The sequence below is a fragment of the Phaseolus vulgaris genome, chromosome 6 (genome assembly GCF_000499845.2).
Source record: "Phaseolus vulgaris cultivar G19833 chromosome 6, P. vulgaris v2.0, whole genome shotgun sequence".
NCBI classification, from domain to species: Eukaryota; Viridiplantae; Streptophyta; class Magnoliopsida; order Fabales; family Fabaceae; genus Phaseolus; species Phaseolus vulgaris.
Genome location: NC_023754.2, coordinates 23179552 through 23310622, shown reverse-complemented (window position 1 = coordinate 23310622; position 131071 = coordinate 23179552). Strand labels below are relative to the sequence as shown.

Genomic DNA, 131071 nt, shown 5'->3' with positions numbered 1-131071 from the left:
ATACATTTTAAAAAACTTAGGGACCAAATTGAATTTTTTAAAAACCACTGTTCCAAATTGACTATTGGCTATAAATATAGGGACGAAAAAGGTAATTAAACCTATCTAAAATGTAGGATACGGGAACACGGATCTATATATTATATAATTATGAATTATATTTGACGATAAAGATTGATTAATGTGCACAAGTATTGCAGATTATTTTTTGGAGCAGAAAAATGTTTTTCATGACTGGTTCAAAAGGATTTGTTTCTTATTTTTATAATCATAATAAAAAAATTTACAATAAGTTTGAGTTTTTAGAAAATTAATGTATTTTTTTTTTTAAATTGTGATAAAACTGTATTAGAATTGTCAGAAATCCAACAAATGTTTTTTGAATTGGACACTTCACGGATACTTGCCCTACAAGTATTATACGAGTGTCGGTGTCCGATATGAGTATCCGGCACCGACACATCATTTAAGAGAAGTGTCTGAACTTCATAGCTTAAAACTATTTAAAAAATATATCATTTGTGATGGTTTTTGAAACATTGGATTAAAGATATTTACATTATTAAGGACATAAAAAGGCAATTTGGAGACTTATCTAAAAATTCACAAATAATTAAAGGCCTATTTTGAGGAACTAAACCCTTTTTCATTAATTATATAAAATGATAAAAACAATAAAAGGCATGAATTCAAAAATATAAATAAATTTGAGGTGAATTTTTTTAAAATAGTTATTATTGGTCAAAAAAATTAGGAGTAAGATTTATTAATATATTAATGCAGGTTGTTCACATTCTCAAGTCTCAACTGATATTCTTTGAGTATTAAATTCTTATTATCATTTTTACTCGAAAAAAAATACAGTCATCCGAGGATGCTCTTGTAGATATGATATGAACCCACAAGGTTTCGTGGATACTGACTAAGGATTGAACGTGTAGTAAGGTTACGATTCAAGAAACATTGGATAAAGCTAACTGCTAATTTGTAATAGATAATAGTTCACAGATATTATTGATATGCGGATATGTTTATGCTTGAGTTTCATACCCAGATGATGATACTATTCTCTAACATTTATTTATCATACAAACATGATATTTTATGAATTTTAGTGACGTTACACTGGGAAAATGGCCTTCTTAATAGTACTCTTAGACTGGAAAATAAAGGGACCCAAATGCAGCCAAGAAAAAAGCAGAAATTCTTAGTGGGAATTTGCCATCTTAAGGTACCCTTCTACTTGATTTCTACCTCCAACTTGAATTCCTCTCCAATAAGATATGACAATTTAGAAACTTGTACAGTAACGAACTCAGAGGAGCTATTCACAACTGCTTTAGTCACTGAACTTATTCCAGTCACAGTATTCAACTCTTTCCCTGACAAATCCATTCTATTAAATTTCTTGTGCTTAGGTATCCCCAAGAAAGTTACCTTGTCTATGATCCACCTCTGGTCCAGAGCAAATCTTCCATTAGTCACCTTAGATGTAATAACAACGCTATTGTTGCGTATAGCCCCATAAAAGCTTACCCATGTCCACTCATGTTTCACCCCTGCTATGTCTAGTGTATCCCCATCATCCAAATACACTTCACCATAACTATTTCCACTGCCACTGATAACTACAACAAGTTCAAATGCAGTTTTCCGGGCAGCATCAGTTGTCATTGCTTCTCCTTGCAAGGCCAAAATATTACCTTCCCCTACATGCACATTTATGTGATCAGGTGGAGCATCAAGAGTCACATACTTGCCTGTTTCTGCATTCACTGAATTTGAGACGTTGAAGAGGTCAAACCAGGTTCCTTTAGGAAAGTATGCATCAACAGTGGTTGCCCCAGATTGTAGTACAGGTGATACCAGAACCCCTTTGCCTAATAGAAACTGAGAGTTTATTTCATATGTTGTGACATCCTCGGGGAATGAAAAGAAAAGGGGTCGTGCAATGGGTGTTCCTTTTGTATGGGCTTCATACATTAGCGTGTAGAAATAAGGGAGAAGACGGTAACGAAGTCCAAGCACTTTCCTAGCTGATGCTGCAACTGATTCCCAAATGTAAAGCTCTTGTCTGATGGAGTTTATTTCTGAATGATCTCTGGCAAAGGGGTAAAAAGCCCCTAACTACATTGATAAAAAAAACGAGTTAGATATGTATGCAGTGGCATTTAAAAGTTTCTCTCAACAAAACAAAATTCATAGTAGTTTTAAGTTTTCACAAGTGACTACTTGTATATTTAGGCAAGGAAAACATTGAATACTTTATAACATTTCGCAGTATAAAAATAGCATTCCACACTACTGCATTTGTGGATAAATTTTACCTGGATCCAACGCCGACAAAGTTCTTCAGTTGTATTTCCACCAAAACCACATATATCTGCTCCAACCATTGGAATCCCAAAGATTCCAGAATTTAATATGGATGGAATTGAATATGCCAAATCGTTCCATGTAGCAGCATTATCTCCTGTCCAATGAGCAGCATACTTACCAGAACTTACAAAAGTTGATCTAGTTAATACGAATGGCCTTTTACCAGTTATATCCACCAATGCCTTGTTAGTAGCTTTGGATTCCAGTAGTCCATACAAATTGTGGACATTGTACTCAGTGATATTACCATAGTGCAAAGATGTTGCTGGGACTGTTCTGTCATTAATGGGTCGTTGGTTTCCAGCATTGTTAATTTTATAGGGAGGGTTATCAAGATTAGAAGACGCAATGGGGGGAGAAGTAATGAAATTAGATAACTCATTCATGTCAATCCAGAGACCATCAAAAGGCAGAAGGTCCCTAAATAATTTGATTTCCCCACCCCAAAATGATTGGCTGCGAGGGTTTAGGAAATCAGGGTAATAAACTTGTCCAGGCCAAACTTTACCAAGATAGTTGCTTCCATTTCTCTTTATGTAGACATCAGCCTTCAAACCTCTAACATAGGTTTCATATGTCTCATTTACACTGATACCTGTTTCCAAAATATGCCTCAAATTAATCAAAGATGCAAAGATGCCTCATCAAACCCTTAGAGCAGAGTATGATTTTTGGATATTTGAAAGAATTTCTATGGTGTCGAAACTATGTACCTGGATCCAAGATAAGCACGTATTTCTGACCATTTTTGTGAAGGGTGTCAACAAAAATTCTCATCTTATCCAGCGGAAAGTTGATGGGGTCAAATGTAAAATCTTTATATGCATCCATATAATCAATATCTGTCCACATTACTTCAAGGGGTATAGTTGCTTTTGCATAGTTGGCAACCACATCCTGGAGATCACTTACATTCTTGTAGCCATATCGACACTGATGAAAACCTTCACAAGAGATATTACTAATGTGGATTAACAAGGGAAGTAGATATCCATAAGTAAAATCATCAAGTTCACATGGTACACCGATACATTTTTAATACAACGAGACTATGAATCACACGTCTGTTCTTGCGTCGGTTCTTGGAGGAAACAGAGTAGCAAGATTCATCATTATTAAAACAAAAAGAAAATGTGATAACTTGTTAATGGTAAGGAAAAAAAACTTTATTAGCGGATATTTTTACTGAACATGTTAAGAGTAATCCTAAATATGATTTCATCAGTAAGACAAATCACAGTAAATTATGGAAACTATGAAGCTATAGAAGCAAGCTAAACAGTTGAACTTCTCGTGTGATAAATGACAGTATTGGGTACCCAGCTAATATATATTTGGACTTACAATGCTTCGGCAATTTACCTACATCGTTCACACAGTCAAATTCTTTACCATTAAATCACAATCATTCTAAAGTTCCCTCTCCCAAACCAAATCCTAGTAAGCTTTTACAGCTTGGCATGGTTTATGAATGATATAGAACATAGTATTATCATGATACAATATAGAAAAGTAGAGATACTTGAATCTCCTTTCAAGTTTCAAAGCTTTTGCCATGTCTATATTCATCTTTCTTTATTTTACTATAACCACAGTTAAAAATAATGAAATGAAAGACTCAGGCTTTAAAAAACGGTCGGCACTGAAATTTTGACCGTAATATTAAGTATTCTATTTTAGAATCTCGAACATCATCAATCGCATTTCTCTATAACTTTTAGCAATATCAGAGATTGCAAGGAAACTACTAAGATTGTGGCTGCAATTTAAAACTTTAACTTAAGTACTAGGGTGTATTTTGACTTACCAAAGGACCAATAAGGCATTGGAGCAGGCCTGCCAATGAGTTCAGTGTACTGTTCCAACACCAATTCTGGAGAGGATCCAGCGAAGAAACAGAGATCAAAAACCCCACCAATGGCCTTATAAGTAATGCGATCACCGCCATACACAATGTCCATTCCATTGCTGTTGAGCAGCAACACCCCATGTGTGGTGCCAGCCTTCACTCGTCCATCAGGGGAGGGTGATCTCACATCCAAGTAGAAAGGGTGAGAGCCATAAAGGTTCACGTCCGGGGTGGCGCTTGCAATATCTGCATTCCACAGTGTAAGGGTCTGGTTCGGTCGGAGCTTGAAGGAGGTCTTGGTGTGTTCCCCGAGGCCGTACAGAGAGGCTCTTTGTGGTGGGAGGGAGGAGGAGAGCTGCAAGTACTGATCTTTGAAAACAAGAAAAGTTTGAGGATTGGAAGGGTCTGGTGCGGCATCGAAGAGAAGGTCGTTGGAGGATTTGCGTGAGATAGTGAAGCCAAATGGGGTGGTGTTGTAGAGAGTGAACACAAGGTCTGAGTCTGGATGTGTGAGAGTGAGAGTATCTGGGGAACCTTGTTTGGTATTGAGGTAGCGAAGAGGGTGATACTGAGAAGAGGAGGGTGTGGGAATTAGAAGTTGTGGAATTTCCCATCTTTGGTTGTTGGAGTCAGTGATTCTCACTCTCAACCTATCCTTGTTCTCAAAGCTGTATTTAAGAACAACCAGTTATTTATCTATATAGATAATAGAAAAATACATAGATGATATGCCAAATTAAGGGTACCAAATATGTATAAATGAAGAACAGTGAATAAGGCTAATTAAGTAGTTGTAGTTGAAGTTGTTACCTAGCAGAGAGGGAGAGGTGTGGAATGTCGGGTCCGAAAACAGAGGAAGATTTGATGAGGTTAAGGTTTGCAATCAAAGAGTCGGTTATAGGATAACTGTGAACAGTTGAGAGGGTGTAGCCATAACCAACTGGTTCTGGTTGTGACGATGAAGCGCAGCAGAAGATGAGAAAAAGAGAAATAGTAAAGATAGTGGTTGTGAGTTGAGTGTTCCATGGTGTAGCCATGGTCTTAGATTTGAAGAGATGAAAAATGATAGCATATGGATTTATTATGCACATTGGTTCGTGTTGGAGACAAACAAAGGACGGGCGATTGGTGGAACTATGTGAGGAGCATTATTTCTTGCCTTCTTGGAACCAACTACCAACATTTTCCCACGTGTTTCTAATCAATAAAACATGGTAAATGTACCAATCATTGCTCTTTCCTAAACACTCTTTTTAGAAATGTCACACTTTTTTAAACTAAAATAACATTATGTTTTGTTTTCTTATTTTTCTTCTTCTCCTTTTATAATGCCTGTGTATACTTGGAGTTGCTTCCTCTTGTCACTTTTTTCTAAGAAAAAAAACATTATCATGATCTTCGAAAATGGGAAACCCTTGACTTTAATGGATCCGAAGAAGCTATGATAAAGGATGAAGAAATGGTGTCTTTTTTGTTTCATTCCAACTTTGGCACTATTGGCTTTGCTTCAGGCTTATCGAAACTTTGAAATTGCGTGCATCGTTTGATTATTATTGGTGATTGCTGTGGCGCTCCATGCTATCTCTTTACGATTATCTAGTTAAGAATAATGTTTTTTAACTAAATCATTCAGTGTAGGTTTTTAGTTGAGTTGTTTTCCTTTTTTTATTATGTGTTTTTTTTATATATTTTACCTGTTTTTCTTACTTTTCTGATCTAATTTTTAATTTTTTAAAATTAATTTTTGGATATTTTTTTTATTTAAGTTATTATAATAATATGAAAAAAATGAATTATTATATTGAATGTTTATTATTATTTAAGATTATATTTAAATCGACTTTATTTTTATTCATAACAGTTTAAAAATTATTCGAATTCAACCTGTATTTTATATTAAAATGTTATTTTTAATTACAATTTTATTCTTAAACTGGGAATCGTAATCTCGTTTTCTCCTTTTTTTTATTAAGATATACAAGTGTGAAATCTTCTATCAATTATTTTTCGGTACAAATAAATAAACATTTTTGGCATGTCGTGTAATTTCTTTGAAAATCATTAATTTGGTAGTTTTTATCAACTTGGAGTATGGAAGAGTTGAAATACCATTATTTTGATTTCTTTTATTGTTGACAGTTTATTAATTGTCACAAAGATTTTTAATTCTAACTTACCTTTAAAAGGTTCTTAGAGATTATTTCAGACATAAAATAAAAGAAAGTTGTTTTTTTTAAAAAAAAAAAAAGTGCAGTAGATTGGTAATTTTGATATTACGGTAGAAAAGCCCAAAAATGCTCCTTAAAATTAACCTGCCACAGTTTTGTTGCAAAGGAATGTAAAGTTGTTGTTGTGAACACTAAAAATTGTTTCAGTAGGTTGTTTACTTTTAAGTTACTTAGAAATATAATTATTTAAAATAATAAAATGTCAGTTTTAAGATTAGAAAAAATATTCAGTAACACTAATTATATTAAATATATAATACAATGGTTATATACTATTTAACTTTGTCATTCTCATAAGTACGTATATTTAAAAGTTAGAACTAAAAATATTCATTTTATACGATCAGATTTACCATTTAAAACGAAACGATTTAGTTGATTCATACTCAATTAGATTCAATCTTATCTAACTAATCTAATTATAGTTAGTTTATACATTGAATTTAAGTTTTATAAACTCGTAAAAATGGTTTGATTTGTATCTATTCTTCTTTTAAATATGATTTAAGGTAAACTATACCTGGAGAAAGGGACACAAATTTTATGATATATTGTTAAACTTAACTCACCTTTCATATGATAAAAAAATATTAGTGTAGTAATAAAACAACACTATCATGTCATCTCATATCAAACACAACAAATAACAAATTATAGTAGAATATAATAATTATTATATTTTATCCTATCATATTTAAATAAGTATTAGTAATTTCTTCCCATGAGTTATAGGGAATTTATTCCTATACGAAATACCAGAATTATTCTTGATAATTTTTGTGATTTTAAAATAGGGATTCTGAAAAAAAATTGTTTTTGAATAGAAATTTCATAATTAAAGTGTGTTTTTAAAATAAAAAATTTGAAAGGCAAAAAATCATTATAGAATATTCTTTTTAAACACATTTTTATTTTCGAAAATTACCTTCTGGAAATATTTCAAGAGAAATTTGGAAGTTATTTTTAAAAGGGTTAAATGGTCTTTATGGAAAATATGGAGTGCAGGAAGTCATTTGTTGGGGTGCAGCGAGAAACACCCTAAGTTATGTACCTTAGATATTGGACCGCTTAGATATTGGACCGCTTAGATATTGGACCGTCCAAATTAGAACACCTGTGCATCTTAAATAGACTTTTGCTTCATGCATCTCCATGATTACATGATTACTACCTGCACTCCCGTACTAACAAACAAAATGATTAAAATACCCTCTCTTCCTACCCCACGTTCTGCCGCTACAGCCATGAGCGTCACTGTGTCTTCTTCGCTATTGCACCTTCGACTGCATCCATGTTTTCCACTGCAATTTTGTAGAGGAAGAAAAAAGAGAGAGAAAGTAAAATGATGGGTTTGATGGAAAATTTGTTTAAAAAATCTGCTCGTAATTTTTCACATTTTTCTTTATTTTTTTAAATTTAAATAATCACACTTTTTATTCTTTCGTTTTCCATTTCTTTTTCTCTTCTTTGTTTTTACTTCTGAATCCAAACACATTAATGATTGTTCAAACCGCTATATAATGAATATGAATGCGGACATTATAGTGCCTGTCCCCAATAATTATAGTTCCTGCATCCGTAGCCCCCTAGCAGTGAAATGTTAATATATTATATAATTATATATATTAATATATATATATTATTAAGTTGGACAAATTGAAAGTAGAAATAAGATAATTTTAGAATAAAAACAAATAATTGTGAAGATGTGAATTGTAGACAAGCTTAACTTTATGAGAATTAGATGGTAATAACAGCAGAGCTAGCTAACAAAAGACTTTATTCAACACAATCAATCATTTCACTTTCTACAACAAATAATGAAATATATCCTGACTCAGAACACTCCTCATAAATTTCTAATAGTTAAAATATGAGAACCAAATTTATCAAGATTCGAATCCGTTCATGTTCCTCACCGACACGACACTACTTTCTGGAAAGATAACAAAGATACAGAAATTAAACAGTTACATTTGAAATGTGGTGCATATGTTACTTGAGGTTCCGAATCCAATGTATGGCAAACAAGCCAAACAAAACTGAAAGTACAGATTTTCCAGTGATCAATTTTCCGAACTCAACAAGGGTAAGTACCGGGATGCTTTGTTCAGTCCGGAAGAAATTGGTAGGATCAACCTTGCTCTTTATTTCAACCAACCTTTTGAAGTTATCGTTGAAATATTGTACTCCATAAGCACTTCCTTCAAAGTAGCCAAGAAAACCGTGGTGGTTGATGCCCAAATCCAAGTCCTTGTAACACATGAAAGCTTGTCTTGGGTTTTGGGAGACAAAGGGTGTCATGTATTTGTAAAGTTCTCTTAGCAAGTTTATGTGGTATTGTGCTACCTCTTCCCCTGCCTCATACCAGTTTCCTTGGTATTGGATCTTCCATAGGTTCCCAGCTCGGTGAGGTAAAGGAGTTTCTGTTGATGGAATCTCACCCATTCTTCCACCGTAAGGATTCAAAAACATCACTGCTTTTTCCAACTCAATCATCTTCTTCCAAATCCCCTCCCAACCCTCCTTGGAAATTGGCTTCTTCACATAGTCAGATTTCCTTTTCAAGTACTTCAAAGACTGAGGTTGTCTCTCAAGCAAAATCTCAACCGGGGTTGCAATGTCTATGTTATCCCAAAACATCACAGATTGAAGCCAGCTTGTTTCAATACAATCTGATTGCTTCAAACCCAATTCAGGAAACTTGTCCTTCATGAGAGAAACAAGGCTTTTGGAGTCACCAAGGAAGAGGGCTATGAAGGTAGCTCTCACAGTCTTTGTTCCAACTTCTGTACCGTTTACCACCTCCAAGATGAGCCTAATGAAAAGGTTATTATCAATGGTAGGCGCAACATGCTGCCAATTGTAAACTATGTTTGTAGCATTTTGTTCCAAGGTTTTGCCTACTTTGAAAACAGTTACCTTCTCTGGAACTCGAACTAGCTTTATTTTGTAGGCAATTATCACACCAAAGCTACCTCCACCGCCACCTCTAACAGCCCAGAAGAGATCTTCACCCATGCTTCTTCTGTTAAGCAATCTACCTTGAGCATCCACTATCTGTGCATCAACAACATTGTCCACTGCAGTGCCATATTTTCTCATGAGATTCCCATAGCCACCACCACTAATGTGACCACCCACCCCAACGGTGGGACAAACCCCTGCTGGGAAACCATGAGTTTTACTCTTTTCAGCAATTCTATAATACACTTCACCAAGCGTTGCACCAGCTTGTACCCAAGCGACCTCAGATTCCATGTCAAAATCAATAGATCGGAGATTGAACATGTCAAGGAGGAAGAATGGGTGTGAAGCGACATAAGAGACCCCTTCATAGTCATGGCCACCACTGCGAATTTTCATCAACAAGTTGTGCCTTTTGGCACAAACAACGGCGGTTTGCACGTGGGAAACATGAAATGGGGTGACTATGAGGAATGGCTTTGGGGTTGTGGAGGTGTTGAAACGAAGGTTTCTGATGTAGGCTTGCAACACTGAAGAGAACGAGGAACTGTTTTGTGAGAAAATTGCTGCAGATATGGGGTAAGAGGGCTCAGAATGATTCAGAAGGCAGTGAACAAAAGTGTTGTGAGCTGAATTTGGAGCAAAATATGAACAAAGAAGACAAAGCAACGAAACAATTGAAAACAGTGTTCTAGAAGAGAGCAATCCCATTTTGGGGGTTGAGTACTACTACGTGGGCAACACACAACAAAATAAAAAGCTAGAACTCTTCAACTATGGCGTTATCATTTCTTAGCCACACATGTGTTTTAATTCTAATTATTACGCCATTCATTCTACTTTTAGAATCGAATATTTTTTTATTATATGTATTATTTAATCTAATAGTCGTTTTAATATTTTTTTATAATAATTTCAGATTTATTAGTGTTTCTTAAAAGAAATACACAAGAGACCAAAAATAGGTACCTTTATTTCATCATTCTATCGAAAACGACACTAGTGGCTGTAAGAGTGAAACGTGATTCCCTTGGCATATTATGAAATTATTCATGAATGACGGTACTCTACAATGTGTACTCTCAGCATTAATTATAATGAATACGATTGACTGTCAAAGAACTGATTCTTTCTTTAATTTTCATGTAGAATAAAACAGGTTTTAGATTCGGAATTCATAAAACTTTAAAAACATATGATATTTTGAAAATGATAGTTTTATTGTTGAAATAAATAAACTCTAAATTGTTTTAAAAAATAAATAAATTTTCCAGTATGAATTCTTCCAAAATAAATACCTTTAATATTAGTTTTATTAAATTTAAAATTGAACACATCAAAAGAATTTTGTTTCATTTATGGAATTTTGTTTTAGAAAACTTAAGAACTTCAACTCACATGGTCTAATGTTTTTATTGGTAGAATAAAAATTGAGCAAAAGAATGATAAAATATATTTAATTTCGTCCTATTTAATTGTATACCTTTTTCATAGTTTCGTGTTAAAATAAAATAAAATAAATTCATTATATATATACACATAATTTTTTTAAATATTTATTATAAATCTTTTTTTATTAACATAACATTCTAAAGTATTGAAATTATAACTCTCCAAAAAATTATGAAATTCAGTTTATAAAGGTTATCTCGAAGATGTGATTATCATTAATTATCAATTATCTCTTTATAAAAAAAATGTTGTCTCCTTCTAGATATAAAGGGCACATGTCAAAACACTAAGGTCCCCCGTTTGTTTTCAAACAAAGAAATGAGGGTTTTAAAAGTAAGGATAAATTTGTAAACTTACATTTTACACCTTTTAAAAAAATTAAAATTTTTTACACAACCATCACATCATTCACAAAATTCAATAAACTTACCTCTAAAATCACTTCAAATTCACTCCATCAAAACTTCTCCCTAATCCAAACACACCATAAGTATTACCATCATAAAGTGAGATAAACTAATATTGTAATCTTATTTTTACTGTAGAAATATTGTTTAAACTAGGTTTTGTTTATTTTTACTTTTGAAGATGATGAGTTCTTTTTACATTAAATATTCTCTATGTAATTATCCTATTTCACTCTATTTTCACAATAGAGATGAATTAGTTATGATATTTATAACAAGATCATAATCAAATATTTTATGTCTATGTAAATTATTTAAATGACAGCTTAGTATTTTATTTATTATTAAATATTATTAAACCTTGATATCATCATTAACTACTTTAACATTTAATATATTTAACAATACAATAACCTGCTGAAAACAAAACAATACAATAGCCTAAAATTTACATGAACGCAGAATCACAATCAAAATAAGAACCTTATGTGTGAAATCACAGGCAATTTTCGCAATTGAGCAAGAAAATAAGTGAAGAAAATTATGAATGAGTCCACGAAATTAAATAGAAAAATATCCAATTACTACAAACACCAGTAAAATAGCTGATAATTCTTTTTTTTAAAATAAAAAAGTTACATAAAAATGTGTAATAAAAGGTATATATTAACTTCATTGTAATTATTGGTATAAAAACTAACCTTAAAATTTAAAATTTGAGTAGAATTTCTCTTAAAAAAGGTAAGATGAAAGTATAAAATGGACAATAATGTTTTGCAAGTTTGTGGTGCATTATCGTACAAGTCTACAACAACTTGTGGCCCTAGGTTTATTGATATTTTGTCATGCATTATGCAACACTCAGGAGTTCATGGCAGAAAACTTTGTGATGTGCGGTTAGGACAAGACGCACCCCTTGCAGTCACAAATACTACAATAAAATTTTAAAACAATAAACCTTCACTAAATTAGACATCACTTTTAGACCATAACTTTAAATACCATAACTTTAAATCATGTAATAATTTTGTTCATAGTTATTAGACACATTTGCTTACATTATTCGTTTTACAGGAAAGTAGGGTCTCCACCGGTTACAATATTTAATTTTCTATTGTAAATTATTGGGCTTTGTTTCTTTGGCCCAACTTTCCTTTTCTATTTTAGTTAGGTCTTAATCTTTTTCTTATATATACACCATGTATTTTACTCTTTAATATACAAGTGAATAAAAGTTTATTTTTTAGTTTTCTCTACAAGTAGGGTTTATCAAAACCTTTTTTTATTACGATTACGTATAATTACGTACACTACATTAAAACATCACATCAGGCAAGGAATATTCATCATCTTCATTTACTGTAATATGGTATTAGAGGCGATGGCTAATGCAAATCCCACACCGGCTTCCTCTTCAAATGGAAACCCCCTACACTGATGCCCCTTTTGGAACCGAACAATTTCCTATACTTACACCCAAGCGAGAATCCCGCAGCTTCGTTGGTGTCGCCTGTTCTTGATTCAACAAACTACCATTCGTGGAGTCGGTCCTTCATCACTGCTCTTAGTGCCAAGAACAAAGTGGAGTTCATACTTGGCTCACACCCGTGCCCACAAAGGGATGATCCCACTTTCTCGTCTTGGACACGCTGTAACAACATGGTTGTCTCTTGGTTAGTACACTCTGTTTCAATCCCTATTAGGCAAAGCATTGTTTGGATGGACATAGCCTTTGACATCTGGAATGATTTAAAAGTTAGATATTCACAAGGGGATTTATCTCGCATTTCTGATTTGCAATTTGAAGCTATTTCTTTAAATCAGGGCATATGTCTGTCACAGAGTATTTTACAAAATTGCGTATTATTTGGGACGAATTAGAGAATTTTAGACCTAATCCTATGTGCACATGCCCAGTAAAATGTTCTTGTTCTATCATTTCTATTATAAATCAATGAAAATGTGAGGATCGTGCTATGCAATTTTTAAGAGGATTAAATGATCAGTATAAAAATATCTGTTCTCATGATTTGCTCATGGATCCCATTCCTGCCATATCCAAAAAAATTTCCTTGGTTGTTCAACAAGAGAGACAATTATCCACTGTTGTTCCTGCCTCTAGTCTTCATAGTCTTAACAGTAGTCGCACTACTACATGCAATTTTTGTGGTAAATACGGTCATACTGAAGCTGTTTGTTTTCGAAAAGTGGGTTTTCCTTCTGGTGATGTTAAAACCTCAAAGTTTTCTTCTACTAGAAAAAATTGCACTTTTTGTAATCGTCTTGGCCACACTGTCGACACCTGTTATAAAAAGCATGAGTTTCCTCCTGGCTACAAATCCATCAATAGGACATCCCAAGCCAACAATATGTTTACTACTAACTCTTCTTCTGAGTTTTTTTTTCTAAAGAACAGGATGTAAAGGGGATTCAACTTACATCACAACAGTGTCAATTCCTTACCAACATTTTGCGTCAGCAAAACCTTGAGGATCCTGTCCCTCACGCTCAAATTAATCAAGTCAGAACCTTTTCGACGGGCAAAATCACCAATATCGAGCAATCTTCAACGGGTAAGTTTTTCTCTTCACTATCTGCTATAAAAGAATCTTGGCTTGTTGATTCTGGTGCCACTGATCATGTTTGCCACAATTTGAGCGCTTTTACTACTTGGACTAAAATCAAACCTGTCTTAATTAGTCTCCCAAATGGTCAAACTGTTTATGCCACATATTCTGGTTTAGTACACTTTTCGGCCAAGTTTTATTTGTCTGATGTGTTATATGTGCCTCATTTTCAATTAAACTTAATATCTATTTCTAAACTCACACACCAACTTAAATGCACTTTAACTTTCACTTTAACTCACTGCATTATACAGGACAATCTCACCCAAGAGAGGATTGGTACAGTTGAAGCCACTGGTGGCTTGTACCCTGTCACTACCTTGCCTGCTTCTAGTCGCTCTAAACCACATAACTTTGCTCCTCTTATTAATTGTAATATCAAAACACTGTGGCACTATAGACTGGGGCACCCTTCACATGAAAGATTACATGTCTTACGTAAACAATACTCTTTTATTACTATTGATACTCATCATGTATGTGACACTTGTAGTCGTGCAAAACAGAGAAAACTTCCTTTCACTTTAAGTACTACTGCTACCTCTGCTATTTTTGATCTTGTACACTTTGATATTTGGGGACCCTGTTCCATAACTTCTATGCAAGGTTTTCGTTATTTCTTAACTTTTGTTGATGATTACTCGCGTTATACTTGGGTTATTTTGTTGCATAATAAATCTGAAGTGCGTTCGCACATCATTAACTTCACTGTTTTTGTTCAAAATCATTTTCAAACTAATATCAAAACGATTCGTACTGACAATGGTGTTGAGTTTGCTATGTCTAGTTTTTATGCTTCAAAGGGAATTATACATCAAACATCTTGTGTAGAAACACCACAACAAAATGGCATTGTGGAACGTAAACATCAACACATACTAAATGTAACCAGGGCCTTACTTTTTCAAGCAAATCTTCTTCCTATTTTTTGGGAATTTGCTGTAAATCATGTTGTTTTCTTAATAAATTCTATTCCTACTCCATTACTTAATAACATCACTCCTCATGAACAATTGTTTGGAAAACCGTATGACATTTCTTTTTTAAAAGTGTTTGGTTGCCTATGTTATGCTAGTACCATTACTGCACATAGGAAGAAATTAGATGATAGATCTATCAAAGGTATTTTTCTTGGTTTCCCGCAAAATACAAAAGGTTATATTGTCTTAAATTTAAAGTTTCATCGCATAGAGATATCAAGACATGTAATCTTTCATGAAACCCATTTTCCATATAAATTGGATGGTGGCTTGCCTAGGGACCCCAACACTTTATCTCTCCCTATTTCTAACGCATATAATTCTGCTCTTGATTTTTTTTCTGATACTGCACCTCCTGCCGAGCCGTGTGCCTCTACTCCTGCATCTCTTGCCGAGCCGTGTGCCTCTACTCCTGCACCCAATACTGCCCCTCCACCAGCCTTATTATCCTTTGATCTTCCAGCAAATAATGTCTCTGCTCCTGCATCCAACACTGCACCTCCACCAGCATCATCACCTCCTGCACCTCTAGGAAGCACCTCACCCCAATTTCCAAGAAGATCAACTCGTCCTCACCGACAACCTGCCTATCTTGCTGATTTCCACACAGCAACCAACACTGTAAGTAGTAGATATCCTATTCATAATTACTTGTCTTACAATTCCTTATCTTCTAATTTTAGAAATATTATTTCCTCTATCAATTCTCATCCTGAACCTCGCACCTATACCGAAGCCTCCAAACATGCTTCTTGGCAATCTGCCATGCAAGTTGAGCTTCAAGCTCTTGCTGCTAACAATACTTGGCAACTTACCCCTCTCCCTCCAGGAAAGAAAACTATTAGTTGTAAATGGGTATATAAAATCAAATATAATTCTGATGGCACTGTTGAGCGCCACAAAGCTAGAGTTGTTGCCAAAGGGTTCACCCAAGTTGAAGGACTTGATTTCTTAGACACTTTTGCACCTGTTGCTAAACTCACTACCGTTTGCCTTCTCCTTGCTGTTGCCACTACCAAAAATTGGGTTTTAAAACAACTTGATGTCAATAATGCCTTTCTTCACAGTGATCTCCATGAAGAGGTATACATGACCCCCCACCTGGCCTCTCTCTTCCTTCTCCCCAGCATGTCTGCAAGCTTCAACGGTCTTTGTATGGTCTTCGTCAAGCTAGTCGTCAATGGTACGCAAAACTTTCTACTTTTCTTTTATCAAATAAGTACTCTATCTCTGTTGCTGACCACTCTCTTTTTCTTAAATATAATAATGATAAACTCACTGTTATTCTTGTTTATGTTGATGACTTTGTCTTAACTGGTGATGACACGGAGGAAATCAATACAATTACTGCATCCCTTCACCATCACTTCAAGATAAAAAATTTAGGTAATCTCACTTACTTTTTGGGACTGGAAATTGCTCGCAACAGTACTGGTCTTCATTTAAGTCAACGCAAGTATACTCTTGATCTCCTTCAAGAAACTGGCATGCTTGACTCACACCTCCCGTCTCTCTCCCGACCAAGGCTCACCTCTCGATGTTGATGCCACTTCCTAGTACAGAAGACTCATTGGACGTCTAATTTACTTAACCAACACGCGACCAGACATCGCCTTCGCTGTCCACAATTTAAGCCAATTCATATCTGCACCCACAACTCATCATCAGCAAGCTGTCTCCCAAAGGCACCCCTGGTGAAGAACTATATTTTTCTCACACTAGTTCACACACTAGTTCACTTCACCTTTGTGGTTTTAGTGACTCTGAATGGGCAACATGCCCTACCACACGCAAATCTGTAACTGGATATTCCATCTACTTAGGAGACTCCCTAATATCATGGAAATCAAAAAAGCAGTCAACTATCTCTCGCAGCTCTGATATAGAGCACTTGCCACCACCACATGTGAGCTACAATGGTTGTCTTACCTCCTTCAGGATTTACATCTTCCTCTCTCCCAGCCTGCAACCCTGTATTGTGACAACAAATCTGCCCTTCAAATAGCTTCCAATCAAGTTTTTCATGAACGAACCAAGCACATCGAAATTGATTGCCACCTAGTTCGTGAAAAACTTAACTTTGGTCTCCTCAAACTGCTGCCCATTACCTCTGCAATGCAAGTTGCTGACATATTCACCAAACCCCTTGCTTCCGCACATTTCTCTACTCTTAAATCCAAGCTGGGTCTGACAAATATCTACTCCCCAGCTTTGTTTCTTTGGCCCAACTTTCCTTTTCTATTTTAGTTAGGTCTTAATCTTTCTCTTATATATACACCATGTATTTTACTCTTTAATATACAAGGTGAATAAAAGTTTATTTTATATTTAGTTTTCCCTACAAGTAGGATTTATCAAAATCTTTTTTTTATTACGATTACGTACACTACATTAAAACATCATATCAGGCAAGGAATATTCATCCTCTTCATTTACTGTAATACTACCAATTATTGCTCTTTGCGATATGGCATTATAGGGATGTTTTGTTCGTTCCTAAAGAAATTATGAGGATCAATCTTTGTTTTTATTTGAACCAACCTGTTGAAGTTATTCTTGAAATATTGCTCTCCGTAAACTCTTCCTTCTGCATAGTTGTTCTTATCATTGTGGCTAATTCCTAAGTCAAAGTCCCTATAATTGAAGAAAGCCCCTCTTGGATTCTTGGAGACAAAAGGAGTCATGTACTTGTGAAGTATTCTTGTCAAGTTTATGTTGTGATCTGCTACCTCTTTCCCTGCTTGATTCCAATTTGTTTGGTATTGAACCTTCCACAGGTTCCCTCTTCGATGAGGGAAAGGAGTTGCTGTTGATGGAATTTCAGCCATTCTTCCACCGTAAGGATTGAATTGAAACGCTATATTCTCCAACTCAATCATCTTCTTCCAAATCCCTTCAAAACCCTCTTTGGAAATTGGTTTCTGCACATAGTCAGATTTTCTTTTCAAGTAGTTCACAGGTGACTGTGGTTGTCTATCAAGCAAAATCTCAACAGGTGTTGTAATGTTAATGTTTGTCCAAAACAGCACCGAACGAAGCCAACTTGTTTCGATGCAGTCAGATTGCTTCAAACCCAATTGGGGAAACTTATTCAAGAGAGAAACAAGGCTTTTGGAGTCACCAAGGAATAAAGCTATGAAGGTTGCTCTTATAGTCTTTGTTCCATTTTGTGTACCGTTTACAACGTTCAACGTAAGTCTAAGGAAAAGGTGGTTGTCTATAGTTGGTGCAACATGCTGCCAGTTATAAACTATATCAGTAGCGTTTTGCTCCAAGGTCCTCCGAACTCTGAAAACAGTGACTATTTCAGGAACTCGAACTAATAGCTTTATTTTATAGGCAAGGGCTACACCAAAGCTAGATCCTCCACCACCTGTGATGGCCCAAAAGAGATCTTCACCCATGGATTTTCTATCAAGCAATCTACCTTGAACATCAACCATTTGTGCATCAACAACATTATCCACTGTAAGACCGTATTTTCTCATCATATTGCCATAGCCCCCACCACTTACGTGGCCTCCTACCCCAACAGTGGGACAAACCCCTCCTGGGAAACCATGAATTTTACTCTTCTCACCAATTCTATAGTAAACTTCACCAAGCGTTGCACCAGCTTCAACCCAAGCGGTCTCAGTGTCAATCTCAACCCTAATGGATCGGAGATGGAACATGTCAAGGATGAAGAATGGCTTTGAAGCCACATAAGATAACCCTTCATAGTCATGGCCACCACTACGGATTTTTATGAGCAAGTTGTGTTTTTTGGCACAAAGAACAACTGCTTGCACATGGGAAACATGAAATGGGGTGACTATAAGGAATGGCTTCCGGGTTGTGGAGGTGTTGAAACAAAGGTTTCTGATGTAGGCCTGCAACACTGAGGAGAATGAGGTGTTGTTTGGTGTAAAAATTGCTGAGGTTATGGGATGAGAGGGCTCTGAATGGTTTACAAGGCAACCAAGAAAATTGTCATGTAGTGAATTTGCAAAAGAAGAGGACCAAACAAGAGAAAGAAACACAAAAATTGGAAATATTGATAATTGTATTCTATGCAGAGAAAGAGCTCCCATGTATGAGTATCTTAACGATGGTCTTGGAATAACAAATAAAAGAAGATTTTCAGTGAGTATATTTGGCACATTTATGGAATTTTATAAGGATCCACCAAGAAATGTGAAACATGGTAGTGGTTTATTTTGACCTTCATATGCAATTTTTATTTAGAAAAATATACATTAACATTCAAAACATTAAATAAACTCAAATGCCACTTAGAAAGAGAAATTGAGAGATTAAGAAAGCCCACCATCACCCCCACTCTACTCACAGTTTCGTCGCTTTTATTAAAAGTATTTATAAAATAATAGCTAAGATGTTGGTCTTGGTTATCCTTTCTTGACAATTTGTCTTACTTTTAAAAAGCAAACTTTTATGAGTTTGTGTAATTAATGAAGTTGTGATTTTGCAAGAAAACGAAAAGGGACTGTTTGATTCAAAAAATCTTACAATTAATTTTGAGATGGTTTTTGTTAAATTATATGATGACTATACTTGTATTTTTGTCAAAATGAAAGGCTATTGATATGGTTTTGTAAATTTGAAGTTTACTAAGTTTTATGAAAAATAAGGATTGCCCACATCAGAGTTTGTATACAATGGACTTGAATTAGCTTATATTATATTATGTATTAATTAAAGAGACTTTAAATAGAGTTGACTAAAGTAGAAGCAAATTTAAATATACCTCTTTGCATTTATCTAACTTAAAAAATCTAAATTCAAATTTTAGGTACATTAACACACTACACTACTGCGCCTATATCTCTATCTTTTATTGGTTTTGTCAACACTATTAAAGTTGATAAGTATGTAGTGCAATAAAATCAATATGAATTATATTTTTATTTATTTACGGAAAAATTCATAAATAACAAATTTGACTCCACAAATAAATATTATTATTAATACTAATATTATTAATAATATTAGTATTATTAATAATATTAGTATTATTATTTATTATCAATACTTTTAATATTATTATTATCAATATCTTTAATACTATTAATATTCTTATTTACCATATTATGTACATAATTATTATAATTAATATTATTTATATTCCTAATATTAATAATATTGTTAACACAAATATTTGTATTAATAATAATATTGAATTTATTTACGAATATAGTTTTATGTATAATGTAAAATTTATCTACGGATAGAGAGTCATTGATAATACTCTATAGGTAATATTGAATTTATCTACAAATTCATATTCGTGAATAATATTTTGTAGAAGTAATTTTAAATTTATCTACGAATTCAAACTTATAAATAATATTAGTAGATAATACTAAATTTACCACCGTATTTAGAGTCATGGGTAAAAATCCGTCGATAAATCTGATACTTTATTTTAAAAAATTCAACCATTTACAATATTTATTTACCATCATTAAATCTTTTCCCGCATTTTATTTAAAAATATCATAACATAATAACATTTAGCTATATTTATTACCAATCCACATAGTAATAACCAACAAACTACAAGAGGAACATAATTAAAGGATTGAACTATTTTTTTTAGATTATTTATTTTTATATTTTTTCTTCCATCATTTATATGTATTTTATAAATTAAAAAGAACTCTTAAAATTTTATAACAAAGTTTTTTAACCATTACAAATATAAAAAGTGACATAATAGTAGTAACTACCTGTAATAAATCTTTAATAAGTATTCAATGACCATAAAATATTTATAAAAAATATATTATTTAACATTCTCCCTTAATGTGTTATTTTTTTAATCTCTAAAACTTCTCTTATTCTCCGAAACATTTCTGTCAATTTCTTCTTGCACAATCTTTCTGTAAAAAAAATATTTTAGTCTCGTAACAAAATAATTGTATCTCTTATAAATATTATTAAATTTTTTAGATTTTTTTTAGTTGAGCTTGAAGAACTTGTGGAGAGTAAGGAACTTGATGTACTTGGAGTCTTATTTTAAGGTGTTGGATTCGGTTGTAAAGCAGTTGTTATAATTTTTTTCTAATGTTCAAAAATTCTAATACCTAGAATAATCATTATGTTTCAAAAAAATTTAATACTCAAAATTCAAAAGTTCTTTAATTTTAAACAACTTTTTTTGTCTAATAATGATAGATAAAGAGTATCATGAATCATTTTATCTTATTGTTTTGCTCTTACACTTTAATATATTTTTTATTATTTAATTTAAATTTTGAGATAATTTAAATTTTGAGACAAATGAAGAATTATCTTAACAAAAGTTTTTTTTTTTACTATAAAAATATAAAAAAATCATAAAATAAAAATCAATTTGAAAAAATAATTAGTTGTTAGGGTAACTAAATTAGATACTATTTTAAAAACTAAAACAATTTTTGATTTTTAAATTAGTTTAAATCTCATTATCCTGATTGTTTTTTCTTCATGATTCTTAATAATATAATTGAAAGACTCCTCTTTGAATCATCCTCACAATTTCAACATTTGAGATTGTCTTTCTTTTAACTAATATGTATTTACACTTGTACATTCCATTTGTATGAACTTGAGATATTCAAAATGGTAAACAAAGTTTCCATTTTTATAGCCAAAAATAATAATTTTCATCTTTAATTTGAACATTACTATAAATAGTAGTGTTGGTTGTTGAAGTATTGTTTGTGCTGACCAATTTTTTACTTTTGAATTTTTAGTTAAGGGTCTACAACTCTGGTACTACTTTTTTGGTAGTATTTTAGAGTTACAAAATTTGCTAGAACAAGAGAAAAAGAGAAAGTAATTAGAGGGATTAGATTAATCTCCTTTTTATTTATTGTATTTCTTTCTATATTTTTTCTTGCCTATATTTTCTTATTGTTACATATATAAAGAGTTACAGGCATAAAAAGTTACAACTACCATTGAATACTCTTAATATAAACTCTCCATAACCATTTATTCTCCATTAACACTTGTAACAAAATATTATTATTCAACAATAATCTGATTCACCATTATTCTAACTCTTCCAGGTTTCGCAGCAGAGGAATGCTTTGTTCATTCCAGAAGAAATTAAGAGGATCAACCTTGGTTTTTATTTCAACCAACCTATCGAAGTTATTCTTGAAATACTCCACTCCATAAACTCTCCCTTCAGTGTAGCTGTTATTACCTTTGTGGTTAATTCCTAAGTCAAAGTCCTTGTAATTGAAGAAAGCCCCTCTTGGGTTCTTGGAGACAAAAGGAGTCATGTAGTTGTGAAGTATTCTTGACATGTTTATGTAGTGATCAGCTACCTCTTTCCCTGCCTCATTCCAATTTGCTTGGTATTGGACCTTCCATAAGTTCCCAGCTCGATGAGGGAAAGGTGTTGCTGTTGAAGGAATCTCAGCCATTCTTCCACCATAAGGATTGAAATGTAATACCACTGCATTCTCCAACTCAATCATCTTCTTCCATATCCCTTCCAACCCCTCTTTGGAAATTGGTTTCTCTACATAATCAGATTTCCTTTTCAAGTATATGAGTGGCTGTGGTTGTCTGTCAAGCAAAATCTCAACAGGTTCTGTAATGTTGATGTCTGCAAAAAATACCACGGAACGAAGCCAACTTGTTTCGATGCAGTCAGATTGCTTCAAACCCAGTTCGGGGAACTTCTCATTCATGAGAGAAACAAGGCTTTTGGAGTCACCAAGGAATAGAGCTACGAAAGTAGCTCTTCCAGTCTTTGTCACATTTGTTGTACTGTTTACAACGTCCAAGATAAACCTAATGAAAAGGTCGTTGTCAATAGCTGGTGCTACTTGCTGCCATTTATAAGCTATATCGATGGCATTTTGCTCGAGAGTCTTTGTAACTCTAAAAACCGTGATTGTTTCAGGAACTCGAACTAGCTTTATTTTGTAGGAAATGATCACGCCAAAACTAGATCCACCACCACCTGTGATGGCCCAAAACAGATCTTCACCCATGGATTTTCTATCCAGCAATCTACCTTGAACATCAACCATTTGTGCATCAATAACATTATCAACTGTGAGACCATATTTTCTCATCATATTGCCATAGCCACCACCACTTATGTGACCTCCCACTCCAACAGTGGGACAAACCCCTGCTGGGAAACCATGAGTTTTACTCTTCTCGGCAATTCTGTAATAGACTTCTCCAAGTGTTGCACCCGCTTGAACCCAAGCGGTCTCAGTGTCTATGTCAACCTCAATGGATCGGAGTTGAAACATGTCAAGGACGAAGAATGGAGTTGAAGTCACGTAAGACGCCCCTTCATAGTCATGGCCACCACTACGGATTTTCATCAACAAGTTGTGCTTTTGGGCACATATAATGGATGCTTGTACATGGGATACATGCAATGCAGTTACTATAAGGAATGGCTTCGGGGTTGTGGAGGTGTTGACGAAGGTTTTTTATTTGGGCTTGCAACACTGAAGAGAATGAGTCGTTGTTTGCAGTAAAAACTGCTGAAGCTATGGGGTGAGAGGACTCTGAATGGTTTACAAGGCAATGAAGAAAAGTGTTGTCTGCTGAAGTTGCAGCTGAAGCTGAAAATGTAAATATAGAAAGCAACACAAGGATGAGTAACATCGATGGTTGTATTCTGTGAGGAGAAATGACTCCCATTTCTGGTTTTCCGAATGTTGTTTGATAAACAAAGAAAAGGATTTGTGGTGAGTCCATTGAGCATGATGATTTGTATTGGATTTATAAGCATCCTGAAAATGACTGCATATTTTGAGTAATAAAAGTCACAATTTTGACATCCAATTATATTTTTATGATTTTAACTTTTACATTAATTCATTGTCAAAAATGGAGAGTAGTGGCAGAGCAGCAGAAGATAGCAGGTCATCAGCAAGCAACAGACAAATTGCAGAGCAGAAAATCTGCTGCAGCGCCCACTATCAGAGCATCACCAATCAGCACCTCTCTGAATTTTATATCTCGAGAAGTATCAACTGCAACAATTCAACAAATCCTAATATTATAAATTAAAAAAATCATACAAATATTTTACAATCCATTATTTAAAGCTTTGTTTTCATCAAAATAAATTCCATAGGAACAGATCTTAGTATTGACTAATTAAGGGGGTCTTGCCCTTCTACACAAAATTTATTTCTATTTCTATATCCAATTAAAAATATTTATGTTTTTGTTTGATACTACTTACATATTTTACTATAAAAAATGTTTACAGGACATTATCTAATATATTTCTAACACAATCCTTATAATTGAAATCTATTAAAAATTAAGTATGAATTTTTACCCACAGTTTATATATGTTTATACGTAAATTCAACTTTACCTAACATTATCTATAAACTATTACTTATAAATCTCTATTATTTACTGATCTTTATTATCTATCAACTATCTATTATCTATAAATATCTAAATTAATAATATAACATTATTTATAATATTTACAATATTTAACAATATTATAATATTTAGTAATACTAATTTAATAATATTAGTAATATTTAATAAAATATTAGTAATATTTGATAAAATATTAGTAATATTTGATAAACTATTAATAATATTTGATAAAGTATTAATAATATTTGATAAAGTATTAATAATATTTAATAAAGTATTAATAATAATTTTCTAGAAAACTTTACTTCTGTTTATTTCCCAAATAACTTTTCATAAAATTAGTAATAACAATTTTTTGTAAATTTATGTTTAATAATGAAGAAAGATATTTAATAAAATATTAATAATATTTAATAACATTATTATAATAATTAATAATTTTATTAATTTGAATAGTAATAATAATATAAATAATATTAAATATATGAAAAATATTAATATTAATAATTATACTATTTATTAATAATAATTATAATTTGAGATCAAATTAAAGCTTCTTTTAACATTCTTTAATGAACTTGACTTTGAGTTTTACTTATCGGACTTTACTTCTGTTTATTTCCTAAACAACTGTTTCACAACAATAGTTATAACTAATTTTTCTAAATTTATATTTAATAATGAATAAATATATATACAAGTCTTGAAATGAAAGTAATTAACGGCATGAATAAAGTAAAGAAAAAATTGAATATAAAAAAATATTCAAGAGTAAAACTAATATCTAAAAAAATATGATTAAATATTCAAAATAAAACATTCAAATTAATTTTAATTTTAATTTTAATTACATATAATTATTTATTTATTTTGAACCCTACAAACTAGATTTTAAGCTCCGCCACTGGCGTTTTAAATAAAATAAATATCTGACATAGTTATTTTTTAATTATTTTAAAGAGAGATAAATATTTTAAAATTCATAAATATTTTTTATAAAATAATTAGAGATCATTTTCTTTATGATGAACATGTATTCCTATGTAAAGTCCATTATTTTTTAAATATTTTTGTCATTCTGATGATACTTTAGTTATTGTAAAACTTTAATTGTATATGAGTTCAACTATTCCAGGTATTTCATTATTATATTTTTTTTGGTTGATAAAAAAATTATTTGAATTACTCACAAAAAATATATTTTTTGAATCTTAGTATTGATTTGATCATTATTCATGTCTTTATTTTATTTTATATGTGGCCAAGTATAGAAACCATGAAGGAATATTGATTTTTTTTTCACTTTTTTGAATCATGATACTATTTTCATAATATTAAAAATATTAAACTGGATATTACTTTTATTATAATATTTTCTAGTGACATTTTTTCCATTTTTTGTTAATGATTAGTAAAATCTTGATGTTTTATAATATTCTAAGTTTTAAAAGGCACGTCTTCAGTATAAATGTGTGAATGTGTTTTGATGTGAAATATTAATTTTTGTGTGGAATTGGCATCTCCTATATTTTTAATTGCTCATTTTCTTTCTGTAACTTAAATATTAATTTATTTTAAATAAAAAATATTTTCTGGTTGGCTATTGTGGAAAAAGGGACCGAGACTTTATTATTTTGATGAAAATATAATTTGAAAAACTTTAGAAAAATATGTTTCAATTAAAAGACTGTAAAAATAATAATAACCTAATTAAGGTTCAGATAATGTGTTACTATATTCTTTTTATCGAAAAATAAATAAATTAAATAAAAAATTTAAAGAATGTCACAATCCATATAAAATAAAATAAAATTATGTTACCCAATGATATATAATTCTCACATACATGATCCACACTTTAAATAAAAAAACTTGACTCTACTTGTTTTTGTCACTATCATATTTAATTTTTGTATTCAAATCAAGTAGCTTGTGGAATTTCTGAACATGCTTAAATTTTCGTTGTCATCAAATAACTTATTTATTGGATTATAGGTTATTATTTATTCCTTGCAGAACAGAAATAAAGTTTGATGAATTGAATTTTGAAATTTCATATATTTAAGTCATCTCTGAGGTTGTGTTAAATATTAAATCGCATTAGAGAGTACTGGAAATACATTAATTCATATATACATATTGTTTTATACAAAATCATAAGCATGCCGTTTACTAATATTTTTTTATGTAACAATAGATTATAGTTATTTTTTAATTATTTGTATGAGATAAAGATTTTAAAATTCATATATATATATATATTAAATTAAATTAAAGATATTTTTTATAATAAACATCTTTTCCTCAATAAATAATGACGAAAAATTTCAATATATTGATCAGGATGTCAATATATCATTTTCCTTAAACTTAAAAAAAATTATTTGTGTTTTTTTAAGATTTATTGACAAGTAATTTTAAATTTTGAATACTAATTGGTATAGTTGGAGATGTATGTTGATTTGATCTTTCCTTATAAAATTATTATGTCCATACTTTATCCAACCACGCCTTTCTATCATCAAACTTGGCAATCACTCTGCCGTGCACCTTATTCTCCAATTCCAATTCCATCATTGTTAATTCCTCCCTCAAATCCACCATTCTACTAATGTCATTACTATTTCAATTATTGTCTAACGTAACATCAGTTTTATTTCTTTCTTTATTTTTCATTGTCTCAACTTCTAAACTTAAGCATGAATAAATAAACTCAATATTTTCTTAATATTTCAACAAGATTTTTAGCAAAAACTACATCTCAATTATATAACTATCTAAATAGAGTCCTGATATATTGACATAGTCTGCACATGACATACATTTGACGCTGTGGACATGACAATGACGTGACAGAGTGAGATTGCACACGAATGAGCAGCGCGAACTTTAAAATAGAGTAAAAAATAATATATTACAGCGGTTCTTAGAAACAATCCGTGTAATGTATTTTTTTTACTCAGAATGACTCATATTATTGGTTATGATCCATATTAAAAAACATTGATTTTTTTTTTCATAAAGAGTGGGTGGGTCATAAGTCACATAGGTAACCATTTATAGACACACGGATAACCAATTTTGCGTGAGTCAGGGGATGGGTAACCAGCTCTGGTAAGGTTATTACATCAGTTAAGTTATCTAACTGATGTAATATATGATTTTTACATCGGTTAAGTCATCTAACCGATGTAATATAAGGTTTTTATTAAAAAAATTGATTTTTTTTTTCATGAAGAGTGGGTGACCATAAATGTCACATAGGTAACCACTTACAAACACACGGGTAATCAGTTTTGCGTGAGCCAGTATATGTGGAGGAACTTGTGGCTGGATAGTTCTAGTAGGGTTATTACAGCGATTAAGTCATCTAACCGATGTAATATATGGTTCTTATTAAAAAAATGATTCTTTTTCATGAAGAGTGGGTAGACATAAACGTCACATAAGTAACTACTTACAAACACACAAGTAACCAGTTTTGCGTGTGCTACAGGTCATATATTATAATATAGAATCAGTGTCACATCCTCACCAAATATCACGTCTACAACGTCAATTAATGTCACGCAAGCATGTCAAATATGTGTTAGTAATAGATGAGTGTTAAAAAAAATTACATTTAAATAACACACCAGGTGCAGGATTAAAACACAGTTTATTTCATAATTTAATACCAAAGAAAACAAAGTGGTTTATTAAACACAGCTTATTTCCACAATCCAGTATAGTATATTATTAATATGGCAGAGTAGGGATGCTTTGTTCGTCCCTAAAGAAATTATGAGGATCAATCCTGGTCTTTATTTCAACCAACCTTTTGAAGTTATCCTTGAAATACTTCACTCCGTAAACTTTTCCTTCAACATAGTTGTTTTTACCATTATGATTAATTCCCAAGTCAAGGTCCTTATAATTGTAGAAAGCCTCTCTTGGGTTCTTGGAGACAAAAGGAGTCATGTACTCATGAAGTATTCTTGTCAAGTTTATGTAGTGATCTGTTACCTCTTTCCCTGCTTGCTTCCAATCCGCTTTGTATTGAATCTTCCATAGGTTCCCTGCTCGATGAGGGAAAGGAGTTGCTGTTGATGGAATCTCAGCCATTCTTCCACCGTAAGGATTGAATTGAAACTGTGTATACTCAGCTCAATCATCTTCTTCTAAATTCCTTCAAAACCGTCTTTGGAAATTGGTTTCTGTACATAGTCAGATTTTCTTTTCAAGTAGTTTACGGGTGATTGTGGTTGTCTATCAAGCAAAATCTCAAGAGGTGCTGTAATGTTGATGTTTGTCCAAAACAGCACCGAACGAATCCAACTTGTTTCGATGCAGTCAGATTGCTTCAAACCCAATTGGGGAAACTTCTCATTCAAGAGAGAAACAAGGCTTTTGGAGTCGCCAAGGAATAGAGCTACGAAAGAAGCTCTTACAGTTTTTTTTCCATTTTCTGTACCGTTTACAACGTCCAAGATAAGTCTAATGAAAAGGTCGTTGTCGATAGCTGGTGCAACATGCTGCCATTTATAAACTATATCGGTGGCGTTTTGCTCCAAGGTCCTCTCAACTCTGAAAACAGTGACTGTTTCAGGAACTCGAACTAGCTTTATTTTGTAGGCAAGGACCACACCAAAGCTAGATCCTCCACCACCTGTGATGGCCCAAAAGAGATCTTCACCCATGGATTTTCTATCAAGCAATCTACCTTGAACATCAACCATTTGTGCATCAACAATATTGTCCACTGAGAGACCGTATTTTCTCATCAAATTGCCATAACTGCCGCCACTTAGGTGGCCTCCTATCCCAACAGTGGGACAAATCCCTGCTGGGAAAGCATGAATTTTACTCTTATTAGCAATTTTGTAAAAAACTTCACCAACCGTTGCACCAGCTTGTACCCAAGCGGTCTCAGTGTGTATGTCAACTTCAATGGTTCGGAGTTTGAACATGTCAAGGATAAAGAATGGGACCTCAGCCACGTAGGACAAACCATCGTAGTCATGGCCTCCACTTCGAATTTTCATTTGCAAGTTATACTTCTGAGCACAGATAATGGATGCCTGTATATGGGACACATGCAATGCAGTTACTATAAGGAACGGCTTACGGGTTGTGGAGGTGTTGAAACGAAGGTTTCTGACATAATCATTCAAGACTGAGGAGAATAAAGCGTTGTTTGACGTGAAAATCGCTGAGGTTATGGGATGATAGGGCTCTGAATGGCTTACAAGACAATGAAGAAAATTGTTGTGAGCTGAATTTGCAGCTGAAGCTGAGCATGAAATTGTAGAAAGTAACACAACAATGAAAAATATAGGAGGAAGGACTTCCATTTTTTGTTATCTTTTGATAGAAGAGGAGTTTTTAGTGTTTCTATTGAGCATCATCTACATTGGATTTTATAATGGAACCATTTCGAGGAAGAAATTGTGAAAGACAAATGAGAAGATGGCCTAGATTTGAATACAAAAATTAAATATGATAGTTACACCTTATCTAATCCTTAATTAGGCTATTATTTTTTCCACAATCTTTTCATCGAAACATATTTTCTAAATTTTTCAAATTATATTTTCATCAAAATAATCAAGTCTTAGTCCCATTTTCCACACTAGCCAACAAGAAATCTTTTTATATTTAAAATACATTAATATTTAAGTTACAGAAAGAAAATAAGTACCACACAAAACATGAATATTTCACATCAAAACACATTCACACATTTATACAGAAGAGAGAAATTAGTGCTCAGTTCCGCGACTTTTGATTCAAAGAATTTTTGAACTTAATTCATGCTTGAACAAAATGACTTTGATGTAATGCATCACTGAGTTGTGGATCCAGCGCAGGATTTTTAATTAAGAGGAAGTTGTTTAGGGTTTAGGATATACCCTATTTATCAATAAAAATAATACATAAAATATTATTAAAAAATTATTAAATTGTATAGCTTTTAATATAATTTACACATATAAATTTAAAAGGGACAAAGACTTATTATTTTGATGAAAATATAATTTAAAAAACTTTAGAAAATATGTTTCAAAAAAGATTGTGGAAAAAGTAATAGCCTAATTAAAGACCAGATAACATGTCATTATCATTATTTTTATCAATAAATAAATAAATTTAAAAGATGTCAATCCATATTAACTATCATTATTTTTATTAACAAAATAAATAAATAAATTAAATAAGATATTTAAAAAATATCGCAACCCGTATAAAAAGGATAAGACTATGTTAACCATGACATATAATCCTCACATACATAATCCACACTTTAAATAAAAAAACTTGACTCCACTTGTTTTTGTCACTATCAAATTTAATTTTTTATTCAAATTATATTATCAAGAAGCTTGTGGAATTCTTGAACATGCTTCAATTTTCGTTGTCAAATAACTTATTCATTGGATTATAGGATATTATCTATTCCTTGAAGAGCGTAAATAAAGTTTGAAGAATTTAATTTTGAAGTTCCATATATAAGTCATCTTTGAGGTTGTTTTAAATATTCAATCGCATTAGAGAGTATTGGAAATACATTAATTCATATATACATACTATTTTTATGCAAAGTCATAATCAGGTAGTTTATTAATTTATCAGTAGTTAGATGTCACACGTTTGTGATGGAGGCATCATGCAACTTAATATTTAGTGACTATGGAGTTCATGACATTTGACTAAACACTAATACAGTAAATTAATCAAATATATAAACTAGTTTTAAAATATAGAAAAAATTAGTTTGGAAAACAATTTTTTTAATATGTAAACCACAAAATAATATATTTAATAATATATATTGTTTTTGAATGTTTGAGTACGTTTTTTATTTATTTATTGTTATACTAATTTCGTCGTTTGAAAGATAGTATTTACTTGTCTCTGGTCACAGAAGATATACTATAAAAAAATTCTAATTATTAACAACAAATTTATCAAATTTACGGGTTTATGTTTTTTATTACTGACAAAACTAATTATTAAAAAAATTTATTGACGGAATTATGTCCATTGGTAATTACCAGTAAATTTGATTTACAAATCTTAAGATTAAAAAAGTAATTTGAAACGAATCAATATCCAATAAAATTTGTCGATAATTAGATGCGGATATAAATCGTCAGTAAATTCTACAATAATAATAATAATTATATTTATATTAATAAGATTAATAATAATAATAGTAATAATAGTAATTACAATAATATTTATATTTATATTTATATTAATATAAAATTAATAATTACAATAATATTAATATTTTTAATAAAATTAAGACTTAGAATAAAGTTAATATTAATAATCATATATTAATAATTATACTGATAATATGAATAATATTATTAAAAGTAGTACTAATATTAATAATTATGATATAATATTAATAAAACTAATAATAAATATAATAACTATAATAATATTAATATTAAAAATAATATTACAATAATATTATTAATAATAATCTTAATAATAATAATAATATTAATAATAATTAAATACTATAAATAATAAAAATATTATTAATAATAAGAATATTATTAATAATAATGATATTATTAATAAAAATAATATTGATAATATTTGTATTAATAATATTTTAATTTTATTAATATTAGTAATATTAATAACAATGATAATAATAGTTATAATAATTATAATACTAATATGATAATAAGAATAAAAAAACATAATATGGTAAGTAAGTAATTTTGGTCTAATGCTTACAGTCACATGTAGTCAGTGAACTTGGTTCAAATTCCTCCGCATCAATTGGTAATATTATATTTAATAACATTATATAATTAATAACATATAATAAAATAATAGTAAACAATAACCGTAAATTCTAATAATAATAATTTTAATAATAAATAATATTTTTTAAATTATTAATAATAATATTATTAGTTATCGACAAATTTATTTTTGTCAATAGTTTTTATTTAATGACAAAATTTTGACATTATCGACTAATTTTGAATGTCGGTAATACCTATGTTTTGATACTGTACTTGTAAAAAGATACTTCAACATTCAAATTAGTTGAGTGTATTTATTAATAAATGCTAGTAAATTTAATGTTTACCACCAATCACATGATAATTTATTTATAGAATTTAATTAAATTGAGCTTGTGCATAGATGAACCTTCATCGATAATCTTATATTACTCTAATAGTAAGAGCAACTTAGTGTGCTTGATTGAGGATTAGTGATATTCTTAATTATATGTAGCTTAATTTCGGTATGTGTATGGCAAGGTTTTGAAATTTATTCTAAAATTGCTGATCTAGCTTCTACTTCTTTGTACTTGTATGTTATGATCACTTTCGTGTGTCGAGATGTTTTTAGCCGCATATAATATACACACTCATATATATATATATATATATATATATATATATATATATATATATATATATAATTATATTTATATATATATATAATTATATTTACGTATTTTTTTGTCTTTTCAAAAGGAATGACACTAATAAGTCATCAACAAATGTAGATAGATACTTGGTATATCAACATCCCTAAAATAAAAGGGTATATTAACAAATTATTATGTAGTTACTAACTTTTGAATAAGGATCTTCGAGTGTTAAAAGAATTTTAAGACTCCGAACAAAAGGTAAACATTATTTCATACAATACACACTACACTCATATTTTTTAATGTTTTTATTGACATGATCGTCAGAATTTTATTAACAGGTAAACTCTTTTCATTATGATCTTCAAGCATCTCAAAACAGTAGTGTTGAAAGATTAACTCGAAATCCACCTATAAAATCAAACCAAAATTTATTGACGAGAACACTAATTATTGAGAACTAGTTAAGAGAACTTTTAGATTAGTTTAACTATAAAAATATATATTTGATATCTTGTCTAACTTTATATAATTTTTTTGTAATTATAAGATATTTTCATAATAAATCAAACCACTAGTATCACTTTAAAAAATTATTTTCTACCTAGGTTGTTTAAAAAATAACGTATTCTGATTGCAAATATCTCTTGTGATATCAAACACGTCAAAATTTTAGAATACAATTACTATTCAGTTTCCTTAATGTTTTTATTTTTACTGATCATTAAAGATTCAAACTCCTCCTGCAGTGAACTTTCAGAAATAAGCCTATCATAGATGTCAGTTTCACTTTTACGTACAATTTTTGGTTATACGTAAACAAAATATATATATATATATATATATATATATATATATTTGCATGCATTGTGTATTAATAAAGAAATGACTTGCTACGTGATATATTTATTTATTATAATTTTTTTAATAATGACTAAAATTTATTATATATTTTTAGCTGATCAGAAAAAGATTTCTATCAAAACTGCATCTCTTATGTAACTATTTAAATAACACACAAGAGCTACATGATTAAAACACGATTTATTTCATAATTTAATACCAAACCAAACAAATAGTTTATTAAACATCACTTATTTCCATGATCCAATATAGTACGCAATAAACTAATGACCAAAACTACAGAAATTAATAACATTTGAGTCGCTATTATCCTAACTCTTTGCATATGGCAGAGTAGGGATGCTTTGTTCGTTTCTAAAGAAATTATGAGGATCAACCTTGGTCTTTATTTCAACCAACCTGTCGAAGTTATCCTTGAAATACTCCACTCCGTAAACTTTTCCTTCAGCATAGCTTTTCTTGCCATTGTGATTAATTCCCAAGTCAAGGTCCTTATAATTGTAGAAAGCCTCTCTTGGGTTCTTGGAGACAAAAGGAGTCATGTACTTGTGAAGTTTTCTTGTCAAGTTTATGTAGTGATTTGTTACTTCTTTCCCTGCTTGCCTCCAATTGGCTTGGTATTGAAGCTTCCATAGGTTCCCTGCTCGATGAGGGAAAGGAGTTGCTGTTGATGGAATCTCAGCCATTCTTCCACCATAAGGATTGAATTGAAACAGTGTATCCTCCAACTCAATCATCTTCTTCCAAATTCCTTCAAAACCGTCTTTGGAAATTGGTTTTTGTACATAATCAGATTTTCTTTTCAAGAAGTTCACGGGTGATTGTGGTTGTCTATCAAGCAAAATCTCAAGAGGTGCTGTAATGTTGATGTTTGTCCAAAACAGCACTGAACGAAGCCAACTTGTTTCGATGCAGTCAGATTGCTTCAAACCTAATTGAGGGAACTTCTCATTCAAGAGAGAAACAAGGCTTTTGGAGTCGCCAAGGAATAGAGCTACGAAAGAAGCTCTTACAGTCTTTGTTCCAGTTTTTGTACCGTTTACAACGTCCAAGACAAGTCTAATGAAAAGGTCGTTGTCGATAGTTGGTGCAACATGCTGCCATTTATAAACTATATCGGTGGCGTTTTGCTCCAAGGTCCTCTGAACGTTGAAAACAGTGACTGTTTTAGGAACTCTAACTAGCTTTATTTTGTATGCAAGGACCACACCAAAGCTAGATCCTCCACCCCCTGTGATGGCCCAAAAGAGATCTTCACCCATGGATTTTCTATCTAGCAATCTACCTTGAACATCAACCATTTTTGCATCAACAACATTGTCCACAGTAAGACCATATTTTCTCATCATATTTCCATAACCGCCACCACTTATATGGCCTCCTACCCCAACAGTGGGACAAACCCCTGCTGGAAAACCATGAATTTTACTCTTCTCACCAATTCTGTAATAAACTTCACCAAGCGTTGCACCAGCTTGTACCCAAGCAGTCTCGGTGTGGATGTCAACTTCAATGGTTCGGAGATTGAACATATCAAGGATGAAGAATGGGACCTGAGCCACGTAGGAGACGCCCTCGTAGTCATGGCCTCCACTTCGAATTTTCATTTGCAAGTTGTACTTCTGAGCACAAATAATGGATGCCTGTATATGGGATACATGCAATGCAGTTACTATAAGGAACGGCTTCCGAGTTGTGGAGGTGTTGAAACGAAGGTTTCTGACGTAAGCTTCCAAGACTGAGGAGAATGAAGCGTTGTTTGGCGTGAAAATCGCTGAGGTTATGGGATGAGAGGGCTCTGAATGGTTTACAAGGCAATGAAGAAAAGTGTTGTGAGCTGAATTTGCAGCTGAACATGCAATAGTAGAAAGTAACACTAACCCAACAATGGAAAATATTGGTAGGTGTATTCTACTAGGAGAAAGGACTTCCATTTTTGGTTATCTTATGATGGTGGTAGGGTAACAAGAAAGAGGAGTTTTTAGTGTTTCTATTGAGCATCATCTATTGGATTTTATAGTGGAACATTTCGAGGAAGAAATTGTCAAACACAAGTGAGAAGATGGCTTACGTTACCTCCGAAGTTGACAAAATATTTTCCATATATTCGAAACAGATAACGTGACTCAATTATTCGTTGACCTTGCTAAATATGATTGCACATATTCTGAAATATCTCTTGTGAAATCAAACACGTCAAAATTTTCGGATACAATTACAATTAGGGTTCCTTAATTTTTCGTTTTTTTGACCCAATTAAAGGTTCAACTCCTCCTGCTGTGGACTTTTTGAAATAAGCCGATTCATTCATGCACACTTATACATTTTTCAATTATACGTGAACAAAGTAGTGTGTGTATATATATACATATAGAAAAAGTTACAATATTTATTGGATGGAGAAGTCAAGGTATATCAATTTAAAAAAGGAATTCAAGCAATAACAACATATACAAGGAACCAGCCATGTTACATATGTTTCTCGAAAGAAGGAAAGTTAAAGAAAGAGAACATTAAAAAATAAAGGATCAACGAGTTCATATTAAAAACTTGGATAACTTTCCAGCAAAAATTAAAATATGTGAAAGGTGGGAAAAAATGACGAATAAATTATACAAAGGTACCACGCAACAATAACATGCTAACATGACAAGTCCAATACGCATATGCAAGACAAAATTGTAACTATGACGAGTTGAAAAATATATTACGAGTAAGATAACTGTTTAAAAATATATTTATGTGTAGATAACACTATTTAAGTAGAGACTATTGGATAGGTTCTATGTTTTAGTTAATTTTTTTTTATCAATAAAAAATAAAATTAATTAAAATAAGAATATTTCATAATGTCTAAACCCGTATAAAAAACAAAATACCTTCATCATCTAATAAAGGTTACCCACAATAAAACAGTCAAAACTACACTAGTGAATGGTACTAGTCATTGTTGCATGATAATTTGGCACTTCAAATCCATTCTCGACCACACAAATGCTCAAAAAAACTGCACCCAAGTTGCATTTTACTCTAGAAAAAGCTACTTATAAAAATGGTTATTTATAAGCTGCATGCATAATCCTCTGCACCTTTGAACAAACCTGCATAACAGCACCAACACCTTTTTCATAAATTTCATGAAACCACAATTGTCTCACCTAGTTTTTCACGGCTACGTGTCTTCCATCCAAGACCAATTCTAGCTTTTGAACAATATTTGGATAAGATTTGATTACCTCACATCAACGTAATAATGTTTCCTTCATAACTATCCCCCATTCATCAAATCCAGCCACTGAACCTGAATTCTGCATTGAAAGATCTCCCATAGCAAAACCAATGAGCAGGACAATCCATCAGAATTTTCTCCCAATAAGTTAGCACGCCTTCCACACATAGCTAAGTTCATGATAACTATGTATTCTAGGAACAAAAATGATACTTGACAATGTTGGTAGTTGTATATAATTTTTTATGTGATAATTTCGATAAAAAATATATAATAAAAATAAATTTATAATTAAATTATATAAAAAATTATTAAAATAATAATATTGGGAGTTATATAATGAGTGTAGAAAAAAAAGGTGAGTTATAAATATATCATGGTACTTGAGTAAATTAGAAGAGGAAGTAAGTTAGGTTTTAATGCCCATATATCTAGTTATAAATATTATTTATAAAAAAGTTGGAGCAACCAATTGTTTCATTTAGAAATTTATACAATTTTAATTTTTTTTTACAAATTAATAATTTATATTTATTATTATTATTATTTCTTTAACTTTTGATTAAGATATTGTTAATTTGTTTTAATTGAAATGCTGTGAACTTGATTTCGATCTATATATGATTAACTTAGGTGAGATTGAAATATTAATGTTAATAATTATTTATTTTATATTAAAGTTAATTATATTTTTTTTATTATCATCTATATTGTTTTTATATCGATACGTGTATAAATATTATTTTTCAAATGATGTTATAGTTAGACTTTTTTATTAATATTAACTGTATTTTTTTACTAAAAAAACAAATTTGTCAATTAATATCATTTAAAAATACTAATATACGTATCAAACATGGGATTGAGTTCACGTAATTTCCATAAACATTTACTTCTTATAATGAAAAAACTAAAATAGTAATATAACAATGATAATGTTCCATCAGCTTTCAAACTAATGGACCACACGAGGCCACACAAGCATATTTTTTAGATTATTATTAATTTATTGCAGAAGACTTTTGAAGGTTGTTGAATCTGTACGTAAATATGTGTTGTACGTGTTTGAATTGGCCATAGTCTTTTATGGGGATCCAACACATCAAAACTGTTACTAATTACGAAAGTTGACTTATTTAAAACACGTTAACAATAAACGGTATTATTTTAATAATGTGCATCCACCTCATATTTGATATTTTTAAACACATTTTTTCAATTTTTTAAAATTATGTTGAGAGACTAAATAAATAAGAAGTGAATTTCATTTTCTTAATTTTTAATAGATTTTAATCAATGATAAAAATGATTTTATAATATTATTCTACTTATTAAAATATAACATTGACTTCTTGGGAGTGTTAAAAATATAAACCAATTTTATACATAATTTAAAGTTGAGATTTTCACTATCTTAACTTTCTTAATTATTTATTTTTCATATTTTAAATGTGCATTTTACATTAATTATCCTTGTTTTAGCTATATCATGTCGATGTTAACTACACTAATATCTTTAAAGTCGTGCTCCACATGAGATTAATGACTTCTTAATAATATTGCTCCATTTTTATTCATTAAGCTATGGCATTACATTTCATTAATTTACAATTTTTTATTAGGTGGGAATTTGGTGAAAATTTGGTGTGATCCTAAGCGTTACTAAAAATAGTATTTTTTAAATTTATAGTTTTTTTATATTTACTTGTATTTTATTCCTAAATAGTTATTAAATTTCTTATTACATAAAACATGATTTTATTTTATTTGTTTTCATTAACTCATAACACCTTTTTATTTTTACTTTTTACATAAGATAATTTTTTTTATTAAATAAAAAAATGGTAATGATAAAAATAAATGTTATTATTTAAATACTTTGTATTGTATCTTTTGTTTTAAATATTTATACTATTTCCAATATTCATTTTATTATTTCAGAATTATACTTCAATACACTAATAAGGTAAAAAAAAAAACTATATGTTTAATTTTTTTACTAAATAAAATATTAATGACGATGATAATAGAAAATATTTTTTGTTATTATTATTTATATCCTTATATATTCACTATTAGAAAATTATTAAATAAAAATTAACTTTAGAAGATAAAACACTACAAAAAAAATCATGAAATACAAAAAATAATTAGTTGTTGTAGTGACTAAATTAGATAGCATTTTTAGAGACTAAATTATTTTTTTGTTTCTAAATTAGTTTATATTATTGTTAAATAGTTTTTAAATTGGTATCTAATCCAAAGTTTTTGCTACCAAATTTAGAATCTAAATAATTGGTAGTTAAAACATTGGTAGCTAATTAGATACCAATTTAGAAACTATTTAACAATAATATAAACTAATTTATAAATCATTTTTTTTAATTTCTAAAATGGTCTCTAATTTAGTCACTATAACAGCTTTTTTTAGTTTCTAAAAATTGGTTTATATTTCATGATTTTCTTGTAATGAAAAATAACTAATTTTATAGATTAAAAGAATTATTAATATCTAAATAATTTTATATTTATTATTTTTTAAATTAAAATCTAATTAACTACCAAGAACTTTAGATTTTAAAATTGATAGTAAAAATTTTGGTATCTAAATAAATATAAATTTAAAAATTATTTTAAATACCAATAACTAAATTAGTATCTAATTTAGTTAATATAGTGACTAATTATTTTATCTTTAAAATTAATTTATATTTAATAATTTTTTTATAGTGATTATTTTGTTTATTTTAACTATTATACTGTTTACAATATTTATTTTAATATTTCTTAATTATACTTCAATATATCAATATTGACATATGATAAGTTTGTTTTATTTTAATTATTTTTATATTACATCGTGCATTTTAATTTTATTTTGAATATGTTGTTTATTTTTAAAGTACGTTATGTTTTTTACTTTATTTTAAGTTTGAATGAAGATATTGTAGGATACAGTATAAGATTAATGATAAATACACAATGGAAATATTCACAACAATTGAAAGTAAAATAAATATAATTAAAATAATTAATCTACAAAAAAAAATATAATATTTTAAAATTAATAAAACATTAAAATTAAAAATGCCCTAATTTTTTTTTATATAAATATGTCTAATTGGGAAAAAAAATCGATTTTAGTCTTTCACTTACAGATAGGGGTACAGATAGAAAACATGGGGATGTACAAAATAATTGCCAAACTTGATGTGGTTTTGAGTACCATAATTTTTTTATGCCCAGCTTAAGTTTTATTAAAAGCCCAACGCATTTGTGTTTTGCTAGACAGACATGATAATTGAGTTTGGCAATTGCTTCCTGCACCCGATCAATTGTGACTGGCACCCGATACACTTTTAAAAATCCTAAAATGCCCTTGTCTTCTTCATTTACGGATAAAAATATCCGGAACTGCTCGTTGCTTACGGATAAAAATATCCGGAACTGATCGTTACTTACGGATAAAAATATCTGGAAGCCACAGTTGTGCCTACGGATAAAAATATCCAGAAGCCAGCCACAGTTGTGCCTACGGATAAAAATATTCGGACCCAACTATATTCCGGATAAAAATATCCGTAAGTCAAAACAAACTTACGGATAAAATTATCCGGACCCCAAACTTCCTTACGGATAAAAATATCCGCACCTCTCAAAAGTCACTTGCGGATAAAAATATCCGCAACTCTCACTCACTTATGGATAAAAATATCCGGAAGCATGACGTACCTTCGAATCTGGTGCTCTGCCTGCGATAATGGAGGTCACGGTGGGTGCAGAAGATTGGAGAAGAACGTCGCTCACGGTGGTTGGACAATAAGCTTGCTCACGGTGGCTGCACAACACGGTAGCTTACGGTGGCTGCGGTAGACACAATGGAATGGAAGAACAGAAGAATAGGGTTGGTGCAGGTCATTGGGTGCATATCACAATTATAGTTTTCAGGATTTCATTAAGGGTATATTCATCTTTTACTATTAAATGATTGGTTGCCAGTTAGAATGTGTTGGGTGCAGAGAGAATGTGGCATTGAGTTTCTCAAATTATGTATGTTTTTTTTCAAATTCACTTATTTTTGTTTAAAGGTTATACATAAAAAAGGCCGTGTCAGTCAAATTGTAAAAAGAAATATTGAAATATAAAAATAGCAATAATAGGTAAAATGGTGAAAGAATTGAAAAATAAGAAAAATAACGTATTGTCAAATAAATAAATAAATATTTTAACTATTTTAAAAAATGACTGGATATTATTTTCATTTAGAGTATTATTTTTATGTTAAAAATATTATTTATGTGTTTTTTTCCACACTTAGTTTGAAGTTGTTTGATAAATTAATAATACTATACTTTCTAATAAATCTTTTTAATTACTAAATGAAAAAATACTAAATATTATTTTTATAGATTAACTTTTTGCTGGATGAATTACATCTGTTATGAAATTTAATTGATTTAATTTTCATAAAGTATATTTGATTTCTCTCATAATTAGCAAAAACAAAATTGATTTCTCACGTAATTTCTTTGAATTTTGAGTAAAACATTAGATTAAATGGACAAAATTCTAACCAGCATGGATGAAATCTACTGATCATATAATTGAAATTAATATATCTAGCCAGTATATCTCTTTTCTATTTTAAAATTAATATATGTCACTAGATAATAAAAAATATTATAAAATATGTCAAACAAATTTTAATAAACTAAAAAAGTTAACTTAATAGAAATGTAACCATTAATACCATTTAAGTTATTATATCTTAACACACTCTTTTGACTTCTACATTTACCTTACAACTAAAAAAATATTATTTCATTATAATATAATATTTTATTAGAAATATCAGTTGTAAAGTAGAAGTTTTTATATGAACAATGATCTTTATATTTTGCTAGTGGTAGTATATATATATTTCGTATGTATCAATCATATGGTGAATTGTGTGTTGTGGAATTTATGTATAATACTATATTTGTTTCCATTAAATAACTGTAGTAAATAATTGCTTGTCGTTCAATTTTTTAAATGATTATATTAGAATAAAAAATTAAGTATTATGCAAAAAAAAAATAGTTAACCTTTAAAGTTTCTAAATAATTCAAATTCTTAATAAATTAATTCTCAATTTTTTCTAAAAAAAACTTTATTAAATTTTAGGTAACTATTACAAACAAAATTAATTCAAAATATTTTTATTTTCATTTAAATAACCTTATTTTTATTAATAATTTTTTTCCTCTCTAATTATCAAACAATTGAATAATATTGATTTTTATTATAAAAAAATACCCCTTTGGGTAAAAGAGCTGTTTTTGTAGAATTTACGAAGCATGTATTAAAAAAAGTTGACTGTCAAAAACTAAAACTGGTATGTTAAAAAAACTGAAAATGACTTTTTTTTTTATTTTGCTATACATAATAAGTGATTAAACATTAGGAAAAGTACGTGTAAATTAAAATATCAATAAAACTAAAAAATGCATAAGCTATAAATTGAAGCAGACACACTCTTAACATTTACATCAAAATATTAGATACATTATTGGCTCAGAAAAAATGAATGAACTTTCAATCAATTTCACTCTTCAGGCAAAAAAAATGAATAAACCAATGAACAACAATGAAAGAATAGCTCAAGATTTTTCAGTCTCTCACACAACTAATCAATTCCTCAGAAGGAGCTGTTGGTGGTAGTCTTGTAACGATACAGTACCCTCTTCTTCTTGTTTGAATTGTTCTCAATAGTGAGGAAAACTTTCCCTGCTTCATTGTTCCTAAAACTGTTCCTAACTGGCCCTTCTTGTGAACCCATTTTCTTTCCTTTTTGAACAATAACTGTGTAAGAACCCTCATCAGTGGGAACAAATTCCTCCTTGTAACTTACCTCCCAACCCAGAACACTCAAATCCCAGCACACACTGTTTCCAACCTGTTGAGATGCAACCAGTAAATGAAAAATAATGATAAATTTTTATGAAGTTCCTTAGGTGCTTTTGGCATTGTTTTCTGACCATAAAGTTTACTTTAAAACTTCAATTCTGATTGTAAACCAAAAGCAAAGCACCTACTTATATGAAATTGTATCAATGTTTTGTCCTTATATTAATACATAAAACTTAAGTTAGTACCTCTAATGCAAGAATCTCAATGGTTGCAGTTGATCCAGCCTTGAGGATGAGTTCTGAAACAGCACCATCTTGGGAAGAGAACTCAGCATCATTTTCCCTCTTGAAACCACCATATTGAACTGGGATCTCCTCGATTGGAATGTACCTTTTGAATACAAAGAATTTAAGATAATTAACGGGATGCTAATGAAATATCCAATGAACAAAATGGTTAATTTAATGGATGGGATAGGAACATACTTGATCAATGTTTCAGTGACCTTGTTAGGACGAGCAACCACAATTTTGCTCTTTGTTCTTTGGGTTAAGAAGGGAGATAAAAGGGCATTGAGAGCATAATACCAGAAAGGAACGTTGATGAAAATCTACAATGAAACAAAATCACATTCATAATCAAATACCTTAAACATAAAAATGACAATTTATTGTGACCAGTGTAGCTTATAAAACAATTCAAAAAGGGAAAAGAACTTACATTTTTTGCCACCATTTCTGGATAATTGTCTTGTAACATTGCAACAGTTTGCTTAGTGGCAACTCTAAGCTCCTTATTTGAAAGACCAGGGGAGTTCTTAAGGTCATTGATTTGAAGCAAAGAAGACACGCCACCCGGCTTCAAATTGAGCTTCTGAATACCCTTCTCCATCATCTGGCACCTCCATCTCAAGAACTCACTGCGCTTCTCCTCAGTCCCAAAAGTCTTCTGATAAAGCTCCTCACTTTCAAATGCACCAAAGACGTTATAGCATACAGGGTGCCCCTCATGATCAACTCCATTCATGTAAGCTGCAGAGGCCAAGTCAGAGGCAAAATCCTCATCCACCAAAGAATCAATATTCGATTCCTTTCTCCACTTAAGGGTCTTCTTCAGCATCTCAAACGCATCACTGACTCTGAATTCCCTAGCCCTCAAAAACTTCAACAGAACCACATCAATACCTTCCGCTCCCTTGCTTGGCAAAAGGGGCACTCCCCAAAGACACACACCCTTCTCCTCAACCTCAACACTTTTCCCCTCCTCCTTCTTCCCTTCAGCTTCGTTCTTCTCTTCGGCCTCTTTTTCAGCAGAAGCCTCCTTTTCAGCAGAAGCCTCCTTCTCAGCAGAAGCCTCCTTCTCTGGGAGGCACTCTTCTTTCTCAAAAAGAGTGCCACCCAAGATAGCTTCCTCAAGCTTTGACTTAAATTCATTCAAAGCCTTCCTTTCAAACTCTTTGAGATCAGAAAGGAAGTTGCTTTCTTCCTTGTAAGAAGAGCTTTTCTCCACCGTTTTGGGCTTTTTTCCATCCAAAGACGATTCCTTTGGTTCCACATTTTCTCCAGCAACCTTCTCCTCTTTCTGGGGCTCAGCAACAGCAACAACCTCAGCTGTTTGGGTCTCCTCTTGAGCCATAACCTCAGCAGTCATGGTTACAATTGAAAACAAAATGAAAACTTGGGAAGACCAAGATTACTTAAAAAGGGTAAATGAAAGATCTATTATTAAGAAAACAAACAGACACCAGGCTTATGCACCAAAATATAGAAACTAAAAACAGGTGTACGAATGTGTATGCTATGTTTAAGATGGTGGGTGAGTTGTGAGGGTAATATATAGTGATTTGAAAGGTTTGAAAAGGGGTTAAGGGCAGCAACGGTCACATAGGTGGATCCAACGCAGAGGAGCCGTTAGGGATTTTCCTTTTCCCGAGAGTTATGCTCCTCTGGAAGCCAGCACATTCAGGCGTGACACCATCACCATTGGCCCCATCAATCACCATCATATTTTTCTTTCTTGCTTTTTGTCCCAGGTTTTTTTTATCCTTTTTATTTTCTTTCTCCAACATACAATGTTTTTTTTGTATATCATTAATTAAACAGAAACAATCATAAACAACACATTTATTAAAGTATTATAAACATCAATAGTATAATCTAATATTAGTTGATGTTATACAAAAAAAATTAGATTAAATTAGACTGATCAATAATGCAGTTCTTGATATTACACATTATTCTTTTCCTGCTATTTAACGTTTATACTAATGTTTCTCTATAGGATTTGCAGTGTAATATTGTTTTAATTAAGATGATAATTTAATAACTTTGTTTTTTTCTCAAAGCAATAATTGAATATTGTTATATAACTAGAAAAGAAATATTTTAAGAAAAGGAAGTATATTTAACTAATAAGATTATGTCCACGCCTACCAAGAGAAGAGTTCCCGTCCGTTGAATAATGTTGAAATGTGGTATCTTATGATTACCAAAATATTTGGTTGTTTGTTTCACTTCGTTTAGCACATCACAAACCACAACATGTGCAAGATTTGGCCATCAATGTCACAGATATGCACTTTATTTTTTTAAGAAAACAACATTTTAACATTTCATTCTGATTTAGTTTACCACATTTATCAAGCTCAGTTTGGAATCTTTCATCCATGTTAGTTTGGGAATTAGTCAACCATCGAAGCTGGAAGGACTTGTTTTTTTCCCTTTTTTTTTCTCTTTTTGGTTTAAAAAAGAAAACACAACATTATTAGATTGTGTATCTGTGTTTAGAATCTTTGCAAAACTATGCCAAATATTCGTCTAGACATCACTTAGTTGTTCAGCCTGGTCTGTGGGATTTTGGACGGTTGGAAATATGTTAAAAAATTGATACATGTATCACATAAATAAAAACTTCTATAAATTAAACTACACTTCAATTTTATAATTTTTTTCTAAAATTGCTTGTATAATACTCGTCCAAACACAGGCTTAATCAGTTTACACATTATCTGCTATCATATTGTATAGAAAGAGGAGTATAGCAAATAACAATTTATAACATCAAGAATTAAAATGAGTGTTTACCTACTAAAGCCAAGTCTAGATAGGAGTTGCAAAATTGTAAACAACCTTGAAGGAAAAAACGACTGGCTGGTTGAATTGACATTCAAGGGGCTCTGACATACAAATCTCTCTATATCGCTATACAAGGATTAAAATGCAGGACTTCAACATGAAATTAAGATGTAATCCTAACACCTATAAAAGGGCAACTATAGGATACTAGATCTTCCAATAATGAATAGCCAAAAATAATGATATCATACAATCAATTTTCTCAACCCATGTTAAGATTCAAGCCAACACTGTTGATCTCGAACTGGCACCCCGATGAATGGCCATGCTTTAGACACGATCCTAGTATCAGATGCTAACTTCATTTTAAGACGTAGTTGTTGTCGACCACTATACAAGACTACTGAAAAATGAATTGTCTCACTGCTATTTCCTTTTATCAGTTGGCTTCTTATCTGTTGGCGTATATTCTCCAGTTACCCTGCCATTTGCCAAAGAAAATGAGTTAACTATGGGGGCTAAAGTTTATGCCAAACAGGAGAAAATTGCTTGCACCCCTCAAACTCCAGTACAAGTCAATGAAGTCATCGGATAACACCTAAATCTCACTATGACTTTACTAGTTTTGATTGGTTCATTTAAGTAAGCACAGTCTGAAGGGTTTGTGAGGATAAAATATTTTGCAGGTGTTCACATAAGAAAACCTGTGAAACTGTACTGTGAGTGATTAGAAAACCTGACTGTAGCCATTATATTCACAACAAGAATGAAGATATCAAGATAAGCTTCATCATAATCCCTGATAAGCTACTCCAATATAATGAAACTATTTATTAAGCAATAGGTGAACGCATTTTAGCACAATAGTCAAGGAAAAAATATATTCACCTATTATACAACAATATGGCTTCACCTATTGTCCCTGCCACCTTGTTCCGTACCTTTCGAACACAAACCTAAGACAAGCTCAAGTTAGTATATTTTATTTAGTTCGGTACCAAAATATGCTGCAATCACTCACCTGTACTTGATCAATAGGTCCAGCTTCAGGATCCCGATTTCGGTGAATAACAATTCCATTGTCACACTTATTTATGAAGTGTGCACTTCCACTTATATCATAGAGATTAGGAGCACCCCCAACCCAATTATGCAGCTACGAAATTAGAAGGAAGAATATCAGAAAGAGTAAAATAACAACAGATGAAACCAAAGCTGTTTTTGTTACCAACCTGCCTAGGATGTGCTACAAACCAAACATGGCATCCATGATGTTGTGCAAAACGTTTGATTAAGGTAAGCATCTGACTCACATATTCTGTTTCAGTCCTGCAAGTTTTTGCAACAACTAGATTAGTCTCAATTAGCCATCCATTATCTAGACAACAATAAAGGCAGCTTGGCAACAGAAAGAATGATTTGTAACACAGCATGTTCTTAGAGAGAGATTTATTTATGATGTATCCTTTAAGAGAATTACTGGTTTGAAGGTCGCTGATGATCGAGCTCATTATAAGGATCAATTACAAGTCCACGCACCCCGTGCCTTAAAACAGCGGCTTTTGCAAGGTCGAGGACCCAACTTATATTTGGAAGGGAGTCATCTTCACACCTAGTATCAACAACCAAGTAGCCCAGCACTAAATTTCATCAGTTTAAGAAATCTAGGTATTAGACTTCTATTCAACAATAACTATTAAATTAAAGAGACTTTGACATAATTCTAATACACATCCAAGATCAAAAGGTTCATGTTAGGATCCTTCGTCATTCATTTCTATGTAAACCATTTCAAATAAATAAGGAGACCTGAAAATTTATGCATCACCATTGGTACCTAACAAGGATTAAACCCTCAGTGTAATCAATTAAAAACTTTATCCTTTTTAATCCTTCAACCAATGCCTTGGGGGTACTGGTTAGCAAGACCCATATAAATTTAGTGGTAAGACTGCAGTAGAAGATTCAGTTATAATAAAAGAGCCAAATGCACTAAAAAAAGTTGCTACTGCCTGCTTCAACATTCATTTAAAAGATTTCAACCTTCATATTTAAAAAAAAAAAATTCAACTGCACCACTAATCATAGCATTGCATCACGTTTCAATTACAGACAACTGCAAAGGAAACCAGTAAACTAAAGCAACTTAACAAATGTATAAAAGAAAACAGCAGTCAAGCTAAAAATGTGAGGAAGAATGTACAAATGATTGAATTTAGTATGCCAAAAGTTACAACTACCAGCTGAGATCCTTGTATTGGACTTACCTTATTAGAGAAAAAGTATCGCTTAACCATAGTTTGCCGCGTTCAAATTCCTCCGCACTCATTTGTTCAACATTTTCACCATAACTAACATTAGATAAACAAGCCAATTAAGATAATCAAATATACATGCATAATAACAATCACAATATAGCAATTAATGAACATTATAATCCAATGGACCAATATAAAGGTCTCCTTAATGAAAGTAAAATTGCAATATTATAAAGCAAAATGCAGAGGATAAAGACAATTATATATCCTTAATGATAAAAGTAATACTGATTCCACTAGTATAATAAAACGTGGTAACACCAAAGTGAAAACGGTATTAATATACTTAGAAATGGAAAAAGTCCCAAGATATTATTGGATGATACCATTGTAATAAATGTCAACTCAGTCATAGAGTACTATATTATCCATAATCCTAACAACTGGTAGTAAAGTATAAAAGTTTCAATTCCATATCCTACCTCAAGTCCCATGCCTTCACATGAACTCAACACATACAAGCAAGATTAATAAATAATTGATATGCTACCTGGTATAAAGTAATGCAAGCCAAGCCATAGTTTTTCTAATTGCGATGAAGGAGTAAAATATGAATATTAATATGATACAGATAAGAAAAAAATTGAAATGATTATAAATCCAGCCCATAACACAGCAGAGGATGCCAGAAAACAGCATCATAAGTTATTATTTGATGCGGAAATAAACACTAATTGATGTTGGAGGACTGGGGTGCAGATCACATGGTTTTTAGCTTTGTAAAAAAGTAGTAAAGGGAGAATAAGGACATTGGAAAAATTTGTTGAAAGGGATCTCATGGTTAATAATATTCTTGAGAATTAATTTTTAATCGAGCCTAACAATGTCATGTAATCCATGTACCTAAACTCACATAGAGGAATAAGGTCATTTTTGTAGTAATAATAAAGAAATAAACAAGGCACCAATAGTATAACTCATAAATAATATATGCAAGGCTCACCGGACATTAAAGAATGGCTTCTTCAAGTGTTTCTCCAAAAGTTTTCGAGCATGTTCTCTGACCTATTGGATAGTCAATAAAAGTCAGAAAAATGCACAAACTTCAAACTGGAATGTAAGAGGCAATTATTTAAAAATAGCACATTGTTGGCATAACAATATGGTACAGCCAGATACATAACAGAAGTATAAGACAAATAAATGACAGATATTTTAACACATCCAACTCATATCCAACCCCAGCAGGAGCTTCAGCAAAAAAAAAATCGACAAAGATTACTAGGAACAGCCACTGAATACTAAAGCTGAAATCCCTATGCAACCACCACTCACTTTTGAAGATATTGTGGGATGACCAGACTATGAAATTAATAAGACAAGTGTTACATCAATTCATCCTCCAAATAAAAAAGTGCTTTTAAAATAAGAAAAATGCAGTTGTAAAAGCTTTCTAATTTGTCCACGTATCTTACATATAGACCACTGCTAAAAGTGATCTACTGCAGACATTTGAGCTTGAGATGTGAACAGAGAACCACTTTACCTTGTACTGACTCTTTTTTAGGAAAAAAAGTGCAACATGCACCCTGGAATCATCCACCTGGTGTCCACCTAGATACTTGGTTAAGTACATGTGTAAACATGGCTAATTTTACTTCACAAGTGGTTAAGAGTAAATGTATATGATTGTAACTATCAATATTACTTATTGAAATGTCTAATAGTGGTTAACTTTATCTCACAAGATTAATAGTATCTTGAGATTATTGATTGTCTCAGTGGTTAACTACATATGGTACAAAGAACTATTTACACGCAGTTAACCACGCATGCAGGGTGGAAGTTGGATGTATGTCAACCACTACTCTTATTTTCAGGGTCAAAGAATGTAGGTGGCATTTAACATACATGACACGAACAAAGAGGCTTTGGTAAGGAGCCACCGTGGATAAGTTTCCATAAGCATATGCGCATGAAATTATTGTGGTTTTGCCTCCAATGGTCCTGTACTAGGTTATACTTCTACTCTGAAGGATTATGTTTTCCCAAACATTTTAACAATTCGTAGTTCATATGAAGTTTTTGACAAAACTGGAGTCAGAAATTTAATCAATGGAGCCATCCCCACCCAATGGAAAAGAGCTTTTGTTTACAGTAAATATGAACAAGTATATTGTTGATTAAAGACAAATATAATAGTTTTATTCACTCAATAATGTTTATGTAATATTGAGCAGCCAGAACAAGTTAAGTAAATCCAAGGTTTGTGAAACACATTGAATTCACTTGCATTCCAACAAATAACTTCCATTACATGTAACAAATAAAGTAAAACCAGAGGGAGAAAGAAAAATAATTCATTTACTTTTCTTATCTTACAAAAATGATCTCCTGAAACAGAAACCAACCATAGAATCACAATAAAAAATAAATACATGTGTAAGCGGAGGTATCATCATATTACACAAATATCTAAACATGATCTACCATTTCATATAGTCACCTAAAAGTTAGCAATAAATATCCTGAACATAGAAAGTCACTAATAAACAATCTAACCTTGTTCTCCATAGAACAAAGTGCAAATTTCCAGCCAGCAAATTCATTAAGGTTGCAAAGAAGTGCATCAATCCACTCACTCTTCCCAGAGTTAGGAACTCCGGTTACTATGGTCAATTCTCCTGGTACAACCTGATAAAAGTAATTTAATATAACAATATCAGGATGTCCAATTCCACACAAAAAAATGTTCTTCGCCAAATATCGTATTTTGGTTAAAAAAAAATTAGATGAAAATGTGCCAAAAACGAGCAAGGAACTAAAGATATGTATTTTACAATTAAATGCTTGATTCATAATCCAATATCCCACTAAATACAAACTCCAAATCATTGTTCTTTATCTAAAATAATGTGACCACAACTCATAACATATTACACCTTTCCTCTGATGCTTAGTGATACATTCAATACATTGAACAATTCGACAAATCCACTTATCGGTCAGAAAACAAATAACAGATAAAACTCAATCCATCAGAATTGTATGAAACAAAATAATACTCTAAATAAATTATATTTCTAAAATAATTGTAATTGAAATTAAATCCAGTGTTTCAATTCCAATTCCAACATCCAAAAAGACCCCAATATCTGGCATGGAAACATTATTAATATCTTGTTATATAATTTAAATTTTAAACTTTTTTCTCTTTATTCCATGGAAATTAATCTAATCATATTAGAACAGCCTGCATACATATTGGCTCCTTATGTTGTTTGATATATTATTATCTGTAATTAAATATGTAAAGTAAACAAAGAAAAAACAAATGTATAAAAAAATGTTTATCACATTTAGAAAATATAGGAATAACCACCCTTACATTGTACAAGTCATTGAGATTACTCCACCCAGTTGAGATACCAGTTTCATATCCTAAGGTTCGATGGTAGTATGCATCAATCTCATCAAAGTAATCTCTGAAGTTAAACAATCCACGTATTGGATATAATTCTGCATTATCAATCACTTCCTTCAGTGCATCAGGGCCCAAATACATGAGAACCTGTGAATAAGGTTGCTACAGTTATCAAAGAGCAGAATTACATACAAACAACTTTAAATGACTCTGCATTACAAGTGACATACACAGAGCAGACATTTGGGAAAATTATGTGTTCAGAAACACATAATAGGAAATAATCCCTTACGTTTCAGAAAGCTTTCCCGGAAAAAAATCATTTCTCTAAAATAAGCTAATCCAAACATGCATGGAAATGAAATCATGCACGCTAGACCAACATGAATAGCATACAGTAGAAAAATGTATAAACATAACCTAAATGGTTCGATGAATCCAAACAGTGGGGAAAAGTTACAAAAGCATTATTTGTTTTCAATATTTAGGGGTTTTATCTTTTAGGGGAGAAAGAGAGGAAGGGTGCAGGTGAAGGGGAACTTGAACATGCAAATTGACATCTGACCTCATTTGCATCTTTGCAATTGTCTGATCTCCCTTTTTTAGGCCACCTGACTCGCCAGCATCTGCCAACCAGTGAGGAGAGAAAGGTTAAAAAAAATGTGAAACAAGCATGAAAAGAGGAAAACAATTCTCCCATTATTTTTTTCAAAATGGAAAATAATATGAATAAACTAAATACATAGAACAGTGAATACAGCCATTTGGTCTTGTCTAATCATAAAGATTTTGAAACAGGAGCAATATCAACATCACAAAAAAGATTTACAGAGACACCATTAATCTTAAAAAGCAATTATTTTGAACAAAATACACAAAAGTAACTCAAATAGCTTACTATAGAGTCTAGCACTTCTTACTTCAAAATTAAACACCCAGATACAATGAATACATGGAACATAAACTAAAATGAAACTACTGACAAAATATTGTTATCATCCTTTAATAGAAATCATAACTTCTTGATATTTTCTCAAATAGATCAATGATTATATAATTTATATATGTAATAAACCAAGACCAAAAGATTCTAACTTTTCTTTCCCAATTCGGCGTGCAAGCTCCTCAGCCAAAGCTTGACCAGGTGGATCCCCATCAGTGGCAAGTATAACCCGGTTTGCCTATCAATATAAACATTGAGAAAACATATAAAGTTTATGAAAATGATATATCTCAACACATTCAAAAGAAATAACGACATGTCACAAACCTTCTTTAGTTCATCTTTACAGTTCCACAGATACTGATACTTTTTGTCCTAGCTTTACAGAAATAGAAATATGACACAGCATTAGATTCTAACATTACACATGCGCCCCTGGTAAAGAATGCCAACTAAGAAGAAATTGAAAAATTACAAACATGCACATACATAATATAGTATCTTGACAATTAAAAAAGACCTGTTCGGGAGGAGGCAAGTCCTTTGAGGACACTGATGGAGGTGCTCCATCAGGAACACTGACACAATTGAAGAAGCCAGCTTCTTCCAATGCCAGCTTGTCCATTTCACCTTCAACCTACATTGTTAAATCAATATGCTAAGCAGAAAGCAAACTTTAACTTTCCATAATTTCTACAGAGAGCAGAATACATACAATGATTATATCACTCTGTCCTACTATGTCATCCAATCCATAAAAGATCTTTTCAGTATTTGCTTCCTGAAATAAAAGGATATTTAGAGGAAAATGGAAAGAAGCAATGTCATAAAATCAGGTAAATAAATATGACCATAGAAACAAAACTTTACGACTGACAAAAAAACATATGTTGGGTTTAAGATAACATGAAAAAATATCTTCCAGCTTAATCCAATTATAAGCTTCCAGTTTTTCAGCTCCTAGCTTATAAGCTTCAGCTAGGTTATAAGCTAGTTTACCAAAAACATTCTATATACATAAATTGAGATGCTATTTGGGTATGCTGCAAATGATAGATGTAACAAAGGGACCTAGTTGGGATCATATGTTACATTGTGATGCTTTTGCATACTCTACTTTAAAAAAAAAGATTGTAAGGCTGTAAGAGTAGGAGCTTAGAGCACATGCCCACAAGTAAAAAGCACCAACACTCATAATCTAAACAAGAATACTTACATGTTCACATTGTTGGTGGGAGAGAAGTTATTTAATTATGCTCACCAAAATATGACCGATGTTTTCCATCACTGTTGTTTTAACTCTTAATACTAATTAATTCTCAGCTTATCAATTTTATCACTCAATCTAAATATGTACAGCATACCTGCCAAAACATCTTGCTGACATCTCGATACTTGCAACTAATAAGTGATCCATTTCGACGATACGTGAAAGCAATCACAATCTACCATACACATGTTACAGAAAAAATTAGAAACAGAAAAATCACTTTTTAAGCATAAGTGTGTAAATAGAACACTACCTACGATAAAAAAAAGTAAATGTTTATTATACACTAGCCTTGGAAATAGTTGAACTCTGAAGGCATCACTTTGCTAAGTAAAATCAATTGCAATCCTTGCCTCATAAAGCAATTTGTAAAACATGTGTTTTCAACGTAATATATTAAATAGAAAATTCAGTCATTTTTAAGACTGCCTTTATAATCAGCTAATAGTAGGTGCACATATACACCAAGGGGCATTTTTCTGGTTAATAAAATTGTAACCAACCTCAGATGTTCACTGGATCCTTCTCTCAACCAAAGAAATCAAACATAAGGAATGTTAATAAAGAGGAACTATCAATGCATGAAAGGTACATATTCACAATTTAGTGGTCAATTGCACCTGATCTTCATATTTTCTCTGCTTCACAGCATTTCTCTCTAGAGTCTCTTTCGAAATCAAACGCTCTGAAAAATATGCAAGCAGCTGAAACAGGGCAAACAAAGTCACATTCACCACATTGAAGGGAAATGAACAAAAAAATCATCAGCAATACAATTGAAAACTATCTAACAAGCATAAAGCAAATAAATAATTAAACATAGATTTTGATTCTAATCTCTAAAGGCTTATTTGTATTTCTGTTTATTGTGAGCAACAGCACACCACTCTGTATTTGTTACTTTCAATCAATATGCATTTAGCTCCAAGCATATCCAGAATAAATAAATCACTAAATGCAGAAATGAGAAAAATCAGAGGAAACAATGGCTCGGCTCCCAGGACATAAAGAATAAATTTATTGAGGGCAGAGTAGTAAAGTACAAACAAAGCTAGTTAAACATTAGCAATCAATTTTAATTGCTTGCCAGAAATCAATACAGTTACAGGATCTATTTATATGCAAAAGAAAGAAGACATTGTAAGTTCCCATGTATAATAAAGATTGGTAGAAATGATTTTGATAGTTTGATTTTGAACCAGTTTATGTTATTGGGAGGGAGGAGTGTCAAACTATATTAACAGCAAAATCTAACATTGGAATGTGTCACTGTAAAATTCATTTTAGATGGTAAACAAACACTTACCCGACATTCACCAAGCAATAGAGGACACAATTTTGTCATGAGCAATATCTGCCCCTCTATTATGGCACATCCAAAATTCATAAAGTGCAGATCAAAATTAGGTTAAGGTTGAATTTAATGACCTCATCGCAAAGTGGCTCTAGTTGTAATTCCTCCTCCGTAATCTCTCTTTTCTTATTAACCGGGATTACTTTACTTGCTGCAGATCTGCCTCCAGCAAAGGCCTACAACAGAAGGTAGAAAATTAACCAAATACCACATCTGCCTGTGTTAATCAAGACCTGACCTGCTTGAAAATGAAAAATATCTAACCTGTGTGTTGCCTTTCCATCCACACTTTCCACGAAAACACACCCATGCAGCAGATCCCCTAAAACTCAAAAATATTCAAAACTAAAACAAAGTATATATACAATCTACTAAGATAAGAGATCAGAAAAGTTTACGGAAAAAAAAAATGATAAATACCATACCCATCTGGTGCAATGTAAAGAGATAGGCTCCTTTCTGCACGTTCGCCACCTTGGCACTAACAAAAAAAAATACTAAATAAGACACACATATAACACTTGATGCAAAAAAAATGTTCAAATCCTATTGATACGTATAAAATGGGATCCATGTAAAGAGAATGAACTATTCTGACTACAGAGTTCCACTTTCCCAGAGAAAATGGAAAATAAGAAATACAAACAAGTTAAATAAATGCATTGGCTTGAAGTACATAGCAAACACTCCTCAATTCACTATTTTTGAGGATTCTCATTCGTCACACTGTTATCTCCTCCCTCAACTGAAACTAACGTTGCCCCTTCAAATAATCACTTTATGCCAAACAAACAAACAAAAAATCTACACAACTTCACACCTTAAACAAACATGACTAATAACAAAGACCCAAATTTTCATGCATCAAGTGAAACAGCAATTTGGGGACAATGACAAATGTCTAACAAAACTGCAAAACTTTCCAAAAGCATCAAAACACCACAGTTGACAAGTCATATTTAAAAAACCTTCTACTGTTCAAAACGCATTCAACTTTGAAGAAAAGTAGGAGACACCTCTGGACAGAGCAGGTGATTGTACTGCCCCGGCACACATATTCCAGTTTCCATCCCAACAGCTTCCAACCTCTTCTTTAAAATATTGAACTGCAACTCCACACTCTTCGCCCCGGGGCTCTCCAATTGAACTTCAGAAAACCAAACCAAAAACACAAAAGTTAGCAACTTGAAACACATTTAAGTCTGGTCTGTCCCCCGCGTAAAAAGGGCACCTCACCCGGTCTAGGGATACTGGCATGGGAGGCACCGTGGTAGCCGTTGGTTCTGAGAGGCGATGGAGAGTTTCTTGAAGTGGGTTTGGAACAGAACACGGTGAAAAAGGGTCTATGAGGGAGAAAACGGTGTCGTTGATAGAAATGAGTGGTTTTGAGGGTCGGGAATGGATGAGCGTGGAAGAGGGTTTGAGGCGTCATGGTAGTGAGTTTTGAAGAGAAAAAGAAGGGACGTAGAGTGTGGGGATACCGAAGGCGCATGCTTCTTGTTATCTTTGTTGCAGAGAGTGTTTGTTCAGTGTGTTTTCTTTAACAGGGTTCCATGTCTGTGTGAAAGAGAGCGTGGAAGTGGCAGAGAGGGTTTTGGTTTTAAGGTTTTGAAGTCTGAAGAAGAGAATGCGCGTCAAATCATTTCTTGCTTAGGGTACTAATGAATGAGTATTCAGTTTAAACCAGATAATTTTATACTGTCAAAATTTACTTCATTTGCACTAAATCTTTTATACTATTTTATAATTAATTATTGGTTATTTCATATGGATAAGTTTTGGTTTATAATAATGTTTTTTTTTTATCAGAGTGAGGTAGAATGAGTAAACATATTTAAATATTAACTAGCTATCGTTGTTGTTTTGTGTAGCTATATTTTGAAATAATTTTAGATGAATTGAATTGAAAAGTAAATAAAAAAATCTTTTTTTATAAAAAATTTATCGATATATTTTTTTAATATTCAACACTCTCTAAACATTATGACATTTAAATCTTTTTTACATGATTACTTCAGTAAGTGTGCTCTTGTATATATGGGAACTTTTTTTATTTTCAGAAGAATAATAGTTAACTTATATTAAACTAATCAACACATTAGAACGACTGTGAAAGAAAATTTCAAAATATAAGTCTACTAATATTTTAATTTGTGTATTGCAACAAATAAATAGTTATAGTTCATGATTGATAAGTATTTTTCAAGTCCATATTTATATTATAATTAAAACTCACTAATCTCTTATTCTGTGGTGTTAAACATTAGTTGAGTTGAGTTCAACTGTAAATAAAAAAAACATAATTTATTATGATTTTTAAGTAATTTAGAGTTGTGGATAAAAAAGAAATATTTTTTTTTAAAAAGTATCAAATATATTAATACGCTATTTTATCGGAAAAAAAATGTTTGGGATATTTCAACCAAAATCCAAACACATATTTTATCGTATTATAAGAAAATTGGAAAAAGATAAATCTAATGGTAGATTATAATGACTCACCATACATTATTTTGTATTGATGATGTTCTTAAATACTAGTCCCTTGAAGACAAAAGAAAATGTGTAAAATTCCAAATGTTAACACACACCTTAAAAAAAAGCATTCCTCGTATTTATTGGCTAATAATGTTTATGAACTCAATATAAATAATTTTATTATACAACTAATTTAGAAAAAAAATGCTAATAGCATATTCTACTTTACATCTTTTTTAACTATTTATTGTTAGTTAAGATTTTATTGCAAAGTAAAAATTTATGAGGCTCGGATACTCATCTTAAATAATGTGTCCGACACTTGTAGGACACATATCGATGAAGTGTCTAATTAAAAAAATTTGTTTAATTTTCAATAATTTTAGCACATTTTTAATACAATTTAAAAAATATTAATTTTCTAAAAACTCAAACTTATAGTATTAATTTTTATTGTAATTATAAAAATAATCATAAAAAATTTTATACTAAAAAAAATCTAAAACATACACATAGATATTATAGACATATATAAAGCTACATAGGTCAAAATTCATAAACGTTTATACTGAATTCCCGTTAATAATTAAGTATATTAAAAAAACATGTTCCTAATATTTTATCAGAACAAAATTAAAACAATGTAAAATATCTATATGTAGCTAGACAATATTAAAACTTAAATAATTTTTTATTCTTCTTAAATTTGCCAAATTTGTATGTAGTTTAGGCATTTTTTTATTGATTTTTAACGTTTTGTTTATTAATATCACATGATAGTATCTTTATTAAGTGACATGTTGCTATGCCAGATGGATATGCACATTCTTTTATTTTTGTCTCTAAAATTTTCTTACATTTGTTTTTGGTTTCTTATAATTTTTATATTATTTTGATCCTTATAAATTTTCTATTTATATTTTAGTATTTTTTTATTAACATTTTTATTTCATAAAAGTTCCGTTAAGTTATTTTCCTACAGTAAAAACTTATAACTGCTGTTTCTTATGAGACATGCACTAGGCGCTTGACAGTGAAACTCAAAAAAATCCTATATCAAAAAGGACAAAACGAACATTCATGTATATTGAATAATCTCTTAATAAACATTTTTTATTTAGTAATAAATAATTAAATCACTTACTTAAATTAACATTATTAAAATCAACTTCATTAGAATGAGAACAAAGATTAACGAAGCTAAAGGCTGTTTTACATATAATTTACCTGGAATATCTATATTCCAAAGTTACACAGAATGTTTAATTAAAAGCTCATACATGATACACAGTTTACATCAAGAGCGTATAATAATACAAAAGGCCATATACAAAGACTAACACATCTCCGAGAGGAGTCATCTGTCATCTCTGACGCTCACTGAGGACCTTCAGTTTTGGAACCTTGAAGCTGGAAGTGAATAGCTTCGGAATCTCTAAGGTGGGAATAACTGGAGGCTCTTTCCTCTTTGTGCTTTTTTTCCCCTGGACAATAACATTCAGGAAGTGAAAACATGTAAAAAACAATAAGGAATGCATTTTTTTTCTCAAAAATTTCCATTTTTAAAACCTTGTATAAATCTAAAACTATTGTTCAACATGACACAGGAAGTACACCAAAAAGTAATACTGGAGAATACCACCGACACCACTACAACAAGACATAATGATGCTTTGTAAATCTAAACACAGCCAATATACAGCTCAATGAGCAATAAATGTGCTAAACTGCCTGTATGATATCACGTAGGCAAGTTGTTATGGAGAACATGAATTTGCAGATGTTGGAAATGGAATGCAAATAAAGCAGAAGACAGTATGTTTGTAGACAATAAAATACAAAGCTTGGGAGGGGGAACTCATGCAGTGGAATAATACACATTTCTATTGAAATGAATACATAGTTCAAGCATTTGTACTTTGGAAGCAGGCTGCACTTCAATACAACCATGTTCATGAACACAGTACTGAGTTCTATAAGAGAAAGCCAATCCAGAATAAGCCAATCCAGAATAACCAGCAAAGTGCAAAAATGATAAATGCCGACAAAATTAACAAGAGTATATTGGAAGAGAAGCAATTAGAAAAAGAACGTGTCATACCCTTCCAGAAGATATTGCAGCTGGTTGATCGGGTGTAAATATTTCCTTCTTCACAATCATACTTCTACTCTTGTTGCTCTTACCAATTCCCGAACCAGATGCTTTATTTCCATCGGAGCAATGATTTAAAACAGTTGTATGGTTGTTCCTGAATTTTCTTAAAGATTCCAACTCCGCTGAGAGTCCACATATTTCATTGTTTAATCTTTTTGTCTCAGTCTCCATCTCATCCATTTTACTTTCTAATTCGCAAATTTTGACATCTTTTTCATAATTTTCAGACTGTAGCTGCTCCATGCCGGAAACAAGTACCTTTATCTTTTCATTTGCCTTTTCTACTTCAGCTTGTTTAGTCTTTAATTTAGCAGTATAATCATTCTCCATTATATTATATTGATTCCACACAAATTTCTTTTCCGCCAAGAGTTCAGACACCTCCGAATATTTTTCTAAAGAAAGCTTATCATATTCACCTTTTAAGCTACTCAATTCATTCGCGATTTCGCAGGAATGGTTCTCTTTTTCTGCAGTATTCCAAATGGACTTGTTCCCTCTATCTGTGGTTCCTTTTTTCTTCTTGTCAGTATTCTTAGATGCTGTTCCTTGGTCCTGTTATAAAGTGACTGTTCAGCATAATGTAATACATAAGAAATATCAGAAAACCCAACAAATATACAAGGCTGACTGACAGATTACATACTTCTCTAACAGAGGATTTACGAGAAAGAATTTCAAACCATGCTTTCAAATCCCCCAACTCATCCTCTGTATGCTCTGTAATTAAAAGATAAACGAATGCAGTTAGAACAATGTCAAATAAAAATTTCAAACTCCTATTATTTCAACAATTGACAAACTTCCCTTGAGTTGAACAAATCGAAGATATTAATAATTTAAAGCATCTCTTAACCAGAGAATGTATAGAAAACTTCTCTTTTGCATGCAAAGAGTGAAGAAACATCCAGGAGCAGGAACTTTCATAATGAATAAGCCAATCTGGTATTTAACCTTACATTCATGTATCATGTAAAGTTATTTACATTTGGGAAATGAAAATGATCACAATCATGTTACATCCAGGACCATCCCAAGATTGACATTATAAATGCACCTGGTAAGCCATTTCTTCTAATCTCAGATCACATAAACTTGTTCACATTCAAAAACTTATTAATTTAACTCTGCCCCTATGCAAATAATTCCAGTCTGAGGTCAAAGTAAATGCATGTGTAGGTTTCCGCAGTATTTGTTTTGGATTATCTTTCAAATGCAATGCCTCAAGAGAGACCTTTTTACCCCGCCCACCCCCCCAAAAAAAGAGACTATTTTCCCATAGTAATCATATAAAAAAGAGACCTTTTGTCCCCCAAAACTCAACTCAGGTACTTCAAATAACAAAAAATCTGACCATGTCAAGAAACTGCCCATAACAAAATAGTTCTCTCCACTCTCAATTCTTCATAAAAACAACAAAACCAACTTTTTGCTCCTTGAAAGCAAAACATTAAGGAATAAAACAACAAAATAAAAACTTAACTCCAAGAACCAAAATCAAACACCTCTTCCCTAAGAACAGCACAAAATAAAAACTTCTAACAAGAAATCAAAGAAAATTCACTGACCTAAAATCCATTTTAATATAGCAGCCTCTCTGTGCTTCAAACCCATCGCCAAATCCGCTTTCGCTTCTTCCAGAGACCGGTTTTTCTCCTCAACGGCCAAAATCCCGTTCAACTAAACAAAAGTGGCAATTAAAACACATAAAAAAGTATTTTTTTAAAAAAATTTAACGGAGCCCAAAAAAAACACTATTTACCTGAGAAATTTGATCCTTGTGAAAGCGAACATCGGAGATCCACCCTTCGTTTTGCATCCGAAGACGATCTTCGAGAAACTTGTGGCGGCTCGCGAACGATTGAAGCTGGTTCTGCTGGTTGTGCACCAACTGAACCAGAGATTTGAAGATATTGCTCCAATTTCGGCGGTCAGTAGATTCTGGTTTTCTGAATTTCTGCATCGTGAAATTCAGAAAAAAAAAAAAAAGTTTGAATTTGGTAGAGGAAGTGAAAGAGAACAACGGTCGATTTTTTGCGCTCGTTAGAAGGAGTCGAAGACAGTGATTTCAAAAACTTCGATGAGTTTTAAGATTGCGACTTTGATTTTAAAAATATTGGGCCAATGGCTTTACCCGACCCAATAAGTAGTTCCTTACCCAAAGGTAGGTGGGCCCGTATTCGGAGCAAGATTGGGCCAATTTTTTTTTAAAATGGCTTAAATTATGTATAAAATTTTGGCAATTGCTTCCTGCACCCGATCAATTGTGATTGGCACCCGACACATTTTTTAAAATCCTAAAATGCCCTTGTCTTCTTCATTTATGAAAACATTGAATGGTGAGGAAGAAGAAGTTCATGAATGTGTGAAGCTTTGGTTTGAGCTGCAAAAGAGAAGGTTGTGCTTCGTTCATTGTTGCTAAGTTGAGTGTAAGCTTCGTTTGGCAAGTTAATGAGGTAAGTAATCCATTTTCGTTCGTTTTTGGTTATTTTCTCGAGCTCAGCTGGTCCCAGATATCGGAATCCGGAATTCAAATTTTCTGCCTACGGATATTAATATCCGGAAGTCAAAATTTTCTATACGGATAATAATATCCGGAACTAGGATTTGCCTACGGACGCTGATATCCGTATTTCATATTTGCCTTACGGATGAAAATATCTGGAACTAGTATTTGCCTTACGGATGCAAATATCCGTAGTTCATAATATTGCCTTACGGATATATATATCCGGAAGTTAACTGTTGATATTTTTTTGGTTATGGATTAATTTATCCGGAAGTGAAGTGTTCATTTTTTTCATCAACCGAATGGATACAACAGAGTCATACATGGGAGTTTTAGGGGAGATTGATGTGTGGGATGGATTAGATGATGTTGATCTGGAGCAGTCAACAAGTTATAACGCATTAGATAATGAACACAGGGCACATGAATGTAGTGAGGCATTTTCTACAAATGAGGTATGGTCAATGTTGGGTTGTGAATGTTTTTTATATGAATTATTTTTAAATTTGGCATGATGATCAAGATGTTCTTTTAAATTTTTAAGAATGTTATTGTAGGTATTTCGTGATCGAGATGAGCTGTTAGATTGGGCGAGAAGTGTTGGCTATAGTTATGGGTTTGTCATTGTTATATTAAGGTCAGATACATGGACGGGCCAACGAGGAAGGATGACCTATGTATTGTTAGGTTGTGAGAGAGGAGGTAAATACAAACGGTATAAAAAAGAAGTAGATGTCAGTCAAACTGGAAGTAGGAAGTGTGAGTGTCCTTTCAGATTGCGAGGCAAACCAGTCAAAGGTGGTCAAGGGTGGAAGGTTGAATTAATTTGTGGTTCTCACAATCATGACTTGGCAGAGACAATGGTGGGTCATCCCTATGCTGGAAGGTTAAGTATAGAGGAAAATGTTATGGTTGAGGATATGAGTAAAACTGCGGCGAAGCCAAGAAATATTTTACTAACCATGAAAGAGAGAAATGAGAAGAATGTGACAACGATTAAGCAGGTTTATAATACAATCACTGTTCACCGAAGATCACAACGAGGTCACAGAATAGAGCGAGACAGGTACGTGCATTGGTGTAGGTGTGATGAGGTCTCTAATATTGTGCAAGATATATTTTGGACACACCCAGATTCAATAAAATTGGTGAACTCATTTAACATTGTCATATTAATGGATAGTACGAACAAGACGAACAAGTATAGGATGCCGTTACTTGAGGTTGTTGGGATTACGTCTACAGGTTTGACTTTCTCCGTTGCATTTTGTTTACTAGCAGCAGAAAAGGAAAATAATTTTTTTTGGGCCCTTGACAGACTTAAAGGGTTGTTTTTAAGAGTTGATTCATGCCCTAGGGTGGTGGTATGTGATAGAGATGTTGCCTTAATGAATGCAATTAGAATGGTGTTTCCTGAAGCTTATAATTTGCTATGTCGGTTTCACATTGATAAAAATGTGAAAGCAAAATGTAAAATGTTGGTGCATCCAAGAGAGGCATGGGATCAAGTAATGGAAGTGTGGGGATCTGTTGTGGATTGTGATATTGTTGAGGCCTTTGAAGATCGTGTCAATGCTCTTCGAGTTGTCTGTTCTCCATGGCCTATATTTGTTGATTATGTGATGGATACATGGTTACGTCCACATAAAGAAAAATTTGTCAAGGCATGGATAGATAAGGTGATGCACTTAGGAAACACAACAAGTAACAGAGTTGAGGCGGCACACTGGAGCCTAAAGAGAGTTCTTCAAAATTCGATGGGGGATTTATGTTTCTGCTGGGATTCCATCAATAAGATGATTATTTTACAACATAATGCAATCAAAGATTCATTCCAAAAGAGTTTGCATGTGGTTGGACATCGGTTCAAGGTTACAGCTTACAAAAAATTGTTAGGTTTTGTGTCTAAATATGCTTTGAACCTTATTTTAGAAGAACTTGATAGGGTTAAATCAGTGGGGTTTGATAAAAGTAGGTGTGGATGTAGTCTTACATGTACTCATGGTCTTCCTTGTGCGTGTCAATTGGCTTCATTTGGTGTTGGTAGCATACCACTTAAATCAGTACATGTGATGTGGACTCGTTTAAGTTTTGAAGACATTGCTACTGAACAATCTTCATCTGAGTTGTCAATTGATAAAGAGTTTGAGGTCATCGCGAAGCGGTTTAAAGAGTTGGATGTTGCAGGTAAGGTTAACATCAAGAGTAAATTGCAGGATATTGCCTTTCCAGAGAAAACATCTATTTACGCACCAGATCATAAGGTGAAAACAAAAGGTGCTGTAAAGATGTCTCGTCCTACCAAATTCATGAGATCAACTAAGCGAATCCCTTCTTATTTTGAACATGTGGATTTCTTACACTCACAACATGATAGTTGTGCAAGCAAAAAATCTAATGAAGAAAGCTTACCAGAAATTGTACCAGCAAAATGTATTCCTTTCCTTGATCAGTTCCCTGTAGGGTATCATCCATATATTGTTGATGTTGTTGACGTTAGGGCTGATGGCCATTGTGGCTACCGTGCTGTTGCTGCCCAATTGGGAATGGGAGAGGAGTCATGGGTTGTTGTTCGAATGAATTTGTTAAAAGAACTAAGTGAATGAAGACAAGAATATGTTCAACTCTTTGGTGGTGATGATAGATATGAATACTTGAAGAAGTCACTTCTAGTGGAACACATGTCTATGGTACCAACCACTAAAACCATTTCATTTTTACATTGCATTTCTTTATTTAACTTTGTTTGTCAATTGTACTTGCAGGCAGGAACAAATAAGTGGATGACAATTCCAGACATGGGATATGTTATTGCAAATCGGTATAATGTCATTCTTGTTTCTTTGTCCATGTTACAATCATTGAGTATTTTTCCTTTAAGAACCCAAGCACCAAGTAACTTCCGTCAACACCGAATCATTGCAATTGGACATGTCCACGGAAATCATTTTGTCCAGGTATAAACTAAACCAATCAAGATTGATGTGCTAAATCAAGATTTGTGTACCTTATATTTATTACCTTTATAGGTCAAGCTCAAAGATGGTTGTCCAATTCCACCTACGGATATATTGTGGGCATCACATCGTTATCCGGCGGCCCAAACTTGGTCAACATACTACACTAGCCGGATACAAGTTTATACCCAACTAATGTCCATTAGACGATATTTGTAATTATAACATTTGTAATAGCATAATTTAGATTTATGGATGTTTAGTACATTTGCAGTTGTCCTACACACAATGTTGAATTCACTGAAGTTTAGGGTTTGCCTATGGATAAAAATATCCGTAAGTCACACTTTTGCCTATGGATAAAAATATTCGGAAGAGTCTGCTATGCCTACGGATAAACATATCCGTAAGTCACACTTTTGCCTACGGATAAAAATATGCGTAAGCCAGTGATTTCTGTACTAATGGTCATATTGAAACATAAGGATCATATTGAAACATATAAAATAAAAGTAACGTGAAGCAAGAACCGATAAGGATCATATTGAAACATATAATTAAGGTTCAGATACATTGTCATGGATCAAAATATTACATAAAAAGAAATCGTAATACATCTGACATATTGAGAAATCCTAATCAATCATTCCTACGTGCATGTCTCCTGACATAAACAACTCTTTCATCAGTCGCTCCTCGTGCTAACATAATGGCTGCTTGTATGCCTTCCCAAACAGGGCTGCCCTCCACGACATCGCCATGATCAAGTAATGGCTGCAATGTCTCTGTAATTCTACGACAAATACCCTACAAGCATGAATGACATACTATTAGAAAAAAACAATAGAAATTAATATCTTAACAAGGTTAGAAGCATACCAGAGCAGGATGTGACTCCTCATGATGACTTGGCACTGCTTCGTGATGACGTGCATCTGAGGGTACCGGTACAGGACGGTCATCCTCATCTGTATTAATCACATATGGATGTGATACAGATCTAAACCAACCCATGTACTCTTGAACGCAAGCGTCAGGATGACGTGCTATGGCATAGTCATGTATGACATAATCATTGAAATGTAACCATCGACGGTCCATTTCATTTGTATCCGGATGACCATGTCCAATTACAGATGGGTTGCGAGGGATGATTTGTGTATAGCCATACTGACGCAGAACACGTTCTGGCATGTGCAGCTGTGTCCAATTTCCAAGCCTCAAATAACCACAGAATAAGGAAATCCACTCGAATGGACGTTCTTCCCTGTGCTCGTTGTATGGACAAAACCGAATGGAAGCTGGTGTCAATGTATCCAACTGTGATCGTACAACAACAATTGAAGTACCTTTTCCAGCATCATACAGCCTGCACCGAGGTTGATCTTCAGAATACAATGCTTGCATACGTCTCATTCCTATAGACGGGAAATGCTCATAAATCCACCCCTGCAACAATGTTGCATAACCAGCTAGTTGCTTTGTGTTTGCATAACTACAATCTCCTAGCTGCTCATACATGTGAGTTAGGGCAGCTGCTGCCCAAGAATATCCCTCGGTAAGCTCAAATCAACAAAAAATCCAAGATAAAACACACTTACTGATGTAGCACTCTTGTCCGCAAAAATAGTGCAACCGACAAGGTGAAGTAAGTATGCTCTGGCAGCCACAGTCCACTGCCTCCTTGAGCATGCATCTTGATACACTTCTCTTAACCAGCTAAGGCGCACATGAGCTCCCCGACAGTGTCTTGTTTCTTCAGATGCAAGTGCACGGTCAACACGGAGGGCTTCTACCAATAAATCAATCGCCGAATCAGAATCTAAGGTTTCCTGTGTGTAAAACTAACCGACAATGGGTAAATGTAACAAATTTGACACATCATCAAGAGTGATGGTCATCTCCCCAACCGGTAAATGAAAACTGTTTGTCTCTGCATGCCACCTCTCTACAAAAGCACACAGCAGTCCTCGGTCTAGACTCTCATAACTAGCATGAAGCAGACCACCTAAGCCATACAATTCTACAACAGCTTCTATGCGCTCATGAGGTGCTCCTAACTTATTTATCTTCCTCCCATGTGAAACGACCTTCAGCTCACCACGATCCTACAATAATCAACATATATCATCAATAATCAGGAATACATAACAAATACAAAAATTTATTTTTCATTACTTACCAAACCATCCCACAACTGTTTGGCTACGTGATGTTCATAATTAACAAGTAAGGACTTATCCAATGGCCCTCCTGGATAGCCTTCATCATCAACTTCAACTTCTTCTTGTTCAATATAATCTTCAAACTCTTCATTTGGAATTGAAGTACTAGGCCCACCCCGTTTTCTTCTAATCGATGCAGTTGGACGCACACGATCCAAATTAGAACTTCCTCCACCTCTAGTCCGCACCATCTTACATTTCATAAAAGTAACATTCAATCCAACATATATAACAAAATTATAACACATATAGTTTAAAACACTTGTGAAAAATTTCACACTAAAACGGATATTAATATCCGCAGACCAATAACAACAATCTGGATAAAAATATCCGCAAGTCAAACGTAGCTTACGGATAAAAATATCCGGAACCCACTTTTGAATTACGAACAAAAAAATCCGGAACCAATTCTTGCACTACGGACAAAAATATCCGTAAGCCATTATTCATGTCCGGATGAAAAAATCCGGATGCCAATATTCATGTGCGGATAAATTTATCCGGAAGCAGATGGTGTTCTACGGATAAAATTATCCGGAAGCCAATGGTGATTTGCGGATAAAATTATCCGGAATGTACTACTCTACGAAAAAAAAACCATGAACGGTACCTCAACTTCTTTGACGATGAAGCACTCACGACGAAGCAAACCAACTCTGCTCACGGTGGCTCACGGTGTCTCCCTGCAACTTCACGGTGGTTGCTGCTGCTTCACGGTGAAGAAGAAGAAGAAGAAGAAGAACCCTATTTGTTGGGTGCTTGCATTGGGTGCAGATCATAATTTATGTGTTTTTAATTTCATTAAGGGTAATATGGTCTTTTCACAAATTTGATTGGGTGCCAGACACAAAGCATTGGGTGCAGGGAGAATGTGCCTAAAATTTTCCTGCACTTTTATAATTGTTTTTACCAATTCAATAACGAAAATAATCTTTTAAATTTTATAATTATTTTGATAAATGTTATCTAAATGTAATAAAAGGTTTCTGAATTATGGACATTCTAGAATTTTTTTTTTTTAAAGATTTTCTTATTTCGAAATCAATTTTTTTTATATTATATAGCATCAAATCTAAATTTTTTTATTATTATTTCATATTGAGAAATTGTGGGAAGCAAATATGAGAATGTAAGAAACCTTTGTCATGAGTGTGTTTTAATTTTGGTCCTATAAAGATTTTCTGTCCTAATTTTTTTTCTTTGTTTTTAATTGTTCTAAAATTGAAAATAATTTTTATTATTCTATTATTTTGATACTTTGTTAATTGTTTATATTGAGTGAAAAATTTTCAAGTGGTGTCTTTTAATATTTTGATATAATGTCAATTAGTAACACCTTTAAATAAAGCTTTTGAGATCTATAAAATATATGGCATTTGTCTATGTAAATATATGTCTATAATTAGCCATATATTCACCATAAGAAGTCGATTTGTCAATGCATGTTTATATCGGCTTAATCAGGAAGGAAAATCAAATGAATCACTTGTTAAATATTTGATTAGTTAACTATACTTAAAGTGATCGAACTTTTTAAAACACTGTTCTATCCATTTTATTAGATTATTAGGTATTCCATCTTAATTGCCATATGCAACTCTTTGAGAAAAGGTAGTATTTCCAAAAGCCACCATCACAAATCATGAGTGACTTGCAAAAAGTACTCATATTCAATAATTTCATTTCTAACCCTTAAAAAAGATAAACAGAAAAAAAGTTGTCTAATGTCTTTTAACTTTAACTTTGTATATAAACTAATTTTAATTTATTAAAAAGTTAAATTCATTAAACTCAGTGCTATTCTAGAAGATACATTCACACTCACCTGCTCAAACTTCTGAAATCCTCTAAACAACTAAAATTTAGTTAGCATAAAAAGAATATGAATATGGTCACACCACAATTTTCATTACATTTTCTGATAGGATTAAATTTTAATAGTAGTCCAGGATCTTGAGCACTGAAAGATGCATCCACTTCCATAGATAGAATTACCTAGTTGGCATTTGTATATGGCTCTGCATTCTCAACTATTTTCTTCAAAGCATCAGCTCCAATGTGTTGGAGAACCTAGTGTCATAAACCATGGATAAATAATTATGTCCTGAAGGTATACAAATATACTGCATTTGAAAGGAGAAAAATACAAATCATATTGAGCAATACTAACAGCACACTTCTTCTAATCTCTTCGTTAGAACTTATTAAAAACTATGAAGTCATAAATAGAGGTCATTAAGGATGAACTGAGACCTATTAAATATTTCGATTTCCAATGAATATTACCAATAATAAAGAGTGTCTTCAGGAAGTGTGTGATTAACATTTCTTGTGTCATTGGGCCTTGAAAAGTTCATTTTTCTTAGAAACTCCACAAGCCATCAGTGAACTGAATTTGACGAAAAAAATATTGATAATATAGAAAATCCAGTTATACCTCATTTGCATCTTTGAAAGAGCTGAATTCATCTTTCTTAGGCCAGACTACACGCCAACACCTGAAGTCATTCAAAAAAGGAAGGAAAATACAAAGTACATAACACAATTGAAAAGTAAAGAAGTGAACATTTACTATTTCACCACACCTCAAATGCTGGAAAAAGAACAGAAAGTGTAACCTCTCTGATCCAATAAACTTTCTGAGCCATTATTAGGGTGCCAGATTTGGTAAGCATTTGATTTATTTAGTAGGATATGGACCCCTTTGCATGCATGAAATTTGAACCAAATGCATTAAGTAGTTTAGGTGCCATGAATGTATCATGGACCTTCATCACTGAGCTTTAGGGTTTATATCCAAATTATTCAAGCAACATGCTATGTGCACATCCAAGTCTCAAGTTTTAGTTAATATTTGGTACTTCCACACAATAACATGGAAAATAAATGACACCATATATAACCTTTCTCGGCCAAGGCGTCGTGCCAGCTCTTCTGCTAAAGCTTGACCTGGCGGATCATTATCAGTTGCCAGGATAATGCGAACTGCCTAAAAGAACAAAGAGGAAACCAAGCTACTAAGCAGTTCGCTTCTGCGCTAGAAAGATTCAACTTATTGGGAAGATGTCAAATGTGTGTACCTTATCCAAGTACTCTTTGCAGTTCCACAGGTATTGGAATGCAGTGTCCTGATTTCATAAGTATGCACAGATTAATATATTAAGTTGATCAATTAATTGGTTGAAACACATACTTTATGAGAATGTAGAAAGATAACCACGGATCAGTTCTTAAGGCAGAGAAGGAATGACTGGATGCATTTTTTTTTTTTTGCTCTCATGAAAGTTATGTGTGATTATGGTCCATCATTAAATAAACAAATAAAAGGTGAGTTGGCATGAACAGACTTTATACACAACATCAGTATAACAGATCTTCAAAGAATAAGGCTCTCTATACTTGGACACTTTTGCAGTAAAATCCAATTAGTTATGATTTAGTAGGTAACAGGAAAAAGCAGAAAACGATTCTTCCTTTCAAAGTTAAGGATTATAACTAGTAAAAATTCTTAGAATGAAAGTGGTCTTAAAACACAAAGATCACCCTTGAAACAGTTATCGCTAAATGATTTGTACTTTGACTCTTTGTTATTACATTTTCAACTACCAAAGTACAATAACAACCACAAAACCTTGTATCTCATCACAATAAAAATTAAAAATTAGATGAGTAAATTAGTCTAGGTATTTGAAATGAAATAATCCTGAAAGGGTAAGTTGCAATCAGACAATTAATAATCATAATCAATGAACACACGGACAAAACTACAGAGGGGCCAACTACATTTCATTCGGAAGATCACATCTAATCTATTTCATTAGATAGATAGATAAGAAAGACAAATAGTTTTGATGAAGAAGACAAGAAGTATTACGGATGTTTGCATTAGTAAGGCATATTACATTGAATATTCACTCGACCTTAAAAGAGAAGTGAAAACAAATTTTAATAATAACACACACACAAACCTTCTCTATTGGTGGCAAATCTTTTGAAGAAACCTTTACTGGTGCACCCACTGGAACACTAACACAATTCCGAAAGCTAGCCTCCTCAAATGAAAGCTTATCAATTTCCCCTTCAACCTATTATCATCATTGGACTGTAAGAATATCTTCAATTCTTTCTTTTTTCAGCTTTCAGTTGGGTATTGTCAGACAAAAGAAGATACCGATGGGAGAAGTAAGGGAAAAAAATTTACAATGATGATTTCGGATACTTGACTAATGTCATCAATTCCATATAGTATCTTCTCTGTGCCTTTATCCTGAAAATCAAATCGAGCATCTGAATAAACATAAAGTTACCTAGTATCCAGATAGATCAATTAAACTTCATATCAAAATGTGCATCTTTAAACCCTCAACGTAGTCCTCCAAAGAATAGGATGCAATCACATTAACCCTACAAAGATTTGTCACCAAATTCGTCCCTTAGAAACTAGGGTATCACCACATTAATCTCCCCCAAATAAATTGTCATGGCATAAGTCCTCAAAAATACAAAATAGTTACCATACTTCTCTTAGTGTCACCAATTTAGTCTTCTACGAGGATGAATATGGTGAAATATTAAACTTTTTAAGGAATAAGGTGGTAAAAGTCTACAGAGGACTAATTTGAAGGATTAATTTTGTGACAAAATTATTGTTACAAGTCCCACTCCCACATTCCAAGCAGAGAATTTACAGGGAAGGGGTCAATTTTAGTAGGATAGTTTTGTATTTAGTTACTGTAAATTGTTTTATTCTAGGAAGGGAGTCAATTAGCAATTATTTACTCTAGTTTATAATTATACCGTGGCTTAAAGCTTTGTATTATTCATTTTCTCAAAAAATATTATTCCATTTTCATTCAAGTAATTATTTGTAAAGGGTTTGCCATAATCTTTGGAGGACCAACTAGACGGTTTACTCTAAATTTTTTATTCATATACGAGCAGCATAGCATTAGAAGGTTCCAGAAAGAAACAATTATAGGCTCCTGTGTCTTATACATTCACCTGTAATGTTAATCTTTATAAATCTACTGAAATGGCTGATGATCGCTAGAGTCAGTGATAGAAATAGCGTCAAGGAGTGATACTCACTTGTTGACATAACTTTTTGTCATAGATTTGTATATTTTCCCCCTATTTCTACAAAAGGAAGTGTAGGCAAGGAGAAAATGTAGCCTTGCCTGTATCCTTTTTTTTTTCCATGAATAACACCACAGTTGTCTTTTTTTTAAATAATTGTACATGAAATGCTAGTCATTTCAAAACACATCATTCACTGTAATGAATACTATTTGCAAACAGGAAAAGTTACCAGCCAAAATCTTTTCTCCAGTGCTCTGTATTTGCAGCCAACAAGCAACCCATTTTGTTTATAAGTAAAAGCAATGACTGCCTGCAAAATTTGCAGTACGCAATGAAGTTTAGAACCACTAACTAGTTAAGTTCTTAAGAACTAAATCACAGATAGAAATGTTTACAAGACTGAGAGAAGAAACCACAACAATTATGATCGTTGCTAAGATTCTTTTCATGATTTTGAAGCCATGACAACTAAAGCAAATTTTCCTTCTGCAAATAAAAAATTGTGTACGCACTACCTCTCTGGTTCATGTAAATGGATTTATATTTCCCTCCACTATTGCCCCATTAAGGTTCAATTGCAGTAATTGAGACCAGTTGGAAACAGAACACCAACTTTAAAGCTTAATTTATCAATCTAATATCAATAAAACCTTATTTAGCCATCATTATATTGCCACAAACTATATTCAAAATCTAAACTCACTGCTTTAGTTAAAAGTCCAAAAATGCACATGATATCAGTCTTTTAGTTCAGATTTCAAGAATTCAAGATGGCAAGATCAATGAAGATTCTTTTTCCCTTGTGAAATGGTATATAACCAATCAAAGAAGCATCTATATGAGTCCTAGCAGAGTACGGGACATCAAACACCAATTAGAGATCGGGATTCTGCTTATCTAGCAATTTAAAGGAACAAGTTTTACAATTACAAAACCAGAACTGTGAAAATACCTTATTGTCAGACAGTTGTCTTACAGAATTTCTGCTCAGGGTTTTCTCTGATATCAGTCTCTCTTTAAAGTAAGCAACAAGCTAAAACAGGGAAAAAAAATCTATACATAAGCAAATAATCTGACTAACACTTGAAGGTTGCAATATATTGACATGAGCACATAAAGAAACAGTCTCTGATAACTTGACAGGCAATACTCAATCAAGGTAGTAGATTTTTACATGCTCACACTTGGCCATTGCAAAATCCTTAACCAGATTCACTAGCATGATTGAATAGTGAATCTTCTAAGAGCATACTATTTACTAGCCATTACATCATATTTCTAAACCTCTACTGGACCTTCAATAGTGAGATATTAATTAACAAGCCACAGGTTATACTAGGACCATGAGGGTCACCGGGAAAAAATAGTATGTCATTGAAATTGATTTAACACTTGAACATAAGTCCAGGTGAACCTTATTTCAAGTATCAAGTAAATCCTTAGTTATTTTGCCTAAAAAATAGGGAGAGTAAAGCCAAAATCACAAGAAAGTCAAGCCATGTGTCTATTTCATCTAAAAATAGTAATTATAACGCATTACCACCCTGGATACCCTTAAGAGTGCATTCTTTGTATGTTGGGTCAGAGAACAACGAGAAGATCAGCACACTTAACAAGATAATCAATTTTCCCTACTTCATTTGAATAAAAGACCTTCAAAAGACATCTGTCTGGTATGATAACAATTATCAGCAAAATGAGAGAGAGGGGTCATTCTGAGAATTTGGCAATTATTCTACAGCTATTAACCATTCAAAATGCCAAAAGCAAGCTGTATACCTTAGGACTAAGTGGTTCCAATCCTAAGCTCTCCTCCGCTATTTTTCTAGAAAACTTGGCCTTAGTACAAACCCCACTGTACAATTCCTTATCATCTGCGAAAACCTACAACCAAATAATCATGTGGAAGCAGTATATCTTTGTTACCCATTACATGTTTTATGCTTGAAAGGAGACATAAATTTATAAATCCATGTTATGTCACCTGACCAGCCCAACCACATTTAGCTCGAAAACACCTCCACATCGCAAATTCACTACACACATTTTCCAAAACACATCACATCAAAACACACAATTATCACCACACACACAAAGCAAGTAGACGAAGCATACCCATTAGAGATAATGTGAAAAGACAAACTCCTCTCCTTTAATTGCCCACCTTTGCACTAGAATATCAAAACAAACAAGATTCAGAAACCTACTTAAAACCAAATACACACAAAAGACTAGGGGCAGAAAATGGATTACAGTTTTAAAAGAAAATAAAAGTAGATACTTTTGGACAAAACAGATTATGGTACTGCCCGGGCAAACAAGAGTTTTCCAAGCTGATGCCCAGAAGTTCCATTTTCTCTTTCAATACTTTCACTTTAGGTGCATCAAAAGTATTGTCCACAACACCTTAAAAATAACACAAACAATCATATCAGGGAAATCCAATAAATATTTTTTTCTAAAAAATCAGAAGATTAAATAGTGTACGCACTAACGGTAAGGTTTTATTTATTTTTTACATCTTAAACAAATCACAACCGATCATGAATGTAAATTTGTTACATTTTACGATGACTACCTCCAAAGTTACAACAACAATTTCTGATTCGTTGAAAGTGTTAAACTGTTTAAGGCAACAAAGCATAGAAATTAAACTCTTAAAAAAACTGAATCCTATGACTGCCCAGAAAATTCAAACTAATAACATTAACAAATGGGGGGAAATGGTATCATAAGAAATGAAAAGCGAAGGAAACGATGAACCTGGAGTAGAGGGCACAGTGGTGTTACGAGCTACTGAATGACACCAAACGGAACATGGTCTTGTGGATAACACTGCTGCAAAGGTTCTGGGAAGCAACTTGGAGAATAGAGATTGAGTGAGGGGAAGACGCAGCCATTGGTTCTGAAAAACTGACATGTTTGGTTTTTTACTTTAATTTTGATTTGTTTGAGGTGTTTTCATCGCAAGTTTTGGAATCCCTGTGTTTGTTCATCTACAGATTAGACACAGATAATAGATATTTTTTCCTCCAGTAAAATCTATATCATCAACAAAAGTTTCTACAGAAACATAAATAAATATTAATATAATATATTTTTTAAAATATTACAAAATCAAAATTGTTAATCTATTTTAGATAATTCCTTTTCGCACTTCTATTATTTTTTTCTACACAAATGGTTATACTTTATATTTTTTTATTACAAAATTTGAACGCATGTTTAAGAGTCAAAAATATATTATTAAGTACTTCATCTAAATTATATAATTATACAATCTAAAATACATTTGTGGTAGGGCAAATTGGAGGTGTAGGAGGAAAAATGGAGGCGCGGAAAGTAATTTCTTGACTTCCTTAACATGGCCCAACTTTGCAAGCCCAATTGCGCAGCCTGCTTTGTTCACAGCACCGCAATCCCTAATCCCGCATTTTTCATTCTTCCTTCCTCTACCATTTTTTCACCTCACTAGTACAGTACGTCAAAATTGCAAGTCCATCACCCTCTTCCAGAAGGTAACACATGCTTTCTTTCTTTCATTTTTTCTTTTTAATTGAAGAAAAGTTTATGTTTTCATATGATAGATAGATAGGACCGTCAAATTCAATTCACTAATCACCCTCAGTATTTTTATTAACTCCTCGGTACTTTTTCTCAGCACTATGAAAATTTTCCAATCAATGTACTTTTAAATTCGATTTGGTTTAATTAATCCCCTAAATTAGTGGCCTTGCTCCATTTTTTTTGTGTGGCTTTCCGTCGTAGATTGCAGGGATATGAAATTTAATTATTTTTAAGAAATGCAATTTTTTTATACTATGTTGAATTTTGTTGTGTTTCATTCCAGTGGTCACTACTAAGTTCAGTTTGCTTACTAGTTTTTTGTTTGTTGCGCGCTGGTTGTGATTCAATTATAGTTGCTGTCTTGTTGTGTATGAATTGTGAAATATGCATATTGTATCTGGGGGAGAAAATTATGAGATGGGCATTTGATGTTTGGATTTGGATTTTAACAAGAGTGTTTATAGATGTTCTCCTGGAATATTTGTTTCGAGTTTAGAACACTTCCAAATTCATTTTCCTGATTTTGAGATGTTTTATAAAAGGAAAATGGTGGGTAGGACACCCTGGGAAGAGATAAATAGAGAGAAGACAGAAAAGTGTGGGTATATAGATGATATGATTGATAGGAAGAGAGATGCCAAAGGTGTGTTAGATTATTTGGTTGGACTCATGGGCTGTTCACATATCATTGCTATATTTGAAATTGGAAGTGTTAGAAGTTGATGTTTCACATGTGTAGTATGTTCTGCCTTCTTTTATGGTGATATCTTCTGTTTGAAGTGACTGGGGTGAGAATTTGGATGAATAGCTGAAGTTGTATCTGCGGTCATATATGTTATATGTTCTGCGGTTCACAGCTCAACCTTATTATGTTGTACCTTATTATGTTGTGAAATTGTTACAGGGTTGGTGCTCCTAGTTTGTTGAAAGAGCATCTTTTCCAACATATTGGTTTCATGAGTCACTATTTTGATTGAATAAAAAGATGAGGTTTACCCCCATTTCCAGATTAATCTGTCGTCTCCCTCAGCGGGATATATGTGGGCCCTTGCAATCTCGAGCCTTACAGACTAATTCTGTTCCTAAAGATCCTCTGGCTAAGCCAATAAAGTACAAAATTCCTCAATTCTATGATCCTTATGGCCCCAGACCTCCACCCTCAGAAAAGATCATTCAGCTTGCAGAACGAATTGGAGAACTATCGGAAGAAGAACGTGGTCAAATTATGCCTACATTGTCTGAAAGATTAAATCTTCCAAAGTTGCAGCCAATTTCCACAGATGGCTTGGACATGGGTCCAGAAGGTGGTGCTGCTGGACCAAAGGTCGAAGAGAAAAAGGCAGAGAAAACAGCTTTTGATGTGAAGTTGGAGAAATTTGATGCTGCCGCAAAGATCAAGGTGATTAAGGAGGTAAGAACATTTACTAGCCTGGGATTGAAAGAGGCCAAAGATCTTGTTGAAAAGGTTCCAGTTGTGCTAAAACAAGGAGTCACAAAAGAGGAGGCAAATGACATAATAGAAAAAATAAAAGCTGCTGGAGGAGTTGCAGTTATGGAGTAAAATTTTGATTGTTGGTTGGGATCATAATTTTCCTTAATGTATGTTTTTAAGTTGCCATCTCACGGTTATTCGTGAATGAATTTTAGAAGAAAGTTCTAGAGGCCCCAAACAGATTTAAGGATTAACAGCCAACTGTTGGAATAATCTATTTGGATCATCTTTTGTTAGTTGAGATTTCTGGTTCATTACTGTATCACTTGTAACTGCAGTGTTGGTTTGACATTTGTAACACTCTGCCTGTCCTCCCTGCTCACAGATTTTCTTCCAAATGAAATTTTTCTAGGTTCATTGGCAAAATTATTACATGGAATTTTCCTAGTTCATTGAGATTCCTGTAGTTGAGTATTCTGTTTGGACTGGTGCCTGGACCTCTTATGAAGCATTATGTCTCTTTTCACAGTCAATTAGTTTAGTTGTTCCTTGTTCTGAAAATATCATGTCCTTTTGCAGTTAGTTCTTCTAGCCTTCTTTAAGGATATGAAAAGAATGATGAGTAGTGTGGTTGTGATGTGACTTAACCATTTGGCTTACACATTGTGATTAGTCTGAGAGTAGGTAATATATGTTTCGTTTTCTTAGTTAGTACACCGAATGACCATGAAATTTGTGTATGACAAGGTTTAATCATGGTTCTTTCTTATTAACTAATTTTCATTCACCTAAAGGAACTCTTGCATTGTTTAATCATTACTTCATCTGGTTACTATGACGAAGATGTTACAGAGAATATTATATATGTTATTAATCTGTATTTTGTTTTTGTTCTTTTTACCAATACGGTGTCGTTTATTTATTTTTATTTACGAATATAAGATACTTTCATTTCTTACGTATAATTATTTAACTTAATGTCTAAATAATTTAAGATAATTTATAACAGTCTGATAAAATTAAATTGGTAAAATTGGTTGAAAAGGTAGCTGAAAAATAAATTATCAGCTTTAAAGTTGAAAAAACTAAATTAAAAAGGTGTGATAAAATTAATTGACAAACTAAAAGTTGTAAATTATTGAATTAAATATTAATATTAGATAATTACATATTTTTAATAATTATAAATTTATATTTTTAAATATTTTATAAACAAACTTTTTATATAAAATAAAATTTTAAGAATATTTATGTAAAAAATTATTCTTTATTATAATTTAAGTTAGTTATTATTTTTTAATAAAAATAATAATTATTAATTAAAAAAAGTAAACTAATTTAGCATTAAATCAGTAATAAAAATATAACAAACAAATATATAAATTTCATATATGTAGATTATTCTGAAACATTAACGTGAATAAATTAAATAAGCTAAAAATTATTTAAATTTCTATCTTATGAAATACATATAACGTAATTTTATCAAAATGTCAGTTATCAATTTATTTATAATCTAGATCAATTGTTTCAACAACTACAAATATTATACTAATTTAGTAATTTTGAAAGTAACGTCTACTAAATTAGTAAAAAACTACACTTTCCTCTAACTTTTCACTTTGGACATCACTGTTTGTTTCATCATCACATAAAATATGATTTATTTATTATACACACAAAAAAAATATTTTTACATGATTTTCTAAAACTCCATTCACAAAAATGTTAATTTCATGATAAAATGTTTTGTTAGAACTTGGAATTGCCACGTTCACAAATGCGCTGACATACCCTTTTTTTTTTCTTGTAGCAGGAAAAACCAAAAATGAAAAAACAAACAAAACTAAAAACAATGGAGTCAGATCAGATGAGATACACAGTGACAGGAACATTCCGGAGAATCTACTGAGAGAATTATTAAATTGAAAAAAGAAAAGGTAAGAAAATTACATAAAGATGTAAATATTAAAATACTAAAACGAGATGTTAAAGGATGCAAGAAACAAGAAAGGTGGAAGCACGTGTCAGTCGTTAAGAGAACGTAATGGTTGAATGACAGTAACAAATGTCACTTGATGAATGCATGTCTCGCTACTCTTCCAACTCCAGATCAGAAAACCATTACATAATAAAAGCACCTCAATGCATTTCATTCAAAAGTTGAAACCTCTTTCCAACAACAATTCCTTAGCTAAAGTTAAATCTCTATTTGGTTCTTAAACTCTCTCTCTCTTGCTGCCTCTTTCCTTAACGGTTACGAAAGTGAAATAAAAATGGTAACATCCGACAGTGGCGGTGGTGGGAAATTGACGAAGGTTCTGGGTTTGGGGTACTGGGTGCAAGGATTCAGGTGTTTTCCATGGTTGGTTGTGAGTTTCTACCTCAAGGATGGCCTTAATGTGGACCCTTCCACTCTTCAAATTCTTCAGAATTCAGCTAATCTTCCCATGGTTGGGAAGCCCCTCTATGGCCTCGTTTCAGACTCTGTCTACATCTCTGGCCAGCACCGAGTTCCCTACATCGCCTTTGGAGGTAAAGTGGTCTTCACTCTTTTCATTTCTCTATACCCTTCTGCTTTCTCTCTCTTTTTTGTTCATGTTAAAGCCCAAGTTGCACACTTTTACAGCCGTCAATAGATAGTTGTTGGTTTCATGCTGTTGGGAGTTGGGAATTGAGAATTGATTGTGTTGTGTTGTGTTCCTTCTTATTCTTCTTTGGAATAGATGAATGGATGAATTGATCCTTTGTGTGTATAACTATGAATAGAAGAATCTGCTCCTTCGGTGTGAGTTGCTTTAATTGGAAAAAGCATAAAGAAAGAGTAGGATTGAGATTCTGGACTAACGAGATAGAGTTTGGTATCTTACTTTTTTGCTTTTGTTGGGATTTGTTTTGTATATTCTCTTAAGTCTGAATATGGATTCTTAAATTCTTTTTATATTGATGGGTAGTTAAATGGTAAAACATTATCGACTCTTCCTTGCATCAAGCCAAAGGCTGGAAAGGGGTCTCAGACTTAAACTTTGTGAAGACAAGACTTCTTAAACTAACACAAAATCAGTGTATAGGAACTGTAAAATGAATTGGTATTATTGTTGTTTGAATATAGAGACATATATTTTGTAAGCTCTCTTATGAAGGAAATTTGGAAGATCACAATTCCCTCTAGGAACCGATTTCTTTTTGTTTTTCAACAGAAGAAACTTTTATCTGAAGGGTGATAAGGAATCCTTCTAAGACAAATTTATAATAAAGATAGACTATATTCAAAATGGTCCTCCCATCCTCTTCAGATTCAACAAGATGTCTTGTCTCCTAGATCAAAACCAAGTGCTGATCACTAAACAGAGGCGAAGTAAATGGCTTTGTCTCGGAATATGACTAAGGAAGCAAGACTTCCCTCAAAATCCAAGGAATATAAGCATATTGGTCTGAGTGCCGAAGAACATTCTCCTCCATATATATTGTAGTTGGTTGTTGATGTGCAGTATGACTAAGGGAATAGGCATTCCGTCAAAATCCAAGGAATAGAAGTATGTTGGTTTCACTGCCAAAGAACATTCCCCTCCCTATATATTGTTGGTGGTTGTTGAGTGTATGGTAATTTAACCATCAAGGGTTCAAAATTGAGACGTCTGAATCAGCAATATCAACCATTTCACTTTAAGCAAGTGTCTCTATCTTATGGAAGAGATATATTAAGTATTTACAATTTTTAATGGAAAATGTTGAACTTGTAATATTAGGATTTGATGATATTTACTCCAATGGAAAACCATTCTGGCATAGTTTCCAAGTACTAGAGCAGATGCTACTTAGAATTTGGAACTTTCAAATTGATGCGCTTTACTCTCTTCTTTCCCACTTTGTTTACTTGAAAGCTTGCTTTGCTGTAATAAGTGCTAACCGGACCGTCGTTGTCAGTTTATTCAGATACATGTATCCTACAACAAAATATGTGGATGAGGATTGTGAATTTAAAATACTTATCTGACACTTGAATCTATTGCTCGTGTTTATTTCATTCAATGCTACTTAGTGTCTCTGTATCCCTTTGATGCACTTCAGTTATTACAACTACATCATTTATTGATTTAATTAAACTTACTCCCTCCATATCTATTGGACTTTGGGATCATATTAATTTCAAGTGCAACATGGTATGATTATTTCCGTCCGATCCAAAAATCTTGGTCCTTTTCCTTATAAGCTATTCCATCTTCTACCTAATTAGCAAGAACCCCTGATGTGCCAATTCTAGCCAAAATATAGGCCTAGAGGGAATTGGTAAATGATAATGGTTGCTTACCCCATATAGGGAACAATTAGCATGAACAGGTGACCTCTGGGTTTGACATTTTGCTAGGCCTGACTTTTCAGGAATTTTCCTCATCGGTATTAAAGTTTCTCCATTTAAGTTTTCATCTGTAAGAACAGCTTTTGTGACATTTTTTAATTTTGCGCAACCAGCCTGATTCTTGGATTTTGATATTCTTCAATTATATGGAGAAAAATTCATCAACTAAAGTTTTTAACAGAATCACATATATTATGAATTTTAAAATCATTCCAGTTGTTGGAGATATGATGTAAAACCATTCTCTTGTTTTCACTTGATAACTAAAGCTTTTAGTATAGTTGTTTTATGACATGGTATTGGATCCTCTAGACCAAATAGTCTAGACTCTAACAGAGTTCATTCCTTGCCTCTTCCCATTCTCTTCTGATAAAAAGTTAAATTCTAGCACAAGTCAGGTGAGCTTGTTCATAATCCGTGCTTAGTTAGAGTCTGTAGGGATCTTGTATGAAGGGCATGTTAGAGATATAATATAAAACCATTCATTTGTCTTCAACTATAAGGTTAAGCTTTTGGGATAGTTGGTTCATGTTACTAATGTTCGTAGTTTCATGACATTTCTAATTTCTACCAAAGATATAACTAATTCCTAAAAGATTTCTCTGAATCTGTTTATGCAGCTTTCTTGCAGGCACTGTCATGGCTAATCATAGCAATCTCTCCGTCGAACATGCCTATTTTCACCATCTCCACATACCTCCTCCTTAGTAATCTAGGTGCTTCGATAGCTGAGGTTGCAAATGATGCCATTGTTGCAGAGATGGAAAAACAGAGTCCTTCCTCAACCAAGCACCCGCAACCATCCTCCTCAGGCAACCTCCAATCATTTGTTTGGATAGCTTCCTCTGCAGGAGGAGTCCTGGGTAATCTTCTAGGCGGCATTTTTATTGGCCGGTTCTACCCTCAAACCATGTTCTTATATTTTGGCCTCATCCTTGCTCTCCAATTTTTCATAACCATTTTAGTTCCTGAGAGTTCTCTTGGGCTTCCGAAGACTCCATCTGTTGGGATAAGAAATCAGCTTTCACAGCTATTGGTTGCTCTGAGAAAGCCTGAAATTGCATACTCAATATCATGGTTTACAGCATCTTATGCCATTATTCCTGCCCTTACAGGCACCATGTTCTTTTACCAGACACAGCATTTGAAAATAAACTCATCAGTATTGGGTATCTCCAAGGTGTTTGGCCAGGCAACCATGCTCCTATGGGGCATCATATATAACCAATACTTCAAATCTGTCCCACCAAGGAAACTGATATCAGCCATTCAAGCTATGATGGCATTCTTCATGATTTCAGATTTCTTGTTTGTGAGAGGTTTTTATCGGCAAATGGGTGTGCCAGACTCACTCTACGTGGTGATTTTCTCAGGATTCTTGGAGGTTCTGTTTTTCTTCAAGATTCTCCCATTCAGTGTCCTAATAGCACAGATGTGTCCACCAGGATGTGAGGGGTCTGTAATGGCCTTTCTTATGTCTTCAGTAGCACTGGCATTCATTGTGAGTGGATACCTTGGTGTTGCACTTGCATCATATATTAAGATAACAGGAACTGATTTTTCAGGCTTTCCACTTGGACTTCTGATACAAGCTGCATGCACTCTGGTACCAACTTTTTGGTCATCATGCATATCTGATAAGGTAGAATCAAAAGCCAGGCGAAAAGACTAATATACTTAATACCCATTAGAGATATAATAATATCTTTCAAGGAAATAGTGGTAAGGTGCTGAAGTAATTTATTCTTTTGTTTTCATTGCTTCATGCATCAGCTGGCACATACAAGCTATATCAGCTGGTATTCTAGATTTTTTATACAATATATTTAAAAGTGATAGGGTGTAAAGGTGCAGTGTGTGACCATATGGTGATCATCTTCGTCCAAGAAGTGCTTTTGTCTTTGATTCAATATCAAGTGCATAGCCCTCTTATCTCTTCATTTCCTATTATATATCTTGGGTGGATTTTGTATTTTGAATGTTTTCTTTGTTGATACACAAGTTGAAAATAAGATAAAATGGAAAAGAATAGCTTCTCTGCAACATTGGAAAGATTTGCAGCCAAGACAGGTATATAATTTTTATGGATAAAATTATACCAGATTATATACTTAATATTTTATTAAAATTTCGTTTTTAGATAAATAATTAAAACAAAATTATTGAAATAATAAATAAAATAGAATTTTTATTTTTAATTTATATTTAAAATATATATATTTTATAAATTATTTTTTAATATATTAATATAAAAAATATATTTTACTGCATCAATTCAATCAACTATAATATTTTTATTTATTTATTTTCTTTAATTTAATTAACTACATTTCTTCTTTTCTTTTCTACTCTTCCTTAAATTTAAACCTACCCTCGTAACCGTTTCAGTCCAGTAAAAGCTTAATAAACCGAAAACTTGACAATTCTAAAATTTAAAAAAAAAAAACAAATTTTTATTGGATGGGATCGTTTTAAAAACTGATCCAATTTAAACCCAAATATCAGCTCATGAAAAATCTATTTAGATCAAATTGTGACCAACTATTTGTGTAAGATGTCAAAATATAATAACCAAGTTGCATAAATTTACTTTTTTATATGGTGTGTGTATATATATATATATATATATATATATGTGAATGAGATAATTGATAGTTTTAATTATTTTGTTAATACTCTTTCAAAATAAATAAAATTAAGATTAAAAGTGATCTTTTTCAAGCAACTTTAAATTGGATTGATATATCATCAAATGTCACATTCCGTCCAAATGATTTGTAGCCTAAGATTTAAAATTGTTAATTTTAAGTGAAATTCTTAAAATTTTAAGTAATTCTATCATTTAAATGAGATTTCAGTTTCAATTTTTTTTAACATCAGGTTTCAATTGATAACACTTTTAAAAAATAGTTTTGCAAATCACTTGTTAAAACCGTAAAAGAAAAAAACACATGAAATCGTATTAAATCTAATTTAATATTATAAAACCGTAAAATTGACCACTTACCGATAAAATCGCGGCTCAAAGATAATAACATAAGATTTGTATATGATAATTTTGTTATTGAAAATCTCACTGAGATATAATTTTTTTATATCATTCAATTTTATAAGGTTTCAACTTCTTACTAAATTCTAATATATTATAATAAATTTATATAAAAATTTGCTTAAAAAATCTTGAAAAAGCATATATTAAAATTTGTACCCACTTATATACAATGAAATACTCTAATCAACCATTTATATACAATGAAATACTCTAGTCAATAAAATACTTTAATCGACATAGGATTCCAACAACAAAAGATCTCCCAGATGATTAAAAGGAAAGAGTAAAAATATTCCTAATCTCTCTATGAACAAGTTTTTCTTCATTAAAAAAAACGGTTACTATTTATCTAGTTAACTTGTTGTGCCACAGGCTTTGTGCTTCAACTTTGTGACTTTCTAGAAGAGTCTTAATTTCCATTGGAGGGTTCAAACCTAGTTTGTGTGCACGCTCCCAACGTTGTAGTCTTGTGATTCCTAGGCAGGGACCATATTTCATGTTCGTGTCGAATGCCCTCACTGTCTTCTCTTCTTCACTGTATTCCTCTTCTGAGAATATTCAAACCATTTAACAACAAAGATGCATTCAACCCAACAAAAACACAAGAGAATAACATGAATAAAGGAATAATCATTACCAGGAGGCTTTGCTACAACTTTAGATTTCTTCCTTGGTTTAGAAGACTTGTTCGTAACACTTTTTCTCTTCATATTTCCTCTTCTTTTCTTCCTCAAACAAAAACACAGAAACCAAAAAGACTTTATAATCGAACTTAGGAAAATCTAAAATATAAAAACTGAAATATTATATCTAACTAGATATACTATAACAAACAAAATTGAGTTGGTCGCTAAAATTATATTCAAAGTTCCAAAAAGGAAGAGAAAACATGTATTTAAGTAAATACATTCAGTTTTAGTTTTTATTTTCTTGGCCACGTTGTATAAATAAAGATTTTGTTTTTAAATGATATAAAAAGCAGTTGAATATGATAGTTTATGATTAATTTATAATATTAGTACTTTATATATTTTTTATATTTTTATATTTACAATTAAATAGAAATTAATTTAAAAAAATAATAATTAATCACTCTACTAATTAAATTATTTTATATAATTTCTATTATTAATAAATAATTTTTAAATGTTTACCAAATCAGTTGATAGTTAATTATATTTTATTAAAAAAATAATTAACAGTTTTTTTAAAATATTTTTTATTTTTAAAATAACATATAATTTAGTTAATATAATGAATAATCATTTTTAATTATTAAAATTAGTTTTTATTTATGTATGCTTATTATTTATAAAAGTAAATTACTTTTTCTATTTCTTTACTGCATAAATATAAACTATTATTTCATTTTCTATTTATCATGAATATTTAATATACTATCAATGTTAAATTGATACTGTTATGTTAGTTTTATCAAATTAAAAATATTATTTATCGATCTATTTATATCGTATACTAGCAAATGAGTATCTGTAATTTTATCGTGCTATTTTATTTTTTATTGACAATTAGAAAAACTAGATTAAAATTTAAATTAGAATGATTTATTCTAATTAGTGAAAAATGAGTAACAGTTGACGAAAACACCAAATGATGATCTAACAAAATGAACAGAAAACAACGAAAATGATCAAAATAAGATCATTGTACTAAACCCTGTAACAAATTTTTGTTTGAACAAAAAAGTTGGTTCCTATTTGTTTACTTAGCTTGTACCACAGGGATTCTGATTGAACTTTTCCACTTTCTTTTCTGCACGCTCCCAACGTTGCAGTCTTGTGATTCCAATACAAGGTCCATATCTCATGTTCATGTCGAATGCCCTTAGCATCTTCTCTTCTTCACTGTAATCATCTTCTGAAAAAGGAAAAAAACTTCCAAAGTAATTAATGTTAACAATGGTGCATTCAACTAAATAACCAGAATAAAAGAACCAGCATTGATTACTGTGAACAACTGTTGCAATGGTCACTGATTAATTACCATGAGCCTGTGCAACAACTTTAGATTTCTTCCTTGATTTAGAAGGCTTCTTAGTAATATTTTTTCTCTGTTTGTAAAATCTCTTCATCTTTTTCTCCTCAGAGGAACTTGACAGCACAGTCTAGTGAAGAACCAGTTATAATATATTTCAATATTTATGTTTTAAATTATTTTAATTTAATACACATGTAATAATATACAATAATTACCAATGAAACAGTCATCAAAAGAAAATAATGATTATTTATGTATGTTACAAATAGCTCTTATAATTTTGTGTAACATCTTTGAATTTCTTCCTTGATTTAGGTGTATAATTAAAGTTCTAAATGATGAGAACACAATTTTAGATTTTAAAACATAAATTTTGAGTTTTTTTTAATTAAAATGACTATTTCAATTCCCTAATTCTTGAGTTTTAGCTTCTAAGTTAATTCCTAAATTTAAAAAAATAAATTATAATTGTCAATCTTACGAATAACACAATAACGCAGTGCTTAATTATTGTTCATATTTAATTAGCTCAAACTTCTGTTACAATTAATTTAAAAAATTATTCTGTTTATATTTATTATTATTATAATAGTTATTAATATTATTACTTTTATTGCCATCATTTTTATTTTTATTTTTTCTTAAAAATCTTAAATTTGCAAATGTTGATGAGAAATAATTTCTATTCCACGTTGAAAATAAACTTTCAATATTATTTTATAATTGTATTCAATCCTGTCTAACCACGGTATTTATATGGTCTAATTATAATTTATTTCTCTCATTTTACATAAAATATTAATTTATTTAATCATTTGAAAAATGATTTTTTTTATATAAAAACATGTTTAAGCAATATTTATTATAAAAAATACTTTTATGATATTTTTAGTCAAATTTTATGAAAAAATAAAGTTTGTGAAATATTATGAAAAAAAATAATGCTTTGCAAGTTCAACTGTTGAAAGCCAGCAACACCTGGAGATGCTTGCGCCATGTCTCAGGTGAAGCTTCTGGCCAAATCCAATACCAATAGTATTCGTCTTCTTATTTTCCTTCTTCTCTGCTTTTCGATTCCCTTTTAGTAAAATATTTTTTATGTATTTTATATAATATTTTAATTATAAGACCATGATTTAATATAATAATTTTTTTTGATTATGATATATTTTTTAAGTATTTAAAAAAATTATATGACAAATTATTTTAAATAATATCAAAGTTAACATGGACAATGATTTATCGCAACGTGTGGATAATGGATAATGACCGATCATTTATTAAACACTGTAATATTATGATATACTTCACACTTAAAATTTATTTTTCAAAGTAAAAAAAATCAAGGATTTATTTCAATAATTTTTATAATTAAAATTTTAGACTTTTTAACATAAAAATTATTGAAATAAATCCTTGATTATGTGTTGATCATATAAAATTAAAGTTTGATGTTTTAGAAACACAAATATTTGTATTATGTAAATTATTATTATGAAGGCAATAGTGTATTTTATAAAGATAACATTACAAAAGAGTACCTAAGAAATATGTAAGTTTTGTCTTATTTTTTGTTTGTTCTTTTCCGGTATAGAATACATCTCTTGGATGCAGAAGTTGGGTCTTTGTTCCTGTTAGGGCATTTGGCGAGGGATGCAATCGAAACTGGGGACCTTAGATCACCAATTTCTCATCTTTCCAATCTCCATCAAATCATTTTCCTCCAATTCCAATTAAGGTTTCTACTCTCCGTTTTTCCTTGTCGATATCTCTCAAATTCTGCTCTTAGGGTTTCGTAGAACAGACCAAAATTCAATTGTTTTAGGTCCAATTCTGAGATCACTTTTTTTTTTTGGATGTACAATTCTGATTAGATTTTCTGATGATGTCGAATTCCAAAGTTTGATATTTGATTGGGCAGTGGTTTGCATGTTTCTGTAACTTCTGTTCCCTCTGTTCAAATTAAGAATGAATTTCTTGGATTTCTTTGCATGCTCACGGACAGCTTCCTACGTTTGTGCCATCTATGGTCTTATAACACATCCTTGAACTGTTTGGTATCTGAAATCAATGGAATGGAAGTCGTAAAATTTAACAATTTTTATAACACAAGTGGCGTGATTTGTACAATCATTGGACTACTGTAGGTGATCTTTAAGATTCAAAACAAGCCCTAGGTTGAACTTTCCACTTATACTTTATATTATTAATCTCGAGTTAAGATTTGCAAAATTAAATATTGGGTATAATTTAAACTAATCAGAAGAGCTTATAAAGTGTTGTGATTGCAAAACTTGTATTATGTGTTTAGAACTAAACTCAATGCTTATGTAGTTTACATTTGCTTGCCAGCTGAGAGTGCTAGTGATAAACTCGCGATGGGTGCTCCGAAGCAGAAATGGACTGCAGAAGAGGAAGCAGCACTCAAAGCTGGAGTTATCAAGCATGGTGTTGGTAAATGGCGCACCATACTGAAGGATCCAGAGTTTAATAGTGTCTTATACCTGCGGTCAAATGTGGATCTCAAGGTCTGGTTATCTTGGTAGTTGTCTTTGTTGAGGTTCATTATTTCATTATCTTTACACTGTAATGAACTAATGTTGGCCCATTGTATTGCATGCATAACTTGTTTGTGCGGTTCTGATATGGGATGTTGAATAGGATAAATGGCGAAATCTGAGCGTGATGGCAAATGGATGGAGCTCTAGGGAAAAGTCTAGGTTAGCAGTCAGAAGGGTGCACCATACCCCCAAACAGGATGAGCACTCTATGTCTATCACTCCTGTTGCTCCAAGTGATGAAGATATTGTTGATGTTAAGCCTCTTCAAATTTCTAGAGATACATTGCAGATTCTGGGTCCGAAAAGGTCAAATTTAAGGTTGGACTTTTTTTGTTATTGATTTCATATGGCATTTTGTTCTATTATATTATCTTCCTGGGTTTCTCGAAAACTGATGCTATTTGCTATTGTTTTCTGGCAAGGAATTGTTAATGTTTACCAAATTTTATGGTTATTGTTTAATTGGTTTGTCTATAATGACAGTATATGTTTTACCCTGTTTAAATTATACAGTTTGGATAAACTTATAATGGAAGCAATCACTAGCTTGAAAGAGAATGGTGGTTCTAATAAGACAGCTATTGCGGCTTTCATTGAGGTATACTTCTGAGTGCTAAACCTAACTTTTGTTTGTTTGCTTTCCCTACATGATTGTTAAATTAATTAAACAAAATTGCTCATTCTATGTAAGATTTTCCTGTGGGCATAGAAGGCCTTTTAGTTTAGATAAGTTGGGGGAAAGATGTATGAAAGGCCTCTGAAGGCTAAAGTCAAAGGAAAACATAAGTGTTGAGAGATAACATAGTTATCCTATTGAATTAAGTGTTCCTTGTGTATTTGAGGGATTGCTATGCCACACTGATCCTGGAGTTTTTTCTCTGAGTGAGTATTTTGTGACCCAGATCATCTAGAGCCGAGATTTCATGTTTCACATTCCTAAAGTTGTTTTTTTCCATACCCTGCTGTTTCTTTCTTCCTGTCATTTGCGCTCTCTCAGCTATAGCATTGTTGTGCTGGGGTTATGTTTTTTCTTCTGTGTTGGTTGTAGTATGTCCTTCAACATTGTGCTGTGCTTGATATGCTGGGACAATTTTTCTTCTTCAGGCTGTGCTGGATAAGCTGGGACAATTTTTCTTCTTCTGCCTGTTATTCTGCCTCTGTTCATTCTCGTTTGCCTCTTCTGTACAAAATATGCCCATGCACCTGATTAGGGATGCATGCAGGATTTGCTTTAGGGATTTGGGCTACCTGGGAATGAGTGAATTTTGAAAAGCTTATATTTGTCTTTTGTGTGACTGATTATGAGATGTTTTGGACCTACCAATTGAATGATAAATCTGTGAATATGAATTTTCAGTTTTAGTTAAAGCTTATGATTTTTACAAGTTATTTTTCTTATCCATGTCTTTGTTTTATCATATGTATTTTTATGTATAATTTAGCAACTTCTGGTAGGATTTTATCCTTTATTTATGATCATTCACCCTTCTCCTGATCCTTAGTAACATCTCAGTTCTGATAGCCATAAGGTGGCCTATTTAACCTCTATTAACAAAGAGGTGCAAGTAATCTGCTTTCACAAGATCATGATCTTGAGTCTCATTGTACGTTTGGTCTATCCTATGATCTGTCAATGGTTGAATGATCTTGTTCCCCCACCTCTAACCATATATAGATTTCATATGATTCTGTCAGAAACCCAGATAGTAAGGATGCTTAAAATGTGATGACGTTCCAACTTTAAAATAACCATAATTTTTATGGCTAAGGAAAGACATTATGTCTATTTGTTACTGTTCAAATTTCCATTTTTTGGTACATTATATGATATATGCTATATTATTTCTATATTTAATATCAGTTGAATTTCATTGCTTTTGAAATCTGTAGGACCAATATTGGGCACTGCCAGACTTAAAAAGGATGTTGTCTGCAAAATTAAAATTTTTGACAGCAAGTGGAAAACTGATCAAGGTATATTTCTACATTTTAATTACGTCCTGCTCAGATGCTTCTGATGCTAACACAATAAAATTGTTGGTGCATTAGCTTTTGTTTTTGATGAATGATCTCAAGTGATGGATGCAAAATGAGCCTTTGGTTCAGGATTCTTTAGTTAGTTGTATGTGAGAAATGGAACTCTCTTATGTAGTCTGCCTGGCTCTTAGGAACGGACTTTTCTCTGAATTGAGTGGTATGAAACCCAGTGCTTTTTTTTTACTTATGGATTAAATGTAGGAGCGTGAATATTGAAGGAAATTGAAATATGGAACTTTCATTATTTTAATATTTTATTTTTTCATGATGGACAAATACTGAAGCATTTACCCTAAGCTCTGTTTGATTTAGCAAACTCCACAGTTACTCATTATAAGACTATGACGAAGTGTGTGGGGTGGATGTTGCCTTTATGCCAGGACAAGAGGGTTAGGGGAGATGACTGAAAGGAATAAGTAGAGATGTGAGTGAAGCAATTGAAATAGTCATTTTTGACAAGTTAAAACAGCAAGAAACAATTCTAACCTACTTATTATTGAGGATTCATAATTTCATATAATCTATTTGAAATCAATTGCTGCTGTTGCTGGTATCACTCATGTTTTTTATTCTATGCACCGTTGCTTACTTACGGACGCTTTTTTTTTGGGTAATTAGTTAGGGCTGTGGTATATAGCTATGCATTGTTTAACTACAAACCGAGTAGACTTGCACAGAGTTTGTGTTTTGGTATGAACTAGAAACATATTTATAGTATAATTTTCGGGAATGCATTATCTTGAGTTGACATTTTATACATGTGGTTTTCATGTTAGCCTTAGAAATATTGTGGATGTTGTCTCATTTTGTGGCGGTTATGTTAAGTTGTTTCTATTAGAGATCTTACTTTTGGGTTGACTTTGATGTTTCAGGTAAATCGCAAATATAGGATTGCACCTACAGCAGCATATTCTGACAGAAGAAGAAACTCATCCATGTTATTTTTGGATGGGAGGCAGAAAGGCTCTATGAAAATGGACAAGGATGAGACCAACATCCTTACTAAATCTCAGATAGATTTAGAGTTAGCAAAGATAAGGTCCATGACCCCACAAGAGGCAGCTGCATTTGCTGCTCGAGCAGTTGCTGAAGCAGAAGCCGCCATAGCAGAAGCAGAGGAGGCAGCCAAGGAGGCTGAGGCAGCAGAAGCGGATGCAGAGGCAGCACAAGCTTTTGCAGATGCTACAACGAAATCAGGGAAAGGAAGGAAGTCACCAAGGAGGGTAAAATCTCTTCCTTCTCCCTCTTTTCTCATTCATGATACTAAAGTACATCTGTAGAGCACGCAGAAAAATTATTTTTGTTGCAACATAGAAGTAAAATGACAGAAGCACACATTTTTCCTTAAGTATGCTTAGGAAATGTGAATTTTGTTTTATTTTTCATATAACATAGTGATGAGAAAAAGGAGCAAATCAGTTTCTCATATTGGTGAGACGTGTGATTTGGTTAAGGAGTTTTTTTTATCATTTTGGAGACATTCCATTTGGCTGCTTATTTATTCCCTGTTGTCAAAACAAAATATTGTAGTATTCTAATTTTGGCATTTATAAATATCGTAGATCCATGCTTGATGGAAGTTTGAAGAATTAGACACTAGGAGAGATGAGCCGTGGCATTGAGTAGGGAAGCCAGCCAGCCAGCCACATACCATTTGCTGGCATAGTTTACATTTTACACATAATATTTGAGGCTCTTCTTGTGACTATTCAGGTATCACCTTGTTTAGGAGATTATTCTGAATTTTTGGGTCTTGAAATACCCTTGTAGATAGAAGCATTGTTTGAATCTTTATTGTAATTTCTCTAGAGCTGTTGTTACCTTCGCGCTCTGTCCATGTACCCATTTACAGAAAGTAGATGTTTAGATAAATGGGAATTCGTTTAAATTTCTTCTGAAGCATACTGGTACATCCTTTCACTTGTTGGCCAGCGTTTTTAAGAGTTGAAAGTGTTATGTTGTGCATGGGAACCATGTATTTTTCATTTCTGGATTTAGCTTGTATTTGTATAGACCTTTTCTTATGCATTTCTAGGAGAAGAAAATGAAAAAGGCAGACTAATTTTTTTAGGCGAAAATAGTGAAAAGGGGTAAAATAAATTCAGTTTTAACTCTAAATACTTTTTAGAGAAATTAGATAAGGATTATTCCCAAACTGTCCAACTCGACAATTCAATATTTAATACTCTCTTCTATTATTTTCATGTAAAGCAAATTATATCTACTGAATACATCTGGAACACAATGTACAGTTAAAACAAAGCAGAACCACATCAGCTGTGAGGTTTAACCATCTCCATGAATGGAAAACAGGGAAGTCGGATGCTGTTGTTTTTTTTTTTGGATGATATCCAGCAACTGCTGCTGGTAAGTTTTATGCAGGGTTCTCAGTAGTATGTATATTATGTATTATCCTTTGTTTACTAAGGATATGGGTTGGGGGTTTAGAGAGACTCATGATATCTTTTGTACAAGGATTTTGGATTGGAACACTCAGTGCTCTATTGTTTATTTAATTATTTTTTTATTGATAAAAAAATCTACTTCTCTAAGTACTAAATATATGATACAAATATTTTAAAATTTCGACAAATACAGTCTTCCTCAAAGTATAAATAATGCAATTTTTGGGAGATCGAACACTCTTGGATCCAATATGTACACGTTCAATAGAAGAATCAATTTTAAAATTGCACGTCACAGTTTCACATGTCAGGGCACAATGTAATCCGCGACACAAGGAGAGAACGAGAGAAGAATTGTCCTTCATGAGAACCAAAAAAAGACAAGTGTATTGTTAAACTTAAAATCGTTGTTCTAAGACCCTTATAACCACCATTACATTAATAATAATCATTATAACTATCTTACCACCATGATTATGAATATAAAAATCTTGTCACATTTTTCATAAGTTGTATTTATGTACAACAATGTTATTGTAATTTTTTTATGCAAATCCTTGTAACCGTAGTCAAAAGACATTATTAATGACTATTTTGTACTCATATATGAACATTTATGTAATTTTATTTGTATTTAAATTTAGAAAGAGTACTAGTAAACAGTAAATATGGTTTGTTAGTTTTAATCTAATTGTTTGCTTCAAACGTGGATAAAATGGAGAGTGTTTTTGCATTGCACTAGCTACGAAAGATAGAATTCGTATTCTTGACTTTGTTTTCGAAATGAAACACACCGAGACAAATGATGATATGTAACTTAGTGCTTGTAAAATTAAACCTTGAAGTACTTCTTCGGATGCATTGCAATATCTTAAGGTTCAATTTTATGTTTTATAATTTTTGAAAGGAGCTGATGTGGTTGAGTAACATGAATAGGTTCAGAGCACCTGGTTACTAAACTCTTTTAGTTTAATTTTTAAATTTTAAGTTATCCTTTGAGTTAATCTTAACAAATATGCTGATGTGGATTAAGGTTATCCTGTGACGTGATCTGTGTCACTTTCATGTTTTTGGCTATTCTGAATTTGGAACATCATTATTTTAAATATAATACTTACGTGGAATTCGATTCAATCATACATTTATTTAATTTTAACTGGTCTCTAATGCACAAAAAATTGGACAAATACCTAATGAAACAAAGTTCTTTTGTCCATTCTTCAGAACATTTGGACATGATGGAAGACATACTAACTAGTGCTTAAAGAGAAGGTGGAAGATGCAGATTTGGAAAATATACTTATTTGTATGTACTGTGAAAGACTCTTTTTTTCTTTGTCGAGTTTGTTGAAGCTATGTCAACTTAGCTTAAACTGGATCTGCAATAATTTATCTGAGGGAAGAAAACATGGAGACAGAATTTGAAATTAAAAAGAGCCATATACACTATAGCTCTCAGGTTGTTGTAGATCAACATTTCCTAACCCTTCCCAAGCAATTGTCCATGGGCCTTGTATGTGGCAAGTATCTCACAGGGCAATTAGGATTTTGCTGTTCAAACCTGTTAAATCAAGAAGTAACATAAAACATTGTTAATAGAATGCATGTTATAATCAATAAATAACTTTATTCTTAAATTAATAAGCAATATTGTTAAAGATATTATGCAGTAAAAAAGCATCCAATTTCAATTTGTTTTTCCATTTGATTCATAACAGTTTACTTAACAATCTGTTATTGGTAGAATGAGCAAGAAATGCAAAAGAAAAAGATCATAAAAACAGTATAACAGATCCATGTAGGTAAAGTATACATCTCAAAACAAATTCCATTCATTAGACTTACCAATCATAGAACTCATAAACTATGGTAAAAAATAATTTATTATGGAAAAGAGATGTATGGAATGGTAGAGTGAGAATGCTCACCGGTAATTGAGAAGGAAATTATGAAGAAAAACTGCTATTTCCATCTTGGCAAGATCATTTCCAGGACACAATCTGCTTCCTGCTCCAAAGGGAAGGAATTCTCCTGCCTTGTGTTCTTTCTATGAATAAGCATCACCAAATTCAAAATTAAACTATGAAGCACATATATAAGTGCAGAATACATGGACTCAATTCAGAATAGTTAAAAGATGAAGCTTGGCAACTTACATTCCATCTATAAGGATTAAATTCCTTTGGATTAGGATATATTTCAGGATCAAGGTGAACTGATCTGAACCACACAAGTGCTTTCCAACCTTTTGGAATTATGTAGCCTGTATCACGTCATATACAGTTAGTACTTTGTAACTCGAATGAGTGGTTATACTTCTTGGGTTCAACAAATACAAGATCTTCCAAAAATACAAGAAAAAGATTGAAGAAAATACTCCATACTTGAATGCCACACCATGATAGTCTCTCAACATTTATGTGGTGAACAAATCTCATACTAGCCACTAGCCATCATATACTATACAATACAAAGTTCAACAACGGAGAAGAGTATAGCTTTGTTTGTTCTCTTTTTTTATCATATGTACCAAGCAAGAGTATTCTGATACTGACAAGAAATAAATAGGCAGAACATGGACTAACCATTGATATTGACATCAGATTTTGCCTCCCGAAAGACCACTAGTGAGAATGTAATCACACGCATTGTTTCATCAATCACCTAAAGAATGTGGAAAAGGGAAATATGTATAGGCATAGTTGACACTGTATATATTGATATTAACTTGAGATGTACCTACCTTGTAAAGAAAATCCATCTCCCGAACTTCCTGAAGTGTCAACCCTTTCTGTGTTGGAGGCCTTCTCCGTACTATTTCTTCTTGTTCTGCCTATTCAAGGCGTAAAGATATTAGGAAGTAAATGTTAAGTTTTGATCTTATACTATTATACAGAGTAGAACAAGGATACATTTTCCAAGATGAAGTGATTAATGTGCATGTTTACTGTCCCTTAGTAATTTGTAAATTTAGGTGGACTATGATGATTAAATAACCTGCTACCTTGGCCTTCTGGAGATATTCTGGGTGCTTTTGCAGGAAGAAGGTTGCCCACATGGTAATGTGTCCTGAAGACTCGTGGCCCGCATTCAAGTACATTAACATGATATCAATGATGTCCTCATCATTCAACTTTCTTCCATCCTCATCAGCAACATCTATCAGAGCATCCATCATATCTTTGGCTTTTCCAGGCAAATATCCCTTCCTTATGTTTCTTCTCGAGTCCACAATAGATTGAAATATGGCCACTAGATTTTTCCTTGCCTAAAATAAAAGCATCAAGTGGTAAGATGTTGTACCTGTATAACTACAAGATTTTAATAGACTATACTTTGTTCCTTCATGTTACAATCAGAGTCTGACTGAAAGAAACTCCTGATTCATGTGAAGAACATATACAATGGTGTAAAAATGTCATTGATGATTTAAGTATCCTAGAATATGCTTGCTTGAGGACCACAAAAAAAAGAACAAAAAAATTTGCCATACTTCATTCACAATGACTAGTGATACGGTCAAAGAAACAAATCTTGCTTTATGAGTAACTTTTGGGACTTAAGTTTCAAATTATAAAATATTATTAAAATCTTAGTGATATTGAGAGTATTATAATAATATTGAGTATTAAACCACCCAATGTCAGCCCTTTAGAGAATCACAAACAAATGTCTAGTGATAAACTTCATATATTTGTGTTGAAGATCTAATGTAGACTAGAAATAAGATCAATTTACTTATAAATTGGAAACAATCATCATCTTATAAGGATTGAGTTAAACTCACTTCACTTCTTAATAGTATGAAGCAAAAGAATCTAGACTTTACTTGGATTTATTATAACACCTAAGATCTCAGGGGTGAACTAGCACACGAACACTTGTTTTTAGTCTAGTGGGTAGAAAATTATTGATTTTACCTAAAATGGTTTCAACTTTGCATAAACTATAAATCATGTCGTCAAAATCAAACAAGTGAAACACAAGAATATCAATAAGCTTTTCTTCAAGTGATGACAAGGAATTTTATCATTCCCCTATTCATACTTTGAGGTTAATACTGCAAGACAAGATCTACTCTCCAATTCATTCAAATTAAAAGCAAGGAAATGCTAATAAACATTCTATTTTGTTCTTCGTACAACGCTAAACTTAGATCAAGTTCTTTATATCCTTGTTATCTAGTTTTCAAATCAAACCACCACATACGATGTTTTTACCAACATTAAGTAGCCCCTATTAAGAATATCTTGTTGACTTAAAAAAGGATTTTTACATGTAGTTATTTGACTTCAGAATTCAATGATAATGATATAGAGAACTTAATCTAAGTTATGTCTTTTCACACACTTAATGCTGAAGTTAGTTACCTTGAATGCCTTGTGGTATGCAAATCCAGGAATATTAATCCGCATGGCTCTAACTCCATGATTAAGAGCTGTGTATTCCCTCTCCAAAGCCTCCATAACAGGTTCACTTTCTGAGCTAAGGAAAATATGCATGATGATTTTGAAAGTAAGCTTCCTGATCTCAGTTAAAAACTCAATTTGTCCAAGGTTGGCCCATTTCTCCAATGAACTTCTCACATTTTTCTCAATATATGTCAAGTAAAGAGACAGTGCTTCCATGCCATTGATTGAAGTGGATGTCAAACGCCTAAGGCGCTTGTGTTCTTCAAAAGACATTGAAATAAATGACCTCTTTCCAATGAGCTCTATAGCAGAACGAGGCCAACCAGTAGTGAATTTATCATCATCTGTCAACACCCTTTTGCATGTTTCAGGTGTTGTCACAATTACACTTGGGCTTCCAAACATCAAGGTCTTGTACATTCCAGTTCGTCCAAACCTTCATGATTCGTGGATTCAATAAAAAAAGGTTAGTATCATCAACTATGATGCACAAATATGACATTGTTCACATACTTAGATACATGTTATAGTTATAATTATAATTCTATTAGATATGTATACAAAAAAAATTGTTGAACGAGGCCAAATCAGTTGAGAATTTAAAACTATTGAGCACATAAACCATTCTCTATTTAATAAAATCAGAATCAATATCATTGTTTCGAGTTTATTCCTTCCTAAAGAGAACAACTTTCATGTTTGATTGTCTCACATCTATTAACAATAAAAATACATGTCATAAAAAAAGTGACCCGCTTTAAAATTAATCTTTATTTAGTTAGTGGGTGGTGTCAAACACTGAACAGTACACCACAATATTAGTAAGCTAAGCAAATGCCACGTATCAGCAATTCATACATCATTCCATAGAGGCATGATTTGAAATGCTTTCATATTTTATTATTAAAAGGAGTTATAAAGTGAAAGTAAGAGAAAGATTTGAGTGTTAAAAGGACAATTTTTCTTTGGATTAATATAGTATTGCCAAATCTTTGGGGGAATAGTTACTGTAAGAACTATTCTCTCCTTGGAACTTTCATTTATAACTCTTCTTCCACTTTAGTCCTATGAGAGATAAGCTAACAATAGTAGTAGAAACATTCTAGGACATTTAATTAATCATGTTTAAACAATTCTAAAATGTATTATAATACTTTATAGAACATCTAAATCATTGATGGCCCATGCTGACATGGACTGCACATCCTGACGTACGTGTCCGGACATCAAAACGTATATACTGCACGTATTGTATCATAACTTTTTAACGTAAATTTCATTTTTAATGTTAAAATTATTTTCTGTCTTTTGAAAAAAGTATAACAAAATTCAAGCTAAAGTCTTTTAAAATTGCAATTATTTTTCTAATTCTGCAGGTACATAATAAATTTATTAATTAAGAGTTAGAAAGCAGAAAGGACGAAAGTTGGAGTTCCAGTGTCCAGAACTTGTGGCTCTTGCGCCACTGTCACTGCCATAGCAGAAGAAAACTAAAGACAGTAGTGAGTGAGTGAGAAAGAGAAAGGGAGGTTAAGTACAGTGAAAATGACAAACAGGTGCAGCACTTCTCTATTCCCTCTGAATGGTTTGTTTGTTTCATGAGTTTGAAAAGGGTGATGCTACAATTCCAAAACTGAAAAGGTAGCATAATGGTAATTTCTCTTTCACAAAGGGCAACCAGCTTTTTGTGCCAAACTAGATATAAAGTAGAAAAGTACATTATCTTGTGTTTCTTGGACCACTAATAGTAGTAGCAGCTTTGGTTAAGGGGTGTGGTTGTGTCAGTGGTATGAGGTGAGGATCATGACATCCATTTGCCCTCTCAGACTCACAATCACAAGTCACAATACAGAATCACCTCAGAGGTAGTAAACATTAAACAAACAACTGGCTTATTGGGTTATGTATCAAAAATATTGTTTATTATACAGAGGGTGATAAATGTTAAAGATAATTGTTATTAGTACCTGGAAACAAAGGAGAAGATGAAGGAATCAGGGTCCTTGGACTTGAAAGCTCTGAGGAAGGACCACATGTTGCCAATGAAGGGCAAACCCATGTCACCTGGGGGCAGAGAGTACTGCTTGACACCTAATTTGGATTCATAGAGCCACCAATTGAATTTCTTGAAGACTAAAAGAGCACCAGCAATGGCCACAACCAGAAGGACCACCCACATGGATCCCATCTCCATCATCATCATCATCACTCACTCAACTTCAGGCCACCCCACAGTGACTAGTGACTCAACACACTCAACTCAACTTAGACAACTCACTCACTCACTCTTTCTGTGTATTTATAAGGAAACTTGGGGTTTGAGATGTGGAGAGAGAGAGGGGGAGGGTGAGGGGGAAAAGAAAAAAAAAAGGGAATTTTGTGACAGCACTGAGTGGCCAAAATGAATTTGTGTAAAGTTGTAGAACATAGACATAGACATAGACATAGAGGTGGCCGGCTTTCTTTTCCTACATTTTGTTTTGTTCTGTACCTAATTACAAATCAATGCATACTGTATGTATGTGGAATCATTCCACTAGCTCTGGTTTTAACAAAATGATTGATAAATGTTTGTTATTTTCAATAATATAATTTTGTTAACTGACATTATTTATTCTGGACATTACAATTAATTAATTTAATATTTCTATAAGATAAGTTGAGTGTTTTAAGAATAAACAAAATTATTGGGTTGTTAACAAGTATTTTTCGAGGAGGATACATGCTGAAAACAATTATTTGTCGGTGTTATGGTTGTTTGTGTCTTTGAGAATTCCTCTGCAACTAATGATGGTGAACACCATGAGCCATCTTTGCCAAGTTTTAGGAGAGAGTTCTGATTTGTTGACACCTTACACATTTGACTCATGTTATCTCTTTTTTTCTTGTCATATCACATGAATAACATCAATTATATATATCAGTAGGGTGGGAGTCTTCTGTGGCCTTTTTTGTACTCATTCACTATTGTTATTTGAATAAGTATCTAGAATCCTAACAATTAGTAAGTTAAAAAGTTGCATGATTTGAAAGTTAAAAAGTTAGTAATTAGAGGAAGAAAGGAAATTTTCTCTGGTCCTTCTCAGAGAGCATGTGTGAACTTTACGATCCTTAAGCAATAGGAACAAGAGTAGACATCATAAAATCCTCAAAAATCTCCTCATTATTTTATGCTCATTTTGTGAAATTATGTATAAAGCTCATTCACAGTGGATGCGACAAATAGTACAATTAACTTTTTTCAATATGCTTCGTATCGGTTCGTGTTGGATTTGACTCTTTTTTTTTTGGATTTGAAAAAATTGAATGAGACCATGCTCTTGTTGCTCTAGAAAAGGATCCTTGTACGAGTCAATCAATGTTTCCCATGTGGTTGAAATTTTGGAAGAAACCTATTCATATGACGGTTCGGTAAAACATGAGGTAAAAACATATCACATTTCAAATAACTGTGTGATATAAAAAGTAACTTAAAATTATATGATTATCATGTATATTGAAAAAAATCTGTATACAGATATTATCTTGTGATGATTTAGACATTTGATCAGATTCATGATTTCGGTGTTTTCTATTTATAAAAAAATATTTTTTAATGGTTTGAAATCTAATTAGATGAATGACGATTTAATATTTTATATTTTTTGACTCACTATTATATTATATTTTTTGTTTGTTATAGATTTATGGTAAAGATATTGATACGTTGTCTCTATCTTCACTATCTCATCATTTTTCTCAAAGTAAAAATTATCATTTTCATCTTTATCAAAATAATAATTTATTCTTATTTTATGTCCAACGGTATGAATTTTTTTATCTCGTCATTATCGAAAAAAAGGTATACACATAAAAGAAAATATGATATTAAAGTATTAAATGTCAAGAGAGTATACATCTTTTCTTGATGTTAACTATCAAAATAAATTATAATTATATAAATATAAAATGAGAGTATCAAATAACACTCAGATAAAGTTAAAATAATTATAAAAAAATATAAATAATAAATGTATGATATAAAAATAAGTTACGAAATTAAATATTAAAGAAAAATTAATATATTTCTTTTTGTTACTTAATAAATTAAAGATTTAGTGACTAATTTAGAATCTAAAGTAACTCATAATTAAAAATCCTGATAAATAATGTTAGATACCAATTTAGAAACTACTTTATACATTTTTATTAATAATAGAAACTAATTTAAATATTAATAATTTTTTTAGATTTAAATATTAATAATTTTTTTAGTTTATAAATGTGTATCTAACTTGATCAATTTAATGACTAATTATTTTTGTCTATAAATTAGTTAATATTCTTTTTAGTAATATTTATAAGTTACTTAAAGTCCACTTCTTAAAATGATATCATAGTCATTTAAAGTCTATCTTATTAAGAGTTTGTTGGGTCTATCATGTCATATACTATCAGAGCGTTATTAAATCACACATAAATATCTACTCTCACGTACGAGAGTTGACAGCAACTTCAACATATATGGTAAAGATCCTACCTCGACTAATAATGAAACTAATTTATAATATATAAATTAGTGTAAACTTTATTTTATAAATCAGTTTTGTAATATTGAGTGAAATAATATTGATTTTTTTTTTAAGATTAGATACAAATAAATGATATCAAAAGACATCTTAATCTTAATGGGAATAGAAATCTCACACTAACATATATTGATTGGCTAAAGTAGAAAATAATATGGTTTTGAATCCTGGTATCATCAATATGGCGCATAGGTCAAAGTTGTTGAATTTTGACGATCCTTGATGAGTGATTAGAGAACTTAATTGCAAAAAAAGTTGGCATACTTTTATAACACTGTCCCTTGCAAGTCTCTTCAGTCACTTGAAATGTCGACTTATCGAAGATCAACGTTGAAAAGGCCAATAAAAATCTCACCACAGAAAATAACAGGAATTAGATAATAGTGTCGACTGACTTTTATAGTTTAAACAATCTAAATAGATATTTTTTGTTTACACAGCAAATGAATTAATAGCATAACATATGTTTGATTTGCACTCGGATAAAATTTAATTACAATTAAGCATAGACACATGATTCCCATTTAAATCTAAAGCATTTTATAATTTTATTCTTCATATTCTAACCCTAAATTGGAAACAAATAATAAAGTTTAAAGATATGAATCTTCTTCCCCCACAGGTAGGGAGAGTGACGTGAAAGAGATTGGAGAGGATGCGGTTGTTAAAGGATATTAGCCTTTGGCAACCCTTTTTGTGCATGTTACATACATAAACGATTCCATAATCATAATTAAGTAATGGATTAAGTTGGGCATAATTATGGAAGGGGTTGAAAAAGTGTGGGAAGTGAGTGTGACTAAATTGGAACAAGGTCCCTGAAAGAAGGGTGGAGGAATCTTTGATGCATGAGGCGTAAGTGTCTACATACATTAAAGTTACTGGTTTAGATAAAAAGATAAGTATATGCAGTCAAAAGTTAGCACTCACACTAACAATTGTTGCTGTTGTAATTGTCGATGATGTTCACATCACATGACCACTAACTCCAACTTCTTCCTTCACTCACCAACCACACTCATCACCATTTCTCCAACATCGTCTCGTCTTATCATTCATCTTTTCTCTCCTACATTCTTCTAAATCAATCTTTTACTGTATCGCTTCAAATTTATTTATTACAAATTATAGAATTTTATGAAATTTATTTACTATGCATAAGAGTATTTCTTTTATACTTATCGAAATTTTTTACACCTTCTACTCAATTTTTTCAAGGTCCAATAATAATAATAAAAAATGCTGATAGGTTACACCACCGTAACTAACATTAACTTAATAACTCAATAAATTAATATTTAATTTAGTTTTATTTAAATATTAATATAGGCTATTAGATCCGCACTCATGACAACAGCGTACACGAGTTGCAAAAACGGCGCAGCAATTCTAGATGTTGCAACTGGACAACCTGCGACGCCGTTTGATTATGGCGCTGGACACGTGGATCCCGTGGCTGCCCTTGATTCTGGTCTCGTGTATGATGCGAACGTGGAAGACTACTTGGGATTCTTCTGCGCGCTAAACTTCAGTGTCAAATACTCTCCATGAAACAAAGGCAGTTTCTTCCTGCACCCCTACATTTTTCTTCCTGCACCCCCACAATTTTGTAAATTCCGAAACTGATCCCCACAATTTTGGGATTTGAAAGTGTGTTACAGATTCATCAATCCGGAAGTGAATCATGTTGCATTACAGATGAGGGGGTGTTCTGGAAGCAAAGTTTGTATAAATTATTTATTTCCGGATTGCTGAATTCAGAAGTCTAATTTCTATTATGGATTGGTGGATCCGGAATGATTTTTTTCAATTAAGGATTTCTGAATCCAGAATGCATATTTTAAATTACGGATTGGTGGATCCGGAATGATTTTTTCAATTATGGATGTTTTGCATTTTTTATTTTGGATTAACACTATCATTCATGTACTACCGGAAGCATCAATCCGGGAGATTACCGGATGCACCAATCCGAAAATTTACCAGAAGTGCCAATCCGAAAATTTACCGGATTTCATAATCCAGAATATAAAAAAAATGTATAATTTATATAGGGAAACTTTTGTCTTTGCGCAACCTTGTGGGAGTGCAGGAAGAAAAATGTAGAGGTGCAGGAAGAAACTGCCTGAAACAAATAATGCATTACAACAAACGGCCACATAATGAATGGGCCATTATTTTTTTGGATAACGACTACTTTAACTTTGGTGGGCTTTACAATGGCGACTTATTGTCTTACAAAACTGTTCGGGTCTAAATTTAGTTGGGAGTTTCTTCCTACACCTCTACATTTTTTCTAAAAATCCTAAAACACACAAACCGACTTATTATCTTACTCACATTCTTTCTTCTTCTTTCTTATGCACACCACAAACCTACATTCATCTCATTGCACAAGAACCATGAGGCGCATTTCGCTTGGGTGGTGGTTCAGTGGTGTTTTCAACGGTTTGGTGGTGGTTCAGTGGTGTCTCTTCATCTCATCCTATTGTTTTTGTTTTTTTGGAATTGTGATTTTGCAACATAGTCTCGGATTGAGTGATCCAAAAAAATTCTGGATAAATGTGTCTAGAAGTTATCCAAATTAAAATGCATTACGGATCCACCAATCCATAACTGAAAAATTATTTTCGGATACAGCAATCCATAAGTCAACAAATTGCTTCCAGAACACCCCCTCATCTAGAAAACATAAAGCTTTACTTACGGAATGACCAATCCGTAGATCATAGTTTCACTTCCGGATTGATCCATCTGTAACACAATCCTGGATCTCAACTTTCGGGAACCTAAAAACACCATAACTACCCAACCTCTTAAAAAAAATCAGTTCTTATCTCTAAAAGCTAACCTTGCTCTATGCAGCTAAAATGAGCCTCCACCATCAATAACGATGAACGAAGAAGAACGGTAGCAAGCAACATATCCTCAATGCCCTTTTCAAATAAAATGCCAATATTAGTTTGAGAATTTTAAAAATTGTGGGGGTGCAGTTAGAAACTCTTAATTTAGTTTTGTACAATTCATAGTTACTCGTTGTGTTGTTTAATAATTCTCATATAGGACAATTTCTTCCTTCACCTCCATAGTTTCTTCCTACATCTTCATAAATCTTTTTATTCCAAAACTATCACCCTTCAGCAAAAGGTGCGTGATTTTTTTTTTCTTTTCGAAATGGTATAATATGTAGACATTTCGATCTCTAAAATTCTGAATACAGTTTTGTTTTTCAAATTCTAGAATTCGAAATGTATTTTATGTGCAACCATGCACGACTTTATTTAAAGTTAAATTCACGTGGAAAGATTTTTAACTGAAGTCGTATGCATGTGGTATAATTTCTTCATGTAAAGTCGAGCATGCTAGATACGACTTCCACAATCTCATGATAAAGGTAGAGAGTTACACCATATTTATGCAAAACCCACAAAATTACCTTTAAAGGAGCAATAACACATTTGCACTATGGTAATATCACACTTTTTATATGGTTGCTTTTTTTTTTTATAATACATACTAATTAAGGACATATTTGAATTTAATGAGTGATGAGTTAATCAATCTAAAATATTTTTATCGGCTATGACTTTTTTCTTGGAATCATGAGTTTTTTATAGTTGGGGTAAATTCATTTGGTCTTCATTTATTTTGCCTTCCAAAAATTTAGTACTTTAGAAAGTTTTTTATTGGTGGTTTCCTACAGATCATCATATTCAAAATAAAGATTTGCATATTTTTCTATGTGTACGCTTTGTGAAAAGCACAAAGAATCTATTTAACATTTATTTTTTGAATGTTCTAATGTTTTGCATATTTGGAGTTGGGTTTGACAAATTTTTCTTACTTCTCATTTCTCTAATAAGGATGATCTTCTTTCTTTTATTAAGAGTGATGATAGTCCTTTGGTTAAATTGATTAAGCTTGCTATGATAACTTTTTCTATTTGGATGATATGGCGTATGAGGAATTATGTTAGATTTCAGGATAAAATTGATATTTCTAGGCTATTTCGGTAATTAAAGATTTAACTTATCTAGTGGGCGATTTGTCTAAAGTTTCAATAGAGAATGATATGTTGGATTTCAACGTGATTAAGTTTTTTGGTATTAATACTCAGACTGATAAAGTTCTTCCTCCTCTTCCTGTTAGATGGAAGTTCCCTTCACCAGGCTGGGTTAAAATTAACACCGATGGGCTTGCTAGGGGATATCCTGATCTTGCTACCTGTGAAGGTATTTTTCGTGGGAGTATGGGAGAGTTTATTGGTTTCTTTTTGCGTTTCTTGAAGTTCAGACTGCTATGGTTGCTGAGTTTTATGAAGTTATTCATGCTATGGATGAAGCTCAAAAGATGGGGCTTACTAATGTATGACTTGAATGTAATGTTGCCTTGGTTTGTGCTGCATTTACTGCTAGGACTAATCTTTCGTTGATGATTCGTAATCGACCGAATACTTGTCTTAATTACTGTGGGAAAATCAGGTTTAGCGTTACTCATATTTTTTGTGAAGGGAATGTGTGTGCTAATAAGTTTGCTAATTTAGGATTTATTCATAGAAAATCATTTCATTGGTATAATAGGCTTCCATCTAGTTTGTTCTTAGAATTATTTATGAATATGTATAGTATACCTATGTATCGTTTTTGTTAACATATGAGTTTTGGTCTAGTCCCCCATATTTTTTTGTATTTTTTTAATAATAATTTTTCATGTGATGATAGATGATTGTTGTTACTTGATGTGTCAGCCTAGTTCAGATGTCAAGTTGCATAACAATACCTAACATGAAAGCTTTTATAAAAAAAATAAAAATTAGAGATCATTTTATAAACTAAAAAAATATTGGTATCTAAAGTAATTTGTAAGGTGATATCTAACCGTTAGCTATCAAGGCTACTGACTAATTTATATTTCAAATTAGTTTTTATTAGTTTTGTAAAGACTAATTTAAAATCTAGAATATTCATAGCTAAAATTTGGTAGATAATGTAGATACCAATATAGAAATCATTTTATAAATTTTTATTAATAATAAAATTACCTTAGATATCAATAACTAGTCTATAAAATAATATCTAATTTAGTCAATGTAGTAACTAATTATTTTTTGTCTCTATATTAAATTGTTATTTAATTATTTGTTTAGTAACATTTAAGTATAGTAAAAAAGGAAATGTTTTTAGCATTTTAAAACTAAGAGAGCAAATTCAAATACTAAGAGTTATGTTACAAAATTCAAATACTAAGAGTTATGTATGGAGTGTTTATCACACCCACCAAAAGTGAAAAAAAATACTAGGTATCTCGTGATCAAACATTATTATGCTAGCTAGTAAAAAACTATAAAATTATTAATACTTTTTAATGTAGTTAAAAAAAAAAGATATATGAAAGCTAACTATGATAAATTTACACAAAGTATAAAAAATACTTTTAGAAAATAAAAACAAAAATAAATGCTTGTTTCTTAAATGTTGTAATTGATAATCAGAAAAATCACATATCTTTGTTATTCATAACCTATAAGTAATGTTTATACCTAAAGACACTTTTATACTACCACACTACAAGTTATTAAATAAAAAATAATTGTAAAAACTAAAATAATTATTTACTATTATTAAAATAATTAATTACTATTTGATTAAATTAAAAATTATTTTATAAATTAAAAAAATTATTGGTATTTAAAATAATTTTTATTATTAATAAAAATATGATTTTTGCTGTGATGCACATATATTAAAACAGTATTTGCTTCTGGAGGATTTAAAGACAGCACATAGATAAATATTAGAAGACAACTTGGTAATGGTAACAAGGTAAAATTTTGGTTTGAAATCTGGTTAAAAAGGAAGAACATATTTTGCAGGATAGACAAAGGAAGAGACATGTCCTTTATTCATTGAATGGTGTGCTAGTTCTGACCACTGCATGTATAAGGAGTTGACCATGTTTATGCAGAAGACTTGTAGGAACAGTGATAAGTGGATAAGGGAATCTCACCAAAGCAAAAGGGTGGTAGTTGGTTGGGAGTGTTATCTGTGTGCACGTATAGAATATGGATATGGATTGATGTATTACTGTGATGGTGATGTTTCATGCAGAAAAGGTTTTGAAGAGTGGGAGGAGAATCTGGTATAGGGCATGCATGTGTGTAGCAGTGAATATTTTTGGTTATGCCTTATTTTGTGTGCTTCTTTCCCTGGTGCAGAAGTTGATACATAGTTTTAGGGTGAAGGCTTAGGTAAGGTCTAGTTAAGGACAGTGATAGATATGAGTGATATTGTATATGGAAATTTGTTGATCTGTTATTGTTTATAGTTTGTCAAATGTATCTTTGTAAAAGGGTTGGTACCTTATGTATATATTTTGATTTCTTTGCTGAAAAGATGTTTGATAGCATACATTAATTTGTCTGTGTTTTGTTTTGTTTTGTTTTGGAGGTTTTGCTCTCAGCCCATAAACCAGAGCATGTGAAAGTGGGCCTCTCTTCATCCCGTGATAAGAATGGTTCAGCCCAGTCCAAACAGCCCTCTGGCATTGTTTCGGTGATTTTTGTCTTCTGTGCCATTCTGAGGGACAGAGGCATCAAGTGGAGGAGGGGTTTTCTTGAAACTTAAAGACAAATAAAGTCTTCACATTCTACCAATCAATCACTTAATTGGAGAGCTTTTCTTGTAACTTTAAAGAGAAATAATGTTTTCACGTTCCACCAATCACTTAACAACCTACTTTTACACACATTGTTTTCACCCACTTTCAAACACAAATTGTGGTTATTTTGCTAAAACCAAAAAAGAGTGCAGAACTTTAGGGAATTGCGTTTTACTAGTCTAATTTACACACTTTTTAATATTGTTTACCAGTCACCTCAACTCAATTACTTCCCTCTTGCTAAATAAATTAAATATTTTACATTATTAAGAAAAAGGTTAATATTATTTTAAATATTGCGTGTTTGCAACATCAATTAACGTGCAGACCCTATCACAGTTTCTGCTGTCATAACATCATAATAAAGACATATTGGTAATATTAAATATGGGATTGATTATTATGAATAATTTATTTTCTGAATGAAGTCTTAATAGTTTTGATCCTGTGACTGTTCTCTGTTTTCTAGAAAAGCTCTTCAAGATAGACATTTTACTAAAACTCTTCCTTCTCATGTATTGAAAAGTTTCTTTTTCAAATTAGGAACTATGAATATCTATTTTCAGTTCATGAGAGGTTAATAGAATTTATAAACTTTCTACCACTGAATTGTCTGATAAGTTAGTATAAACCATGTACCACTGGATCTAATGAGTTAGCTTAGACATTTCAAAAAGTCATTATACATGTTTTTCTTATGGAGAATTTGGAAAAAATAAATACACTAAACTCAGTTATGGAGTTAGAGTCATAAAGCATTCAAGGTAACTTAATTTTCATCACTATCTTAAAGCATTGAAATTATTATAAGTAATGATCTACACTCAAATACAAGGAAAAGATGTCCATGTTTAATAGATTCAAATATAAAAGAATCTTATCTCATTCAATCTTATGTAATAATATTTCACAAACATTCTATTATATTCTTATTATTTTGTTTTCAAATCAAACCAACACATATGATATGATGTTTTTACCAACATTGAATAATTTATTTTAATACATTATTATTTTAAAATATAACTTTTTTGTTTATTAATATTTGATAGTAATTTTTATTTCAATTTAAAATTTTATTTTAATTTCTAATTTATATTTTACATGAAATTATTTTTAGATATATTAGTATAAATTTTGTTAATAATCAATCAAATTACTTATAAACTTTCCACTTCTTTCTCCTAACGTTTTAATCCAAATAATTTAGCTTTTCATCTTCTTTACTTTATTTTTTTCCTTTCCATTATCTCTTCAATTCAAATAAATCCTTAGAAATTGTGCACTTATATTAAGGTAAGGTAAATTAAGTAATCGCATATATAAGTATTTATATTATTAATCAATTTTGCTTCAATCTCTTGAATTACATAATTACATATTTTGTGTGAAAATTAACACTGTTCATTTTAAACTATAATCACTCCAAAAAAAAGTTAGCCTCTCGTAATTATTTTATTGTTATTCATCTGAGCCTAACACAATTTTTTGTTTTATAACATTCGAGTCCAATGAAAAACATAAAATATTTCTCATACCTTAGGATTAAGAGAGCATTACAAAATAAATTTATTAGAGTTTTTTTAATATTTCAAAATTAAAAAATATAAAATTAAAATAATAAAATATAAAAAAAAGCTAAATAGGATAAGTGAACCTAAAGTATACAATATGGTTTAAAAAAATGCTTTTTTTTTCTTAAATAGTGTAATTGATCTAGAAAATTCATATTTAATTTTTATTCATACCTTGTTAGAAGAAAAAAAAAAGACTTTGATAATTTCTGCTTGAGATTGTTACTAAAAAAAGGACTTTAGTAATTCTTGCATTTGCATGCTGGTTTTAAATCCTCTATATAATTTTTTTCATTAGAATTCAAACCAGAAATTCTTATGATTTTTTTTTTCAAAATATGATAAATGATAGCATTTTTATATTCTGCAATGTTTTTTTATATCAGAAGAATCTTTTAAAATCTCTATCCAATATACATTATCTCTCCATGGCCAACAATATCTCTCCTTCATATTTTCTCTGAATAAACATTTAATGTATCTCCACTTCTGAACCTTTCTACTTGAAAAACGTGATTAAGTCTTAAAAAAATAAATGAAAATCTATTTTTTTTGAAGAGAAATCACTATATAAGGCCACACTCCTTTTCATCTCCATTCATCCCTTCTTCTGCTATCTCTTTCTCTTCTTGTTCAGGTGAATATTGAGAGAGTGAGTTAGCTGTCTAAGTTTAAGCAGTGAGAATTGTGGTGTGTTGATCATGGAGAGTGTTACAAGTTGGTTACTCTATGGTGGTGGTATCCTTCTAGTCCTAAGGTACCTGCTCAAGAATGTAAACTGGTTTCTCTATGAACACAAACTGGGAGGGAAGCAATACTTTCTTCCCCCTGGTGATATGGGGTGGCCCTTAATCGGCAACATGTGGTCCTTCCTCAGTGCTTTCAAGACCAGTAACCCTGATACCTTCATAGACTCCTTTTACGCCAGGTATACCATTCACACTCTTCACCACCCTTTTCATTTTCATTTTCAGCACTCAAAATATCTCATGCATGTTATCCAAACTCTTCACAGATCTTAATCATGATTTCATATTTATAATCCAAACTCTTCCCTTTTCAAAACATATTTTTTATAATAGTAATACTCACTTAGATTAAAACTTATCATAGCATGCATGTTATCAAAACTTACAACAGTATTTCATATGCATTATGTAAACTCCTTTTTCAATTTTTTTTATAATAGTAGTACTTTAGATTGAAACTTATGATGCCATGCATGTCAAAACTCTCCTTTGTTAAAACATAATTTTTTTTGTTAGTTGTACTGAGTTTGATTAGAGTCTAAACTTTTCATCATTCAGATCTCATATATATTAACAAAACTCTTCTTTCCCAGCACATACTTTTTTCATACTGGTTGTACTTATGATCTCATGTATGTCAAACTCTATAAGGAAAATCTCACTTATGATATCGTACACATTATCCAAACTCTCCACCTCTAGGTGGAAATTTTGTCCAAATGCATGCAAGTTTTCTTCTAAAATCAAGCTCTTGGACAAAACTTAAACACTGTCCCCATGATTGCTCTCATTTGCTTCGGATCCAGAGGTTAAACTGCCATTTTCTTTTGCTAATTAACAAGTTTAATTTCTTGAACAAACATTGGTTCTCAACTTTTGCTTGGGAGTGGAAAATCCATTTTGAATGATTTTGTACTCTTTTATAGTTCATACATGAATTATACTTGTTTTCTGAAAGCATACATTCATCCGTCTGTGTTTTGTTTTTTTTGACGTTTTGCTCTCAACACATAAACGACATCATGTGAATGTGGGCCTGTCACCATCTCGTGATTAGGATGATCCAGTGCAGTCCAAACACCTATAACATAACATTGTTGCGGTGGTTTTTGTCTTCTTGTGCCACTTTGAGGGACACAACACAGGCATCAAGTTTAGGGGTTCACCTTGTTAGTCCAAAATCATCATCCACTTTCAAACAAAATTGTGCCTATTTTGCTAAGACCAAAAAACACAGTGCAGTACTTTAGGGAATTCTTTTCATAAAAAAATTTGAGTTTTAAATATTGCAATTACTATCTTTGACTTCTAATTTTTTAACAGTTGTCAACTATTTTATGACTTTAATAAATGTTGTATTGGTATGGTTTGCACAGTTTTTAATAGTGTACCTCAGAAGCATCAAGCCCCACTATTCTAATGAATGTCAATTACTTCCCTCTTAATAAATAAATAATATATTTTACATACTGTGAAGCATGGATTATGATAATGAATTGATCATTCCATGCATAAATTATGAGGTAACAAGCTAAAGCTTTTGAATGCAATGAATAATGCAGGTTTGGAAAGACTGGGATATACAAGGTGTTGATGTTTGGAAATCCAAGTGTAATCGTGACAACTCCAGAAGCATGCAAAAAGGTGTTGACAGATGATGACAACTTCACTCTTGGATGGCCTGCTTCCACTGTAGAGCTCATGGGAGAAAAGTCTTTCATTTCAATACCCTATGAAGAACACAGACGCCTTAGACGCTTAACATCTGCTTCCATCAATGGCTATGAAGCACTCTCTGTTTACATTACATATATTGAAGAAGTTGTCAAAAGTTCATTGGAGGAATGGACCACCATGGGGGACATTGAGTTTTTGACTCAGATGCGCAAGCTTACTTTCAAAATCATTATATATATTTTCCTTGGTTCAGAAAGTGAAGATGTTATGGACAAATTGGAAAAAGAATACACTAAACTCAATTATGGAGTTAGATCCCTTCGAATTAACATTCCAGGATTCGCATTCCATACAGCTCTTAAGGTACCATAATTTTCACTATCTTAAAGCATTCAATTTATTATAAGTAATGATCTACATTCAAATACAAGGAAAAAATGTCCATGTTTAATCTTATTTTATATCTTATGTTTTAATTTTAGGCAAGGAAAAATCTTTTGGCCATATTTCAATCTGTTGTGGATAGAAGAAGAAATGAAAGGAGGCAAAATTTACCTGGGAAAAAGGGGAAAGATATGATGGATGCTCTTATAGATGTTGAAGATGAAAATGGAAGAAAATTGGGTGATGAAGATGTGATTGATATCATGTTGATGTACTTGAATGCTGGTCATGAATCCTCAGGACATATTACCACGTGGGCAACCTATTTCCTCCAAAGGCATCCAGAATTTTTCAAGAAGGCTAAGGTATCAACTTCATATCAAATTTCTTAATTATCATTAATTCATCTAAACTTTCATTATCACCTTAACCCAACAAATTCAATTTTACTTTTATTTATTTGGTTAAATAGGAAGAACAAGAAGAAATTATAAGGAATAGGCCTGCAACACAGAAAGGGTTGACATTAGCTGAAGTTCGGAAGATGGAGTATCTTTCCAAGGTAGAAGACATATGGTTCATTAAAGTTTACTTTCAAGTTATAATCTATATCTTGTGATTATATAATATATCTATTTTGTTTGTTTACATTGCAAAGGTGGTTGATGAAACACTGAGGATTATCACATTCTCACTAATGGTCTTCCGGGAGACAAAGAATGATGTCAATATCAATGGTGAGTCAATATTCAGAACATAATCTATCAGTTTGATGAATGAAGACTTTAGTGGTGCTGAGAGTTTTATACTGATACACCTGATACATGCTTTCATTACATTATAAGCTCCAACATAATGCAGCATAAATAATATAAGTAGAAAATATTTGATTAATAGCAGTATAAAAATAGATTTGAGTGGATTTTGTGATGTTACAGGTTACCTAATTCCAAAAGGATGGAAAGTGATGACATGGTTCAGGTCTGTTCATCTTGATCCTGAGATCTATCCAAATCCAAAGGACTTTAATCCTGAGAGATGGAATGTAAGTTGGAATGATTTAGTTGAGACATTTGAATTGAAGAAATTTTATAGTTAGAGTATCTGATTGATTGATGATCCATAAATGATAGGAGGTGCGCAAGGCTGGAGAATTTCTTCCCTTTGGAGCAGGAACTAGACTGTGTCCCGGCAATGATCTTGCCAAGCTTGAAATCTCAGTTTTCCTTCATCATTTTCTCCTAGGCTACCAGTAAACATTATCTCCCTCTTCATTACTTTATCTTCATTCCTTCAACAAAAATATATTTTGATAACCATAACAACAAAACAACAAATTTTCAATAGTGTTCAATGTTGATGTTCTTTATGTCTTACTGCACAGGCTTGAACAGCTGAATCCACTTGCCCCCATGAAGTTCCTACCTCACACAAGGCCCATTGACAACTGCATGGCAAGGATCAAGAAAGTGAAGTAATTGTGTTCTGCTAGAAGATCCTTGCATGGAATACTAGAAGCATGTGATTGTGGCTGTTCTTAGTTTCTACAAGCTTCCCTTTAAATAAAAGCAGGGATCTAGATAGCAATCAGTTTCATTTCACGTATCAAACCTTCTGTCTTGTTAGTTTTATTCAACTGAATAAACTAAGGATTCTACAATTTATGTTCCATTTGCTGTCTTTTTAGTTTTATTCAACTACTTCAATAGAGTAAGGTTTCTATAATTTTATGTTCCATTTGGTAGTACCTACTCATAAGCTTAATTATTCGTAAACAACTATGAGAAATTATAAACTTAAATTCTAACTTATTTTATTTCATATATAAATAAAATTTCAAAAGATTCTAAATATCTTAAATAATAATCTGAAAGAAATAAAAATTTTAAAATTTTAAATAAATACAAAATCTCAACTATATAATGTTCTACTTAAATAAAATTCTGAAATAAATTAAATTTTAAAATTATTCAAAATCTTAAATAAATACATACCCTAAATTATTTAATATCATATAAAATAAAAATTTAAAATAAATAAAATTCTTAAATTATTCAAAATCTTAAATAAATACAAACCTAAATTCTTTAATGTCATACTTAAATAAAATTTTATAATAAGTAAAATTTCTAAAGTATTCAAACCTCTAAATAAATACAAAAGATAAATTATTTAATATTAAAAAATGTAAAATAAATAAAATACCTAAATTATTTAAAATTATAAATAAATACAAATCCTAAATTATTGAATGTCATAGTTAAATAAAAATTTACAATAAATAAAAGTTCTAAATTATTCAAAATTTTAAACAAATATAAATCTTAAATTATTTAATGTCCTAGTTAAATAAAATATCTGAAATAAATAAAATTACTAAATTATTAAAAATATTAATAAATAATAATTTTAAATTATTTAATGTACTACTCAAATAAAAATTTAAAATATTTTATCTAAAATCATAAATAAACATAAATCCTAATTTAAAAATCTTTAAAATATGATGTTACATCCTATATATATATATATGGTATAAACATTATTATATTTTCAATTCCTTTTATTTGTTCAAATTTTTTTTAACATGTAAAAAACGTGACTCTCTAAATGTAATTATGTACCTGTTATTTGTGAAACAATAGGCTCAAGATAATTATGGTGTGGTGTTGCTAAGCTTGCAAGTATATTTGTTCTTAGTATAAATATTGGTGGTTGAAATGAAGCTATTATGATAAAGAAAAATAATTGAAAGAGTGTATAAGAAAAGAAGAGATTTAAAGATCATTACTCTCACATATACAATATACAATGAGTGAGACATAAATTTTTTATTTTATTCTTCATTTATTGTAGATATACTTAGAAGAATGATGTTACATTGTGTAAATCTATTTTATTTGTTAATATTATAGTCTTTTAATTATTATAATTTTTTTTATAAAATACTCTTACTGTGCACTGATACAGAACTACTAATATATATACAGAACATGGAACCTAGTTAATATAAACTTGACACAAATTTAAATAATTGCATATTCATCTTAAAACATTTCATATGTCAGAGTTTGTCTGTGTTTGTGAAGGTTATACCAGTCAAACATGTGGTGTGAAAAGTATGAGACAACTCCACCAAACTTTCAATTGTTGTGTCCTTATTTCATATGCATCATATTTTACAGCACTTCTAAACATACTTGTTAGACATTTGTGTAGGTCTCTCATTACTATCTTTTTATTTTAACTTTAAATAAATTTTTACCAAAAGTAGAAAGTGTTAGAAAGAGGTATTAGATATCCTCAAACAATCATTTTAAAATAGTAAAATACAGTGTACAGATCCAAACTAAACTAAGTTTAATATATAAAAAATAATATTAATAATACATTTTTAACAAGAAATTAACAAAAAATTGTTAGTATTTTTTCTTTAACAAAGACTATAAACATGAATCAACAGTGTTATGTGCATGTAAACCAAGATCAGTTGAATTTATTTATTGGTTTTGGAAATTACTTTTTTCTGAAGCATAGGGATAGTGAACAGATCCCATTTGAATGGATCTCATGCAAACCCTAAACATAAATAGACTAAACTTAATTTTTCCCTAACAAAGCAAGAAGAAAAGTCTTGTAATTTCCTGATGTCTTCTCAGCCACGGAATTTTGAAGTGTGACACCATTTCTCTTGAAGTAAAGGTCACTGATTTCATTTAAATCCTTCTCTGCTCGAGTGATGATAACACGGCTCAATGCATGTTCTTCAGCTACCAAATCATTCAAGGCGTAGCATATCACCTAACTCAGTGAATACAAGTTATTTAACATACAGTGAGTCATAAACTAGAGAATATGATGACTAGAGTTACCTTTGCCAAGTATCTTTTGGGGTTCTTAATGCAACGAATGGTAGTACGCAGTGTTACCATGTATTCATCACTTGAATCAGATGATAATCCCTACAATTTGCAAAAGAATGCCAAGTTGAAAATAGGATTACAAGCACTGGATGATGAACATGTTTGGGAGCAAACATAAATGGAATAAACACAAGACCAACACTTGATGATGAACCAAAACATGACATTAGCATTGAAGTCACATGATATCTAAAGACATACATAATCTTACGGATTCATGTGCAGCCCATAAAGTGTAAATTTCAAAAATATCTTTCTTTTAGACTTGAAATATGTGATGAATGATGATTTGTGCGTTCCTTCTCTTGTATTCTGTTGGTGAGTAGAATATATAACTTACATTACCTTGGTAATTGTGGTGCCATAGGTGTTTCTGAAGGTACTAAAAGTTGCAAATAGCTGTTTCTTGCTTCTTGTGCTTAAAATTCTTATGATTTCATCGTCACAAAAAACCTTCTTCTCAATTGCCTGATGGAGAATATTTGCTTCTAAATTGGCCAGACTCTCATCAAACTCCTCTCCCTCATACCTATAGGTGCTTACAACTGCAACCAACAACTGCATAAAAAATCATCAGCCAAGAGCAAAATATAGAGGAGTGAAAGGTTATACATACATTCATGTTTTATATTTTAGCAAGTTCATCTGGTTTGTGCTGGTAAAAAATGGGTTAAAATATATAAATTTAGAGTCATATACATATAATGAATTCTCAATTCAGTTCTTATGTATAAAAACTTATTAAATCTGTCTTCTACATGTAAGATTTATCAATTTGGTCAACTCACAGTTAGTCTTATGGATTTTTAATGTTGCATTCTTAATTTGATCTCAGCAATAGTGACACATTTTAATATCACTTCTTATTTAAGAACTAAATTAAGAAAATATTAGTTCTATGTTATGCGAGTGAAGCCTCAAAATTCAGGATATTTTTATTATAAGTTTCTAATACTTCATAAACTGAAATATGTTATGCAGAGAACAAAACACTGGTAATGCTTTGTAGTAAAAATTGACTTACTCTGCGAATATCACCAATTGTTTTTGAGGCCACATCTTCTTCAAGGGAATGCTTGTATAGTAATTGGTATGAACGCTTCACAGCCAAAAACTCTTCTGAAGTTCTTGTGCAAGCAATCTCAATAATTACTTTGTAATCCACTGTTTCCTTCTTTAGTGTTTCCTTGATAAATGCAGCATCTCTTTCAGCTGGATCCATAGTCCATTTGCACATACCTCTCTGATTTCATATTAGTAATAACAATGTCAATTATTAAACACATGCATCCAAAAGGTTTGAAGAAAAAGGTAATTCTTCTCGCACTTATTAGAAAAGTAATGCAATGAACTGTAATATTTTGACCTGAAAACTTCCTGAAAGTTCAGATTTGAGTTGTTGGATAAGATCTTCATGATAAATTTCTTCATAAGCCATCCTCACAAGTTTCCTTTCAGTAACATTTCTGTGTGCTAGTATGGATATAAGGGCTGCTTCATCTGTCCCAAATCCTATGAATCATACATTATTGGAAACAAAACATGTTTAGGTGTTATGTCTTGATTTTATATAAAGGAAATTTAGATGATTTTATAAACAAATAAAGTATTTAAACTAGTCAAATTAAAATCACATTATACTAATAAAACTGGAAAAAGATAACCTTTGCATGCATTCTTGATATTTTCAGCGTCTTCAATGGGAGAAGAATCATTTGCAGCAATTAGAGTAGTCATTTGATCTTGTCTTGTGTAGAATCTTTGCTAGAGCCAAGGTTTATTCAAAAATGTTGAATCCATTTTCTATTTTATAGATGTGAAATGTGAAGTAACTATTTCAGAAATTAAAATAACACACATAACAATTAAATATTTATGTTATTCTAAAGAATTAATAACGGACTTAGCGTTAAATAGATTAATCAGAAGTAACATAACAAAATTATAACTTCAAATTAAATCATAACGAACATTTTTAAATTAAACTTTGAAACAGTAAAAAAGCAAACGCGTTTTTTTCTTCATTTTATTGTGGATTGAAATTTACTAAAGTATTTACTAAACTTTAATCCAAACATAGTTATCCTTCCATATTTCACATAAATATTGTATTTCTTTCTTACACATTTTTCAATATATATATTGTACTGGTAGGCTAAAACCAAGAGGTTAAGCCGAAAGCTAAATACTAAACATAACAGAGAGGTTACACAAGTGTTGTGCTGATAGGCTAAAACCGAGAGGTTTAGGCCGAAAGCTAAATACTAGACATAACCTAGAGGTTATGCATAAAAGAATAAAACAAAATATAAATATTATTATAATAAGGCCCAATTAAGATAGAAACCTGCAGTAGAGGGTGCGTAAATAATAAATTGGTGTGGAAAGAAAGTCCAAAGGTAAAAGTGGAAAGCCCATTAAAGAAACCCTATAAATAGGAGGTCAATGTAAGAAAAAGGTAAGAGTGATTTTTATTTGATGAACACTACATCTTTTCTGACTTTGGCATCGGAGCGACTTGCAGGTACAACCCCCCCCCCCCCCCCCCCCATCTGTGTGAAGGAGAAGCCGAGAGCACCTAGCTGAGCGAGAAGCCGAGAGCACCCAACGTGAGGAGAAGTCCAGAGTATCCAGTCCAAGAAGAAACCGAGAGAGTCCAGCCCAAGATTAGAAAATTTGTATAAGAGTTAAATCTTGTCAACCTGATTCTAGTGTTCTTGGTCCTTGTTGTAAGAATATATATATATATATATATATATATATATATATATATATATGAGAAAGACTACAATAATTTAGACACGTTTTCAATCAACTAAGCAATACGCCTCTTGCTTCAAATAATTATATCAAATTTTTAAATGTTATGTTTAGTAACTTAGCACATCTATTATGAGAGCTTAGTCACATTATGAGTTTATTATTAATAATATACTCTTTTTTTTTATGTCAGTGTAATTTTGTAAGTTGAACTGGTTAAAATTGCAAAAATTTACTTATATTAACAATTAGTTATTTAGCATTTGTATTTATTATAAAGCAGAAAATAAAAATTCTTTATTTATATATATATATATATATATATATTGATTAAATTAGATATTATTTTATAAACTATAAAAAATATTATTTTTAACAAGTTATTGGTATGTAAAGTAATTTGTATTCTTTATAATTTAGTCAATAAAATAACTAATTATTTTTTATTTTTAAAATTAATTTTTATTTAATAATTTTATAGTAGTATAAGAAAATTAACTTAATTCAATAACTTAATGGTTAAAACATCACAATATCTATTATTTATTTAGCAACATACTCTTTAGCCTATAACAATTTAACGATGTTAGATAATTTAATGTACATTCTAGTAAACAGTGTGAATTATATTGTTAAAATGAGTTGGAAAGTGGATATTAAAAACATCATTTTTGTTTGCTTTTATTCTTGTCGATATGCATTACTACTGCATGAATGAATCAGTTCCGATTAAAAATTGTGATCACTGCCTCCACTTTATCCTTTTCATATTCATTTTACCAACCCCTGTGAATATTTTGGATTAAATCGTGCAGAGAATCATGTACTTGCACACCTACCAAGCTTCTCCTGCTGCACTATACCTACCATTCTCTTCAAAGTCCTAGATTTTCAAGAAAGCTTCACCTATAAAAATGATGACAAATTTTAGCTTGAGTTTTTTCTGCAAACTATTTCCTTGTGGCATGAAACTACCCCTTCATACAAATTTAAAAGGTTAGAAGACTCCACCCTGTGTCACTTTAAGAATGTTCTGTCTCTTTTCTGTTGTATTTTCTATAACAAATTTAACCATTTAAATATATCAAAAGCTTTATACACAAACACATACTCAACTGTGATGCACAGAATCAGGTATGAGCACTGCCATCTAATATGAAACTGGTATACATAGACATAGCGTTGTCTACACATAAGCATATACAGCAGCAAGATATGATGCAACATACCTACATACTATTATTATATATTATCTCAATTTTTTTACAAAAAAGAAGGCAACATAAGACCTTAGACAGAACACATAATAATAGGCCACCAAATGACTGAGAAAATGTGAAGAATTTTATTTAATTTACTTTAGCGATTGCAAATATCATACAAAATATTTTTTAAGTACCTGAACATGTAATCTCTATCCTCATCAGTATGGCAAGCATTTAAAAGTATCTATCTTTCTTTCATATTCCACAAACATCCATGAATCAATGAATTTTATGAAATACTATGTTGTCTTTAGAGCAGCTGTGATTATTATTGATATATTTCTTACATGTTATGACGGTTACCAGGGTATTTCTTGACCATCCCAGGCAAAGAACTTGCCATTGTCATGGCTCTTCACATTGTTAATGATGCTTAGCAGCTTTTGGACTGAGAACTCTTTGCTGAAGATCTTATCTGGGGAAATATTTCTCTGAAAAGGCTTGGAGAGATCTGTGTCAACTGTACCAGGATGCAGTAAAATGCATGCAATTGGATCCTTCTTTCTTGCGAATTCCAGGGAGACAGTCTTCGATACTGTTAGAATTAAAGGGGAGAAGATTGTAAAGATTAGATTACCATTCAAACAGTTTGTACAATTTCAAAATCATTTGATTTATACTTCTCGTCAATGCAGAACAAGTATTTATTAAAATTACATGTACATGCAACTATAAAATGAACGGTGCCAATAAGGCACTGAAAATACGGTTTCAAGCAAACACTCTCAAACTGAAGAAATGTCTTGTCCTTTGTGTTAGAATAAGTTTCCCTAAGTAGAATTTATTAAAAAGTTGTTTTTCTTTGTGTTATACCTAGTTCCTATATATTTCTTTTCCTATTCTATCTCTTCCTTTTCATATGATAACCTAAAACAGGGAAAATAACTCTCTAAAATTCATTACTTATTCTTTTGTATTTTTCTCAAGTTGATATCAGAGCATGACAGAGATAATAATAATAATAAATGAAGTCATACATTGATTAAGAGCAGCCTTTGAAGATCGATAAGAGTGCCAACCCCCAAGACGATTGTCCCCAATAGATGCAACCCTTGCACTCAAACTAGCCACAACTGCAGTACTTCTTCCAGTCCCATTGCCACCTCCCACTTTTAGAAGAGGCCACATGTGCTGGTTTTAAAATTGACAGAATTGGATAAAAATATTGACTCAAATTATTGAAAACATACTCATATATTAATCAAAGATAAAGAAACACTTATGAACATATACAAACAAAGATAAATGCCATTGTTGTAATTGTTGCTTAAAATTATATAAATAAGGTAAATTTAAAGAAAAATTATTGTGGACAATCAATAAATTTTTCTCGGCAGTGGAATGAATGAATTACAAAACTGAGTGAATTACCCAAATTCAGGTGTTTTATCATGAATAGTTATAGAAATTTTATGAAAGTATGCAGGAGAGCAAGGAACAGTAGGAGATTTGTTCGGTAGTTTTCCAGTCTTTGGATCAATGTGAAGGAGGGGTATTGCAGATAGCATTCTATGGAAATGATGAGTTGGGAGGATTAGCCACCTTTAGGACAGCTGAAATAACTAGTATTCAGAAGAAGCTGCCTTTTGTGCACACATAGTTCATCTTATTTAGATTAAGTCTAAGAATGCATTAGTAAAAGCACTGAGCTGATTACAGATCTAATCAACGGATACAACTACTGTCATCATAGTAAAATTGTAGAAGTGTTTTACAAAAGTGTAAAGCAACAAATTGAGAGATAATCTTTTGAAGTTCAAATGCATAGTACTAAAATCGCAAAACGTAGGGAGGACTATATAAACAGGAGTAAGAGCAAGAGAGATTTCTGTCTTACCAACTGAAATCATTTACACCAGTTTGATATTTTTAACCAGCTTAATGTGCCATATAAGTAGGAATAGATGTATAAATAAGAGCAAGAGAGATTTCTGTCTTACTCCTAAAACTTTCATAAATAGATAAATAAATAGCTTCTGTGATGAAAATTAGATTGATGTACCTTGATAACTAAGACAGGACCCACTGCGTTAACCTCATACGCAAGCATTAAAGATGATTTCTCCACTTTGCTCAATGTTGTTTCTGTACTTGTAGAGATAACTAATATAATCAGCTGTCTAGTATTTGTAAGAAGCATAAGCTCAAAACAAGACAATAGCTCTTTAATTTTGCGCACCTTTTAACATCACTAGCCTCCATTCACACTTCCTTCTTTATAGGAGCAAATTATTTTCTTCCCGTTTTACAAAAATCTGCTAATAATTTGTTCTTTTATCTTTCTATCTTTTAACCTTTAGTTTGTTTTTCCTTTAGTGGTGTACGCGTTTTCGGGTGGGGCTGGGGGATACATGAATAAAAGCTTATACAGCAATCAGAGATTTTAGGATCTTAAAACTTTCAGTATGCTACTGTAGGCAGTGGATATTATAAGGGCATTACCAAAGAAAGAAACATGTCTTTTTTACCTGGATGTATTATCTCAGGTATTGAAAGAATGCCAGACGCATTAATGAGAAGGTTTAGACGGCCATATGTCTCTTTTATTGACAATGCAGATGCCTGAAATATTATGAAATATACAAATCTTAAGAGACTAACAAGTTTGGAATTATTTTAATCCAACAGTGAACTGTCAGGAACGTGAATTTCATAATAATGTTTTTGGATGTAAGTAAGCTTAAAGGAAAATTGTACACACCCACCCTCATCTACCTATTCCCCTTAAACTACAAATTGTGGCATGCCTCCCTAACATACCATCCTTAACAACAATAACTGGTGATAAACAGTTGAATTGCATAACATCGGTCTTGAAAGAAAGGGCCATCAGATTTGCTAATTTTCCCTTGACACTAGCTCCTATATTGCAGCTGACAACAGGATAAGGGTGGACATGTGCAATACCATTTAGGTTTAAATAATGTTTTTATGATATCTATATTAACCTTCATAGAACCTACTATCTAACCCTGTAACTAGGTACCCTTAGAAGTGCGGGAGACTAGGAAGAAAGAAAGAACAAAAAGTACTTGAAGTTTTCTCTTGGTGTCTAAGATCTAAAGGTATGCTTCTGTCGGGGAAAATGAAAAGGAAAACAATTAGGGAAAGGAAGCATAACCTCAATTGAACTTTCAACAGTCAAATCCAATGGCAAAATTCTAAGTCGATCCGCAAATTTATCTTTCAGATGGATAAGCCCAGTTGATGCACTAGGATTACGGCAAGTAGCAATCACATGCTCTTTATCATCGTTCTCTAAAAGTTGTTTTACCTGCAGATGGAAGAAACTGAAAGCAGTGTTAAAACTGTTTCAGAAAAATTATTTGATAAATATCACAACCAAGATTCTTGATACCTCCATTGACATGTGGAGCCAATGGAGGCGAATTAAAGGATAAGCCATCAGATTGTTTTAAGTGTTTCAAATGAAAAATTAAGTTCATGTATTATATGTTTGTCAAAAGAACAAATTGCGTAGCCTTATTAATAAACAAATACATTGTACAAATTGCACAGCACAGTTGAAGATTATGGAAAGGCTAGTTATCATTCTTGAAAAAATCAATAATTTGTAATTAATTCATTGATATTTGGCCCTTAAGAAAAATTGATAACTAAAATAGTCTTGGTCTGCTTTTGAGATATACTATAAATTGACTGTAACTATTGTAATACAACAGCACCACTACCAGTCAAAATTAAAAAAGGTAAACCTAACATAATAAAAAAAGAGTAAATCACTCTAACCCCCATTACATATTACTCTACTCCTGTACAGTTACAGTAATTAATGGTTTAATACTTAGAGAAGTAAAAAGGGTGAAGGCGAAAAGCAACTTCACCTCTTTCTGATACTATGATTCAGACACTAAGATGAAATTTTGACAATGTGGCCATGCCCAGATTGTATGAAAGCAATGGATTATGTGGAAGTAAGAAAAGAAAGGAAAAAAACTCACAAATTCAAGGCCAATTCCTCTGGAAGCTCCTTGAACCATAGAAATCCCTCCTAGAGAGGAGGAAGAAGAAAAGGCCCTTCGGGTGAGTGATAGAAGTCGCGGCGAATGTGATGCCATCAAAGAGTATTGGGTTGGCGGCAAATGCAATATCATAGTAACATCAAAAGAATGCGTAAAGTTCTTATCTTGCTTGCATAGTGTTAAGCGTGGCTGTCTAGGAACCAAGAAAAGAACCCAACCAAAGTTGTTAAAGCAAAATTAAATGTGTAGTAACTTTTAGGTGACCTGTAATGTTTTTCTTATCATAAATACACACACATACATATATATATATATATGTTATTATTATTTCTCTTTATATATAGTATAATTTTCATTTCTTATGTTGCTTAATTGTCCAATTTATGCATGCTAGATAGCATGTTACTGAATGCGTTGCATTTGTTTTGTGTTTGTATTAATAACAAATATAAGTACAATTTTATTTTTTTATTGGAATTATATATATATATATATATATATATATATATTAATCATACTTAGTTGATAGACATATAGTTTCAAATTATTGTAAATGGTAAATACATTTCTAAAGACCTTCAATAAAATTTCTTTAAATTCATATACCATTCGAACAGTACTGTTATACATTTAGGAATAAAAATAACAGATTACTGACTTTAAATCTATACTTACATATAGTAAGGTCTTTCATTATCAAAAAGAAGTTAAGCTACGTAAAAATAACAAATTACGATCATGTTGGAAATTCTGTTTTTTAGCTGCAAATAAATATACGGTTACTGTAAGGTTACTGTAAGTACTATAAATGTAATTGTTAACAATGATAATAAAATATTTTTCTCTGATTTATTCTAAAAAACCAACAATTGGTATTAGAGTTATTTTATTGAGGGATCTGTGATGTTAGTAGAGTGCATCAATGGAAGGAGGTTTCAAATTTTCAGCAATGACACCGCTGTCTTTGATGGAGACAATTATCAAATATGGGTTGTTCGTATGGAGACCTACCTAGAAGCATTGGATTTATGGGAAGCTATAGAAGAGGAAATTCAGTCCCTTCCAAAAAACCCTACTGTGGCACAAATAAAATCACATAAGGAAAAGAGGATGAAAAGATCAAAGGCAAAAGCATGTCTATTTGCAACTGTATCTCCTATGGTATTCACAAGGATAATGTCCTTGAATTCAGCAAAAGAAATCTGGGATTACCTCAAAGCCGAATATGAAGGTGATGAGAGGATTCGTGGAATGCAAGTGCTGAATCTAATCAAGGAGTTTGAACTGCAGAGAATGAAAGAGTCAGAATCTGTAAAAGAGTACTCTGACAGACTTCTAAGCATTGTCAACAAAGTGAGGTTGCTTGGATCTGTGTTAAAAGATTCAAGAATTGTGGAAAAACTGTTTGTAACGGTTCCAGAGAGGTTTGTAGCCACCATAACAACCCTAGAGAACACAAAGGACCTATAAAAAATTTCTCTTACAGAGCTCTTAAATGTTTTACAAGCACAAGAACAAAGAAGAGCCATGAGACAAGATGGACCAATAGAAGGAGCCTTAACAGTCAATCATGAGGGTGGCTGGAGAAACATTTGTAGCCAGATCAAGCAGAACCAACAAGAAAATGGAGAAGTTGTTGCACACAATAACAACAAATGAGAAATTACCCTCCTTGTAAACATTGCAACAAGTTAGGTCATCCACCGTTTAAGTGTTGGAGAAGACCTAATGCTAAGTGCAACAAGTGCAATCAACTTAGGCATGAAGCAGTCATTTGTAAAAACCAAAGTGAGCAACAAGATGTAAACCAAAGTGAGCAACAAGACGTAGATGCTCAATTTGCAAATGAGGAGGAGGATGTACTTTTCGTTGCAACTGGTTCCTCCAACAATATTTCTAGTGCATCGTGGCTAATTGATAGTGGATGCACAAATCACATGACTTATAACAAAAAAAAATTAAAGGAGTTGAAGCCTTCAAAAATTTCAAAGGTCAAGATAGGCAGGCCATGGGGGTCACATTTCAGTAAAAGGAATAGCAACCATTGTTGTAACAACACATTACTGATGTGTACCTAACATAGACCAAAATTTATTGAGTGTTGGTCAATTGCTACAAAAAGGCTTCAAGGTGTTTTTTGAAGATAACCAATGTTTGATCAAGGATGCTACAGGACAAGATTTGTTCAAGGTACAAATGAGAGGCAAAAGTTTCTCATTAGATCTATTTCAGGAGGAGCTGACTAGTAAAGGGCTTCTAAAGATGCAAAAATCTAAAATGGAAGATGATCCACCAATTAAAGGCAATCGATTACTCTCTGACATATATCATAGATGTAACGTTGCAGTATGTGAACTTGTTGATCACAAAGAACCTACAAAAACCCAAAGTCGAAAAAGGCAATGGAGGAAGAAATGTATATGATTGAGAAGAACAAAACTTGGGAGCTTGTTGACATAACTCAAGATAGAAAGGTACATCAAATGGATGTCAAGTCAACATTCCTACATGGATTTCTTGAAGAGGAAATTTTTGTTGAGCAACCTAAAGGTTTCATTGTGGAAGAAAAAGAAGACAAAGTTTATAAGTTGTCTAAGGCTATTTATGGCTTAAAATGTGTTCCTAGAACATGATATAACCGAATTGATGATTATTTTATCAGCTTAGGCTTTGATAAAAATCTTTTAGAATGTGCACCTTATGTCAAATCAAAAGGTGTTGAATGGAGAGATTAAGCAAAGCAAGGATGAAAAAATTGCAGATTTGTTAACCAAGACACTTCCTGCCAACAAGTTTGAGTTCTCAAGACAGAAGATTGGAATTTGCAGTTCAAAATTCAAGGAGGAGTGTTGGAAATTGTATTTTTTAACTACATATAAATGCACATAAGTGCACGTGATATTTTATTCTTCTGTTTTAAGTAAACAAATTTGCAATTTTTCTTTCCTCATCCTCGCTTTGTTTAATCTCCATTCAACACCTTTTGATTTGACATAAGGTACAAATTCTAAAAGACTTTTGTCAAAGCCTAAGCTGATAAGATCATCATCAATTCAGTTATACCATGTTCTGGAAACATCTTTTAAGCCATAAATAGCTTTAGACAACTTACAAACTTTGTCTTCTTTTCCTTCCACAATGAAACCTTTAGGTTGCTCAACATAAATTTCTTCTTCAAGAAATCCATTTAGGAATGTTGTATTGACATTCATTTGATGTACCTTTCTATCTCGAGGTATGTCAACAACCTCCCGAGTTTTGTTCTTCTCAATCATATACACCTTTTCCTCCATTGCCTTTTTCGACTTTGGGTCATTGATAACTTCTTTGTGATCAAGAGGTTCTTTGTAATCAGCAGATTCACATACTGCAATGTTACATCTATGATATATGTCATAGAGTAATCGATTGCCTTTAATTGGTGGATCATCTTCCATTTCAGATTTTTGCATCTTTAGAAGCCCTTGACTAGTCAGCTCCTCCTGAAATAGATCTAATGAGAAACTTTTTCCTCTCATTTGTACCTTGAACAAATCTTGTCCTGTAGCATTCTTGATCAAACAATGGTTATCTTCAAAAAACACCTTGAAGCCTTTTTGTAGCAACTGACCAACACTCAATAAATTTGGTCTATATTAGGTACATATAACACATCAATAATAGTTTTAGTACCTTAATGTGTTGCTACAACAATGGTTCCTATTCCTTTTACTGAAATGTGACCCCCATGGCCTATCTTGACCTTTGAAATTTTTGAAGGCTTCAACTCCTTGAAAAGTTTTTTGTCATAAGTCATGTGATTTGTGCATCCACTATCAATTAACCAATATGCACTTAAAATATTGTTGGAGAAACTAGTTGCAACGAAAAGTACATCCTCCTCCTCATTTGCAAATTGAGCATCTACGTCTTGTTGCTAACTTTGGTTTACATCTTGTTGCTCACTTTGGTTTCTACAAATGATTGTTTCATGCCCAAGTTGATTGCACTTGTTGCACTTAGCATCAGGTCTTCTCCAGCACTTAAATGGTGGATGACCTAACTTGTTGCAATGCTTACAAGGAGGATAATTTCTCTTTTTGTTGTTATTGTGTCCAACAACTTCTCCATTTTCTTGTTAGTTCTGTGGTTCTGCTTGATCTTCTATTACTTCATCTTATCTCATGGCTCTTATTTGTTCTTGTGCTTGTTAAGCATTTAAGAGCTCTGTAAGAGAAATTTTTTATAGGTCTTTTGTGTTTTCTAAGGTTGTTCTGGTGGTTTCAAACCTCTCTGGAACCGTTACAAGCAGTTTTTCCACAATTCTTGAATCTTTTAACACAAATCCAAGCAATCGCACTTTGTTGGCAATGGTTAGAAGTCTGTCAGAGTACTCTTTTACGGATTCTGACTCCTTTATTCTCTACAGTTCAAACTCCCTGATTAGATTCAGCACTTGCATTCCACGAATCCACTCATCACCTTCATATTCTTGAGGTAATCCCAGATTTCTTTTGCTGACTTCAAAGACATTATCCTTGTGAATACCATAGGAGATACAGCTGCAAATAGACATGTTTTTGCCTTTGATCTTTTCATCCTTTTTTCCTTCTATGATTTTATTTGTGCCACAGTAGGGTTTTCTGGAAGGGACTGAATTTTCTCCTCTTCATCTTCCCATAAATCCAATGCTTGTAGGTAGTTCTCCATACGAACAACCCACATTTGATAATTGTCTCCATCAAAGACAGGTGGTGCCATTGTTGAAAAATTGGAACCTCCTTCCATTGATGCACTCTACTAACCTCACACAGATCCCTCAAGAAGATAGCTCTGATACCAATTGTTAGTTTTTTTTTAATAAATCAGAAAAAAATATTTTATTATCTTTGCAAACAATTACATTTATAGTATCTGCGGTAAATGACTCTTAAATGATTTTATGAGCAGCTAGAAATATTAAATCAGTAATTAAAACATAATTAAAACAAACGAATAAAATATCACGTGCACTTATGTACATTTATGTACAGTTAAAAAATACAATTTCTAACAATATTGCTAAAAAAATTAATTAAATATTTTCGTAAAATCTCTTCCTCAAAACTTTTTTTCAAATTAAAAAATACATTCAAAAAAATCAAACCTGTTAATATAGGAAGTATAATGGTGATTTCTAAAGTTTAATAAAATGATTATTACTATGATTGTAGTAAATCAAAGTTATCACACTTTAATTAGCAAAATCTTATACCTGATTAACGGTCTACGTCAGGCACTAGGCAGGGTACTCAAAACAAACAAAGTGGATTTGATTTAACATTAACATCAAAACAACTTTTACTTTTAATCATGGGATGAATGCCA

At 31.9% G+C, this 131071-nt stretch overlaps 17 protein-coding genes and 2 pseudogenes across 20 annotated transcripts; 4 read left to right on the top strand and 15 right to left on the bottom strand.

Moving 5' to 3' along the window:
- Positions 1-984: 984 nt before the first annotated feature.
- Positions 985-5422, bottom strand: LOC137831999 (alpha-glucosidase). The gene is made up of 5 exons (XM_068639947.1): positions 5039-5422; positions 4187-4896; positions 3093-3323; positions 2328-2974; positions 985-2127 (listed from the first exon to the last, which is right to left on the bottom strand). Exons 1-5 carry the CDS (start codon positions 5317-5319, stop codon positions 1240-1242), a joined length of 2757 nt encoding a protein of 918 aa, XP_068496048.1. The 5' UTR covers positions 5320-5422; the 3' UTR covers positions 985-1239.
- A 2797-nt stretch (positions 5423-8219) lies between these two features.
- Positions 8220-10256, bottom strand: LOC137831998 (berberine bridge enzyme-like 8). The gene has a single exon (XM_068639944.1). The coding sequence runs from the start codon at positions 10132-10134 to the stop codon at positions 8452-8454; it is 1683 nt and encodes a 560-aa protein (XP_068496045.1). The 5' UTR covers positions 10135-10256; the 3' UTR covers positions 8220-8451.
- A 7025-nt stretch (positions 10257-17281) lies between these two features.
- LOC137833131 (berberine bridge enzyme-like 8) lies at positions 17282-18962 on the bottom strand. The gene has a single exon (XM_068641501.1). The coding sequence runs from the start codon at positions 18960-18962 to the stop codon at positions 17340-17342; it is 1623 nt and encodes a 540-aa protein (XP_068497602.1). The 3' UTR covers positions 17282-17339.
- Positions 18963-21783: 2821 nt separating this feature from the next.
- On the bottom strand, positions 21784-23594 carry LOC137833130 (berberine bridge enzyme-like 8; annotated as a pseudogene).
- Positions 23595-27866: 4272 nt separating this feature from the next.
- LOC137833537 (berberine bridge enzyme-like 8) lies at positions 27867-29591 on the bottom strand (annotated as a pseudogene).
- A 4081-nt stretch (positions 29592-33672) lies between these two features.
- On the bottom strand, positions 33673-35496 carry LOC137831997 (berberine bridge enzyme-like 8). The gene has a single exon (XM_068639943.1). The coding sequence runs from the start codon at positions 35443-35445 to the stop codon at positions 33823-33825; it is 1623 nt and encodes a 540-aa protein (XP_068496044.1). The 5' UTR covers positions 35446-35496; the 3' UTR covers positions 33673-33822.
- A 6742-nt stretch (positions 35497-42238) lies between these two features.
- LOC137831996 (patellin-4) lies at positions 42239-44650 on the bottom strand. The gene is made up of 4 exons (XM_068639942.1): positions 43353-44650; positions 43118-43242; positions 42878-43022; positions 42239-42678 (listed from the first exon to the last, which is right to left on the bottom strand). Exons 1-4 carry the CDS (start codon positions 44280-44282, stop codon positions 42421-42423), a joined length of 1458 nt encoding a protein of 485 aa, XP_068496043.1. The 5' UTR covers positions 44283-44650; the 3' UTR covers positions 42239-42420.
- Positions 44651-45761: 1111 nt separating this feature from the next.
- On the bottom strand, positions 45762-56622 carry LOC137831994 (twinkle homolog protein, chloroplastic/mitochondrial). The gene is made up of 21 exons (XM_068639940.1): positions 56192-56622; positions 55972-56102; positions 55381-55436; positions 55220-55277; positions 55030-55131; positions 54222-54305; positions 53696-53776; positions 53047-53112; positions 52852-52968; positions 52659-52706; positions 52484-52569; positions 51954-52014; positions 51353-51535; positions 50527-50658; positions 48968-49029; positions 47974-48057; positions 47187-47318; positions 46939-47035; positions 46728-46862; positions 46595-46662; positions 45762-46187 (listed from the first exon to the last, which is right to left on the bottom strand). Exons 1-21 carry the CDS (start codon positions 56445-56447, stop codon positions 46133-46135), a joined length of 2094 nt encoding a protein of 697 aa, XP_068496041.1. The 5' UTR covers positions 56448-56622; the 3' UTR covers positions 45762-46132.
- A 1955-nt stretch (positions 56623-58577) lies between these two features.
- On the bottom strand, positions 58578-61683 carry LOC137831993 (uncharacterized). Its single transcript, XM_068639939.1, has 5 exons — positions 61351-61683; positions 61157-61268; positions 60235-60308; positions 59535-60143; positions 58578-58917 (listed from the first exon to the last, which is right to left on the bottom strand). Exons 1-5 carry the CDS (start codon positions 61549-61551, stop codon positions 58798-58800), a joined length of 1116 nt encoding a protein of 371 aa, XP_068496040.1. The 5' UTR covers positions 61552-61683; the 3' UTR covers positions 58578-58797.
- Positions 61684-65675: 3992 nt separating this feature from the next.
- Positions 65676-66827, bottom strand: LOC137833129 (protein MAINTENANCE OF MERISTEMS-like). Its single transcript, XM_068641500.1, has 2 exons — positions 65934-66827; positions 65676-65861 (listed from the first exon to the last, which is right to left on the bottom strand). Exons 1-2 carry the CDS (start codon positions 66573-66575, stop codon positions 65694-65696), a joined length of 810 nt encoding a protein of 269 aa, XP_068497601.1. The 5' UTR covers positions 66576-66827; the 3' UTR covers positions 65676-65693.
- A 42-nt stretch (positions 66828-66869) lies between these two features.
- LOC137833127 (protein MAIN-LIKE 1-like) lies at positions 66870-67982 on the bottom strand. The gene is made up of 3 exons (XM_068641499.1): positions 67893-67982; positions 67237-67470; positions 66870-67162 (listed from the first exon to the last, which is right to left on the bottom strand). Exons 2-3 carry the CDS (start codon positions 67468-67470, stop codon positions 66899-66901), a joined length of 498 nt encoding a protein of 165 aa, XP_068497600.1. The 5' UTR covers positions 67893-67982; the 3' UTR covers positions 66870-66898.
- A 1042-nt stretch (positions 67983-69024) lies between these two features.
- Positions 69025-75413, bottom strand: LOC137831995 (primase homolog protein). Its single transcript, XM_068639941.1, has 13 exons — positions 75125-75413; positions 74643-74767; positions 74477-74532; positions 74346-74397; positions 74141-74245; positions 73314-73394; positions 72591-72671; positions 71484-71549; positions 71251-71367; positions 70363-70410; positions 70186-70271; positions 69720-69780; positions 69025-69352 (listed from the first exon to the last, which is right to left on the bottom strand). The coding sequence occupies exons 1-13, from the start codon at positions 75279-75281 to the stop codon at positions 69278-69280; spliced, it is 1110 nt and encodes a 369-aa protein (XP_068496042.1). The 5' UTR covers positions 75282-75413; the 3' UTR covers positions 69025-69277.
- Positions 75414-75750: 337 nt separating this feature from the next.
- Positions 75751-77786, top strand: LOC137831992 (uncharacterized). Its single transcript, XM_068639937.1, has 2 exons — positions 75751-75879; positions 76833-77786. Exon 2 carries the CDS (start codon positions 76914-76916, stop codon positions 77487-77489), a length of 576 nt encoding a protein of 191 aa, XP_068496038.1. The 5' UTR covers positions 75751-75879; positions 76833-76913; the 3' UTR covers positions 77490-77786.
- Positions 77787-79173: 1387 nt separating this feature from the next.
- Positions 79174-83670, top strand: LOC137831991 (probable folate-biopterin transporter 7). Its single transcript, XM_068639936.1, has 2 exons — positions 79174-79895; positions 82341-83670. Exons 1-2 carry the CDS (start codon positions 79637-79639, stop codon positions 83390-83392), a joined length of 1311 nt encoding a protein of 436 aa, XP_068496037.1. The 5' UTR covers positions 79174-79636; the 3' UTR covers positions 83393-83670.
- A 4518-nt stretch (positions 83671-88188) lies between these two features.
- On the top strand, positions 88189-93918 carry LOC137831990 (telomere repeat-binding factor 1). Of its 3 annotated transcripts, none has more exons than XR_011084502.1 (8): positions 88189-88508; positions 89123-89298; positions 89432-89649; positions 89845-89929; positions 91222-91305; positions 92241-92591; positions 92931-93081; positions 93621-93918. XR_011084502.1 is itself a non-coding variant. In XM_068639935.1 (7 exons), exons 2-7 carry the CDS (start codon positions 89149-89151, stop codon positions 92940-92942), a joined length of 900 nt encoding a protein of 299 aa, XP_068496036.1. In that variant the 5' UTR covers positions 88189-88508; positions 89123-89148; the 3' UTR covers positions 92943-93267. The 3 variants fall into 3 exon arrangements, 1 of the variants encoding a protein (XP_068496036.1); XR_011084501.1 differs by having other exon boundaries at positions 93580-93917; XM_068639935.1 differs by lacking the exon at positions 93621-93918 and having other exon boundaries at positions 92931-93267.
- Positions 93919-94897: 979 nt separating this feature from the next.
- LOC137831989 (ent-kaurenoic acid oxidase 2-like) lies at positions 94898-100707 on the bottom strand. Its single transcript, XM_068639934.1, has 8 exons — positions 100153-100707; positions 98144-98621; positions 96778-97041; positions 96517-96606; positions 96359-96437; positions 95930-96036; positions 95702-95820; positions 94898-95334 (listed from the first exon to the last, which is right to left on the bottom strand). The coding sequence occupies exons 1-8, from the start codon at positions 100389-100391 to the stop codon at positions 95244-95246; spliced, it is 1467 nt and encodes a 488-aa protein (XP_068496035.1). The 5' UTR covers positions 100392-100707; the 3' UTR covers positions 94898-95243.
- A 10656-nt stretch (positions 100708-111363) lies between these two features.
- On the top strand, positions 111364-115454 carry LOC137831988 (ent-kaurenoic acid oxidase 2-like). The gene is made up of 8 exons (XM_068639933.1): positions 111364-111912; positions 113296-113773; positions 113893-114159; positions 114267-114356; positions 114453-114531; positions 114733-114839; positions 114928-115046; positions 115179-115454. Exons 1-8 carry the CDS (start codon positions 111686-111688, stop codon positions 115270-115272), a joined length of 1461 nt encoding a protein of 486 aa, XP_068496034.1. The 5' UTR covers positions 111364-111685; the 3' UTR covers positions 115273-115454.
- Positions 115455-117324: 1870 nt separating this feature from the next.
- LOC137831987 (annexin D8-like) lies at positions 117325-119454 on the bottom strand. The gene is made up of 6 exons (XM_068639932.1): positions 119382-119454; positions 119084-119229; positions 118742-118960; positions 118063-118275; positions 117667-117756; positions 117325-117595 (listed from the first exon to the last, which is right to left on the bottom strand). Exons 1-6 carry the CDS (start codon positions 119452-119454, stop codon positions 117395-117397), a joined length of 942 nt encoding a protein of 313 aa, XP_068496033.1. The 3' UTR covers positions 117325-117394.
- A 2345-nt stretch (positions 119455-121799) lies between these two features.
- Positions 121800-125988, bottom strand: LOC137831986 (uncharacterized). Of its 2 annotated transcripts, none has more exons than XM_068639929.1 (6): positions 125705-125988; positions 124864-125016; positions 124211-124304; positions 123745-123827; positions 122720-122873; positions 121800-122277 (listed from the first exon to the last, which is right to left on the bottom strand). In XM_068639929.1, exons 1-6 carry the CDS (start codon positions 125855-125857, stop codon positions 122042-122044), a joined length of 873 nt encoding a protein of 290 aa, XP_068496030.1. In that variant the 5' UTR covers positions 125858-125988; the 3' UTR covers positions 121800-122041. The 2 variants fall into 2 exon arrangements, with proteins under 2 accessions (XP_068496030.1, XP_068496031.1); XM_068639930.1 differs by lacking the exon at positions 125705-125988 and adding an exon at positions 125101-125168.
- Between the last annotated feature and the right edge of the window lie 5083 nt (positions 125989-131071).

Excerpts from the sequence above, each read along its gene's own strand:
- LOC137831999 (XM_068639947.1), bottom strand. The coding sequence starts at position 5,319 with ATGTGCATAATAAATCCATATGCTATCATTTTTCATCTCTTCAAATCT. Across the intron at positions 4,897-5,038 it reads CACCTCTCCCTCTCTGCTAG|CTTTGAGAACAAGGATAGGT; the intron begins GTAACAACTTCA and ends TCTTAAATACAG. Across the intron at positions 2,128-2,327 it reads TTTGTCGGCGTTGGATCCAG|TTAGGGGCTTTTTACCCCTT; the intron begins GTAAAATTTATC and ends TTATCAATGTAG.
- LOC137831998 (XM_068639944.1), bottom strand. The coding sequence starts at position 10,134 with ATGGGATTGCTCTCTTCTAGAACACTGTTTTCAATTGTTTCGTTGCTT.
- LOC137833131 (XM_068641501.1), bottom strand. The coding sequence starts at position 18,962 with ATGGGAGCTCTTTCTCTGCATAGAATACAATTATCAATATTTCCAATT.
- LOC137831997 (XM_068639943.1), bottom strand. The coding sequence starts at position 35,445 with ATGGAAGTCCTTTCTCCTAGTAGAATACACCTACCAATATTTTCCATT.
- LOC137831996 (XM_068639942.1), bottom strand. The coding sequence starts at position 44,282 with ATGACTGCTGAGGTTATGGCTCAAGAGGAGACCCAAACAGCTGAGGTT. Across the intron at positions 43,243-43,352 it reads CAGAAATGGTGGCAAAAAAT|ATTTTCATCAACGTTCCTTT; the intron begins GTAAGTTCTTTT and ends GTTTCATTGTAG. Across the intron at positions 43,023-43,117 it reads GTCACTGAAACATTGATCAA|GTACATTCCAATCGAGGAGA; the intron begins GTATGTTCCTAT and ends TGTATTCAAAAG.
- LOC137831994 (XM_068639940.1), bottom strand. The coding sequence starts at position 56,447 with ATGCGCCTTCGGTATCCCCACACTCTACGTCCCTTCTTTTTCTCTTCA. Across the intron at positions 55,437-55,971 it reads ATCACCTGCTCTGTCCAGAG|TGCCAAGGTGGCGAACGTGC; the intron begins GTGTCTCCTACT and ends TTTTTTTGTTAG. Across the intron at positions 50,659-51,352 it reads ATCTCAATGACTTGTACAAT|GTTGTACCAGGAGAATTGAC; the intron begins GTAAGGGTGGTT and ends TACTTTTATCAG.
- LOC137831993 (XM_068639939.1), bottom strand. The coding sequence starts at position 61,551 with ATGCAGAAATTCAGAAAACCAGAATCTACTGACCGCCGAAATTGGAGC. Across the intron at positions 60,309-61,156 it reads TATATTAAAATGGATTTTAG|AGCATACAGAGGATGAGTTG; the intron begins GTCAGTGAATTT and ends TTTTAATTACAG. Across the intron at positions 58,918-59,534 it reads CTGCAATATCTTCTGGAAGG|GGGAAAAAAAGCACAAAGAG; the intron begins GTATGACACGTT and ends GTTATTGTCCAG.
- LOC137833129 (XM_068641500.1), bottom strand. The coding sequence starts at position 66,575 with ATGTATGAGCAGCTAGGAGATTGTAGTTATGCAAACACAAAGCAACTA. Across the intron at positions 65,862-65,933 it reads AGGAGTCACATCCTGCTCTG|GGTATTTGTCGTAGAATTAC; the intron begins GTATGCTTCTAA and ends TCATGCTTGTAG.
- LOC137833127 (XM_068641499.1), bottom strand. The coding sequence starts at position 67,470 with ATGGTGCGGACTAGAGGTGGAGGAAGTTCTAATTTGGATCGTGTGCGT. Across the intron at positions 67,163-67,236 it reads AACAGTTGTGGGATGGTTTG|GATCGTGGTGAGCTGAAGGT; the intron begins GTAAGTAATGAA and ends TGATTATTGTAG.
- LOC137831995 (XM_068639941.1), bottom strand. The coding sequence starts at position 75,281 with ATGTCAGTTTTTCAGAACCAATGGCTGCGTCTTCCCCTCACTCAATCT. Across the intron at positions 71,550-72,590 it reads TGGAGAAAAGATTTTGGCTG|GATAAAGGCACAGAGAAGAT; the intron begins GTAACTTTTCCT and ends TTTGATTTTCAG. Across the intron at positions 71,368-71,483 it reads AAGTATCCGAAATCATCATT|GTTGAAGGGGAAATTGATAA; the intron begins GTAAATTTTTTT and ends TGATGATAATAG.
- LOC137831992 (XM_068639937.1), top strand. The coding sequence starts at position 76,914 with ATGAGGTTTACCCCCATTTCCAGATTAATCTGTCGTCTCCCTCAGCGG.
- LOC137831991 (XM_068639936.1), top strand. The coding sequence starts at position 79,637 with ATGGTAACATCCGACAGTGGCGGTGGTGGGAAATTGACGAAGGTTCTG. Across the intron at positions 79,896-82,340 it reads TCCCTACATCGCCTTTGGAG|CTTTCTTGCAGGCACTGTCA; the intron begins GTAAAGTGGTCT and ends CTGTTTATGCAG.
- LOC137831990 (XM_068639935.1), top strand. The coding sequence starts at position 89,149 with ATGGGTGCTCCGAAGCAGAAATGGACTGCAGAAGAGGAAGCAGCACTC. Across the intron at positions 89,650-89,844 it reads CCGAAAAGGTCAAATTTAAG|TTTGGATAAACTTATAATGG; the intron begins GTTGGACTTTTT and ends TAAATTATACAG. Across the intron at positions 89,930-91,221 it reads CTATTGCGGCTTTCATTGAG|GACCAATATTGGGCACTGCC; the intron begins GTATACTTCTGA and ends TGAAATCTGTAG.
- LOC137831989 (XM_068639934.1), bottom strand. The coding sequence starts at position 100,391 with ATGATGATGATGATGGAGATGGGATCCATGTGGGTGGTCCTTCTGGTT. Across the intron at positions 98,622-100,152 it reads ATCTTCTCCTTTGTTTCCAG|GTTTGGACGAACTGGAATGT; the intron begins GTACTAATAACA and ends CGAATCATGAAG. Across the intron at positions 95,821-95,929 it reads TTAATCCTTATAGATGGAAT|AAAGAACACAAGGCAGGAGA; the intron begins GTAAGTTGCCAA and ends GCTTATTCATAG.
- LOC137831988 (XM_068639933.1), top strand. The coding sequence starts at position 111,686 with ATGGAGAGTGTTACAAGTTGGTTACTCTATGGTGGTGGTATCCTTCTA. Across the intron at positions 111,913-113,295 it reads ATAGACTCCTTTTACGCCAG|GTTTGGAAAGACTGGGATAT; the intron begins GTATACCATTCA and ends TGAATAATGCAG. Across the intron at positions 115,047-115,178 it reads CATTTTCTCCTAGGCTACCA|GCTTGAACAGCTGAATCCAC; the intron begins GTAAACATTATC and ends CTTACTGCACAG.
- LOC137831987 (XM_068639932.1), bottom strand. The coding sequence starts at position 119,454 with ATGACTACTCTAATTGCTGCAAATGATTCTTCTCCCATTGAAGACGCT. Across the intron at positions 119,230-119,381 it reads TATCAAGAATGCATGCAAAG|GATTTGGGACAGATGAAGCA; the intron begins GTTATCTTTTTC and ends TATGATTCATAG. Across the intron at positions 117,596-117,666 it reads CCAAAAGATACTTGGCAAAG|GTGATATGCTACGCCTTGAA; the intron begins GTAACTCTAGTC and ends TCACTGAGTTAG.
- LOC137831986 (XM_068639929.1), bottom strand. The coding sequence starts at position 125,857 with ATGATATTGCATTTGCCGCCAACCCAATACTCTTTGATGGCATCACAT. Across the intron at positions 122,874-123,744 it reads GTCCTGTCTTAGTTATCAAG|CACATGTGGCCTCTTCTAAA; the intron begins GTACATCAATCT and ends TTTTAAAACCAG. Across the intron at positions 122,278-122,719 it reads AAAGGCTGCTCTTAATCAAT|TATCGAAGACTGTCTCCCTG; the intron begins GTATGACTTCAT and ends TAATTCTAACAG.